Source organism: Abramis brama (genome assembly GCF_963993115.1).
Source record: "Abramis brama genome assembly, chromosome: 1".
NCBI classification, from domain to species: Eukaryota; Metazoa; Chordata; class Actinopteri; order Cypriniformes; family Leuciscidae; genus Abramis; species Abramis brama.
In genome coordinates this window covers 76,488,990-76,610,885 of record NC_139963.1, presented here as the reverse complement: position 1 = coordinate 76,610,885, position 121,896 = coordinate 76,488,990, and the positions used below count along the sequence as shown (strand labels likewise).

Sequence of the window (121,896 nt, the reverse complement as noted above, 5' to 3'; positions counted from 1 at the left end):
TTATCCTTATGTGACTGTTAAACGTAACTGGTACCATTACAAACGTTATTCTGTGCCCTAAAAATTGGTATATTCCATGGTAATGAGTCATGCAAGCTCAATGCAAAATCTAGAGAAATGTGCGAAGTGGCCAGCGGGGGATAGTTGAGACACTAGTGTCTCAACCGTACCCCAATAGAGTTATATTACAAAACACGCTGTTTATTTGTTCAGTGTTATGATAGCAGGTTAAACGTCATAATTGGCCAGCATAGGACGCAATTAAAAATACAATTTCATATTTATTATATTTAACTGTATGTTATTAATGAATATATTTTTCTAACATGCATGTTAGAAAGATAACCTAGCAAGTTATCTTATTCTTGTGCAGGATGCCCCGCACGAGAGCTAGGACAACAAATAGGGAATGCCAGGAGACCATTTAGAGAGGGCCGCAAAAGTTGTAGACGAGGGCATATCAATTAGGAAGGTAGCTGAGAAGTTCAAGATTCTGTTGCTTCACTGGCCTGATATGTGAAAAAAAAGAAAAGAGCTTCATCTCTTCATTAGTCTTTTTTTATTATATTTGCAATGAACATTTAGTTACATTTCCCTCATTAAAAATGGGTGTCTCAACTGTACCATAGTACTGTCTCAACTGTCCCGTACATAGGTACAGTTGAGACAGAGTTGACACAAAAAGCACCTTATTTTTATTCGCTAATTGAGGAAAATGTAAACTACTTATGGGTATTATTGATTGATAATACATTAGTCTACATGCTAATGTAATGTCATGTGGAATTTCATGTGAAAATTCAATTCTTTTCCGTATGTATTTTTGTGTGAAAAATCAAAACTCAAAAAGTGTCTCAACTGTACACAGTCTACCCTACTGTATCTTTCAACACACCTATTGTTCATTCGTGTTTATTTGCTATTAACTAGTAGTGAAGAGTAAGAGATGATCGGTTCAGGCGATACAGCGATCTGTCACGTCATTTATTTGTTGAATTTTGTGATAAAATGGACAGAATCTGAGAGCTGAGAGTGTGTTTCATATCAATAGTAGCCTTGTCTGTCGGTGTCAGTCCTCTTTGCTTCATGATTTCCCTCTGCGTGAGAAACTGGATGTGTGTCGTGAGAGCGAGTGAAAAGTGTCGATTGCCTGATTCTCAGCATTGGCAGCCCTGCATGAAGTCAAATTAATTTCCATAACACACCACTGAGGATTTGTTCTGCATGATATTAGCATTGACCAGCAGGTGTCGCTGTGTGCATTCGAAACCTGGAGAAATCAACCACTTTTACACACATCAGGCTGGAAAGCTTTAAAGCTTCATGAAGCTTCATCTCTCCATCACTACCTTCAGGTTCACTCAGCTCAACAGTTATACGCTATATTAGCAATAATGATTATTTTGGGAGACATGGATGAGCTTTGATTGGTGGTTCCCATCATGCACTGCAACATTAGGCTTTGTTTATTTCAGCAGTGATGGTTAGTTGGTCAGATGAGAGGAAGTTAATAACCACAGGAGGAGCTGATGATGTTTAAAGGAGGAGCTGTAACTATATATAATGAAGAGCAAGACTGACAGAAACAGAAAATGGCTGATAAGTGTGATCTGTGTCTGCTGGGACTGATCATTCTCTCTTCACTTCTCACAGGTAAAGAAATCTGTATTTTCTCTAAAGACATTTAGTGGAATTAGTCTGGAAAGAGTTAATTTGAACATGCTCAGTTTATTCTTGCACACATTCACGTTGTGATCTCAGAGTTGTGTATTGATACACACAGATCATACTGTATTATTCCTGATACTGGACATAGTGTCACTCAAACATCTGATGATGAAGAATTATCTTCATATTAAGAGTGTGTCAGTGATTTGAACAGCTCTCTGATAAAGACTAATAGTTTATTCTGGAGAGTGTGTTGTTTGCTTTAAGTCAGGAAAAATACTATGATTTAAAACTTCTGCTTTTTATGCTGGTGTGTTTTATGTTTCATTTATTAATATACAGTGGCGGGGCGTGCATTTCACACCTAGGCCTTCAGTGGAATTAATCCACCTCTTAATAGGCTACCATCATTATTACGCCACGACTATATAAACCATCAATATTATACATAAACGCAGTACAACAGGCTGTTGCATCACAGACGGTATCTCTCATGCAGCGAGAATTAATGCCATTACTAAAGCAAGAAACCCTAGGGGCCGTTCACATATCGCGTCTAAAAACGCGTCACTTTCTTTAAAAAGCGCGTCTTGCTCTAACGTTACTGTCTATGGTCTTGCTTGCGCTCCCATGGCGTCTGTCGTTGCTATGTAACCAGCCACAGCAGCGCCACACTAGCAGAAGCATCTGCTCTCGGTTCTCCGTGCATTTTGTCTATGATTTTTTAGTAGCTACCGTTTGAGTTCTCCGACCACGGAATTGTTTTAAATTAAATTCAATTCAATTTTAAATGAAGGCAAAGTGTGTGTTTTTGTGCAAATTATACGAAAGAAAACGCAAAAGTTTACCAAATGTTTCTTTTGAACAATAAAAATATAGTACATTTCTTTTCAGGTGATATATAGCCTACAAAGTATTTTTCATTAAAAAAAAAATATTTAAACCCACATTTATTTATTTTAAAAAGTCGATTTTGATAATATGAAAAAGTTTTTAAATAATATAATTTATGAAAATAAAAAATAAATATTTTTCGATCATAAATTCACAATAAAACATAAATCATATTCAGCACAGAAAAAATGGGGCAAAAACAGGGCCCGAGTTAGCCAAACTAGTTGTTTTACTCGCTGTATAAACAAATGTAGGCTAAATAAAATGCATTATAGCCTACTCACCAAAACTGATTCTCTGTACACAAAATCCATTCTCCTTTCTTTTCTCAAGAAGACTTCAATTACACTGTTGTACAAGTTATTTGTACGTTTCAGTTCCAACAATTCCCTTTCTATCGCCATGGAGGTTAATGCTGAAAGTCGAGTCTGTCCAGTCTTATTTCTGTCATACGTTTTAATTCTCTTTAGGGCTGAGAATGTCCGCTCGACAGAAGCAGTGGACACAGGGACAGTCAGCGCCAAACATGCCAAAAAAAAGCTGTATGTAATCGCTATACATTCTTTTATATATTGTACTGTACAGATTCCGTTTGCGGTTTGCTCTGACTAGCTATAATAGCGCGGGTTCTGACCATCCAATCAAAGGACGTGAAAAGGCTGACGTTATTCTAAGCCTTCTAGATGGCCCCAGTGTCGCCATCTCGAAATCTGATTGGTTGATTAAATCTGATATCAGTATCTGATTGGTTAAAGAGCACCGTTACGTTGCCATTCTTTTTAAGCAACAGGCGCCTGCACGATTGATTCTGAAGGCCTTAAGGCAGATTTATTTGATCGTGGCAACACATTGAGACTGAAATATGATTGGATAAAAGCTCTAACATAAAAATACACTACTGGAAGCAGCGCGACCAAGAAAAAAGCTATGAAATTAAGAGAATAGACTATTGGGAATCATTTAATACACATTCACAGGAAAAAAAAATATTACATCAATGCAAGCCAGTGATTCTGATAGTGTTTAGGCCAGCAGAGAAGGCCTTGCTGGCCCTGACGCTCCACCACTGTTAATATATATATCATAATGATCACTGAGATATACTGTGTTTCAGGAACCAGTGGAGTGTATGATCATGTGTTCATCAGTCCTGGTGAAAATGTCTCTCTGTCCTGTAATAAAACTCTTTCTGACTGCAAATCAACTACATGGACCTACTATGATGGACATTCAGCAGGAGTTGAAATTATTACTGGAAGGATAAAGAATAAAGACACAGAGAGACATGAGAGACTGAGTCTGGAGTCTGACTGCTCTCTGAACATCAAGAACGTCACAGGAGAAGATCATGGATATTACAGCTGCAGACAATATGTGAATGGAGAACAACAAGGAACTGATGCTAATGTTTTTCTGAATGTTCTTTATGGTAAGTTTATGATTATGTGGTCAATTTAAAAAGGGCAGATTCTCCCTTTAAACTCAGATGATGATTGAAGAGTCTGTGATTTGTGTCTTGTGTTCAGTTTCAGTGTCTTCATCATCATCATCTTCATCATCATCATCATCATCATCATCATCCTCACAGACTGAGATCAGTCCAGGCCGTTCTGTGACTCTCTCCTGTCAGTTGTATTCTGTACTCATCTGTGATTATTGGGTCCGTTGGGGATATGAGGTGTTGTGGGTGAATCAGGCTGGTGTTGATCTGAAGACAGACTCCAGATATCAGATATTATCATCATCATCAGGTCCAGATCGCTGTATCATCACTCTGGGGGTGGGGGGTGCTTGTCTGAAGTTTAAAATCATTGGTTACCCATAAGCCAATCACATAACGTTTGGTTATGGCGTGTGTTATGTGCCTGCTCAGCCGCATCGAACTTCCACTGTAAACACATGTATGATGCGAAAACAAAACCATCGAGACTGTTACAGTAATCCACCCTGCTGGTGATAAAAGCATGAATAAGCTTCTCTAAGTCTACCGGTAATATGAAGTTTTTAACCTTCGCAATGTTTTTTAGGTGATAGAAAGCTGATTTTGTGACTGCCTTCGTGTGGCTATTAAAGCTTAGGTCACTGTCAATAATGACCCCGAGGTTCTTCACGATTTCCGCTACCTCAAAACCTTCCATTCCCAATAGTGTGGCAGTCTTTAGTCTCTGATCCTTTTTCCCAAAGATAAATTACTTCAGTTTTGTCTGTATTTAATTTAAGAAGATTTTTAGCCATCCAGTCATAAACTTGATTAAGGCAATGATAAAGGTGTAAGGACCACCCATTGGCCCAACGACGGAATCCAACGGCCTGGCGAAGGTTTAATGCGTGTGTCACAGGTCGGGGTGGGCCAAGCCAGACTGCACCCACCCCTGGAGACCGGGTACCGCCTCGAGGAGCGTGTCAAGGAACCAAACGCAGACAGAGGATAAAGGAATAACAATTTCTTTATTGAGTTAAAAACAGATAATTTGAAAAGTCCTAATTAAAATCTTCCTTCTTGTCGCCAGAAGCAATTCGACGGGCCCCCTGGACCGGAGCGAGATGGACGTTCGTGAACACCCTGCGGCTCGTCGGGGAGGAATCAAAGGAGGACGCACACCATCCAGGTAGGTCACAGGGTAAGTACTCTTTACAGGGCTCACGAGGAAGTCTTGGCTACTCAGACCCCATTCAGACTGGAACCAAGTAAGTACTCGCGGTAAGGATGGAACGGGTGCCGGAGGCTGCCCAGAGGTAAGTATCCAGAGGACGGGGATCCTCAACTCAGACGGGTCACAGGGACACAGGTGGCGAGCGGGCCGGGCCAGGAGGGGACCGTGGACAGCAGGACGACACTTTGATCGAGGCACGTGCCGCAGCTATTCTCCTTCTTTCTAAACAGCGGCAACAATTTGCAACACGGGCACGGAGGACCACCCGGCAAGAGAACACTTCAATTTGGCTGTGCCCTGCAACGATACGACAGGGTTCAATGGTTCAACAAGATGCGACGCTCAACAGTGATACCTTCTCTCCTTCTGAACAGGGCGGAGGCTTTCAGTGGGGACAGGTGGGGACCACCAGGCGGAGAAGATGCTTTGAGGGAGACACTCCGCTTGACTGCACACTGTAACCAGGTAACAGGATTTAACTTCCCAACAGCAGATGGAACGTTCAATTGAAATACCTTCTCTCTTTCTGAACAGGGCGGAAACCTTCAATAGGGCATGCGGAGACCACCAAGCGGAGAGGACACTTGAGCGGGGCACTCCACTTCGGCTGTGCACTGTAACCAGGTAGCAGGGTTTAACTATTCAACAGCATATCAAACGTTCATTTCAAATACCTTTTCCGAACAGGACAGCGACTTTCGATGGAGCATGTGGAGACCACCAAGCGGGAAGGATGCTCTAAGCAAGACACTCCACTTCAGCTGTACACTGTATCGATGCAACAGGGTTTGACCATTCAGCAGTAATGAAACATTCAGCTGTAATACCTTCTCTCGTTCCAACCAGACAGCGGCTTTTGATAGGGACGTGTGGAGACCACCAGACAGGAAGGATGCTTTAAGCAAGATGCTCCAATTCAGCTATGCGCTGTAGCAATGCAACAGGATTCGACCATTCAACAGTAAATGAAACATTCAACGGCAATACCTTCTCTCGTTCGAACCAGGGCAGTGGCTGTTGATAGGGACGTGTGGTGACCACCAGACGGGAAGGATGCTCAAGCAAGACGCTCCAGTTCAGCTGTCCGCTGCAACAATGTAACAGGAATCAATGGATCAACAGCATTAACAGAGCCAGGCTGTCTCGAATGGTAAGTTGGGCGCTTAATGTGACAAACCCTGCTCAGAAACAGCGGGTGAAAGACTATAGAGGAGAGTGCACAGCAGACTATTAATACTTCTCCACACGATAAACTTCACTCCATAACACAAACCGTGTGAATCGTCACTTCAGGCACTGCATTCCACTCGCACACCGTGCATTCGGGCCAGCACTCACCCACCGGTCTTTCTCCCACCGGATCGACTCTCGTCTCTCACACGGGCTCAATTTCTTCCAGAGGCAGCCAGAACGGATGTAGCAGTCGTCACATTCAGTGAAGGAAGAACAAAGGTTGGAGACAGATCAATAATTCACTCGGTGTAATAGTCCACTCGTGCCACACGCTTTCCAAACGCTCCACACCACTTCAGTGTCAGTGCATATAAACAACGGATCAAATACTCATCACTTTGCGTCTCTCCCACTGCTGACGATATCCCTTGGGTTTTCGTTGACAAAACTTCACTCTCTCCTTTCCATTCCTCGGCTTCAATCTTCGCCCTGCTGCACAGTCCAGCTTCAAATATAAACAACCCGCCGACAAAACACAGTATCTCACAGGAGGAGAACCACACCGACAGTCTGTTTCCTCTCCCTTTTTAAAGCCCCATCTGAATCTGTGTTCCTCTCCCAACGCTCTCTGTTAATTACTCCACACCTGCTGTCAATTGGGCAATTGGCCTCGCTGCCATAGCAACAGATTTGCGGTGTAATGAGACGGGTATCCACAGGAGGTCTCCAAATACACTATTCACGAGGATCTTTAATCTCTTTTCTAATTGTTTTTGTCACACCGTGACACGTGTATGTCTTTTCAGCGATCCAGTGAAGTTCACTTAATTTATTGGAACTTAGTTTTAGTATTACTTTAGCTCTATGCGTAGTCTGACTCCAATTTCAAATGATAATCAAATTTAGATTGTATTTCTGATTAGAAAATAATCATAAATATTGGTTATGAATTCATTTAGATCTTTGATTATTCTGATTATCCCATACTTTAAATTATTCGTTCATTACGGACCTAGTGTCGCTTTGAGACGTCACGTCGCAACTGCTTGCTCACAATCACAAACTAGCCAGTCCTGAAATAGTCAGAGGGTGCAGTGCAAGCATTTTACCCTATGAAGTCGCGCACTACAGACCCATAGGTTTAATTTTTTATAATATTTGCAGCGTACAACATGCTAAGTCATGAGATAGTCAGAAATCAGAAGGTCTTCCTAAGATGTGCCCCATGGTCCATTCATAGTGCCTTCAGTTTGATCTATCCTGGACAAAGATTTGCGGAAACACCAGACTACACATTAATCTACTAAAATGAATGATTTCTAAAACTTCAGAATTATTCAAGATGTAACATTTATTTGTCAGGTAAAAATGTATCATGCCAATTACAGAAGTAAATTATTAAAAGCCAATTCAGAAAATACATAACATAATTTACTCAAAGATGACTCTAAAAGTAAGTAATGTTTTCCTGACATCAGGGGATGATCCTGGTATAAGAGTCCCAAAGTATGCTCTGTCCCCTTGCCTTAAATACCAGATCAGTACAGAAGGGGGTTATACAAATGTTGTTTAGAGTTGTTTTTTCCTATCCATGTACCCCAGGGGGGTAGCACCTGGTTTCTTGAGATATTGTAAAGAGATATCAGCCAGAGAGGAGATACAGGCTTCTCCTAAGTTCTCAATCTTTCTCATTAAACCAATGACTGCAATGAAATTAAGACCATTTTACCAATCACACTGCGACCATTAAAATGACACCAAACATGGAAAAACAACATATGTGATATATAGACATTCTTAATGAACTTTCAGTAACTTGAGGAGGGAGAAGAGGAGGGAGAGGGGGATGCAGAGATAAGGAAGAGGGACAGTTTGGACAGGCGATGTCCTGTGCTCTGTCTTTGCTATCTTCTGTCCAGGGTGCCTATTACTGCTTTATTGCAGGGTGCGTTTTGTTTTAACAGGAAAATCAGTTCTTACAAAGGGATTCAAGGGGAGCAAACTCATTGGGAGACAAGGATAGGTACAACTGTGTGTCATCTGCGTAACTATGGTAACTAATGGAATGGTCCTTCATAATTTGGCAAAGCGGGAGCATGTACAAATTAAACAAAAGAGGGCCAAGGATTGAACCCTGAGGGACACCACATGTTAGGGACCAGTGTTGGGTAGGATACTTTCAAAATGTATTCCGTTATAGAATACAGAATACATGCCCAAAAATGTAATTTGTAACGTATTCCGTTACATTACTCAATCTGAGTACTGTATTCTGAATACTTGGATTACTTCCACATTGAATTGCATTTTATAAGTGTCGGCCATCAAATCTTGCTTAATAAACAGGGTTGTTCTTGTGGGTTGATGGGGGTGCAGTTATGCGCTGGTGACGCGTATGCCAATAAAGCACCTAAAAGCTGTCACAAAGAACCAGCAAAAGTAATAATTATGAATAAGTTATGTCAAATATAGAAAGGAAATATTTATTACGCTGAGCGCCCGTTTCACACATACTCCGTGTGCAGTGCATATGCGCTGTGTGTTGCGGTATGTGTATGTGGTACAGGAGCAGCACACGCTATAGTGCTTTCACATATGATGGGTTTGCAGTGCATATAACTGATCCACTGCTGTACCACAAACACATACACAATATTTGTATTTCAAATCCAGAAATTTTCAGCAACTTTTATTTAAAAAAAAGTTTTGTCACCGGTGCAATTTTCTTTGTAGCCTACACATATACACTCTTTAATAGACGTATTCAAGTTTAAACAATTTAAACAACATATTAATCAATGCATTACTTATATATAGATTAAGTTGTTCAAGCAAGTGGTAACATAACATGGCTATTAAAATCGCAAACATTTTAAATTAAAACTTAAAATGGACAAAAACGTACTTGGTTACTTACGTAACCTCGGTTCCCTTAGAGATAAGGGAACGAGTACTGTGTTGCAAACGCTGTGGGAATACTCCTTTTCTCGAGAATATTGAAGCCTTTATTTTAAAACGCATTGCTGCAGCACAGGCGAGAGCATCAGGCTCGCACGAGCGAGCTGATAGGCTGTGCTGTGGGCAACTGCACGAACCAATGGCTGATCGGCAGAGGCGCGCGAACCAATCAGGGCGCTTGGCACACTGCCAGTGTCAAGCGCGCGAAACTGCACGTGACCGTAGAATATAAATATAGAGAATAATCCGCCATTTGACAGGTATAATCGACTGAAGCGAAAAACACCTGACATAAGAGAAATAGCACGGCAAGGCAACGCAGTACTCGTTCCCTTATCTCTAAGGGAACCGAGGTTACGTAAGTAACCAAGTACGTTCCCTTACGAGAACGTTCTCTCGTACTGCGTTGCAAACGCTGTGGGAACGCTATTTAAAACGCCGTGCTATTAATCTTTTGGCCGCTCTGACTCACCAGAAGTTCCGGGAAGTTACAGAATAGCCAGGATAAACGAGACCGAACATCGGGCCCAGAGATTAACCAATAATTAAGATCTGGGCCAAGGGCCAGATTAACTTAACCACAATTCAAAGTGACAGCCGTGTGTCCAATTTCAAAACTAGTCTGGGTCCACAGAGCCAGGGTCTAGATGGAAAAAACGTGTGTCTGCAAAGCAGAGTCATTTAAGTTGTAAAAACTCACAAATGTGGACGGAGCGGACCAGCCGGCCTCCACACAATTGTCCTGGATAGGAACACTCACGTGTTCAGGTCTAAAGTCAGACTGGGTCCGCAGAGCCAGGGTCTAAACAGAAAGAACTCGTGCCTGCAGGGCAGGAACATCTAGGTTGTAGAATCTCACAAATGTGGACGGAACAGACCAGCCGGCCGCCGCACAAATGTCCTCAATAGGAAACCCACTCGACCATGCCCACGAAGAGGCGACACCTCTCGTGGAGTGAGCTCTAACACCTATGGGACAAGAGAGGCCCAGTGAGGTGTAAGCCAGAGCAATGGCGTCGACTACCCATCTGGACAGCGTGAGCTTAGTAACAGGAAGGCCCTTGGTTCGGCCCCCGAAACAAACGAAGAGCTGTTCAGACTGTCTGAAAGAGGCCGAACGCTCCAGATAAATTCTCAAAGCTCTGACGGGGCAAAGCGTGAGATAATCACTGTCCTCTTCAGAGGAGGGAAGAGCTGACAGAGAGATAACCTGGGCTCTGAATGGAGTTGAGAGCACCTTAGGCACATATCCATGTCTTGGCCTAAGAATGACCTTGGAGTCATTAGGGCCAAACTCCAGACAGGAAGCGCTAGTAGAAAGCGCCTGCAAGTCCCCTACTCTTTTAACTGACGCCAGTGCTAGAAGCAGGGCGGTTTTCAGAGGGAGGGGCTTGAGATCTGCCGACTGAAGTGGTTCAAAGGGAGGTCCCCTAAGAGCCCGCAGGACCAGAGAAAGGTCCCAGGCCGGTACAGACAGTGGCCGAGGCGGGTTAAGCCTTCTGGCGCCCTTAAGGAAACGAACTATAAGGTCGCTTTTACCTAAGGAGGCTCCGGCTTCCAATACGTGAAAAGCAGCAATGGCTGCCACGTACACTTTGAGAGTGGAGGGGGAGCGACCCGCATCCAACATCTCTTGCAGAAAAGAAAACACTTTTGGCACCTCACAAGTGTGTGGGTCGAGGTTTCGAGCTAAACACCAGCTGGAGAACACTGACCATTTAAGGTGATAGAGGCGTCTAGTAGACGGAGCTCTAGCCTCCATAATAGTGTTCAGGACACCCTCTGGGAGATCCTGGGGTACCCGTTGAGTGGCCATACATGTAGGACCCACAAGTCGGGACGGGGATGCCAGATTGTCCTGTTGGCCTGAGCCAGAAGGTCGCACCTCAGTGGAATTGGCCACGGGTCTGTTACAGACAGTTGCATCAACTCTGGGAACCAAATCTGGGTCCGCCAGAGAGGAGCCACCAAGAGAACCGCGCTTTTGGTGTTCCTGATCCGTTCGATGACCTGAGGGAGCATCGAGACCGGAGGAAACGCATAGAGAGGAAGGTTGGGCCAGTCGTGGGCCAACACATCCCTGTTCTTTGAAAAGAAGATTGGGCAGTGACAGTTGTCTTCTGAGGCAAAAAGATCTACTTCTGCCTTCCCGAAGACCTCCCAAAGCAGGAGAACTGTCTGAGGGTGGAGAGACCATTCCTCTGGGGGAACTCTGCCCCGAGAGAGCATGTCTGCTCCTGTGTTCAACGTGCCTGGCACGTGAACTGCCCTGAGCGAGCGCAGGTTGGTGTGAGCCCATAGTAGGAGCTGCGTGGCTATGGCAAACAGGTTGCGGGACCTGAGGCCGCCCTGGCGATTTATGTAAGAGACCACCGACATATTGTCCGTTCGGACCAACACGTGGTGTCCAGCCAGGTGTGGGAGAAAGGTTTTTAGGGCTAGAAAAACTGCTCTCATTTCGAGGCAGTTGATGTGTAGGCGTTTCTCCGAGCTCGACCAGAGGCCGGAGGCAGGCCTGCCCTCGTACAGAGCTCCCCAACCCGAGTTGGAAGCGTCTGTTGAAATCACCCTCCTCTCTGAGACCACCCCCATGCTTACGCCCTGCTGGTACCAGCTGGCGTCTTTCCAAGGGGCCAGGGCTTGAACACAGCGCTGGTCCACCTTGATAATCAAGTGGCCTGAGTGCCAGGCGTGGGGTGGCACCAGAGGTGCTAGCCACAGCTGAAGAGGACGCATACGCAGTAGGCCGAGTTGGAGTACTGATGATGCAGAGGCCATCAGGCCAAGGATCCTCTGAAACGTTCTGAGGGGTACATAAGAGCCCTCTGTGAACGATGTTGCGAGCTGCTGAATCGTTAGAGCACGGGCCGGTGTGGGCCATGCTCTCATAAGTACGGAGTCGAGAACTGTTCCCAGGAACGTGATACATTGGCTGGGCAACAGAATACTCTTGGCAAAATTGACCCTGAGCCCTAGACATTCCAGATGTCTGAGGAGCCAGGCTCTGTGAGTATGTGACTCCGCCTCTGACTGAGTCAATATGAGCCAGTCGTCGAGGTAGTTCAGGATGCGCATGCCCCGCTGTCTCAGGGGGGAGAGAGCTGCATCCATGCACTTCGTGAATGTACGAGGTGCCAGTGCCAGTCCAAATAGTAGGACTGTGTACTGGTATGTCTGCCCCTCGAAGGCGAATCTCAAGAATGGCCTGTGGTGGGGGTTCACTTGAATGTGAAAGTAAGCGTCTTTTAGATCTTTTGAGAAAAACCAGTCGCCTGGGCGAATTTGCGCCAGGATGTGTCTGGTCGTGAGCATTCTGAACGGCCGTGACATGAGAGCCTTGTTCAGATGTCTGAGATCTAAAATGGGTCTCAGGCCGCCGTCTTTCTTTGGAACAAGAAAGTAACAGCTGTAAAAACCTGACTCGCTCTGAGAAGGGGGGATCTTCTCGATGGCCCCTTTGGCCAGCAGACTTAACACTTCGGTGCGGAGGACATGACTCAGTGTGCTCCTTACCGTGGTTTGTATAACCGCGCGAAAACGCGGTGGTCTGCGGGCGAACTGAAGCGAGTAACCGCGCTTTATGATGTTCATTACCCATTCTGAAACTCTGGGGATAGCTTGCCAAGCTAGAGCCTGCAGAGCCAGAGGCATTATCATATCTGGAACGCCCGGAGTTGGGGGTTCGAACTGACATGTATGTGAGGGAGAAATTTTGCTCGATTTGTGCTTTTTGTGGGTCGCTGTTAAAACAGCGTTTGTGTGCAGGGGTGCGTGACAGGTGACGGGCCCATGTACTGCATTTAAAACTGCTCCAACCGCCTGAACTGAAGAGGGGGCTGAGAGTAGCACTCGAGCGATCTTCGGGGCTGGTCCGGGGTTAGGGTTAGGGTTAGGGTTAGTACTGACCCCTCTTTATGCCGGTTAGGACGGCTTCTTGGGCTCGTGATCGAGCGTGAGCTTCGGCCGCGAGCCCTGACGCTTAGGGAACGGGAACCGCTTTGCATGCTTCAGGCGCTGGCTGGTCTCAGCCACTGGGCGGGGCTGGAGGACCTGTGAAGGTCGCGGCGTGCTCTTGGGGCGCCGTTGGACCGAACTGGAGCGTTTTGGTAGAAAATGCTTCATAGCGCTGGAAGCTTTCTGAGCCTCAGTGAAGCGTTCTGCGAAGCCGCTGACAGATGGGCTGAAGAGACCAGATGCTGTGACTGGAGAATCGAGGAAGGCGGTCTTGTCTGCGTCCCTGATTTCAGTCAAAGTCAGCCACAGGTGGCGCTCTAAAACAACCAGGCTGGCCATGTTGTGGCCCAGGGCTTGAGCGGTGGTCTTTGTGGCCCGTAGCGCCAAATCCGTCGCACTTCTGAGGTCCTTAAAAGTGTCTGGGTCAGGGCCTGACTCGTCCATGGAGCGGAGGAGCTTCGCCTGAAACACTTGAAGGGTCGCCATGGCGTGAAGAGCAGAGGCGGCTTGACCGGCGGCAGCATAAGCGCGGCTGGCAATGGCCGAAGTGGTTCTGCACGGCTTGGATGGGTGCACAGACCTCCAACTTCCTGCAGTGGGAGGGCATAAGTGTGCAGCGACCGCTTCCTCCAGTGGGGGGAGACACACATAACCTTTTTCGTCAGCGCCGTCAACAGTGGAGAGCGTTGAAGAAGCAGATGAGCGCGTTCGCGCTGAAAAGGGGCGCGCGCCAGCTTTTAGTGAGCTCCTCGTGGACCTCGGGCAGAAATGGAGCGGCGCGCTGACGAGGGGCCTGTTGGCGCCCTGGCAGGTACCACTCGTCGAGGCGGCTTCTGGCAGGCTCGGCTGGGGAAAGCCAGTCGAGTCCCAACTCGTTGACAGCGCGAGACATGACACGGAAGAGTTCGGCGTCGATGTTCGCTCGAGTGTCAGAAGGATCTAACTGAGAGGGGGGCGGGGTCCGCGGAGCCCGACCAATCCTCACTCTCAGATGCCGCCACAGAAACTGCGTCGTCCATATCTTCAGCAGATCCGCCAAAAGAGACGAGTCCCGCCGCTTCAGACGAGGGGCGTTGGTCGCTCTGAGTGAACAGAACTGGAGAAGAGGGCGTGGGCGAAGCACGTGGAGAAAGGCCCGGCGTGCATTCGCTAAACTCACCGCGTTCAGGACGCCACTGATCGCGCCGCTTCTTCCTACGGGGCTCGCGGGGCGCCGAAGATGGAAGATGGGCGGAATCACTCACCGATGAAGGGAGCGCGAGTCTCGAGCGGAGAGTAGAAACAGGCATCCCGTCGCAGAGAAGGCAGCTGCCTTTAGTGAGCGCTGACTCGGCGTGCTCAGGGCCGAGACAGGCAGCACACTGTGTATGTCTGTCAGACACATGCAGGGGAACCCCGCAGGATTCGCAGATAGAGAGCGGCATTTGCAACAATGCCGCGCGCTGTGAAAACAGCGATTTTGCTCTTTTAGAAGAGAGAAAAAAAGGATACTCGTCGGATGCCACAGGGAAACGCTCAGCTGGCAGATGCCGGGATGCGAAGCTGTTCCGCTGGACGGCTGTTCGACGACGAGCGGCTTCTTTATCCGGAGAAGGTCAGCGACGAGGTGAGTCGAGAGCTGAAGGAGATTAAATCTGTCAAATGGCGGATTATTCTCTATATTTATATTCTACGGTCACGTGCAGTTTCGCGCGCTTGACACTGGCAGTGTGCCAAGTGCCCTGATTGGTTCGCGCTCCTCTGCCAATCCGCCATTGGTTCGTGCAGTTGCCCACAGCACAGCCTATCAGCTCGCTCGTGCGAGCCTGATGCTCTCGCCTGTGCTGCAGCAATGCGTTTTAAAATAAAGGCTTCAATATTCTCGAGAAAAGGAGTTTTCCCACAGCGTTTGCAACGCAGTACGAGAGAACGTTCTCGTAAGGGAACAGCCGACTCTCATGCCTTTTCTTTTGCATTTAAATTTGAATACAATAAATCTTGCATGCCACAAATAACTTGTTTTTTCAACATCCACGAATCAGACGAGTGTTGTTCATTATTTGGCCTTGTTAAAGTAAACTGTAGGCCTAGTTTTCCTTGCTTTACCCCGGTCTTAAAGTAAAAAGATGACTGAAAAAAAGCAGTATTTAATTAACTAGCCTACATTTATGATGGTATTACTACATTTTATGTAATTAAATGCATTTATGGTGAAATTACTACATTTGCAGGTCAATCTGTGTTCATTTTGACCACGAAACATGCGCTGTCACTTTAATTCAGCGTTTGCGGCACAGCAGAAATAGACTCGGTGCGGAAACGATCTCTGCACTGCTGTAAACGCACCGCAACTGGGACGGATACACGGACCGCAGTGTGAAAGATCTAACCTGTTAACATGGGTATGAAAAAAAAAAAAATAAATAATAATACGCACCGCATACACACTGCAAACAGAGTATGTGTGAAACGGGCGTTAATTTATGAGACCAGCTCCAGTTCACGTGCTGGCGCCTCCTGATTATCTAGGCTATTGTCTGCTATTTACTTCTTATTAAATCCAGGCAATTTGGTTGTTGAAACATTGATTAAAATTAAGATACAATTAATACAAAACGAAATTCACTTTAAAGAAAGGTTTTGTGCTTTCTGTTTGAGGTCTCTGTGAAAGTTTTAAAGCAGTCTTTTAGTGGCGCTTTCAGAGCGCTCGCGTCCGTAACAGAGAACTGTCTCTTCCATAACAATGTTTTTTCTTTCCTCATAAATGTGAATACGAAAAATAAAATAAAATAAAATAAATATTTTATGTTCTGTGGAGAGCCAACCCTTCTTCATACGGTGAGTAGTACTTTTGGTTTGCGCAGTGTAATTCACAGAATTACACAAAATATAGCCTGTAGGCCTATTTTATTTATTTTTTTTGCCACCTAAAAGTTAAAGATTTTTTTGTGTCACGCATGTTTATTTCTCTCATAATATATATAAAACGCATGTAGACCGATTTTTCTAATGTCTGGACTCCTATTGGTATTAATGCATTTTTTGAGAATTTATTTCAAGTTCTGACAATTTATTTCAAGTTCTGACTGCACGTATTAAAAAAAAAAAAAAAAAAAAACTTTAAGATTCTTCTTCAGATTGGAGGTGGAGTCTTTGGACGACGCTGAAAGGAGGTTGGTTGCTGGCAAGCAGAGGTTGCACTGCACAGTTATATTTCGTTCTCCCTTCTCTTTCTTTAATGTGAAATTCTGTTTGAATTTCCAAGATAGAAACGCATTCTTGCCCTGCTCTGTTGTTCCGGCTCCATCTCTACCTCTAGCTCCCGCTGCTCCTCTTCCGACTCCATTGTGACTGATCACGCAAACCGCGCATTTTTCCGTTTTCATATTGAGGCTTCTGGGAAATGCATGGAGTTGCCTTAATTTATTTAGAGAGTGAATAAACTCGTGAAACAGAGAAGTATCGTCATGTAATCCATTGATTTCAACAATGTAACTGTATTCTAAATACCAACTATTTAAACTGTAACTGTAACGGAATACAGTTACTCATAATTTGTATTCTAAATACGTAACGCCGGTACATGTATTCCGTTACTCCCCAACACTGTTAGGGACATAGGAGCTGAGGCATGATGACCAAAAGACACATAGAAACTCCTGTCCTCTAAATAAGACTTTAGCCAGCAGATGACTGCGCCAGAGAGACCCACACAGCATTCAAGTCTTTCTACTAGTATGCTGTGGTCAACAGTGTCGAACGCCGCACTGAGGTCCAACAGCATAAGAACAGTGGTTTTTCCAGCGTCATTGACTACTTTAACCAAGGCTGTTTCAGTGCTATGGTATTCTCTAAAACCTGACTGGTATAGATCAAGACAGTAAGTTGAGGTCAGAAAAGCAGATATTTGATTGAAAACAATTTTTTCAATTATTTTGCCGATGAAAGGTAGATTTGATATGGGTCTGTAGTTGTTAAGGACAGACCCATCCAGGTTGTTCTTTTTAAAGGGCATATTGCAGGTAAAAAAAAAAAAATCAAAATGAATATATAGCCGTGAATGAAAATATCATATGAAAAGATAATGCAGGATTTAAAATGTTTTAAAACGATATAAGGACACCAATTTAGTAGATAAAGTGAGCGCTTTTTTTATGAGGGAGATGAGTGCTATGCTCTGCAGCTCTGCCGCAGCTCAGTGCAGAGTAGGTTGGTATTCAGTAAGAGCGGTCGTGAGTCAGTGTGTTTTCAGTAGTTTTTGTATTTCAATTTATCATCGTCATGGTAAATTATTGTGTTTGTGGAGCTTGCAAAAACTCCAGCCAGTCAGGACATCGAGTCCACCGGTTTCCTAACAAGAAAAGAGACGGTGCTATCTTTCGTGCCTGGGCGCGGTTTGTGCAGGTGAAGAGACGAAAACGAAAACTGAGCTACTCGTTATTGTGTTTGTGTGGACCGTTTATCAGTTTGGACCAGTGCAGCGCGAGCCTGATCAAGCAACACTGTTACTGCGAGATCCAGTAAATAAAGCATTTGAATTCGCCACTGAAGTAATAACATCGCTGCGAGATCTAGTGAGAAATATTCACATTTCTCCGTTATTAACGAATCAAACAGCGCTGACGTGGAAACCAGGAATAAACTGTGCAATGAATGAACTATCCAGTGTCCACAGATCAGCAACATTCACCATGGATTTACTGTAGTAACACTACTGTCTGCAACCATGGACGTTTGGCGGGAATAGTAGGATAAAATGCTTTCAATTTACATATTACATTACATTATTTTGACATTATGAATACAATTGCTGCCCTCAAATGTTAATCTGAACTAAAATAAACCTTTGTTCCCTTTCGACGGAACTCACGCTGCTTCGAGAATCGACACATTAGGGAACGCCTTCAGCGTGACGCGTTTGAAGCCTGTATGGAACTAGTCCAATCTTGATTGGTGTTACGTGATGACGTCACCCGTGATGTCGCATGTGACGGTGAAGCGGAAGCTATAAAAAGGACACCGGAACATAACAGCGCTATCTTTCTGTTCTTCAGCAAGCGTTATATGTGACTGTGTGTCTTATTTGGTGTTGTTTGTTCGGTAAAGGTATTTTGATGGAGAAAGAGAAGCATTTCAGACAGTGTGCGTCCCCTTGCCCGCGCTATTTGAGCGAGGGTGACACACACGCGCTCTGTGTTGTTTGTCTCAGAGTGGAGCATGCACGGGCAGCGCTCGAGGGCGCTGTCTGTACAAACTGTGATCTAATGCCCCTGAGAACGCTCCGCTCCCGCCTCGGTCTGTTCGATGAATCAGGCCAGGCACGCGCTCCCCATGGATCAAGTCCCGCGTCTGTCGAGGCAGCGCGGCGCTTGCATTCATGGGGATCGCAAAAGGATCTGGCTGATAATGTTGAGACGGCCGCGGCCCTTTCCCAACATTCATCGGCCAGTTCCCGCGGTCCTGCTCGCGAGGTGGAAGCCCGCCCAGCGGCTTCTTCCGCCCGCGAGGAGGTCCCGATGTTCGAATTGTCTGGCTCTGAGGGGTCAGATAGTTTGAACATCGAGGCAGGAGAAAGTGAAGCACCACCATCATCACATTCTCCTGCCTTTGAGGAGTTGCTGGAGGTTGTAACCCGGGCTGTGGGTAAATTAAATATAGAATGGCCCCCAGATAAGCAGGAAGCGACGAAAAAAAGTATGCTTGATGAGCGCTTCCTGCAAGCCCGGCCACAACCTTCACGCCGGTCTCTCCCGTTTTTTCCCGATCTCCACACCGAGGTGTCGAGATCGTGGAATAAGCCCTTCTCTTCTCGTCTCTCCAGCCCCAATGTACATATATATTCCAGTATTGTGGGGTCGAAAGAGAAGGGCTATGGGACGATGCCCCGGGTTGAAGAGAATTTTGCATCTCATCTCTCGCCCGATGCTGCATCGTCCCTGAGAGCTCCGGCGCTTCCCTCCAAGCCCTGCCGTACCACTTCGGCGCTTGTTGGGAAGGCATATATGGCGGCAGGTCGGGCTGGTGCATGCCTGCACACTATGGGGCTTTTGCAGGCGTACCAGGCCGACCTCCTAAAAGAGGTGGACGACGGCGGGGAGGCTTCGTTCGATGATATTCGAGAAATGCGTTGAGCGGTCGATTTGTCTCTCCGTGCTACCAAAGAGAAGGCCCGTGCCATTGGCCGCTCTATGGCAGCACTGGTAGCCACGGAGAGACACCTATGGTTAAATCTGTCGGGCATCGGGGAGAAGGACAGGGCTTTCCTCCTCGATGCCCCGATTTCGTCTTCTGGCCTTTTCGGCGACGCAGTCAACACTGTCTGAAACGACAATCGGCCGCTCTAAAGCATCTCATTCCCCGCCGTCGTTCCAGCAGAAGAAGCAGAAGAAGGAGAGTGTTGCTTCTCGTGCCCCCCCGAGGAAGGTCTGGGTCTGAGGGCAACACTCTCAGCCGAAGGCCTAGGACAGATCTGAGGACTGTCATTCAGGCGAGGAAGGCTTCGGCAAAGAGGTCCTGACGCGTTGCGCAGGCCTCTGAGGGTGGTCCCCCCCGTGATAGAGCAACAACATCAAGCTCCTTCACGGAGCCCTCAGGAAATCGATTTGTGCTCCCCGCCGCTACGTGCGCTTCGGGACACATCGGTTTTCAGCGAACGCAAATCGCAGTGTCCGCCCGAAAACAATGCGGCTCTGTCGGTTGCGTTCCCTCTCACGAGGCCTTCAATAAAATTATGTCGGTTAGTTCCTGCCAAACGAATGCTTCAGGCCACCGATATTTCAATTACAACACCCGAGGTCAGTCCCGAGAGACTGATCCCGCTAGTAGATTATCTAGACACCTGGAAGGGTCTTCAAAATATATCTCAGTGGGTCCTGTGCACAGTGGAAAAGGGGTACAGAATTCAGTTCGAGTATCGTCCACCAAGATTCAGTGGGGTGGTTCACACACTGGTCAGCCCAGAGTCAAGTCAAGTCAAGTCATCTTCATTTATATAGCGCTTTTAACAACGTAGATTGTTCCAAAGCAGCTTCACAGAGATATGCGTATAATTTAAGGTAACAGAGATTGTTTCGGCTTTACAGCAGAGTTAAGTTATTTCCATCTAAAGTTAGTTTTGATTGATTTGCTTCCGTCGCAATGATCATTTGTTATTAAATTAGGGGCCGCTAAGACGACACCATTCTCTCTACACAGACTTTAAACGCGAAGATGTGAGAAACGCTGATGGCGTTCACATGAGCATTTAGAATGGGTTCTATAGTTATGTGCGTTTGAATATACGCAGGTTTGGAATTCCCTACAAGCCAAGCCTAAACAAAGTACTTGTCTTTCCTTATAACTTTTGATAAAGAATTTTATTTTATTTTGTTGCTTTGGGGTAGGAACGCGAAACGACTTTTCCCGACAACGCCTTATCTGTAGAGTGGTAGTGGGATCCTCCATAGGGAGAGACTAGTTGGCACTTCAGCACTGCGTTGTCATCGGTCCAGGCGAAGGTCCTTCGTCAGATCTGGATACGGCCTGGATCCGGCAGGCTGCAGGAAAACCTCGGGATAAACACAGACACTAAAATTAGCGTAGATGCCATTCTTCTCATGATGTAACGAGTACATCAGGATTTTTGGGAAGTGTTCCCGGTTCCGGCTGACCTAATATATGCAGCCTAACATTAAATTATAGAAGTCTATAATATATTATGTGAAAGCTAGGTCAAAGAGATGTGTCTTTAATCTGACTTTGAACTGACAGAGTGTGTCTGCTTCCCGGACAATGGTAGGAAGACTGTTCCAGAGTTTTGGTGCTAAATAGGAAAAGGATCTACCGCCAGCAGTCGATTTTGATATTGATATTGGAATTTTGAGATCGCAATAGACGTGACGTGACTATAATGCGTTAAGAGCTCGCTCAAGTACTGCGGAGCTAAACCATTTAGTGCTTTGTAAGTGATCAGCAATATTTTAAAATTGATGCGATGTTTAATAGGGAGCCAATGCAGTTTTGACAGAACCGGGCTAATATGGTCATACTTCCTGGTTCTGGTAAGAACTCGAGCTGCTGCGTTTTGAACCAGCTGTAGTTTGTTTATTAAGCGTGCAGGGCAACCACCCAGTAGAGCATTACAATAATCTAGCCTTGAGGTCATGAACGCATGAACTAATTGTTCCGCATTTGTCAATGAGAGCATATGGCGTAATTTAGATATATTTTTAAGATGGAAAAATGCAGTTTTACAGATACTAGACACGTGACTTTCAAATGAAAGATTGGTATCAAAGAGCACACCCAGGTTCCTAACCGACGACGAAGACTTAACAGAGCAGCCATCAAGTGTTAGACAGTATTCTAGATTATTACGTGAGGAAGTTTTTTGTCCAATAATTAGAAACTCTGTTTTTTCAGAATTTAGAAGTAGGAAATTACAAGTCATCCAATTTTTTATATCCGCTATGCATTCCGTTAATTTTGTGAATTGATAAGTTTCGTTAGGTTTTGAAGAAATATAGAGCTGAGTATCATCGGCATAACAGTGAAAGCTAATGCCATGTTTCCTAATGATATCTCCTAAGGGTAGCATGTACAGAGTGAACAGCAACGGTCCTAGTACTGAGCCTTGTGGTACGCCATACTGAACTTGTGATCGATGAGACATCTCATCATTTACTGCTACAAACTGATAACGGTCAGATAAGTATGATTTAAACCATGCTAGTGCATTTCCCGTAATGCCAACATAATGTTCTAATCTATTTAAAAGAACGTTGTGGTCAATGGTGTCAAATGCAGCACTAAGATCGAGTAACACTAATAGAGAGATACAACCACGATCGGATGATAAGAGCAAATCATTTGTGACGAGAGCTGTTTCGGTACTATGGTACGGTCTAAATCCTGACTGGAAATCCTCGCAGATATCATTTCTTTCAAGAAAGGAACACAGTTGTGAGGATACTGCCTTTTCTAATATCTTTGACAGAAAAGGTAGATTCGAGATCGGCCTGTAATTGACTAATTCTGTAGGATCAAGTTGCGTTTTTTTAACAAGCGGTTTAATCATAGCCAGCTTAAAGTTGTTTGGTACGTATCCTAGAGACAAAGATGAATTAATGATATTAAGAAGAGGATCTATGACCTCTGGAAGTATTTCTTTCAGTAGCTTAGTCGGTATAGGGTCTAACATACATGTTGTAGATTTAGATGATTTAATGAGTTTAGTAAATTCTTTCTCTCCTATAGCAACGAATGAATCAAATTTTTCCTCAGGGAGACTACAATGCACTGCCTGATGTGATACTGTAGTAGACGGTTGCATAGTTATAATTTTGTCCCTGATATTATCAATCTTATAAGTGAAGAAGTTCATAAAGTCATTACTGCTGTGTTGCTTGGAAACTTCGGTGCTTGAAGCTTTATTTTTCGTTAGTTTAGCCACCGTTTCAAATAAATACCTAGGATTATGTTTATTTTCTTCTAATAGGGTTGAAAAATAAGCAGATCTATCAGCTTTTAAAGCCTCTCTGTAAGTAATTGAGCTCTCTTTCCATGAAATGGGAAATACCTCTAGTTTTGTTTTCTTCCAGTTGCGCTCCATTTTTCTGGCTGCTCTTTTAAGGGCCCGAGTGTGCTCGTTGTACCACGGCGTTGGACTATTTTCTTTAATCTTCTTTAAGCGCAACGGAGCAACTGTGTCTAAAGTGCTGGAAAAGAGAGAGTTAAACGTTTCTGTTCTCAGGGAACGAGGGTTACAGACGTAACCCGAGACGTTTATACTACCGATATTACATTTCATTTTGTCCAAGGAGCTGTTTTCTTTTATTTGCTTCTAAGAAGATTCAAGTAGCCTATAGCTCCATCATTGCTCAAAGTAAAAAAAAAAAAAAATCATATTTATGATGTTAGTTTTAATAAAAAAAAAAAAATGATTCAAGGAAATTTCAAGGAAACGTATCTATAAGCTAACTCTGGTCTCTCACCAAGACACCTGCCCTGTTCTTCACTATCTCCTCACACCACAACTCAATTTGTCTCCTCTGACCGTTGTTCTGTCTAACATTATTCCTGACCTGTCCCTGCTTTCTTGGCTGCCTAGCAGGCTCATAATTGTATAGCTGTGCTCCATCATATGAGTATGAACAATTTCCTCAGCGTCCGAAACGTCTTGCGATCCATTATTTCTTATACTGTTGATTGAATCGACCGCTCTCCCTACGTCATGCCCGCCACACCCATTTTCAGATGCGGAAGTAAAATTTTCTCACAAAAACGACTCCAGAAGCCACTGTGGCGCATTTAGAAGTTTTTTTTTTTTAAAGAAAATCTAGTTCCTACATTATTTTTCTATACATTGACTCATTGGGTCTTCTAACCTGCAATATGCCCTTTAAGCAAAGGCTTTACAACGGCTGTTTTAAGAGACTTGGGAAATACGCTGCTCAGTAGAGAAGTATTAATTATTAAAAGCACATCAGTTGCTATTAGATGAAACACAAATTTAAAAAAACTAGTGGGTAAAATGTCAAACTCAGATATAGAGGAACTTAGACTTTGTACAGTCTTTTCAAGAGTGTCAAGGTCAACAGGACTGAAATTTGAAAAAGTGCTGAACTCCTTTCTCAAACTAGTTGGTGATTCAGAGTGAGAGATGCCATGCGAGGTATATAATAAAATGTCTTATGTTTTCTACTTTGCTCTTAAAAAAATAAACAAATTCATTGCACTTGTCAACTGAGCGTAGTTCAGGAGCCAGATGAGGGGAGGGATTTGTTAACTTCTTAATAGTGGAGAATAGCGCACGGGTGTTATTTGCTTTACTGTTGATGATAGTGGAGAAATAAGATTGTCTTGCTCTACAAATTACAGAATTGTATTCGTAAAGTGTCCCTTTATGGATCAAATAGTCTGAATTAAGTTTGGATTTACGCCATTTCCTTTATGTTCTCCTACATTCTTTCTTTTGCAGTTTAACTGACGGGTCATTCATCCATGGAGCTTTCTGTTTGCCAGTGGATTTTTTCAGTTTTAAAGGAGCAATGTCATCCATTATATTTCTCATTCTTAAGTTAAAATCTTTCAGCAAATTATCAGCAGTCTTTGGGAATGGGCTTTTAGACTCAAAGAGTGCTTGCTCAAAACGAACACAAGTTTTGTCAATTATAGCTCTCTTTTTGATCATAATGGAGTTATTCTGACGATAGGGGGACAAGCAGACTTTAATAAAGATACAACAGTGATCAGATAAAGCTAAATCCACAACAGATGTAGAGGCAGTTACACCCTTTGTGATGACAAGATCGAGTGTATGGCCCTGAAAGTGAGTGGGGCCCTGTATGTGTTGTGTCAGATTGAAGGCATCGATCAGTGCCAGAAAATCTCTTGCATGAGGGTTTTCAGGATTATCTACATGGATGTTAAAATCACCTGATTTAACAATACTGTCAAAGTGAACACAGATTTCAGAGAGCAATTCACAAAAATCTTCAAGGAAGACTGCAACTGGTAAAATAGGAGGTCTATATACAGTTAGCAGTAGGATTTTTGGACAACTTTTAAGAACAGCACAAAGATATTCAAAAGAAGCATAGTCACCATAGGATGACTGTTGACATTGAAAAGAAGCTTTAAATTATTTAGCTATTCCTCCCCCACGTCTATTTTCACGGTTGACACTCATAAAGTTGTAATCGGGGGGAGAAGATTCAATTAAGGTAGTATTATAGTTTACTGAGTCAAGCCAGGTTTCAGTTAAAAGTAAAAAGTCAAGTTTATATGTGGAGATAAGATTGTTAATTAAAAAATATTTTTTTATGAGTGACCTGATATTTAGCAGAGCAAGTTTTACTGTAAGAAAAAGTTTTTTTTTTTGTTTTTTTTTCCACAGGGACAGGTGGTTTCTTAGGAATAGAAAGTAGATTAGATGGGTTAAGTCTGCGAGCCAGGGTGCATTTAGGTCTATTCCACTTTGCTGTTGTGGAACTAATTTGCACAGTGATAGGAGCCTGTAAGGAAATGATAGGAGTATGCAGGTATGCCGGGGTCATGTATAGATCTATGCAGGAGGACAGTTTAGCAAGACCCTCATAATTACTATGCTGGGTAGAGTGAGGGCAGACTGAAGGAGGGTCAGGCTGAACATTATGTCAGTCAATACCAAAGGCTATATAGTTCAATAAGTTGGAGGTGAGCAGCTTGCCCCCCCCCCCCCATTTAGGTGAGATCTGTCAGCATTAAAAAGGTCATGCCTAGTCCAAAAGGAGTCAAAATTAGGAATAAAATTAAAGCCAGCAGCCAAACAGAAGTGGCATAGCCATTGATGCAGTCCATAGAGACGACTAAAATATTCAGAGCCCATAGAAGGAGAGGGGGAAAGGACCAGATAGAATGCAGCGCTTTCCCAAGGATTCAATTTGAAAACATAGTTCCTCAAGGTCTGAATGCAGTCTGGCTGATTGCCTGTCCATTATCTCATTAATCCCGGTATGTACAATGACTATTTTAACAGATGTATGTGAGTAAAAATGTTTAGGCAAAAGCTTGATGAAATCACCAATATTACTGTGGTGATGCGATCCACCATGATAGGGATTAGGGGCGGGTTCAGTATGCTTGGCGGATATAAAAGGGATGAGAATGGCGTCTAAGGGAGCGCGTCATTCTGGGTTCTGGACGTGACGTCATTTGGGCGCGCAGTGTTTAGGATTGGGAGGTAAGAATTACTGGTAGCTGCTTAATTTTTAATGTGCGTTGGGAAGGATAAGTTAAGACCCATTTAATTTACAGTGCGACTGCGGAGTATCAGACGCGTCGCTTAACGCCCGTCATGGCGAGCCGGTAATTTGCACTCTACGGAGTACACTGGGTGGTGCGAGTCACCAACAAGCGGTAAGTCATACCTATTTGAATGTCCGGTTAATGAGATCATAAACTCAAATTTACAAACGTTGTGCGTTGTATTTTTGATAGTGATACGAGGAAGGTGCTGCAGCAGGCTTGGTGGGGGTAGCTGGGCTTAGTGACGACCGATTGGATTGTGTCTCCCCTTGCCGGAAACTCCTCGACCATTTCTCAGTGACTATTACTGGAACAGCGCATTTGCTGTGATCATCTGACTAACATTTTCTCTTATCCCTCATCTGTCTTGAGACGGCCGGAACAATAGCGCATTTTCGGCCGTAGTGACGCTTTCCAAACCTAGCAAATTCAGTGCTGATCTCTGGGCTGGAGTACAGCGGCGAATAACTGGGTTGTCATTTCTACTTGCTCTTTTAGCAGAAACATTGTCATTTAAAGTATTTACGTTTGTCAAATTGTTATTGTCTGTTTTTGAATGTCTTACATGTATTTCTAAATCCTGAGAATGTTATATTTTTAAAATGCTGTAATCATCAGGCGACGCAGTGTTGGAAAGCTATTAATGAGCGTTGGCCAGTGAGTGGTTGCTTTTATCTTCTTTGTAAACAACTGATTCCATCCGTCCACATGTGATAAGGGTTCAACCAAAAGACTATTACGTGGAAAGTGCGTGTGTGTGTGTGTGTGTGTGTGTATGGTTGCTTATGTCTCAATTTGTACTCTTTTCTTTTACCCAGAGTTGGGGTGCCAGTTCAACGCCCACGTCCTCTGGTGTGGTGGTGTGCTTATCGCTTGCTGTGTTCACAGGGGGTGATTGGGTGCTGTGTGGTGAGAGCACTAGTTGCAGTGTTTACTGGGTGGACGAACTGAATCCCCAATTCTGAAACGGATAAGTGTTATAGTTGGCGTATTTATTCTAATGTGTGTTTGTATTGTGTATTTTGGTACTTTTCTTATCTGTATTTAATAAACAATTTGAAACGTTTCCTTGTTGTCTGTTATCTGACCCAGTCACCGCGTATCTGTGTGCTTTGCACTTGATGTACAAACGGGTCCCCGGCCCATTTTCCGGGGTGGCGTAGTCTATTTTGTGCCATAATTGGTATTGTGTTGCGCTTAAGAGAGCAAACTGCCACATTACCATTAGACAAACAATAGGGGATACAAGCTGGAAGTTGAATTCCCTTGATTCACCAAGAGTTACCAAGCAGAAGGACTTGTGGTAATGAGGTGCCGTTATACATATAGGTAGAGAGATTCTGGTGAATTATATGTGTGGCAGAAGACTGAGACTCCCGAGAGCCAGGGGGCGTTGCTGGCTCAGCGCCAGCAGTTGTCGCAAGGTCAGAGAGTCGAGAAAAGGACCCCGAATGTATGACGTCATCACTCAACGCGGAGGAGCCTGGCCTAGCATCTGTTGCAGGTGGAAACACCGGTGGAGCACAGCCGATGTCGCCACTAACTTCAGAGTAAGAGAGGCAGCGATGGCGCTTTTCACATCTGTAAGCATGGGAGAGGTGGACCGCTTTCTCGACTTGTGGATGGAAGTTTTGCCTGGCGGCTGCAGATACAGTGGGTGGCTGTTTCTCCGTAGAGTATAACGGGAAGTTCATAGCCCCAAGCTCGACCTCCAGGCCAGCCCCTTGAAATGTCCGGTGCATAAAAATTTGAAAGAGTGAGGAAGCTCTTGTCATCATCCGGAGAGAAAAAGGGAATAGAACCCCGTCGGCCGTCTTTCGCCCCGACTGTTGTCCAGGTGATCAGTGGATCGGTCAGAGTAGCGACACTGGCGGGGACCTTGGCGGCATCATCCGTGGCGCCGGGTTTAGAAGCTGGATGTAATAAATCCACCCGTGAGAGGAGTAAAGACTGTCGCCGGAGAACATCATCCAGGAGGGCCTCTGTGTAGCGAAGCTCAGACCTCAGGTCAGCCGCTTCGGCATTCGCGGTGTTCGCAGAGAAGGCACCAGACATGCAATCTTCGGTGGTTATAGTTCCTTCTTTGGAACTCTTCATGAATAAAACCGGCGTCTCAGTGTGAACTTGGTCTCCAGTCCCGGTATAAAGACAGAGGGAACGTGATTTACCCTGCCTGTTGACCATTCTAATAAAAGCTGCAAATGGATCCCTCAGCGTCTGCGACATCATTACAGAATACTTCGCCACTACAAGGATCCAGCAGCTTTCCCTGTGAATATCGGCCAGGTTTGGACAATGCACTAATGTTATTAACCCTTGAGCAGGGCTCTCGATCGCTCGAGGATTATATCCAAGAGTATTTAGATCTCGCCTCCTGTTCTGATATGCCGGACTGTGTGCTCATAGATTTCTTTTGTGAGGGTATTAATCAGCCGCTCAGATCACGTTTAATCCATGAGGGTCCCCGTTCATCTCTCAGTCAGTTTATGGACTATGCCTTGTTGACTGTTCAGCATTCACCGTGGGGGTCGCAGAGGAATGCACCATTACTTCCGTGCCTATAATGGCAGCCGCACCAGAGTCTTGTCACGTCTTAACAGATCTTCCAGAGCCCTGTCACTTCTCAGCAGATATTTCAGAGCCCCGTCACGTCCCAGCAGATCGTCCAGAGCCTCGTCACATATCAGCAGATCGTCCAGAGCCCCGTCATGTCCCTGTTGACCGTCCAGAGCTCCATCACGTCTCAGCAGATCATCCAGAGCCCCGTCACGTCTCAGCAGATCGTCCAGAGCCCCGTCACGTCTCAGCAGATCATCCAGAGACCCGTCACGTCCCTGTTGACCGTCCAGAGCTCCGTCACATCTTAGCAGATCGTCCAGAGCTCCGTCACATCTTAGCAGATCGTCCAGAGCTCTGTCACGTCTCAGCAGATCGTCCAGAGCCCCATCACGTCTCAGCAGATTATCCAGAGACCCATCACGTCCCTGTTGATCGTCACGAGTCAAGCCAAGACCCAGTGGATCGTCACGAGTTAAACCAAATCATGGTTAGTCTTCACAAGTCTGCTCATGTCACCGCTGACCAGCCGGAGTCCTCTCACGTCCTCTCTGCCACACCCAGATATTCAAGGTCAGTGCTCCGATTTCCCAGTCTGGTTTTCAGTGTGAGGGATGCACCGCTGGTGTCTGCACGCACAGCTGGTATCCCCAAACCTGCTCACTTTAATCCTCCTGTTCCTGCACTAATTACCCTATCAGAAGCGCTTCCCACGATGAGGATCGCTTTATGTTGCGTTTTGGCTGCATACACCACCTCGGAACTGCCCCAGGCGATGGCACCCGCTGCAGTTTCTCCAGAGGTGGCGGCAGATGCTGCAGAACCTCTCAAAGTGGCGGTACTCGCTTCAGCCTTGTGTATGGTGGTAGCGCCCAGTAATGTCCTCTCAGCCTGTCATTTCACAGTCAAAGGAACTGTAGAGGAGCACTGTACCTGTCCTGTTAGTGAACCTTACCTGATTCTTGATGCTTGATGCACTGTAGAACCACCAGAGGTGGCGGCGTCTGCTGCAGAACCTTTGGAGGTGTCAGTGATAACTGTTTATGAATCCTTGTCCTGCCCTGTTACGGACCCAGAGACTGTTCAAGTCATGTCTGCCGACCCAGAGAAGGTTTGCGTCACGTCTGCCCAACTAGAACCGGCACTTCACGCCAGTCCAGCCGAGCCCGCACTTCACGCCAGTCCAGCCGAGCCCGCACTTCACGCCAGTCCAGCCGAGCCCGCACTTCACGCCAGTCCAGCCGAACCCGCAATTCACTCCAGTCCAGCCGAGCCCGCACTTCACGCCAGTCCAGTCGTGCCTGAGACTGAAAGCGTCATGCCCGCCGAGCCTGAGACTGAAAGCGTCATGGCCGCCAAGCAGGAGTCTGTGAGCGTCATGCCCGCTGAGCCAAAGCCAAAGCCCTCTTCACCGCTGGTCCCGTCCAGCCCAGAGTTTCACAAGATGCTGGTCCCGTCCAGCCCAGAGTTTCACAAGATGCTGGTCCCGTCCAGCCCAGAGTTTCACAAGATTCTGGTCCTGTCCAGCCCAGAGTGTCCAGACAAGATGGTCGCTGCCGAGCCAGAGCTTCACGTCAGTCCTGCCGCCGCCGAGCCAGTGTCTCCGGACAAGATGGCCGCCGACACGCCTGAACCTGAGCCCTCAGCAGAGATGGCCGCCGAAACGCCTGAACCTGAGCCCTTAGCAGAGATGGCCACTGCCACAGTGTCGGTTTCTGTTCCTGAGCCATTGTCGGTTTCTGAGCATGTGCCTGTTTCTGTTTCTGAGCATGTGTCTGTTTCTGAGCATGTGTCTGTCTCTGAACATGTGTCTGTTCCTGAGCATGTGTCTGTTCCTGTGCCATGGCCGCCTGAACGGTCGTCTCCTCCCTGGCCTCCTGAAGGGTCGTCTCCTCCCTGGTCGCCTGCTCAGCCTGCTCCGCCCTGGTCGCCTGCACAGTCCGCTCCGCCCTGGCCTTCCATCCTGCCGCAGTCTCCAGGTCCTCTTCTGCTCCACGACCTGGCCCTCCATCCCGCCCCCGGATCTGCCTCCGCGCCACCTCCCACCTGGACAGTTTTGGAGCGTCTGGAAGCCGCTCTTTGGGGGGGGGGCCATGTAACGATCACCAGCTGGAGTGCCCTCGAGAGCCACCAGAGGGCGCTCCACAATAGACTATGATCACTTCCTCACAAACTACATTTCCCATACTCACTGCCGGGACTCATCAGCACTCATCATCTCATTCACCTGTGACTCATACACCTGCAGCTCATTCACACACACCCATATAAACCTCTTTCATTCTTCAGTTCTCTGCGAAGTATTGCATTGCCCCGGCTTTCAATTCCAAGCGTTTAGCTCTGTGTTTGCTGATCTGATTACTGACCTAGGACTGTGTACCCCGACTTCTGTTTGTTCTCTGCCTGCCTTGACCCGGATTGCTTATTGGACTTTGCCTTTTGCTGCCTGCCCTGACTTCTGCCTGTGACCTCGTTCTGCTCTGTGTTCTCTCCATTGATCTGTTTGCTGTTGATATACCCTGCCTGTTGACCATTCTAATAAAAGCTGCAAATGGATCCCTCAGCGTCTGCGACAACATTACAGAATTAAAGCCTAGTATGACCCATGTAGGAGGTTGGGTTTAGAAATTATAAGGCTTATGTCCTTCATTCAAGCTGAAGGTTTATTTGCAGAAGCTCAACTGTGTTTCACTCTCATATAAACCAGGAATAAATTATACAGTAACACAGTAATACAGTTATACAGTAATACAGTACAGTCTCTTCTCAACTACTGCCACTGTAAACTGTGATGATGGAACACAAACTGCATGTCATGATCGATATGAACATATGATGTTAAATAAATAATAAATAGATTTATTTTTGGTCATTGGCGATAGTCATTCTCCTCCTGACAGCTCAAGAGTGAAGTAAGAAGATAATAGATGACAGACTCGTGCACATATTTATCATTTCTGTGATGTGAAGCTCCAGTATTATGTGATGATGATGTTGTGTATATGTGGCATTATGTGTTGAACTGAACTAACAGACGTGATCCACAGATCCAGCTAATACAGCATCAGAAACTGAAGTCAGTGTGACTGCTGGATCATTATACAGAGGTACGACACGTTCATTTATACTGACAGCTTTATAACATTAAACATTAAACATCAGTCAGTCTGTAAATGCTTCATCAATAACTGTTGATAGTTGAATACCCTTGACTTCAGTCATGTACAGTTTCTCTTCTTCCTCTCATGTTTCCTGCAGTGATTGTGAGTATTGTTGAGATCGCAGTTTTGCTGCTCCTACTGTGATTCTTCTTCAGATCATCTGTGCAAGAAGAGCTGGTGAGTTTTGAGCCGCACACAATCTGATGATTCACACTCATCTGATCTGGAACAATCTGCAATCATGATAAAAACACATACGAGAGGTCAGTCAATGCTTTTATTTTGCAGGGAGGAAGGACTCGAAGCACCCAGAGGAAATAGAGATGCCGACAATATTAGAATAAAAAAATGATGAGTTTAGAGCCAATCTGCAGCAATATTTACAATAGCAAAAACTTACAGAGGATTGTTCATTGTTTTATTTTCTTCTTCTCAGAAAACAGAGAAAAAACTCTGAGCACTTATAGTGACATAATCAAGTTTAGATTAAAATGTTTTGTTTTACATGTAAAAAGCCAGATTTATTTTCATTGATATGGATTTTAAGGATATATTTGCCTACAGTGTTGAAAGTCATTCTCTTGCGCTTCATATGTAAACTGCTTTAAATATAATATTAATACAGTAATGGACAGACTCAGACTGTATAATCTCTGTTCTGTGTGATGGAGCTGATTTGAGGATTCTTGGATCTTGTCTGTTCATTCCTGTTTTTAGCATCTTTTTTCATTTTGAATGATTGCTATAATTTTCTTAATAAAACCTCTGCAGTTGTGTTTAATAAGTCTCCTTTCCTGAGATGTTTGTTCCCCTTCATGAGCTTGTAATGTCTCGTAATATAGAATAGTAAGTGTGAGTATTAATGGGTCGAGTGTTGATGAAATATATGTGTTTTCAGCCGTTTCTTGAAGATGGCTAAAGCCTCATCAGCTCAGGTTGAGTTCGGCAGGTCGTTCCTCCAGCAGGAACAGTCCAGGTGAAGGTCTGTGAAAGTGATTCTGTGTCTCTTTGAGATGATACAACACAAAACACCGTTCACTTGCAGAACACAAGCTTCTGGAGACTCATCGGTCTGGAGTAGTGAGTTTAGGTGTAGAGGAGCAGAGCCAGTGGTTGTTCTGTAGGAAAACATCAGGGCCTTGAATCTGATGTGAGCGGCTGTTGGAAACCAGTGCAGGTTTATGAGGAGAGGAGTGACGTGTGTCTCTTCGGCTCGATAAACACACTCCTGCTGCAGCATCTGGATCCATTGCAGAGGTTTGACAGTGATGCTGGAAGGAGAGAGCATTACAATAGTCCAGTCTGGAGAGAACAAGAGCTTGGGCAAGGAGTTGTGAAGCTCTGATAAGAAGGGCCTGATCCTCCTAATGTTGTATAAGGCTAATCTGCAGTTCTAGCACTGTGGTCTGTGAAGTTCAACTGATCATCCATAGCTGAGTGGAGAAGTTGTGATGAAGTGTTGGGTTGGCCGACACCATGAGCAGTTCTGTCTCAGCAAGGTTTAGTTGAAGGTCCTTCATCCAGCAAGAAATGTCTGTTAGGCGAGCAGTGAAAGGAAGACGAAATTCGATTTCTGATTGGCTACAGCAGTCAGATGACATCACAGGTGTTACGACCACTAGGGGTCAGCCGTAACAGGAAAAGGAATGAGTCTCACCACCAGAGAGATATCAAAAATAACAAGTGTTTATTTCTAAAAGGGTTTAAGCATCAGGGGCAGACAAGGCCAAAATAACAAACAAAAACAATCTTTTGGATAACCTCTACAATTCCTAAAACAAAAGAAAACAAAATACAATTTAAACTTACCTACCTCCCTAAACCAAAAACAATGTGAAAAGATATACAAAACAAAATGGCGTCAAACCCCCTACCTCCCTTAATTTGGCAAAAACATATATACAAATATCTACAGGAGATTAATGTAAAGTCTGTAGCAAACAAAGCAAAACATAATCCAAAATCATAGTCAAACAGGCGTGGGTCAGTTAACAAGGATAAACAGAGGTTCAAAATCACAGTCACAATCTCCAAATAAACACTCACAGCACAATCTCAAATAAACACTCACAAACTCTCAGATACGACACACTAGCATAGACGATGATACAAACAATAGCAAAGTGGTAACAATCAACAATGGCACAATAGTCGGCCATCTTGAGTGTTTGGGGTGGTCCTTATATCTGGATCAGGTGTGGAGGAGAACCAATCGCAGCGTCCAACTAATTATCACCAGATACCGCCCACCTGCAACACAAACAAGCACATGCACCTACGCAAACACTACACAGGACAGAATGGAATCAATGAGTAAATGACAAATAACTCCGGCTCATAACACAGGTGCCCTGATAGGCTGTAAAACATCATCAGCTCTTTTGTCTTCAGAAAGCTGTTTGTCTGTAAAGTGTCACACAGATGGCTGGTTGGGTTAAAAAGTGCATCACGTCATGGAAATGCTTCACTACACCTGATGATGTGTGATCTGTTTTGGAGCAAAGCACGCTGGGTTAACTCTCGAGGGTCTGATTGTACTCAATGCGATCGATTTACAGTGAAGAAGCTCCGTTCCCGCCTGGCTCTCTTTAAGAGGGATGGGAACAAAGCATTTGCACATAGCGGTCCAATCCCACTGCTTTGTTTATGAGGCTCACAGGTGGAGCTGGCGGAGGAGTTTGAGTCGGATCTCTGCCTTTATCAAAACTCAGCCGCTAGCTCCTCATGCCCAAACCAGAAGTTCAGGGAGGCGGAAGTTAAATCAGTGGTGCTTGAGAAATACATCCCAGATCTATCTTCCAGAACATCTGTAGTGTTGATAAAGGAGGCTGGATCTGATCTTTGTTCCTCAGAGTGAACAGCACATTATAATCCATGTGTAGAAACACTTCCTGAGACAGATTAATCTCTTCTTTAGAGACGCTCATGCTACTTTTTCATAATTCAGGAGTCATGGATAGTGGATAACTTTTAAGTAACAAAACAATTTTATCACTAATAATGTAATGATTTTATATCTAGAATTTAACGGCATGCAGGAAACTGCTAAAATAAGAAAGTGAAACTAACAGTAATGCTCTCGTGTGCAAAAGAATATCCTTGTGTTCAGAGTAGATGTGTGTTGAGCCAGTGCGGTTCACAATATGCACTTCTCAGACATGTTTCACACACATGTAAAGACACTTAACTGTGGTATAGTGTCAATAAATATCAACTCTAGCATGATTTACACACTCAGATTGTCAGGAGTGTGACAGCGCCAACATGTGTATTACATGGTTCATGATACTTTAACATACACACATGTAGCGCCCTCTCCCTTAGATTTAAGCGGGAGGGGTCCTGGGTTAGTTTATTATTAGATCTCTCTAAGTAGCCTCTGAATATTATTAACTTTATTTCAATAAACCCTTATCTCAATATTGGTGTGCTTATGAACAGACTAAAATTACCACAAAGTCTTGTAAGTGAAATAGAAACTTTAAGTACTTTTAAATAAAATATTGAGAAAATAGAAGTCAAGACCACAGACACATACACTGTCAAGAGTTCAGGTGAGAAAACAGACAAAACTTTCAGAGATTAATTTTGACTCTGGCTTCATACATACTGTCATTGTGAAATAGTTCTAATCTAAGCCATTCAATTCCTAAAAGTGACTTCCGACATGGGCCATAATGGGCTAAAATAGACTGTTGTTTGTGAAACACAGTGCAGGCTAGAAAATGAGGACAGTTTTACTCTTTTAGATCATTCTCATTAAATCCTCTATTCTCTTAAGCTGCTAATAACCTGTCCGCTTGCAGTAATTATGAGACTGCAGTCAGTTTTGCAGAAACAAAGGAGATAATGATCAGGGATGGGAACTGTAAAAAAATATATTTTGGGTTCCATTAACGATTATTTTAGTTCAGTTTAATTTTAAGAAAGGAATATTTGGCAAAATTCCATTGCCAGTTGATGAGAATTTTTATAATAGATTGATTTCTCTCTACAGCGAGGTGTCTGTGGGCTGTGCTCTAAGTGTGACATTACATGATTTCCTGAGTGTTTTCATAGCTGTGATCTCACTGTTGAGGTCTGGAAACATGTTACTGCTGAGTGAGAGAACTCACAGTTTGACCACAATAGAGCCGTGATCATCTCTGAACCCAGTTGATGAATTTAAAGACTGCCCTTCTGCTGGTTCTGGCATCGGTCCAGAGAGTTGGCGATCTGTCTGATCTGCTCTTTCAGTGGACGCATCGACTCGACGGACCTCGAGTTTGGGCCTAATGGGAGTGTAGAGAGAGAGAGAGAGAGAGAGAGTATGGAGGACACACTTTGAAAATCTGTACAATACAACTGAAACAAATCCTGCTCGAAATGAATTAAAAACCCAATTAGAAATCCTGAAAGAAAAAATGTAAGACAATCAGAACCCCCTAGATTTCCCAATCACTGTAGATGAGCTTACAGAGAGACTACATGCTTTAAAACCCAACAAGGCATTGATGGAATATTAAACGAAATGATCAAATACACCAACGACAAATTCAAAACCGCAATAATCAAATTATTCAACATAGTTTTGAGTGTAGGATATTTCCCCGACTCCTGGAACCAAGGCCTGATTACACCGATCTTTAAACAAGGAGACAAATATGAGCCAAACAACTACAGAGGCATATGTGTCAATAGCAACCTGGGGAAAATATTCTGTTCGATTATTAATGTAAGATTGGAAAACTTTTCTCAAAGCCCACACAATTCTGGACAAAAGTCAAATTGGTTTTCTGCCCAAACACAGAACATTTGACCACATCTACACCCTCCACACCATCATCGATAAACATGTTTACCAGAATAAATCCAAAGTCTTTGCATGCTTTATTGACTTTGAGAGAGAGAGAGAGAGAGAGAGAGAGAGAGTGTAGAGAGAGAGAGAGAAACAAAACATCAAGATAACAACTTTTTTTCTCTCAAGGAGAGCTACACTTTAGTCTAACTGGAAAGTAAGGCTTTAACAAAGAAATGGTCCCTTAAACTATTGGCTTCAATGACCCCTATATGTCCCTATAAGATCTTTCTCAAACACAAAACCAGTCCCGATTTCATTTCTGGAAGCCGGGATAATGAGCAAGCACTGTTATTGCATTCAGATATCAAATACAGACATTAGAGAATACATGAAAAGAACATTTCAGGAATCACACTGGTAACTTCTATAACAAAGTAAAATCTCCAGAGAAGTCATTCAACTCATTTGATATTTAGAAGTAAAAATATTGATTAATACCTTGATTATAATCATTCATTACATATACATTGAAGCAGCAGTGGATTCCAATCCACCCCATCCAATCTCCTCTTTAGAGACACTCATATAGTGTGTGCAAATACTTTTTGATTTAACAAGCTTGAGCTGATGTTAATAATTACTTTAGAATACTTTAAAAACTGTTTTATAATTCAGGAGTCATGGGACTTCAGTAGCAAATACATTTGTGTCACTAATAATGTAATGATTTTATTTCTAGATTTTAATGGCATCCAGAAAATAAAGAAGGGAGACTAACAGCAGAAATACTCTCATGTGCAAAATATATCCTTCAGAGCTAATATCCATCGTTCAGAGCAGGTGTGTGTTGAGTCAGTGCGGTTCACAATATGCACTTCTCAGACATGTGTCACACACACGTTACACAACACTTCACTGTGGGATTGTGTAACTATACAGTAACTCTAGCAGGGTTCAGATGTTCAGATGAGAGGGAGTTACACAACCACAGGAGGAGCTGATGAAATCTCTAACTAGATACAACAAACTGAGTTGGTGCTTCGAAGCTTTTGACACAGTGCTGAACTTCGCCATTTGATGGTCAATAATAATTCCTACAACAACTGTGTCATTCAAATGTAGCATATTTGTCATTAGCAAGAAGGCAGGCCAAATTTCAGTGTATTGCACAATATGAGGACAATAAAGACTTTCTGTTCATCATTTTTACTCACCTTCTAAATACAATGTTTAATTAAAGCTGCAAGCAGCATTTATCGGGGTTCAAGCTATTAAGGCCTTTAAGGGTTTTTAAGCACAAAAGCATCAAAAGTTATCAAGTTTTATTTAGCAAGCATTTAACCACTGACATAATAGATGGAAAACACCATTTACAGCCAATATAGGCAATGTACCATAGGAAATATATGGTTTTAAAGCTTTTTAACAGTTATAGCGCCAACTATGGTCCGATCTCCATGAAATTTTGCATGCTTGTTAATGATGTTATGTCACATAAGTTCACCAATTTTTGTGAAGTTCTGGGTTTTTATTTAGGATTTATAGGCTTTTGAGTGTATTTTGCCACGCCCCTTTTCTAAATGACCCTGTTACAGCCACCCAAATGCCAAAGTTCAACTTTTTTTTGATAATTATTGATCTAGAGAGTCCAGAGAATTGTCCTAGACTGGTTTGGTTCGGATCGGGCGAAAAACCAGGGACTAGTTCGCAAAAGTAGGTTTTGGACAAAATTCGACATAGCAGAAATGTTTCCCTGCCTACATCCAAATCGGAGATAGCCATTTTGTCCGCCTCGAGCCAAGGATTCCAACGATATAAGACACTTGATCCTGGGACAAACGGTCTAAGAGTTATGAGCGATTTTGAACTTTTGGTTGCTGTAGCGCCAACTATGGGCCAATCGGGGTCATACTCTGATAGGTTGTCCCCACATTGAGGCCTACCATCTGGCCAGGTTTCAAGTCTCTAGGCCTTACGGTTTGTCCTGCACGATGCGTTTTACGAATCCTTACAATTACAATAGGGTTTCAGCATTTCATGCTTGAACCCCTAATAAGAATGAAGGCTTTTTGCCAGTTATAGCGCCACCTATGGTCCGATCTCCATGAAACTCTGCATGCTTCCTCACCGTGTTCTGACACATATGCTCATCAATTTTGGTGAAGTTCTGAGTTTTCCTTTGGGATTTATAGGCTTTTGAGTGTATTTTGCCACGCCCCTTTTCTAAATGACCCTGTTACAGCCACCCAAATGCCAAAGTTCAACTTTTTTTTGATAATTATTGATCTAGAGAGTCCAGAGAATTGTCCTAGACTGGTTTGGTTCGGATCGGGCGAAAAACCAGGGACTAGTTCGCAAAAGTAGGTTTTGGACAAAATTCGACATAGCAGAAATGTTTCCCTGCCTACATCCAAATCGGAGATAGCCATTTTGTCCGCCTCGAGCCAAGGATTCCAACGATATAAGACACTTGATCCTGGGACAAACGGTCTAAGAGTTATGAGCGATTTTGAACTTTTGGTTGCTGTAGCGCCACCTATGGGCCAATCGGGGTCATACTCTGATAGGTTGTCCCCACATTGAGGCCTACCATCTGGCCAGGTTTCAAGTCTCTAGGCCTTACGGTTTGTCCTGCACGATGCGTTTTACGAATCCTTACAATTACAATAGGGTTTCAGCATTTCATGCTTGAACCCCTAATAAGAATGAAGGCTTTTTGCCAGTTATAGCGCCACCTATGGTCCGATCTCCATGAAACTCTGCATGCTTCCTCACCGTGTTCTGACACATATGCTCATCAATTTTGGTGAAGTTCTGAGTTTTCCTTTGGGATTTATAGGCTTTTGAGTGTATTTTGCCACGCCCCTTTTCTAAATGACCCTGTTACAGCCACCCAAATGCCAAAGTTCAACTTTTTTTTGATAATTATTGATCTAGAGAGTCCAGAGAATTGTCCTAGACTGGTTTGGTTCGGATCGGGCGAAAAACCAGGGACTAGTTCGCAAAAGTAGGTTTTGGACAAAATTCGACATAGCAGAAATGTTTCCCTGCCTACATCCAAATCGGAGATAGCCATTTTGTCCGCCTCGAGCCAAGGATTCCAACGATATAAGACACTTGATCCTGGGACAAACGGTCTAAGAGTTATGAGCGATTTTGAACTTTTGGTTGCTGTAGCGCCACCTATGGGCCAATCGGGGTCATACTCTGATAGGTTGTCCCCACATTGAGGCCTACCATCTGGCCAGGTTTCAAGTCTCTAGGCCTTACGGTTTGTCCTGCACGATGCGTTTTACGAATCCTTACAATTACAATAGGGTTTCAGCATTTCATGCTTGAACCCCTAATAAGAATGAAGGCTTTTTGCCAGTTATAGCGCCACCTATGGTCCGATCTCCATGAAACTCTGCATGCTTCCTCACCGTGTTCTGACACATATGCTCATCAATTTTGGTGAAGTTCTGAGTTTTCCTTTGGGATTTATAGGCTTTTGAGTGTATTTTGCCACGCCCCTTTTCTAAATGACCCTGTTACAGCCACCCAAATGCCAAAGTTCAACTTTTTTTTGATAATTATTGATCTAGAGAGTCCAGAGAATTGTCCTAGACTGGTTTGGTTCGGATCGGGCGAAAAACCAGGGACTAGTTCGCAAAAGTAGGTTTTGGACAAAATTCGACATAGCAGAAATGTTTCCCTGCCTACATCCAAATCGGAGATAGCCATTTTGTCCGCCTCGAGCCAAGGATTCCAACGATATAAGACACTTGATCCTGGGACAAACGGTCTAAGAGTTATGAGCGATTTTGAACTTTTGGTTGCTGTAGCGCCACCTATGGGCCAATCGGGGTCATACTCTGATAGGTTGTCCCCACATTGAGGCCTACCATCTGGCCAGGTTTCAAGTCTCTAGGCCTTACGGTTTGTCCTGCACGATGCGTTTTACGAATCCTTACAATTACAATAGGGTTTCAGCATTTCATGCTTGAACCCCTAATAAGAATGAAGGCTTTTTGCCAGTTATAGCGCCACCTATGGTCCGATCTCCATGAAACTCTGCATGCTTCCTCACCGTGTTCTGACACATATGCTCATCAATTTTGGTGAAGTTCTGAGTTTTCCTTTGGGATTTATAGGCTTTTGAGTGTATTTTGCCACGCCCCTTTTCTAAATGACCCTGTTACAGCCACCCAAATGCCAAAGTTCAACTTTTTTTTGATAATTATTGATCTAGAGAGTCCAGAGAATTGTCCTAGACTGGTTTGGTTCGGATCGGGCGAAAAACCAGGGACTAGTTCGCAAAAGTAGGTTTTGGACAAAATTCGACATAGCAGAAATGTTTCCCTGCCTACATCCAAATCGGAGATAGCCATTTTGTCCGCCTCGAGCCAAGGATTCCAACGATATAAGACACTTGATCCTGGGACAAACGGTCTAAGAGTTATGAGCGATTTTGAACTTTTGGTTGCTGTAGCGCCACCTATGGGCCAATCGGGGTCATACTCTGATAGGTTGTCCCCACATTGAGGCCTACCATCTGGCCAGGTTTCAAGTCTCTAGGCCTTACGGTTTGTCCTGCACGATGCGTTTTACGAATCCTTACAATTACAATAGGGTTTCAGCATTTCATGCTTGAACCCCTAATAAGAATGAAGGCTTTTTGCCAGTTATAGCGCCACCTATGGTCCGATCTCCATGAAACTCTGCATGCTTCCTCACCGTGTTCTGACACATATGCTCATCAATTTTGGTGAAGTTCTGAGTTTTCCTTTGGGATTTATAGGCTTTTGAGTGTATTTTGCCACGCCCCTTTTCTAAATGACCCTGTTACAGCCACCCAAATGCCAAAGTTCAACTTTTTTTTGATAATTATTGATCTAGAGAGTCCAGAGAATTGTCCTAGACTGGTTTGGTTCGGATCGGGCGAAAAACCAGGGACTAGTTCGCAAAAGTAGGTTTTGGACAAAATTCGACATAGCAGAAATGTTTCCCTGCCTACATCCAAATCGGAGATAGCCATTTTGTCCGCCTCGAGCCAAGGATTCCAACGATATAAGACACTTGATCCTGGGACAAACGGTCTAAGAGTTATGAGCGATTTTGAACTTTTGGTTGCTGTAGCGCCACCTATGGGCCAATCGGGGTCATACTCTGATAGGTTGTCCCCACATTGAGGCCTACCATCTGGCCAGGTTTCAAGTCTCTAGGCCTTACGGTTTGTCCTGCACGATGCGTTTTACGAATCCTTACAATTACAATAGGGTTTCAGCATTTCATGCTTGAACCCCTAATAAGAATGAAGGCTTTTTGCCAGTTATAGCGCCACCTATGGTCCGATCTCCATGAAACTCTGCATGCTTCCTCACCGTGTTCTGACACATATGCTCATCAATTTTGGTGAAGTTCTGAGTTTTCCTTTGGGATTTATAGGCTTTTGAGTGTATTTTGCCACGCCCCTTTTCTAAATGACCCTGTTACAGCCACCCAAATGCCAAAGTTCAACTTTTTTTTGATAATTATTGATCTAGAGAGTCCAGAGAATTGTCCTAGACTGGTTTGGTTCGGATCGGGCGAAAAACCAGGGACTAGTTCGCAAAAGTAGGTTTTGGACAAAATTCGACATAGCAGAAATTTTTCCCTGCCTACATCCAAATCGGAGATAGCCATTTTGTCCGCCTCGAGCCAAGGATTCCAACGATATAAGACACTTGATCCTGGGACAAACGGTCTAAGAGTTATGAGCGATTTTGAACTTTTGGTTGCTGTAGCGCCACCTATGGGCCAATCGGGGTCATACTCTGATAGGTTGTCCCCACATTGAGGCCTACCATCTGGCCAGGTTTCAAGTCTCTAGGCCTTACGGTTTGTCCTGCACGATGCGTTTTACGAATCCTTACAATTACAATAGGGTTTCAGCATTTCATGCTTGAACCCCTAATAAGAATGAAGGCTTTTTGCCAGTTATAGCGCCACCTATGGTCCGATCTCCATGAAACTCTGCATGCTTCCTCACCGTGTTCTGACACATATGCTCATCAATTTTGGTGAAGTTCTGAGTTTTCCTTTGGGATTTATAGGCTTTTGAGTGTATTTTGCCACGCCCCTTTTCTAAATGACCCTGTTACAGCCACCCAAATGCCAAAGTTCAACTTTTTTTTGATAATTATTGATCTAGAGAGTCCAGAGAATTGTCCTAGACTGGTTTGGTTCCGATCGGGCGAAAAACCAGGGACTAGTTCGCAAAAGTAGGTTTTGGACAAAATTCGACATAGCAGAAATGTTTCCCTGCCTACATCCAAATCGGAGATAGCCATTTTGTCCGCCTCGAGCCAAGGATTCCAACGATATAAGACACTTGATCCTGGGACAAACGGTCTAAGAGTTATGAGCGATTTTGAACTTTTGGTTGCTGTAGCGCCACCTATGGGCCAATCGGGGTCATACTCTGATAGGTTGTCCCCACATTGAGGCCTACCATCTGGCCAGGTTTCAAGTCTCTAGGCCTTACGGTTTGTCCTGCACGATGCGTTTTACGAATCCTTACAATTACAATAGGGTTTCAGCATTTCATGCTTGAACCCCTAATAAGAATGAAGGCTTTTTGCCAGTTATAGCGCCACCTATGGTCCGATCTCCATGAAACTCTGCATGCTTCCTCACCGTGTTCTGACACATATGCTCATCAATTTTGGTGAAGTTCTGAGTTTTCCTTTGGGATTTATAGGCTTTTGAGTGTATTTTGCCACGCCCCTTTTCTAAATGACCCTGTTACAGCCACCCAAATGCCAAAGTTCAACTTTTTTTTGATAATTATTGATCTAGAGAGTCCAGAGAATTGTCCTAGACTGGTTTGGTTCCGATCGGGCGAAAAACCAGGGACTAGTTCGCAAAAGTAGGTTTTGGACAAAATTCGACATAGCAGAAATGTTTCCCTGCCTACATCCAAATCGGAGATAGCCATTTTGTCCGCCTCGAGCCAAGGATTCCAACGATATAAGACACTTGATCCTGGGACAAACGGTCTAAGAGTTATGAGCGATTTTGAACTTTTGGTTGCTGTAGCGCCACCTATGGGCCAATCGGGGTCATACTCTGATAGGTTGTCCCCACATTGAGGCCTACCATCTGGCCAGGTTTCAAGTCTCTAGGCCTTACGGTTTGTCCTGCACGATGCGTTTTACGAATCCTTACAATTACAATAGGGTTTCAGCATTTCATGCTTGAACCCCTAATAAGAATGAAGGCTTTTTGCCAGTTATAGCGCCACCTATGGTCCGATCTCCATGAAACTCTGCATGCTTCCTCACCGTGTTCTGACACATATGCTCATCAATTTTGGTGAAGTTCTGAGTTTTCCTTTGGGATTTATAGGCTTTTGAGTGTATTTTACCACGCCCCTTTTCTAAATGACCCTGTTACAGCCACCCAAATGCCAAAGTTCAACTTTTTTTTGATAATTATTGATCTAGAGAGTCCAGAGAATTGTCCTAGACTGGTTTGGTTCGGATCGGGCGAAAAACCAGGGACTAGTTCGCAAAAGTAGGTTTTGGACAAAATTCGACATAGCAGAAATGTTTCCCTGCCTACATCCAAATCGGAGATAGCCATTTTGTCCGCCTCGAGCCAAGGATTCCAACGATATAAGACACTTGATCCTGGGACAAACGGTCTAAGAGTTATGAGCGATTTTGAACTTTTGGTTGCTGTAGCGCCACCTATGGGCCAATCGGGGTCATACTCTGATAGGTTGTCCCCACATTGAGGCCTACCATCTGGCCAGGTTTCAAGTCTCTAGGCCTTACGGTTTGTCCTGCACGATGCGTTTTACGAATCCTTACAATTACAATAGGGTTTCAGCATTTCATGCTTGAACCCCTAATAAGAATGAAGGCTTTTTGCCAGTTATAGCGCCACCTATGGTCCGATCTCCATGAAACTCTGCATGCTTCCTCACCGTGTTCTGACACATATGCTCATCAATTTTGGTGAAGTTCTGAGTTTTCCTTTGGGATTTATAGGCTTTTGAGTGTATTTTGCCACGCCCCTTTTCTAAATGACCCTGTTACAGCCACCCAAATGCCAAAGTTCAACTTTTTTTTGATAATTATTGATCTAGAGAGTCCAGAGAATTGTCCTAGACTGGTTTGGTTCGGATCGGGCGAAAAACCAGGGACTAGTTCGCAAAAGTAGGTTTTGGACAAAATTCGACATAGCAGAAATGTTTCCCTGCCTACATCCAAATCGGAGATAGCCATTTTGTCCGCCTCGAGCCAAGGATTCCAACGATATAAGACACTTGATCCTGGGACAAACGGTCTAAGAGTTATGAGCGATTTTGAACTTTTGGTTGCTGTAGCGCCACCTATGGGCCAATCGGGGTCATACTCTGATAGGTTGTCCCCACATTGAGGCCTACCATCTGGCCAGGTTTCAAGTCTCTAGGCCTTACGGTTTGTCCTGCACGATGCGTTTTACGAATCCTTACAATTACAATAGGGTTTCAGCATTTCATGCTTGAACCCCTAATAAGAATGAAGGCTTTTTGCCAGTTATAGCGCCACCTATGGTCCGATCTCCATGAAACTCTGCATGCTTCCTCACCGTGTTCTGACACATATGCTCATCAATTTTGGTGAAGTTCTGAGTTTTCCTTTGGGATTTATAGGCTTTTGAGTGTATTTTGCCACGCCCCTTTTCTAAATGACCCTGTTACAGCCACCCAAATGCCAAAGTTCAACTTTTTTTTGATAATTATTGATCTAGAGAGTCCAGAGAATTGTCCTAGACTGGTTTGGTTCCGATCGGGCGAAAAACCAGGGACTAGTTCGCAAAAGTAGGTTTTGGACAAAATTCGACATAGCAGAAATGTTTCCCTGCCTACATCCAAATCGGAGATAGCCATTTTGTCCGCCTCGAGCCAAGGATTCCAACGATATAAGACACTTGATCCTGGGACAAACGGTCTAAGAGTTATGAGCGATTTTGAACTTTTGGTTGCTGTAGCGCCACCTATGGGCCAATCGGGGTCATACTCTGATAGGTTGTCCCCACATTGAGGCCTACCATCTGGCCAGGTTTCAAGTCTCTAGGCCTTACGGTTTGTCCTGCACGATGCGTTTTACGAATCCTTACAATTACAATAGGGTTTCAGCATTTCATGCTTGAACCCCTAATAAGAATGAAGGCTTTTTGCCAGTTATAGCGCCAGCTATGGTCCGATCTCCATGAAACTCTGCATGCTTCCTCACCGTGTTCTGACACATATGCTCATCAATTTTGGTGAAGTTCTGAGTTTTCCTTTGGGATTTATAGGCTTTTGAGTGTATTTTGCCACGCCCCTTTTCTAAATGACCCTGTTACAGCCACCCAAATGCCAAAGTTCAACTTTTTTTTGATAATTATTGATCTAGAGAGTCCAGAGAATTGTCCTAGACTGGTTTGGTTCCGATCGGGCGAAAAACCAGGGACTAGTTCGCAAAAGTAGGTTTTGGACAAAATTCGACATAGCAGAAATGTTTCCCTGCCTACATCCAAATCGGAGATAGCCATTTTGTCCGCCTCGAGCCAAGGATTCCAACGATATAAGACACTTGATCCTGGGACAAACGGTCTAAGAGTTATGAGCGATTTTGAACTTTTGGTTGCTGTAGCGCCACCTATGGGCCAATCGGGGTCATACTCTGATAGGTTGTCCCCACATTGAGGCCTACCATCTGGCCAGGTTTCAAGTCTCTAGGCCTTACGGTTTGTCCTGCACGATGCGTTTTACGAATCCTTACAATTACAATAGGGTTTCAGCATTTCATGCTTGAACCCCTAATAAGAATGAAGGCTTTTTGCCAGTTATAGCGCCACCTATGGTCCGATCTCCATGAAACTCTGCATGCTTCCTCACCGTGTTCTGACACATATGCTCATCAATTTTGGTGAAGTTCTGAGTTTTCCTTTGGGATTTATAGGCTTTTGAGTGTATTTTGCCACGCCCCTTTTCTAAATGACCCCGTTACAGCCACCCAAATGCCAAAGTTCAACTTTTTTTTGATAATTATTGATCTAGAGAGTCCAGAGAATTGTCCTAGACTGGTTTGGTTCCGATCGGGCGAAAAACCAGGGACTAGTTCGCAAAAGTAGGTTTTGGACAAAATTCGACATAGCAGAAATGTTTCCCTGCCTACATCCAAATCGGAGATAGCCATTTTGTCCGCCTCGAGCCAAGGATTCCAACGATATAAGACACTTGATCCTGGGACAAACGGTCTAAGAGTTATGAGCGATTTTGAACTTTTGGTTGCTGTAGCGCCACCTATGGGCCAATCGGGGTCATACTCTGATAGGTTGTCCCCACATTGAGGCCTACCATCTGGCCAGGTTTCAAGTCTCTAGGCCTTACGGTTTGTCCTGCACCCTGTTACAGCCACCCAAATGCCAAAGTTCAACTTTTTTTTGATAATTATTGATCTAGAGAGTCCAGAGAATTGTCCTAGACTGGTTTGGTTCGGATCGGGCGAAAAACCAGGGACTAGTTCGCAAAAGTAGGTTTTGGACAAAATTCGACATAGCAGAAATGTTTCCCTGCCTACATCCAAATCGGAGATAGCCATTTTGTCCGCCTCGAGCCAAGGATTCCAACGATATAAGACACTTGATCCTGGGACAAACGGTCTAAGAGTTATGAGCGATTTTGAACTTTTGGTTGCTGTAGCGCCACCTATGGGCCAATCGGGGTCATACTCTGATAGGTTGTCCCCACATTGAGGCCTACCATCTGGCCAGGTTTCAAGTCTCTAGGCCTTACGGTTTGTCCTGCACGATGCGTTTTACGAATCCTTACAATTACAATAGGGTTTCAGCATTTCATGCTTGAACCCCTAATAAGAATGAAGGCTTTTTGCCAGTTATAGCGCCACCTATGGTCCGATCTCCATGAAACTCTGCATGCTTCCTCACCGTGTTCTGACACATATGCTCATCAATTTTGGTGAAGTTCTGAGTTTTCCTTTGGGATTTATAGGCTTTTGAGTGTATTTTGCCACGCCCCTTTTCTAAATGACCCTGTTACAGCCACCCAAATGCCAAAGTTCAACTTTTTTTTGATAATTATTGATCTAGAGAGTCCAGAGAATTGTCCTAGACTGGTTTGGTTCCGATCGGGCGAAAAACCAGGGACTAGTTCGCAAAAGTAGGTTTTGGACAAAATTCGACATAGCAGAAATGTTTCCCTGCCTACATCCAAATCGGAGATAGCCATTTTGTCCGCCTCGAGCCAAGGATTCCAACGATATAAGACACTTGATCCTGGGACAAACGGTCTAAGAGTTATGAGCGATTTTGAACTTTTGGTTGCTGTAGCGCCACCTATGGGCCAATCGGGGTCATACTCTGATAGGTTGTCCCCACATTGAGGCCTACCATCTGGCCAGGTTTCAAGTCTCTAGGCCTTACGGTTTGTCCTGCACGATGCGTTTTACGAATCCTTACAATTACAATAGGGTTTCAGCATTTCATGCTTGAACCCCTAATAAGAATGAAGGCTTTTTGCCAGTTATAGCGCCAGCTATGGTCCGATCTCCATGAAACTCTGCATGCTTCCTCACCGTGTTCTGACACATATGCTCATCAATTTTGGTGAAGTTCTGAGTTTTCCTTTGGGATTTATAGGCTTTTGAGTGTATTTTGCCACGCCCCTTTTCTAAATGACCCTGTTACAGCCACCCAAATGCCAAAGTTCAACTTTTTTTTGATAATTATTGATCTAGAGAGTCCAGAGAATTGTCCTAGACTGGTTTGGTTCCGATCGGGCGAAAAACCAGGGACTAGTTCGCAAAAGTAGGTTTTGGACAAAATTCGACATAGCAGAAATGTTTCCCTGCCTACATCCAAATCGGAGATAGCCATTTTGTCCGCCTCGAGCCAAGGATTCCAACGATATAAGACACTTGATCCTGGGACAAACGGTCTAAGAGTTATGAGCGATTTTGAACTTTTGGTTGCTGTAGCGCCACCTATGGGCCAATCGGGGTCATACTCTGATAGGTTGTCCCCACATTGAGGCCTACCATCTGGCCAGGTTTCAAGTCTCTAGGCCTTACGGTTTGTCCTGCACGATGCGTTTTACGAATCCTTACAATTACAATAGGGTTTCAGCATTTCATGCTTGAACCCCTAATAAGAATGAAGGCTTTTTGCCAGTTATAGCGCCACCTATGGTCCGATCTCCATGAAACTCTGCATGCTTCCTCACCGTGTTCTGACACATATGCTCATCAATTTTGGTGAAGTTCTGAGTTTTCCTTTGGGATTTATAGGCTTTTGAGTGTATTTTGCCACGCCCCTTTTCTAAATGACCCTGTTACAGCCACCCAAATGCCAAAGTTCAACTTTTTTTTGATAATTATTGATCTAGAGAGTCCAGAGAATTGTCCTAGACTGGTTTGGTTCCGATCGGGCGAAAAACCAGGGACTAGTTCGCAAAAGTAGGTTTTGGACAAAATTCGACATAGCAGAAATGTTTCCCTGCCTACATCCAAATCGGAGATAGCCATTTTGTCCGCCTCGAGCCAAGGATTCCAACGATATAAGACACTTGATCCTGGGACAAACGGTCTAAGAGTTATGAGCGATTTTGAACTTTTGGTTGCTGTAGCGCCACCTATGGGCCAATCGGGGTCATACTCTGATAGGTTGTCCCCACATTGAGGCCTACCATCTGGCCAGGTTTCAAGTCTCTAGGCCTTACGGTTTGTCCTGCACGATGCGTTTTACGAATCCTTACAATTACAATAGGGTTTCAGCATTTCATGCTTGAACCCCTAATAATGTTTTAAATTGTCCAGTAATTTCAGCAACTGGACTCGTTTCCATCCTTTCTGGCCTCTTCTGCACTTGAAGTCATTGCTTTCATCTGATTCAGCGACTGTCGATCTGCATTTCTGTTTGCTTTACTCTGCTTACATTTTGAACACTTAGCCATAATAAAAGAGTTTTCCATTTGGACTGTAGTTGTACAGTCAAGATTGTTTTTCCTTGATTTAATGTGCTTGTGTGGAGATTTGCTGTACGACAATTATTTATTTCACAGCACTTCATATATGGGAGTATGCAAAGATATATATTGTCAAGCAGAGGCATGAAAAATAACCACTTATAAGCATTGATTCATTCATTCACATGTTTAATCAGTTAAAAAATAACTGCACAATGGTGGATTCTTTCACTATTGCATGAATATGTGCAGTGTGATTTACATTGTGAAGCGCAGACTATTTAACTAGTCATAGTAATGGTGGGGGAAATGATTTAATGTAAACAATTACATGGTTTCAGATATTTTTATTCATTTTAAAAACAATACAATCATTATAGTAAATATAAACTGGTTTAGTTGGTTCTTTGTAATATAATCAGTAAAGAATCATTATAAAGGCCATGTTCAACAGAATATTGAGTAGTAATCTTATCCAATATTAAGAAAGTTCATATTTTTTCCATTGTTTCAATTTATTATTTGTATTAGTAAAACCAGCAACCACAATATGCCGGGGCTTTTCTATTTTTACCACGGTTTATTTGCAGTAAAATCATAGTCCTGTTAATCTGCAAAAAGAAAAAAACGTGGTGTCTGCATAAAAGCCATTATCAAAGTTACTTTAAAGGGATTTTTAAGGAATAACCACAATCCTTAAGGTTAAACCATGCCAGCGAACGCTACGAAGCGGACCAAATGCGGACTCAAGCGGACGTTCGGGACGGGGGACGAGCTTTGTTTGCTGGGATGACTGGTTACGGTTTTTATTGACACAAATTTCACTATTACAATTCAATTCTTGTGATTTGAATCCGATCTTGATTCAATATCAGTTAATTTCGATAAATATTAGGGACAGGTACAGAAAAACAATATCTCACCCGCTGTAAATATACAGAAAATCCTGTCAGCTTTTATTATTATTAAAGGTTAAAAATAACAACTCAAATGAAATATAATAGGGTTTTTATTATAATAATGTTATAATATTTTAACGATATATGCAAACAAAAATAAAAAATATGTAATATAGTGCACATATTTAGCAAAACAGCCAATTTTTTCTAGCCAACTAGCGTGCTATGGTCATTAATGTTCCCGAGGTAAATGTAGCGTCACGTGTAGGTTATAGTGTTCTCCAGCTGTTATTGAGCTCTTCCACGGGTGAAAAACACTGACTGATCGATATTATGTATGAGGGATATACATTTCGGTAAGCTGTACTGTATCTTTCAACACACCTATTGTTCTTTCGTGTTTATTTGCTATTATCACACACGCCTAACTGTATCACGCCAAAATGACAGCTGAAGCGCCACCTAGTGGCTGTTTCCAAAAAAGCATCAAAGTTTCGCTGCTTATTCTTCTATACTCTTTGGTTTGTTTCACATAGGCTGTGTGTGAATAGGATATGACCGTCAGATGCTCCTGTCAGTCACAGTCATGATCACTGAGGCTTCATCAAGATCCTGAATGAGTTTTCTATCTGAGTGTGCGCTCACCAGCTTTGCGTTTCTGAATCCCCCTTTTCTTCATACTGAGAGGACGAGGTATGAAGACCCCCGCCCACACACACACACACACACAATTTGCTTTATTGGCATGACTGTAAATACAATATTGCTGAAGAAGAACAAGACAATTATAACAATTTAAATTGAAATAAACAGTGTAACAAATTAGAACATGTGTGAACACTTGATCCCACAGTGCTTTAACATATATACTGAGGGTCACTGTGGTTCTCTGTCTCCATCTGCTGGTTACACGTGTTACTAAAGCCTCTCTGTGTGTGTGTGTGTTCAGGTGTGTGTTTGTTCTGCCGTAGGATAAAGTATAATAATAATAATAATAATAATGATAATGTAAGTAAATGGAGTCTCACCCCGCAGTGTTTCCAGTATTGTCCGCAGGCGTTGCAGAGCAGCTTTCCCTCAGCATCCCGTCTCCAGCAAGGCCTGGTGCTCTTCTGACAGTTCGAACACCACAAATCATCTATTAAAAAAATAAAAATAAAAAAAAGTCATGCAATAACAAAAAGTCATGTAAAATAAAAAAAATTTGGCTGCAATTAAAAAACCTTCTACAATAATAAAAAAATTTGAAAATAAAAAAAGCAAAACCTGCTGCAAACAATGAAACATCAAAAAGAAAACATCATGAATACATTGCAATAATAGAAAATAGTGCAAAATAAAAATAGAGTACAAAAAGTAATGAAAAATAAACAATAAAATTGCTGCAATTAAAAACAAAAACTGCAATAGCAAAACATAATGCACAATATTAAATAAATTTGCTGCAAACACTGGGACATTAAAACAATGAAAACATCACAAACGCATTTCAATAATAAATAACACTGAAAAATAAAATAAAACTGCAAAAACGTATGCAAAATAAACAATGCAAAAATAAAAATAAAACTGCTGCAAACACAGGAATATTATAAAACAGTTTAAAATAAACACTGAAATACTAAAAATCATGCAAAAAAAAAAAAGGTTTGAAGTATCCGCTCGTGTCGCTGGAGAGTGAGTGAGTGACAGTAGTCTGCAGTGTGTGTGTGTGTGTGTGTGTGTGTGTGTGTGTCTAACCTGTCTCTGCACGGGTCTGAAGTATCCGCTCGTGTCGCTGGATTCTGACGCTCCTGGTTTCTCACACAGTTCCACCGACTCGATCGCCCCGAACCGGCTGGAGACGTGTCTGAGAACATCCTGCAAACACAACACACACATCTGTGTGTAACAACAACAACAACATACATCTGTGTGTAACAACAACAACAACATACATCTGTGTGTAACAACAACAACAACATACATCTGTGTGTAACAACAACACAAACACACATCTGTGTGTAACAACAACAACAAATCACTGGCCAAATGCATCATGTAAAAGTGTGTGAATGTACGTGATCTGACTGGAATGGACAGCGCACTGCATCATGGGACACCTTGTTCTGCAGTGTGAGTGTGTGAGAGAGTTGTGTGTGTTGTAGAAGAAAATTGCATCATCGTCCACCCTAAATAGGCAGAGCAATAATATTGTTGAATATTAAATGTCCCCAACTAAGCAAGCCAAAAGCCAAGGCAACAGTGGCAAGGAACCAAAACTCCATCAGTGACAGAATGGAGAAAGAAACCTTGTTTCACTAGTTCACACTTACAAATAAGTCAGATAGAATAAATGCGTATTTGGCGTGCTGTCCGAGGAGAGGGCTCCGGGCTCGGTATTCGGCCCGAACCCAGAGTACTCCCCCCGTATTCCTGGCGGTGAAGAAAGAGCCAAGAGTGAGGAGTCGGGGTGGTGGAGGGATGCTGGAAAACTGTCAAGGAATGTTAGGTGAGTTGACAGAGTGGATATATATATACTCTTGTCATGCTGATTAGGATAGACATAATTGTTTGATGACGAGTAGATTGGATTGATTATTTGAACGTGCTCCTCCCGAACTTTGTTTATAAAACATCATGAGAACCCAGGCTCAGTCGGTCGGTTCTCCTCTGGCCAATGAGCGGACAGTGTATGATTATGATCCAGGCAGCATTACAGGTCAGAGGTCAGATTGGTCATGTTGATGAGGCCTTCACAGGGCTGATGAGGCCGGCACTTCAGGGATGCGTCATGGTTGGGTCCAGGTGCAGATCCACCATCTGATCTGGATACGGCCGGGGTCCACCTCACTTCAGAAACGGAGAGACTTGACACTTCAGTACTGCGTTGTCGTCGCGTCCAGGCGCAGGTCCTTCATCGGCTCTGGATACGGCCTGGTTCCGGCGGAAGAGGAGAGACTAGTTGACACTTCAGGACTGTGCTGTCGAAAGAATGAATCAGTCAAGCCTAACCCTAACCGAAGCTCATCATGCAAAACCTGGACTGTTATCATCATCACGAGCGAATATATACGCATGTTATTACATTTATAAACGTTAATGAACTGATTGTTACCAGTAAAACCTCCGGGAATGACCCACGCTTGTTGCTCTCCGGACGGCGCCATCTTCGTTTACACAAGTCACCGGAAACAGAGACGCAATGGCTGCTGGGAACTGTAGTTCCACTGAGGAATTGCGCTGAATGTGAAAATGTCGTCATCAGAAGAATATGATATGGAAAGTTTCTGTTGTGCTCTAAAAGTACGAAAAATATCGTTACAATGTTTACATGGTACAATAACTTGTAGGTTACTGTTTTTATTATTGCTTGACACAAATTTTCAATAAATTTATTGTGATTTGAATCCGATTTTGATTCAATATCGATTAATTTCGATAAATATTAGGCACAGATACATGTTAATTTTCCTCAAGAAAAAAAATCTCTCACCTAATGCTGTAAATATAACGCCCTGTCAGCTTTTAAAGGTTAAAAATAACAACTCAAATTAAATATATAATAGGGTTTTATTATAATTATGTAATATTTTAAAGGGATACTCCACTTTAAAATGAAAATTCTGTCATCATATACTCAAAAAAATATACGGTAACACTTTAGAATACTGTATCTTACTGCATAACTTATAAGGAATTATTGAAGTACTAATAGGTAATTCTTCATTAACTACTTCTTCACTATTGTTAACTACTAAGGAAGTTGTGTTAACTAATCAGTATGCAATATAATTTTATTGTTGTGTTAAGTAACAGTTAGTTAATCAATAACTAATGAATTCTGTCATACCTCCCTATGAGCTATTATTAGTTATCTACTAATTAAGGTTCAAGAAAAATAACTAAGAAGTAACTAACATACAATGCCGATATGGTGCATTTCTTCAGCGAAATACAGGTTTGTGTACGTTTTATTGAATCTATAAAATCATTACTGTGCTGTAAATCATGTTATTTTATGCAAGGCAACATACAAGGACACAATGTCAGTTAACTAGCTAACGAGTCTGTCTTTTTTGCGTGATGGAAACGCCTGATTCCTTGCATAAAACAAATGTTTTTATTTCTAAAGATCCTAAAACATCAGATGTTAAAATATGTTCTTAGAGCTGTGCACTGTTTGTTTATGGGCAGGTTATGGAGTCAGTAACAGCATATTTTGGCTATGAGTGAAACGCAGGGCGGCGGTCTGGTAATTCTTTATTAATTACTAATGAGTTCCCTATATTTTCACTTTAGAATACTGTATCAGGTTCTAAGTAATTCCTGAAGAATGATCTAATAATTCTTTATTAATTACTAATAAGTTCCCTATATTTTCACTTTAGAATACGGTTTCAGGTTAAAAGTAGCCTAATTCCTGGATAATTATTTTATAGTTCTTTATTAATTACTAATGGGTTCCCTATATTTTCACTTTAGAATACTGTATCAGGTTCTAAGTAATTCCTGAAGAATTATCTAATAATTCTTTATTAATTACTAATAAGTTCCCTATATTTTCACTTTAGAATACTGTTTCAGGTTAAAAGTAGCCTAATTCCTGGATAATTATTTGATAGTTGTTTATTAATTACTAATCAGGTTATAAGTAATTCCTGCAGAATTATTTGACAATTATTTAGGAATTACTAATAAGCTCCCTTTCAGTTTCCCTCAGTCTTTGCCTCAAATACATGAATTTACTCAATGGCATATGCTGAGGAAAACAGACACACACAGTACTTTACAGGTATATAAAATATAAAAAACTAATCTGAGGTAAGTTGAGTGGGGTTCCTTTCTGAAGTTGATTTCTTACAGAACACACTCAAAAAACCACACAGGTAAAAACCTCTTTAACATTGTATGCATTTGTTAAAATTGTATTTTCATAATACTACTTCTATTAATAACATTAGTAAATAAGGAAGGTCACAACTCAGTGTAGTTCGTATGACTGTTCATTAGTTACTTCTTAATTATTATTCTTGAACCTTAATTAGTAGATCATTAATAGTAGTTCTTCAGGCAGTATGACAGAGTTAATTAGTTATTGATTAACTAACTGTTACTTAACACAATCATAAAATTATTTTACATACTGATTAGTTAACACATCTTCCTTAGTAGTTAACAGTAGTGAATAACTAGTTAATGAAGAATTACATATTAGTTCTTCAATAATTCCTTATAAGTTATGCAGTAAGTAAGATACAGTATTCTAAAGTGTTACCAAATATACTATGGAAGTCAATGGGACCAGAAACTGTCTGGTTACTGACATTAAATTAAACAAAACAGGATAATCCTCACGTTTTCGGTGATTCCCTAGTTTGTCGAGAGCCGGAGGCGGCACAAAATTTGACGGAGGCGGCCGCCTCATAATCCTCTATGCAGGAAAAACCCTGGTAACGTAACGCGTAAATGCACTTAACTAGTGTAAATCAAGCAAGCTAGTCTGCATAGGCCATGAAGTGTGGGCGAAATAACACATTAGAGGAGTGGAGTGAATATGGAATTTTTTCCAGAAAACTTATTGCACAAAATAAATTCAAGCACTTTCAAGGTCCTGTCTCTATTTATGTTTATTTGCAAAAACTTTTTTTTCAGATTCACAAACTTTCAAAGATTTCAAGGACCCGTGGGAACCCATGACATCCCCCCTCTTAAGTTTAGAACTATTGAGCTTGTAACCATTATTACAAATCTGAATTAATCAGTTATACAACCTTCAGTCAGGCTATCAGGCCGCACCATAGCACTGAAACTGCGCTCGTTAAAATCACAAATTATTTACTTTTAGCTTCTGACCAAGGCTGTATCTCAATATTAGTTTTACTTGATCTTAGTGCTGCGTTCGATACTATAGATCACACAATACTCTTAGATCATCGACTACAAAATTATACTGGTGTTCAAGGACAAGCATTAAGCTGGTTCAGATCATACCTATCTGACCGATACCATTTTGTCTATGTAAATGGAGAAAAATCGATCATAACTCCAGTAAACTATGGAGTGCCGCAAGGATCTGTGTTAGGCCCTCTGTTATTCTCAATATATATGCTGCCACTTGGAAATATTATAAGGAAACATGGAATTAGTTTCCATTGTTATGCTGATGACACTCAAATATATATTTCATCACGGCCGGATGAAAACACTAAATTATCCAAATTGACAGAGTGTGTTAAAGATATAAAAGATTGGATGACGCGCAATTTTCTTTTATTAAATCCAGGCAAAACAGAGGTAATACTTATCGGTTCAAAAAAACGCCCACAAAACCTCTCACAATACAACTTTAACATAGTAGGATGCCCTGTTACTTTATCCACTACAGTAAAAGACCTTGGTGTTATACTAGACTGCAACCTGTCTTTTGAAAATCATATTTCATATGTTACAAAAACAGCCTTTTTCCACCTTAGAAACATTGCTAAGCTACGTAATATGCTATCAGTTTCTGATGCAGAAAAGTTAGTTCAAGCGTTCATGACCTCGAGACTAGATTACTGTAATGCTTTATTAGCCGGTTGTCCTGCATCCTCAATAAACAAGCTACAGTTAGTCCAAAATCTAGAGTTCTTACTAGATCAAGAAAATATGATCATATAACACCGATTTTATCATCACTACATTGGTTACCTATAAAGTTCCATATTATTTACAAGGTATTGCTACTGACTTATAAAGCCCTAAACGGCTTAGCTCCAGTATATTTAACCGATCTTCTATCGCCCTATAATCCATCGCGCTCTTTAAGATCACTAAATTCGAGGCTTTTGGTCATACCTAGGATATCCAGATCCACCAAAGGAGGGAGAGCATTTTCACATTTAGCTCCAAAACTCTGGAATAGTCTTCCTGATACTGTTCGTTGCTCAGACTCGCTCTCCCAGTTTAAAACTAGATTAAAGACGCATCTCTTCAGCCAGGCATTCATATAATATTTTTAATCTTACAGTTAAATCCGGTCTCTAGTTCATAAACGCCAGAGGAGAACTGGCCCCCGACTGAGCCTGGGTTCTCCCAAGGTTTTTTTCTCCATTAGGTCACCTGATGGAGTTTTTCGGTTAGACTGGAGCTAAGCCGTTTAGGGCTTTATAAGTCAGTAGCAATACCTTGTAATTAATACGGAACTTTATAGGTAGCCAATGTAGTAATGATAAAATTGGTGTTATATGATCACATTTTCTTGATCTAGTTAGAACTCTAGCGGCGGAATTTTGGACTAACTGTAGCTTGTTTATTGAGGATGCAGGACAACCGGCTAATAAAGCATTACAGTAATCTAGTCACTGTTGCCTTTGGCTTGCTCAGTTGGGGATATTTGGACGTTCCACTAGAAACAAACATTGATGTATTGTTTTAATTTAATACTGTGAAGCTGCTTTGATACAATCTGTATTATGAAAAGCACTATACAAATATACTTGACTTGACAACCAAAATATAATTTCTTTATAAATGAGCAATCTTATGAACACTGAGCTCATTCTTTTAAATGCACAAATTATTCAAACAAAAACAAAACTCAGGTTACTACAGCAGCGTATTAGTACAGTACAAACCACAGTTCAGTCCTTGTACCTTGAGGGTATTTTCACTTGTCTGCCTGACCTGGTGATGTATTCATGTGGCTGAGACTCAGGCAATGCTGTGTTTTGTGTGTCCTTGTCAATTGTAGATGACTGAGTGTCAGTGACCTGTGAGTCCATCTCACTATAAGTGTCATTGACTGTTGTTGTGAGACTTTTGTCTCCAGTCTTTAGAAGATGTTTTCTGTTTTCCCATCTGGAGTTTGTATGATGAAGGATCTTGGTTGCTCATGTGTTTTTATGATTCCTGCAGGTTTCCAGACATCTCCTCGTTGCACTCTCACTCTTTCTCCTATGTGGACATCTGGAAGCAGTCTCGTTTGCCTGTCAAAGTAGGCTTTTTGCTTGTCTTGTCTTAGTTTCAGGCTGTCTTGGATCTGTATGTTGCTCTCGGGTGACAACAAGGTGACTGAGGTGGGTATTTTGGATTTCAACCGACGTCCCATTAGTAACTACAGCATCTGGTATACCATGCCTCGCCAACATCGATTTCAGGGCCACGATTACACTCTGAGCAGTTGCTGATTTCTGGGAATTTAGAGTAGTAATCAACAGACAGTAAGTAATCTGAACCATTGTCAGTCCTCTTTGCTTCATGATTTTCCTCTGCGTGAGAAACTGGATGTGTGTCGTGAGAGCGAGTGAAAAGTGTCGATTGCCTGATTCTCAGCATTGGCAGCCCTGCATGAAGTCAAATTAATTTCCATAACACACCACTGAGGATTTGTTCTGCATGATATTAGCATTGACCAGCAGGTGTCGCTGTGTGCATTCGAAACCTGGAGAAATCAACCACTTTTACACACATCAGGCTGGAAAGCTTTAAAGCTTCATGAAGCTTCATCTCACCATCACTACCTTCAGGTTCACTTAGCTCAACAGTTATACGCTATATTAGCAATAATGATTATTTTTTGAGACATTTGTGAGACACAGAGCTTTGATTGGTGGTTTCCATCATGCACTGCAACATTAGGCTTTGTTTATTTCTCCAGTGATGGTTGGTTGGTCAGATGAGAGGAAGTTAATAACCACAGGAGGAGCTGATGATGTTTAAAGGAGGAGCTGTATCTATATATAATGAAGAGAAAGAGCTGTAACTAAATATAATGCAGAGGGAGACTGACAGAAACAGAAAATGGCTGATAAGTGTGATCTGTGTGTGCTGGGACTGATCATTCTCTCTTCACTTCTCACAGGTAAAGAAATCTGTATTTTCTCTAAAGACATTTAGTGGAATTAGTCTGGAAAGAGTTCATTTGAACATGCTCAGTTTATTCTTGCACACATTCACGTTGTGATCTCAGAGTTGTGTATTGATACACACAGATCATACTGTATTATTCCTGATACTGGACATAGTGTCACTCAAACATCTGATGATGAAGAATTATCTTCATATTAAGAGTGTGTCAGTGATTTGAACAGCTCTCTGATAAAGACTAATAGTTTATTCTGGAGAGTGTGTTGTTTGCTTTAAGTCAGGAAAAATACTATGATTTAAAACTTCTGCTTTTTATGCTGGTGTGTTTTATGTTTTCATTTATTAATATATATCATAATGATCACTGAGATATACTGTGTTTCAGGAACCAGTGGATATGATCATGTGTTCATCAGTTCTGGTGAAAATGTCTCTCTGTCCTGTAATAATGCTCTTTCTGACTGCAAATCAACTACATGGATCTACTATAACACATTCAGACGTTCATTGAGAGTTGAACTGATTACTGGAGGGATAAAGAATAAAGACTCAGAGAGACATGAGGGACTGAGTCTGGAGTCTGACTGCTCTCTGAACATCAAGAACGTCACAGAAGATGATTATGGATTATACAGCTGCGAACAATATGTGAATGGCAGACAACAAGGACTTGATGCTGAAGTTTATCTGTATGTTCTTCATGGTAAGTTTATGATTATGTGGTCAATTTAAAAAGGGCAGATTCTCCCTGATATGATGATTGAAGAGTCTGTGATTTGTGTCTTGTGTTTAGTTTCAGTGTCTCCATCATCATCATCATCATCTTCATCATCTTCATCTTCTTCATCCTCACAGACTGAGATCAGTCCAGGCCGCTCTGTGACTCTCTCCTGTCAGTTGTATACTGGATTATCCTGTGATTATCGGGTCCGTCCTGATGGAGTTGAGCTGTTGTGGGTGAATCAGGCTGGTGTTGATCTGAAGACAGACTCCAGATATCAGATATTATCATCATCAGATCAAGATCACTGTATCATCAGTCTGACTACAACACTCCTGAATGAAGATGACAACAGAGAGTGGAGATGTCAGCTTACTCGCAGAAATCAACTCGTGACCTCAGTCAGATACACTGTCAAGTATTCAGGTGAGAAAACACTCTTTTCTGACAGATTTGTGAAAACTTCCACAGATTGGCTCTACTCTTTCTGATGGCTTCATACGTTTTGGAGTTGATACAGTTATACAGTAATACAGTACAGTCTCTTCTCAACTACTGCCATTCTCCTCCTGACAGCTTGAGAGTGAAGTACGAAGATAATAGATGACAGACTCGTGCACATATTCATCATTTCTGTGATGTGAAGCTCCAGTATTATGTGATGATGATGTTGTGTATATGTGGCATTATGTGTTGAACTGAACTAACAGACGTGATCCACAGATCCAGCTGATACAGCATCAGAAACTGGAGTCAGTGTGACTGCTGGATCATTATACAGAGGTACGACACGTTCATTTATACTGACAGCTTTATAACATTAAACTATCAGTCAGTCTGTAAATGCTTCATCAATAACTGTTGATAGTTGAATACCCTTGACTTCAGTCATGTACAGTTTCTCTTCTTCCTCTCATGTTTCCTGCAGTGATTGTGAGTATTGTTGGGATCGCAGTGTTTGCTGCTCCTACTGTGATTCTTCTTCAGATCATCTGTGCAAGAAGAGCTGGTGAGTTTTGAGCCGCACACAATCTGATGATTCACACTCATCTGATCTGGAACAATCTGCAATCATGATAAAAACACATACGAGAGGTCAGTCAATGCTTTTATTTTGCAGGGAGGAAGGACTTGAAGCACCCAGAGGAAATAGAGATGCCGACAATATTAGAATAAAATACTGATGAGTTTAGAGCCAATCTGCAGCAATATTTACAATAGCAAAAACTTACAGAGGATTGTTCATTGTTTTATTTTCTTCTTCTCAGAAAACAGGGAAAAAACTCTGAGCACTTATAGTGACATAATCAAGTTTAGATATAAAAGAGATATAGATATAGTTTACATATAAAAAGCCAAATTTATTTTCATTTATATGGATTTTGTGGATATATTTGCCTACAGTGTTGAAAGTCATTCTCTTGCGCTTCATATGTAAACTGCTTTAAATATAATATTAATACAGTAATGGACAGACTCAGACTGTATAATCTCTCTCTGTTCTGTGTGATGGAGCTGATTTGAGGATTCTTGGATCTTGTCTGTTCATTCCTGGTTTTAGCATCTTTTTTCATTTTGAATGAGTGCTATAATTTTCTTAATAAAACCTCTGCAGTTGTGTTTAATAAGTCTCCTTTTTCTGAGATGATTGTTCCCTTCCAACTCATCCCTCCATACTGGCATTTACCCTACAGCATTCAAGCAGGCTCGGGTAACTCCACTGCTTTAAAAACCAACACTAAACACATCACTCAGAGAGTTACAGACCTGTCTCTCTCCTACCATTCATAGCGAGAACACTTGAATGAGTTGCTTTCAACCAAGTATCATCTTTCCTGTCTCCGAATAACCAGCTGGATGTCAACCAATCTGGCTTCAAGAAAGGGCATTCAACTGAGACGTCATTACTGTCGGTCACAGAAGCCCTGCAGATCGCCAAAGCTGCTTCCAAATCATCAGTTCTCATTCTGCTGGATCTGTCTGCTGCCTTCAACACTGTGGATCATCAGATGCTTCTGTCCTCCTTCTCATCACTGAGTATCACGGGTACTCCACTCCACTGGTTTGAGTCCTATCTCACAGGTAGATCCTTCAGGGTTGCATGGAGAGGCGAGGTATCCAGAGCACATCAACTGACCACAGGGGTTCCCCAGGGTTCAGTGCTTGGACCCCTCCTCTTCTCCATCTACACCACATCACTGGGACACATCATACAGGCTCATGGTTTCTCTTACTATTGCTATGCTGATGACACACAGCTCTTTCTCACATTTTAACCAGATGATAAGCTAAAAAATCATTCTCCAGAACATTCTCATTCATGGTTCCTTGCTGGTGGAATGATCTCCACACCCTCATCCGGAATGCAGAATCCCTGACAATATTCAAAAGACAGCTGAAAACTCATCTCTTCCGTGAGCAAAATAATTATTTTCTTTTCCTTTAATCCTCTCTTGTCTGACTTATGCTACTCTAAGCAGTGCCTCAACTTTGTATTTTGAGCACTTCTTGTGTTGTTTTTACCTCTTCATGATGACTTGTGCTTGCTTTATTCCTCATTTGTAAGTCGCTTTGGACAAAGGCATCTGCTAAATGACTAAATGTAAATTATTGGCTCGCCATGTCCAAACAACAGACAGAGCATCCACAGCAGGGACAGATCAGGATTCAATAGGGCAATGACTCAGATGACATAAGAAATAGAAAAAAAAGCAAGAAAAACAAAAAACCAGGCCTTGCAGAAACAAAGCCAAAAATAAGAATTTTTCAGCTGTTCAATAAACTGTTTAAATTAAATAAATTGTCAGTTTCATCACTTTTGATTTGGCCTTAATCCAGATAGTTTAATTCTTCTTTCATGTGTATTTCTAACTTTTCCCGTTCTTCTCGATCTCTCTTTCCGTCGGCTTCTATTACCCTTAAAGCGTGACTTCTGAGGATATTTTTCTCTAAAATAATCTATTTTTAACATTACGTAACATTGCCACCTAAAAGAATGACAGGTTACAGGTGAGCTCGAGTTGAGCCGAGCTTCCGCTCTGCCAAATATCTCCCGGGGAGAGGTTCCGCTTATATAGTCACTCGTCTTACTATTGAGTCAGAGGAGGAAAAGAGCTCTTTTTATAATAAATTGATGAGGCACAGAATGTTTTATGTTTATTGCAACAGAACACAACGGTTTCAATACAACACTTAAACAAACATTCTCGAGGTTCTCCGCTGGCCGCTGAGGGAACTCTGAGCGAGAACGCACTCTCTTTGTCGCTGGTCCTCCGTCGTTCACAGACGACGACCACAGACGGCTCTTTTCCTCCTGGCAGGAACATCAGGAATGCTGCATCTTTATGTATCTGTAAGTCCACTGAAGCGAGTTGTAGTTGAGAACCCGTGTGCAGTTTTATTTAGATCCAACATATGAACAAATACAAGATAAACAAAGACTCAACTTGACTTGAAACTTGAAACAAACATGAACATGACCATAACAAACTCAGCTGAGAACCCGCTTCAATAACCGAGAGCAGGGTTTTATTTTACCAAGCTGATGCTAATAATTACTTTACAATACTGTAGCGACTGAAAAATGCTGTGCAGCTGTCAATCAGCTGTGTGTAACCCCGGGCGCGCTGTTGGTTGGCAGCCTGGAGAGAGGGGCGGACGCCCGGGGGGTTATAGTGTTTGAGTTGAGGAAGTTCGCTCTCTTTCTGTTCTGGGCGAGACACGCCTGCTGTGTTCTAATGCCTGCACGTTGTGCTTTTGGAGAATAAACAAGTTAACTGAACTCTGGCTTCTTTGAGAGATGTTACACTGGTGTCAGAAGTTAAAAAATTATCGGAAACGCGATTAGGGAGGACCAAGGGTGCACCCTGCACTACTAGTTAGGGACCAGTTTAGTTAGTTAGTCAAGTTAGCGTTAGCGAGACCGCGTCGCCACAGTGTGCGTGGGGAGATGAGTGACAGAGAAGGAGCTAGAGCCGCGGAATGGACGTTTGGTGACTTACAAAGGGAACTGCGACGGCTGGAGGACAGCAAAGGACATCTTAGGGGCACGATGGAAGCAATGGCCTCCGAGGCTGGCTTTGACAGACGAGGACATGCACGCTTCGCTACCCGCAAGCCAAAGTCAGAGGGGGGCGCAGACACCAACGTCACCTCCGGCGCGGGAAGCTCAGAAGTAAACAACAATGGCGGCGCCCAGTCCACAATAACAGCGGTAGCGGCTAGCTCCGTGAAAACTCCAAAGTACAATGGGAAGGTGAGCTGGGAAGCTTTTCATGCGCAATTCGAGCTGCTTGCTAAATCACAGAACTGGTCACAAGAGACTAAAGCGTTACAATTGGCGATGTGCCTTACGGACGAGGCTTTAGCATGCTTGCTACTCTTAGATGTAGATGACAGAGAGAACTATGTCGCATTGGTGGGGGCTCTCCAGCGACGGTTCGGGAACTTTACGGGAGCGGAGCTCCTCCGCAATGAACTGAATAATAGATACAGAAGACACGGCGAGCCGCTACGGCAATTAGCCAATGACATTGAGAGCCTTACCCGCAGAGCATATAGCAGCATGCCGACGATGGTACAAAGTGAGTTAGCCCGCGATCGGTTCATGCAAGCCCTTTCACCGCCCGAACTGCGTGTGGAGGTACAGCTGACACACCCACGGTCCCTGCAGGAGGCGTTGGAGAGGGCGTCAGAGAGAGAGACGGCCCGCGCCTACATCACAATGCCCACACAGGGACACAACAGTCCCCAGGTCAGAGCAGCAGCGGAGGTTCCGCAAACACCAGCATGGGCAGCGGAGCTGACAGAGCTGGTGCGGGCAGCTTCTCTGGGCACTCAACGGCGCTCTGACCGCACTACTAGACTGTGCTGGGGCTGTGGGGAACCCGGTCACTTGGTACGCTCATGCCCGAAAACACCCAGACACCGGGGAAACGACCCCGGGTCCGCATAGAGGGGGCGACGCGGACCACGAACCACAGCCCCCCACATACACCCTCAGGCACGGCCGGCCCGATGGAGGTGGCGGTAGTGGGCCGAACTTCAATTGGGGACCTATGCCACATCCCAGTCACCGTGGAGGGGGTAACGTGCGTGGCGCTGGTCGACACCGGCTCTACAGTGACATTAGTGCGGCCCGATGTGCTCCCCAGGCAAACGGTGTTGGAGCCAACAGCAGTCCACCTGCGGACGGTGACCGGGGAACTGTCACCCATGAAAGGCAAAGGGACACTGACATTTGTGGTGGGCGGTAAAACAGTGCGCCACCCGGTGTGGGTGGCGTCAGTCCAGGACCCCTGCATTCTCGGACTGGACTTCCTGAAGAACACAGGCTGTCGGCTGGACCTTGCAGAGGCCACCCTGTGCTTTCCAGGGGAACGTCCGGTCAACATGGCTCCACCCCCCCAGGGCCTCAACCCTACAACACCCCAGGTAACCACTGTGTCAGCAAACACCGCTGAAACCAACAGCGACCCTGTCGTAGGGACCAGGAGTCCCGCCCCTCGAGATCCCTGTAGCCCCCCACCCCCCCACTCACAGTTGAATAGAGGCACATTACAGCCCCCGCTGCTCGGAACACGCCAGCCGCCACCCCCACTACCCCTCTCACCTCACCTAGCCGCCCCACCTGCGCCACAGCCGGCACACACTGCACAGAGCCCTAAGAGCCAGGCCTCTGACCCATTAACAGCCCGGCTCCCCCAAATGGAGGAGGGAAGTGTCGTGTCGGCAGTACGGGACATATGGCGACAGAACTGTTCTCATCTAGACCCCCAACAGGGGGAAGAATTGTGGCAACTATTGCTACATTTCAAGGACATTTTTGCATTTAAAGAAGGTGACGTGGGGCGCACACACCTAATGCAGCATGACATAGATACGGGCGACAGCCCACCTATTAAGTTACGCCCACGTCGCCTCCCACTGGCACGCCAGGAAGCAGCAGACCAGGTGTTGTGGGAGATGCAACAGGCAGGCATTGTGGAGCCGTCTGACAGCCCGTGGGCTGCCCCTGTTGTCATGGTCCCAAAAAAGAACGGTCAGTGGAGGTTCTGCGTGGACTACAGACGGCTCAATGGGGTGACAAGGAAGGACTCCTACCCTCTGCCACGGGTTGATGAAGCCCTGGACCAGGTAGCGGGGTCAGCCTGGTTCACGTCGCTGGACTTGAGATCTGGATACTGGCAGGTACCTCTCTCGCCCTCTGCCAGACTAAAAACAGCGTTCTGCACAAGCTATGGCCTCTGGCAGTTCAAAGTTCTCCCATTTGGCCTTTGCAATTCACCAGCCTCCTTTGAAAGACTGATGGACAAAGTGCTGTCAGGTGTCCCTCGGTCTGAGTGTGTGGTGTACCTGGATGACATTCTCGCCCACGGCCCCACTTTCCAGGCAGCTCTCCAGTCCCTGTGGCATGTTTTGGAGCGTATAGCAGCAGCGGGTCTCAAACTCCACCCGAAAAAGTGCCACTTCATGCAGAGAGAGGTGTCATTCCTGGGGCACAGGCTGGGCAGAGATGGCATCTGCACAATGGATGAAAAGGTACGAACGGTCAGAGACTGGCCCACACCAGCGAACCAGCAACAGCTGAAAAGCTTCCTGGGCTTAGCCTCCTATTACCGGAGGTTCGTGAGGGGGTTCTCCTGTGTGGCGGCACCGCTGTTCAGGCTACTACACAAAGACCAGGACTTTGTGTGGACCAGTGAGTGTCAAACAGCGTTCACCTCGCTACAGAAGGCGCTGGGAGAGGCTCCCGTGTTGGCTCCGGCTGACCTCTCCCTCCCGTTCATCTTGGACTGTGACGCGAGTGGCCAGGGAGTGGGAGGGGTGCTAGCACAGCTAAGCCCAGAGGGTGAGAGAGTGGTAGCGTATTACAGTAAGACTTTTAATAAGCACGAACGGCGCTACTGTGTCACACGCAGAGAACTCCTAGCTGTGTTATCATCCATTCGACATTTCAAATACTACCTTTGTGGGCTACCGTTCACCGTCAGGACGGACCACTCTCCCCTCCAGTGGCTCATGTCCTTTAAAGAGCCGGAGGGCCAGGTAGCACGCTGGATGGAGGAGCTACAGTCCTATGATTTTAAAGTGGTGCATAGAGCAGGAGCCCGCCACTCCAACGCCGACGCCCTGTCCCGCAGACCCTGTGCTGAGGAAGGATGCCGCCACTGCGACCGGAGGGAGACACGAGACAAGGAACTACAGGGTCAGGAGGCAGCCATCGTCAGCCAGGCCGAGGTGGCTGTGTGCTGCGAGCTTACTGAGATTTCAGGAACGCAGTGGAGACAACAGCAGGAGGCCGACACGGACATACAGCCAGTGCTCCAGTGGGTGGAGATGCAGACACGGCCACCATGGGAGGAGGTGGCACCACTCTCCACAGCGACAAAAGGGCTGTGGGCAAAGTTCCAGGCCCTGCGGCTCACCGACGGGGTGCTACAGCGGGCCTGGAAGGATCCAGCGACGGGAGAGCTGAGGTGGCAGTTGGTGGTCCCCAGAGCAGAGAGACTGACCGTGCTGAAGGCAGTGCATGGGGCCACGGGGGCCGGTCACTTCGGGGTCACCAAAACTCTCCGTCGCCTACGACAGAGCTTCTACTGGGGGCAGTTCAGGAGGGACGTAGAGGACTTCTGCAGGCGGTGCGACAGCTGCACGGCAAAGAAAGGCCCCTCCGAACAGTCCCACGCCCAACTCCAACAGTTCCCTGTCGGCGCACCCATGGAAAGAGTTGGGGTGGATATAGTCGGTCCACTTCCGGTCACTGACAGCGGGAGCAGGTATGTGCTGTCAGTCATGGACTACTTCACCAAGTGGCCCGAGGCTTATGCCCTCCCTGACCAGGAGGCAGAGACAGTGGCTGAAGCCCTACTGGAGGGCATGGTCTGCCGTTTTGGGACGCCCCAAACCATACACAGCGACCAAGGGCGAAACTTTGAATCGCGAGTATTCGCTGACCTGTGTCATAGACTGGGCATAAACAAAACTCGCACCACCCCCCTACACCCGCAGAGCGATGGCTTAGTAGAACGCTTCAACAGGACCCTGATCCAGCAGCTGGCCATCATCACCGCTAAACACCAACGCGACTGGGACAAGCACCTCCCGCTTGTGCTGATGGCCTGTCGGTCCGCTGTCCAAGAATCTACGGCCTGCACGCCAGCCCTGCTCATGCTGGGTAGAGAGCTCCACACCCCACCAGCAATGGCCTTTGGCCTCCCCCCTGACACCCCAGCTGTGCCCCCAGGACGAGAGTATGCCAGGAGACTTCAGGACCGCCTAGAGACGGCCCACGACTTTGCACGTGCGCAGCTGCAGAGCGCAGGGGCAAGACAACGTAGAAACTACGATCTACATCACAAAGGCCGCCACCTGGAACCGGGAGAGCTGGTTTGGGTCCACAGCCCGCAGAGAAAAAAAGGCCGTTGCCCCAAGCTGGACAGTGACTGGGTACGCCCTTGTAGAGTGTTAGAGCGACTTGGGGAGGTGGTATACAGAGTACAGCTACCCCCACGTGGCAGACGAGTGGCCATACATAGAGACAGATTGGCCCCCTACCACGGAGACACTACCCCCCAGCTCCCACACAGGCCCTCACAGACCCCCCCCTAACAGCCCCCACCCAGACACAACTCACCCTGCACTCACTCAGCCGGAGGGGCACCGGGCCCTACACACATTCACAAACGGGCACACAGACACACACCCAGACATTTCCACCACACACACCCCCCCAGGGCCACTCTCTCCAGTTCATGACATTGCAGGGCCTGCACGGCCCCGGAGGCAGACAAGGCCGCCGGCCCACCTGAGAGACTTTGTGTAAAGTTGTTGTTGTGATGTGTTATTGGTTGTTCCCTCAGGGTCGAGGAACTTTGATGAGGGGGGGTAATGTAGCGACTGAAAAATGCTGTGCAGCTGTCAATCAGCTGTGTGTAACCCCGGGCGCGCTGTTGGTTGGCAGCCTGGAGAGAGGGGTGGACGCCCGGGGGGTTATAGTGTTTGAGTTGAGGAAGTTCGCTCTCTTTCTGTTCTGGGCGAGACACGCCTGCTGTGTTCTAATGCCTGCACGTTGTGCTTTTGGAGAATAAACAAGTTAACTGAACTCTGGCTTCTTTGAGAGATGTTACAATACTTTTAAAAACTGTTTTATAATTCAGGAGTCATGGATAGTGGAAACCTTTTCAGTAACAAACCAATTTTATCTGCTAAACTTCTAAAATAAAGAAGTGAATCTAACAGTAATGCAAAGAATAGCCTATAAACTGTGTTCAGAGCAGAAGTGTTGAGCCAGTGTGATTAACAGTATACGCACTTCTCGCACGTTTCACACATGTAAAGCAACACTTCACAGTGGGTCAGTGTCACCAACAGCAACTCTAGCAGAATTTATACACCAGATCACACCCTATACCCCCATCATTTCTTTCATACATGTCCAAAAGTTTTTGTTGAGAATGGACAGAGGTTTAGATGTTTTATTGAAAATAATAGAGTCGCCGTTATGGTGATCGGTGTTTGTATTAGTTGGTCTCTTCACCCTTGACTCTTTAACATTAGTTTTCCTCTGGCTGCTGTGACAGTGTTGTATGACCCCATTGTGCTGGAGAGTAGAGCCTGTGCTTCAGTCCAGGAGAAGATCTAGAAACAGTGATGATTTGCTGCATGTGGTTTTATTTAACAGGCGGTGACTGTGTAGCTGCTGATCCAGTGGAAATCTCTGTATTTAAAGTATTTTTAAGTGGACTCAAATTAATTAAGTGCTAGGGAGTTGATTTGAATGCATTTTTCTTATGCCAAATATTCCTCTAGTCTTTCTCTTGTGAAATGAGCAGTGTGTGTTCAGGTGAAGGAGTGTGTGTGTGTGTGTGTGTGTGTGTGTGTGCGTGCGTGTGTGTACATTTGTACTGTACATGACTGAAACCTGAATGCACACTCATGGGGACTCGTGTCACTGTGGGACCTAAAGTGAAGAGTAGTGTAGGGTTAGAATAAGAATAGCCTGTAAGGGTGGATTTCCTGCAGGGGTTCAGTCTGCAAGACTGCCGAATGACTAAAGAAACGTTGTCAGCAAGATGGTAGAAAACTGTACATTTCTTGTCTATTCCACCCACTGCCACTTATACCAATGACGGAAATAAGCGCAGTTACAATAGCTTAATATGTGGGAGAGAGATGATATTGTATTGCAATATGAAGCACTTCAAAGTCAATACCAAATCAAAACTAGTTAGCACATTATTTGTAATTGGAAAGGTTTAATGACAAAATATGGTTATGGTTACACTTAAAATATTTACAAAATAGATGATATGATAGCTTATACCATTAATCTTAAGGCCAATTTATACTTCTGCGTCGGGTGCGCACAGTAGGTACGGCGTAGCATACACATAGACGTGTACCATACGTCGTACCCTTCGTCGTACCCTGAAGCGCACCTCCTCAAAAATGTAACTATACGTTGCAACGATGCAGACCGCAAGATTTGTGATTAGTCAGCTTGGTAGCATCGCATTTCCTCCTACGCATTTCCGACGTGTTCTTCTGCACCGCCCGCCGTTTTTAAATTCAGAAGTTCAGTGAAAGTTCAGTGAAGAAAATGGAAATGGACCAAGTGACCAAGCGATTGGTTGAAGAAGTGCGGAAATACAGCCATCTGTATGACTCGTCTTCAGCAGAATACAAAGACTGCCATGGCAGCGAATTTGTGGAGAGAGATTTCTTCCGACGTCGGTTTGGATGTAGCGGATTGTATGAAGAGATGGAAGAACTCTCGAGACAAGTATGTTCGCCTCCGTAAAAAGCTCGCCACAAGGAGCAGGGATCCAGGAGGGAAAAAAGTCCCAGCGTTTTATTTATTCCTGTCTTGGCTGGCACCTCATGTGAAACACCGGCTTACGGAGTCAAACTTTGACGAGAAGGTAAATAATGCACATTCTTTATGAACCTCTGTTGTTTTTAGGTTAGCTAACTTAACTAGCAATGCTACCACGCCGTAAATGGAGTATTGATTAGTGCAAAAATAATATACCTGTGAAACAAAAAGCATGTGTAATGGGTTTCAATTATATTGTATTGATATTATATGTAATAGATTGTAATTATATTGGGCTTGCAGATAATACAAATGCAACAACATAGCATTTGCAATGTAGGAATATGCCGTATTCATAGCTCTGTTTATCTGTGAATTAACACTGGATGCATCAGCTTTTATATATAAAAGATTAACTTATACTATTTGCTATCTCTTTCATAATCGCAGGATGGGAGCGATTCAAGCTTGAACTCCAATGGTTCGGCTGTTGTGAGACCTCCAGCCAATAACGACCAACTATCAAGTCCACCATCCCCCCAGCCATCTCTTCAGTCCCCCCAGCCATCTCTTCAGTCCCCCCAGCCATCTCTTCAGTCCCCCCAGTCATCTCTTCAGTCCCCCCAGTCATCTCTTCAGTCCCCCCAGTCATCTCTTCAGTCCCCCCAGCTATCTCTTCAGTCCCCCAGCATCTCTTCAGTCCCCCCAGTCATCTCTTCAGTCCCCCCAGCTATCTCTTCAGTCCCCCCAGCCATCTCTTCAGTCCCCCCAGCCATCTCTTCAGTCCCCCCAGCCATCTCTTCAGTCCCCCCAGCCATCTCTTCAGTCCCCCCAGCCATCTCTTCAGTCCCCCCAGCCATCTCTTCAGTCCCCCCAGCCATCTCTTCAGTCCCCCAGTCATTTCTTCAGTCCCCCCAGCATCTCTTCAGTCCCCCCAGCATCTCTTCAGTCCCCCCAGCATCTCTTCAGTCCCCCCAGCTATCTCTTCAGTCCCCCCAGCCATCTCTTCAGTCCCCCCAGCCATCTCTTCAGTCCCCCCAGCCATCTCTTCAGTCCCCCAGCCATCTCTTCAGTCCCCCCAGCCATCTCTTCAGTCCCCCCAGCCATCTCTTCAGTCCCCCAGCCATCTCTTCAGTCCCCCAGCCATCTCTTCAGTCCCCCAGCCATCTCTTCAGTCCCCCAGCCATCTCTTCAGTCCCCCCAGCCATCTCTTCAGTCCCCCCAGCCATCTCTTCAGTCCCCCCCAGCCATCTCTTCAGTCCCCTCAGTCATCTCATATGTCCCCCCAGCCATCTATTCAGTCCCCCAGCCATCTCTTCAGTTCCCCCAGCCATCTCTTCAGTCCCCCAGCCATCTCTTCAGTCCCCCCAGCCATCTCTTCAGTCCCCCCAGTCATCTCTTCAGTCCCCCCAGCTATCTCTTCAGTCCCCCCAGCCATCTCTTCAGTCCCCCCAGCCATCTCTTCAGTCCCCCAGCCATCTCTTCAGTCCCCCCCAGCCATCTCTTCAGTCCCCTCAGTCATCTCATATGTCCCCCCAGCCATCTATTCAGTCCCCCAGCCATCTCTTCAGTCCCCCCAGCCATCTCTTCAGTCCCCCAGCCATCTCTTCAATCCCCCCAGCCATCTCTTCAGTCCCCCCCAGCCATCTCTTCAGTCCCCCCAGCCATCTCTTCAGTCCCCCCAGCCATCTCTTCAGTACCCCCAGTCATCTCATATGTCCCCCCAGCCATCTCTTCAGTCCCCCAGCCATCTCTTCAGTCCCCCCCCAGCCATCTCTTCAGTCCCCCCCAGCCATCTCTTCAGTCCCCTGTCATCTCATATGTCCCCCCAGCCATCTCTTCAGTCCCCCAGCCATCTCTTCAGTCCCCTCAGTCATCTCATATGTCCCCCCAGCCATCTCTTCAGTCCCCTAGCCATCTCTTCAGTCCCCCAGCCATCTCTTCAGTCCCCCAGCCATCTCTTCAGTCCCCCCAGCCATCTCTTCAGTCCCCCAAGCCATCTCTTCAGTCCCCCCAGCCATCTCTTCAGCCCCCCCAGCCATCTCTTCAGTCCCCCCAGCCATCTCTTCAGTCCCCCCCAGCCATCTCTTCAGTCCCCCCAGCCATCTCTTCAGTCCCCCCCAGCCATCTCTTCAGTCCCCTCAGTCATCTCATATGTCCCCCCAGCCATCTCTTCAGTCCCCTCAGTCATCTCATATGTCCCCCCAGCCATCTCTTCAGTCCCCTCAGTCATCTCATATGTCCCCCCAGCCATCTCTTCAGTCCCCCCAGCCATCTCTTCAGTCCCCCCAGCCATCTCTTCAGTCCCCCAAGCCATCTCTTCAGTCCCCCCAGCCATCTCTTCAGCCCCCCCAGCCATCTCTTCAGTCCCCCCAGCCATCTCTTCAGTCCCCCCCAGCCATCTCTTCAGTCCCCCCCAGCCATCTCTTCAGTCCCCTCAGTCATCTCATATGTCCCCCCAGCCATCTCTTCAGTCCCCCCAGCCATCTCTTCAGTCCCATTCCCCCAGCCATCTCTTCAGTCCCCTCAGTCATCTCATATGTCCCCCCAGCCATCTCTTCAGTCCCCCCAGTCATCTCCTATGTCCCCCAGTCCAAGGATGGCACAGAAAAGGAAGAGGAAGGAACAAGATGACTGGGTCCAAATGCAGGTTGCTCGGTTGGAGGCTCAGTTGGAGGAACGGCGGGTCGAGCTGCAACAGAGACTGAGTCATGGAAATGACGAGGGGAGCACAGGGCGCAGGCAATGTTTGATGTGTCCAAGGTCCTGTTTGAGTGGCAGCAGAAAAAAACAAAACAATTGTGCCTTCTTCTACAACGTTGCACCTTTTAATTCTGTGCACTATCTGTATATAGTTTGCACTTTTGCATATTTTAGTAAGTTGTCTGTTAGCACATTTGTGTACATAGTTTGCACTTTTGCATCTATTAATATTTTGCTTGTTTGCACTTAATTGTGCATGTTATATCGTTTGCACATTTTTGTAAATAGTATGCACTTTAGCATTTTTTTACATTTTGTCTGTTTGCACCTATTTGTGCAGGTTATACTATATAGTTTGTATTTTTTGTGTAAAGTTTTCTCTTGTGCATTTTTATTGTTAATAATTGTATATCATTGCACCTTAATACTTTGCACTATCTTGTACATAGTATGCCCGTATATAGTTTGCATACATAAAATTGCCTGTTCCTGCTGTTTGCACATTGTATTGTGCAGGTTACTGCAAATAAAGATTAATGTTAGTTTGCCCATTTTTGTGTGTTTGCTCTTTTGCATCTATTTTTAATCTACAATTCTAGACCATTGTACCTTTATATGTTGCACTATCTTTTACATATTTGAACCCATTTGTGTATATAGTTTGAACCAATTATGTCAGTTCCTGCTGTATGCATATTGTATGGTTCAGGTTACAGCAAATTAAGATCAATAGCAGTTTACTTATTTGTGTATAGTTTGCTCTTTTGCATCTATATTTAATATAAACAATTCTAGACCATTGCACCTTTACATGTTACATTATCTTATACATAATTTGACCATTTGTGTATATAGTTTGGACTTAAAAAAAAATCTATTCCTGCTGTTTGCACATTGTATTGTGCAGGTTACTGTAATTAAATGAACAATAACGTGACTTTAAAACTTGTCTTTATTTACACGTTGCATGTCATTTATTGGTGCATATATTTTACACCAGTACAATTTACTGACCAAGTTGACCACGACACACTATGTTGTTCTGCCATGGCACAATTCCATGGGGTGACTGAAAGAAGGCCGTCAGGTCATTACGCACACCAACTGCAGCTCTGGTGGAGCGGGCCCTTGAAAGGTGACGTGGATCTAGTGGTTCCAAAAGATTTGTGTCCCCTGACACCACTCTGCGCCACTCCCCAAGCTGAGGTGACCCTGTATTGTCAGTGTCTGTGAAATTAGCAGGGATGTATCTGCAAACAGGTGTGCTAACCTCATCTGTGTAGGCCAGGAAGTTGTGTAAAACAGAACAAGCTTTCACAATATCAATTGCTTTGTCTGGCAGACATTCTAGAGGTCGTCCAAGGATTCGCCACCTTGCAACCAAAATGCCAAATGCATTCTCAATCACCCGTTTGGCTCTGGAGTGACGGTAATTGTAGGTCTGCTTATCCATTGGCAGGTTCATCCCTATGTAGAAAAATGCAGTTGCTAGGTGGTTGCTATGGTATTCTGGGTGGTTGCTAGGGTGGTTGCTAAGCGGTTGCTAGGGTGTTCTGGGTGGTTGCTATGCTGTTGCTAGACGGTTGCTAGGGTGTTCTGGGTGGTTGCTATGGTGTTTCTAGGCGGTTGCTAAGGTATTTTTGGTGGTTGCTAGGGTGTTCTGGGTGGTTGCTAGGTGGTTGCTAGGGTGTTGCTAGGTGGTTGCTATGGTGTTCTGGGTGGTTGCTATGGTGTTGCTAGGGTGTTCTGGGTGGTTGCTAGGGAATTCAGGGCAGTTGCTATGGTGTTACTAGGTGGTTGGTAGTTGTCACAGATGGTTACTATGGAGTTTTTACAGAGTTCTTAGCATGATCTTGTCATGATTTAGCACTTAACTAATCACTATTAGCATGTAGCTATTCACTGCTAGCATGTGTAGCATGTTGGAAGTGCTGTTTGCTAGCATGAGTCAAAAGAGCCAAACCTCATCTCTATACGATGTTCTGATACAGAGATATAGGTCTTGCAAAACAGTTGCTAGGGTACTCAAGTTTGGTTGCTATGGAGTTGCTTGGGAGCTGGAAGCTTTAAACTTAAGAAGTGGTTTGAAGTTTATAATAGATAGATAGATAGATAGACACACACTCTCTCTCACACACACACACACACACACACACACACACACACATACACACACACACACTAACTCGCTCACACACTCACTCACTCAGACACACACACTCAGAGTTTATGAGTTTAGAGTTTATAAGTGTATAAATTGATGAGTTTATAAGTGTATGAGTTTTTGAGTTTAGAGTTTGTTTAAATGAGTTTAAGAGTTCAGAGTTTATTAATTTATGAGTTTAAGAGTTCATAAGTCTATGAATTCATGTGTTTATAAGTTAATTAATTTATAAGTGTATGAGTTTAGAGTTCATTAGTTTAACTGAGCCTTTTTCACGGAACGCGAAAATACCCGTTATGCTTTGCGCGTGCGCGTGGATGCTCGGAACTTCCGGTTCGAGGCTTGACGCGTTTAATCTGTAATCTGTTTTACATTCAGTTTAGTTCGCGGTGGCAGCACAGGCTAGACTACTTAACGAAGACCGTATACAACGAAACTTTGTCTGTCCCTCATCCTAAGAAGCTGACAAGCGCCTTCTCCTGGATTGATGATATGAAACAATGGCCAGCAGTCACATATGTTGACATATTCAATTATCTTGTTTTGTCTGAGGGTGTCGACGGCGAGGAGCGAGCTTAGAAATTATAAAAGCACGGAAGCATACAACTATTTACACAGTAACAAAATTGGTCGAATTCTTTGCCATACTCATCAGCAGTTCACATTCTTAAAAGCGGAGGTAGAGCCGAGTCAGACCATAAATAAATCCAATCACATTGCGTGGGTTATGATACAGAATAACGGAGTAGTGGAAACAGCTGGATGCTCTTGCGTAGCTGGCCCTGGTAGGTCTTGTAGCCATGCTGCTACTGTGTTGTGGAAGGTGGGTATTTATAAATATAGTATATAGTATATATCTATATTTGTAAAATTTTGTTTATAGTAATAGCCGTCTGTATATTATGTTCATTGTACATATATGAATATATATATTCAGTACATATCTATGTCTTGCACTTATGCAACCTTTTGCACTTGCTTCTATTGCACTTCTGGTTGGATCCTAAATGCATTTCGTTGCCTTGTACCTGTACTTGTGTAATGACAATAAAGTTGAATCAAATCAAATCAAATCAAATAAATAGAACAACATTGCTAGTACAGTAAATACATTTAAATAGTCTGTATGTGCAGCGTGATTCAACGTGAAGAATTTATTTTTACACAGCAATATTTAAACAATAATAAATGAAAATACAATACAATTATTTAGCTTTTAGTGCTAATGTGATAGTACTGTGCAAAACAGGGCCGGCCCGCGGCATAGGCGGAATAGGCAAATGCTAGGGGCACCACTCATCCATAGGGGCGCCAGAATGAGTGAACGAGTGATTTTTTTTTTTTACTTTTTTTTTATTTTTTATAATACTATTTTAAAACCATTAATTCGAAATGCTACCAAATAAAGCAAAAAAAAAAAAAAAGTGCGTCAGAAACAGAGCGCGCGCGATCAGTTGTTGGTAATTTGTTGTGTAGTGTGCGCGACGCCGCATCCTATGTAGTCAGAATTGCTTTAGTTTGAGGGTGCTTAACACACTCAGGCTCCCCTGTAGAAACGGGCCTGGCAGCTCGCGCCAGTTCTAGACACGGTGAAAGTTTCCTGATTGTGACGGATGGCCGAATTTACATGACACATTATAAATGAGCATTATAGTCTGTGATAGATACAGTGCCCTAAAGAAGAGAAGAGGATAAAAGGGGATAAAGACAGAGGTAAAGTGATGTAGTGAACGAACAGTTTATCTAATTGCATAGGAGTAAGATACTATAATTTAATGGCAGTTATTTTTACCTTAAACTTTATGCTAGCAGTTGTTCTGAGTTCTCCAGAGGCCCCAGACTGTGTGATTTTGTAACAATCATGTCAGTTTTAAGACGCATTTTTTATTATCACTTTTTTTAAATTAATGTTTTACTCTACAGTTGTGCAGTTTTGGGGGGATACAGTACAGGCCAAAAGTTTGGAAACATTACTATTTTTAATGTTTTTGAAAGAAGTTTCTTCTGCTCATCAAGCCTGCATTTATTTGATCAAAAATACAGAAAAAAAATTAATATTGTGATATATTATTACAATTTAAAATAGTTGGTTTTCAATTTATTATACTTTAAATTATCATTTATTTCTGTGATGCAAAGCTGAATTTTCAAAGCTGAAAAAAACCCCCAAAAAACCTGAGTTTGTTTTCTGTGGGAGTTATCGTGTGTCGGAGGTAGGGATGGCGTCCCACACTCACACGAGTGTGCAGGCGTCAGGCCTGTCGCTCCGGCATGGGATTAGGTGTGTGACCCAGGCAGGTGTGCCTGAAGAAGATGTGTTACTGGACGTGGCAGAACGCGTGGGCCATGAGAATATCGTCTCGGCGTCTCGGATGAACAAGGCCGTAGTGATATTTTTGAAAGAAGAAAATCTGGTTCATGGTTTGATCGAGAGTGGGATTTCGGTAAGTGGCACATTTGTTCCTGTTCAACCTTTAGTTTCAATCACGACGAAGGTGACGGTTTCTAACGTTCCGACTTTTATTCCTGATGCCGACATTGAGCGAGAGCTTTCTCGATTTGGAAAACTTGCCAGTGGAATTAGAACGGTTTCACTGGGTTGTAAAAATTGCGCTTTAAAACATGTGTTGTCGTTTAGGCGACAGGTGTACATGTTTTTTAATTAACCAACGCTGAATATTTCTTTTCGATGTGTTTTTGAGGGCAAGTCGTACATGATGTACGCGAGCACGGGAGAGATGCAGTGTTTTGAGTGCGGGAGTATTGGACATGTTAGGCTGTCTTGTCCTCATAGAGTTGAACTTGAGAATGAAGCAGGCCCTAGCAATACTTCAGATAAGAGGAAGGAAGATGAAGTGCAAAAGAGTAATGTACCAGATGAAGCAGCAGTGGTAAATAATGAGGATCAGAATGTGGATTCAAATTTGAAGGAAGGAATGATAATAAAAGATTTGTTCCCTAATAATGAAAAAGATACAGAGGAAGCTTCTGGTAGTAAGACAAAACAGGGAAAAATGAGGAAAGTTAATGTTGTAACTGATGTGACTGTTGAGAGAAGCATTGTGGTACAGGGGTCTGAGCAGGGTGATACTGTGGAGAGTTCAGACTCAGAGAATACAGGCCAGACGAAAGATGACGCAATCGGTTTGAAAGGTGAAGTTTTGGAAAGAGGAAAGATAGTATATTTGATTAAGAAGGTGCAATCAGAAATGGTTGATGAGGAAATGGATGATGATGATAATGGTGGTGGGTTGTCTGATTTTTCAGACGTGTCAGATGCTTCGCAAATAAGCTGTGAGCAGGTTTATTCACTAGATGAAATCAATAAATTCTTGGATGAAACCTTTGGAAAATCTGTTGATGTGCGGAAATATTTTTCTGACCTGAAGAGGTTTGAGTCTTCTGTTCGTTATTGGCAGAGGAAGGTTGGAGAAGATGAACTCAGTCAGAGAAAGAGATTTCGTTTAAAAAAGTTTCTTGCAAAACTGCGAAGGGATAAAACCCCTATAAAACGTAAATTCAAATAATTGAATCAATGGTTTATACATCACTCAGGATGACTTTACTACACTCTTTATTTGTTTCCGTCTCTCTTTTCTATCTCTTTATATTTTCTATGGCGATAATAAGGGTAGCCTCTTTAAATATTAATGGAGGGAGAGACAGGAGCAAGAGAGCAATGGTGGCAGAATTTATCAAAATTAAGAATGTAAATGTTTCTTTTTTGCAAGAAACACATACTGATTGTAAAAATGAAGTAGAGTGGTGTAGATGGTGGGAGGGGGAGAGCATCTTCAGTCACGGGTCAAATTTGAGTGCTGGAGTAGCTATCCTTTTTTCAAAGAATTTGAATTTAAAAATTTTGTCAACTGAAGAAATAGAAAAGGGTAGAGTTTTAATGGTTGCTGGAAAAATAAATGATTTAAAATGTATTTTCATAAATGTTTATGCTCCAAACATTGGATCAGATCGTGTGGAATTGTTTAGGAAGTTGCAGAGTGCATTAAGAAAATGTGATAATGATTCTTGCAAAATAATGGGTGGGGATTGGAATTGCACCACAAATTTTCTTTTAGACAGGAACAGAGAGGAGTCTCATCCACTGTCCAGTAATGCGCTTCAGAATATTATTAAAGAGTTTGAGTTGATGGATGTGTGGAGGAACATGAATAAGAGAATTAGACAGTATACATGGGTTAAAATACTAGACTCTAATGTAACTGGAGCGAGATTAGATAGAATATATATAAGTAAAACAAGTATGAATAGAGTATCTAATGCTAATATTTTCCCGAATTGTTTTTCTGATCATCACATTGCAACCATAGATTTTAACATTACTACTTTAGAACGCCCCAGGTTTTATTGGCATTTTAACACTAAATTGCTGCAGGACAGGTCTTTTTGTAAAAAAATTGGTGATTTTTGGAAATTGTGGAAGTAAATTAAATTGTGGAAATTGTGGAAGTAAAAAATTGTGGAAGTGGAAATTGTGGAAGTAAAAAATAAAGGTAAAAATTGTGAAAGTGGAAATTGTGGAAGTAAAAAATAAAGGTAATTTTGAAAAAATGACACAATGATGGGAGGTGGGGAAAACACAGATAAAGGTTTTTTGTCAAAATTCCTCCTACAATACTACTGTGTGTGTTAAAAAGAAAATTGAGCAATTGGAGAAAGAAATTATTGTTATGGAAAATGTGATGGATGTAAATGTTTTGAGTGTATCCAATGATTTAAGGAATAAGAAACTTGAATTAAGATCCATCTTAGAGGAAAGAGCGAAGGGCACTTTGATTAGAGCAGGAATTTCTTCTATCAAAGACATTGACTCTCTTCCACTTCTTACTTTTTTAATCTGGAGCGGAAAGTTGCACAACAAAAGCGTATACTTCACCTGCGCAAGGAAAATGGAACATTAACATCAAACCCAACAGAAATGAGGAAAATGGCAATGGATTTTTATGCTGATTTGTATGGTCATACTGACTTGTGACTCTGAGAATATGGCACAATTATTACAAGGACTGCCAAAGTTGCAACCTGGGGATGAGAAAAAGCTTTACACCATGATCAACCTTAATGAACTTTCAGATGCAGTTCAGCAACTCTCCACAGGGCGTGCGCCAGGAATAGATGGTTTACCTGCTGAATTTTACAAGACTTTTTGGCCTGTTTTAGGTGAAGATTTTTATGAAGTGTGTTGCGAATGTTTTGAAAAGGGAATGTTACCAACTAGCTGTCAGAGGGCTGTGATCTCTCTTTTACCAAAAAATGGAGACCTAGGTTTGTTAAAAAATTGGCGCCCTGTTTCTTTGATGTGCTCGGACGATAAAATATTGGAAAAAGTTTAGCCAATAGGCTAAAAAAGGATTGTGGTCAAAGGAGAGCAAACATATTGTATTCCGGGTCACTCAATCATGGACAATCTGTTTTTAATAAGAGATGTTATTGATGTGTCTTTTAATGAAAATTGCAACGTTGGATTTTTGTCTATTGATCAGGAGAAAGCCTTTGACCGGGTGGGCCATGAGTATATTTTTAAAGTCTTGGAATCATTTGGGTTCGGGGATTGTTTTATTTCATGGATCCAATTGTTGTATAAAGGGGCTTCAATAATGCTCAAGATGGGGAATGGTTTGACTTATCCATTGCCGGTGAAAAGAGGTATTCGACAGGGGTGTCCTCTCTCTGGGCAACTTTACAGCCTAGCAATTGAGCCCCTGTTATGCAGATTAAGAAATGGATCAAGGGGTTTCATGGTTCCAGGTGACCCAAGGGAGTCGAGATGTTTTGTGTCGGCTTATGCCGATGATGTAACTATTTTTGTTACTGGGCAAGAGGATATGGAAGTATTATGTGAGAGTTTGGATATTTACGAAAAAGCATCTTCGGCCAAAGTCAATTGGGAAAAAAGTAATGGTTTTATTGTGGGCCAGTGGGAAAATGGTGGGCCACCGCCACTTCCTGGGGATTGCATTGGGGAAGAGAAGGTATACAAATTCTCGGAGTGTTTTTAGGAGTTGAAAGCTATAGGAAAAAGAACTGGGAGGGTTTGCTGGAGAAGGTGTCTGATAAGTTGTCTAAATGGAAATGGCTATTGCCAGAGCTATCCTACAGGGGTAGAGTTTTGGTTACAAATAACCTGGCCACCTCCATGTTATGGGACAGACTCAACGTTTTAGAGCCACCAGATGACATTGTTAAAAGCATCCAGAGAAAATTGGTGGAGTTCTTTTGGTCAGGACAGCATTGGATTCCTGCGTCAGCTCTGTATCTTCCAACTCAAGAGGGGGGACAGAGTCTGATTGACATAAGGAGCAGGATCCACACCTTTCGATTACAGGCAGCGAAGAGACTGTTGTATGAGGAGGACGTGGGGTGGACAAATGTGGCATGCGCTCTGTTGAGAAGAACATCGAATCTGGGATATGACAAGCAGCTGTTTTTACTGAAAGTTAATGAACTGGATTTGAATCATTTGACTTCATTCTACCAATCCATGCTAAATGTGTGGAACATGACTTTCTCTGTGACCAGAGAGATTTTGCGACCACAGGACTGGATTATGGGAGAACCACTGTTTCATAATTCTTTGATACAAACAAACATGTTGTCTTCAAGCAGTGTGAGGAACTGTCTGGTCAGAGCGGGATGTACGAAGATCGAACATCTAAGGGATGACAATGGGTGGAGGACTGCAGATTCAATTCAGCACAAGACAGGAATACGTTCCTTACGTCTCTTGAATCAGATGTTGGAGGAAGTATGCTCAGCGCTGCCTGGAGCCTGCAGAGAAGCATTGGGAACGCCTTTGCAGGGATGGAGCTATAGTTTTCCAGCAATACGGGTCTCTGCTGCACAGAAAAGTCCGGATGATGAAGATACTTTTGTGTCCTTTAAAACTCCAGAGTTGGGATTATTTCAGGACATTGGCAAAAAGGCATTATATATTGTGTGATATTGTGTGTGTTAAAGTGTCTCATCAAACTGTTTTGAGAAGAGTTAAAACATGGAGGTGGACAGAAGTGTTTGGACCAGACTTCAGAGGCTGCTGGAGATCTCTGTACAAACCTCCTATTGAGAAACGTACAGCAGATTTACAGTGGAGACTGATGTATGGTATAATAGCTACGAACAGACACGTGGCACACTTGAATCCAGAAGTAGGGAGGGAATGTCCTTTTTTCGGAACGGAAGAAACGGTTGAACATTTGTTTATCCAGTGTGAGAGGTTAAGAGGTCTTTTTTACTTTTTAAAGGTTTGTTTTGAAAGTATGGGTGAGGAATTTTCCTATAAAGTTTTTATTAGTGGTCCAAAGTACAAAGTCAGTGATCGAAGAAAAGTGGTTTTGTCAAATTACCTTTTGGGAACAGCCAAGATGGCAATTTGGAGGACACGGAAAAATAGGATCTTGGGAACTGGTTCAATTGATGCAGAGAGAGTTCTGAAGGGGATGGTGGCTGCTCGAATTAAAATTGAGTTTGCTTATTTCAAATTAGTTAATAATATTATAGATTTTTCTGCAATGTGGTCGGTGGGAAGTGTTTTGTGTGAGGTCGGGGAGGATGAAATGTTGGTTTTAAAGATGTAATGTAAGGGCTGTAATCTGTATTGACTGAATTGTTTTTTAATTAGGGCCCAAGCCCTGAAAGGGCGAAGGCCCTATTGTTTCCGGAAGGATTTTTTTTTTTTCTTCATTATTTTTTTTTTTGCCTTTTTGCCACTTTTGGGGCCCTTAACATGCTCAAAAACTCTTGAAATTTTGCACACATGTCAGAACCTGCGGCCCTCAGGGCCAGGCTGAAGCTGGTACCGGGGCGTGGCAGGGGGGCTCGACAGCGCCCCCTGGAATGGGGTCTGAAAACTTGGTCCATAAATCAAACACGCTTGCATGTAATAATATGAAACTCAGTACACATATAGATCTCATCGGGCTGAACAACTTTCGTGCTCCAAGTTTTACAAAAGCCAAACAGGAAGTCGGTTATTATACGTTGTTTGGAAAACGCATACAATGGAATGTGAAATACTCCTCCTAGGGAATTCATCCGATCGCCACCAAACTTGGTGTGAATGAAGTCAAGACATTGAGGATGAATTCTTGCGAACGGATTTTTGATATCTCGAACGGTTTGGCCGTGGCGAGGAAATGAATTTATGGCGAATAATGGGACACAGGAAGTGTTATAACTTCTGCATACATTAACTGATCTTGATGAAACTTCCGCAGTGTGTTCGTTGTAAGAGGCCGATCACATGGATGTGACTATTGTGAGTCAAAGTTACAGCGCCACCAACTGGCTGCAGGAAGTTTGTCACTTTCAAAATGCTTTGAAATCACTCTCTTATTTTTACTCGATTTGCTTCAAACTTTATGTGTATAATGTAGACCAGGGGTGTCAAACTCATTTTCACTGAGGGCCACTTCAGCATTATGGCTGCCCTCAAAGGGCCAGTTGTAACTGTAAGACTTTTAAAATGTTAATATATTGTCTCTTTAATTTGATTATTACATTGTATATGCATTTGCAGGGGTGTTTCAAGGTTTTAAAAACATTAGGGGATGAGCCTGAAACATCAGGGGCTGGGTAATAATGATTTGTTACAGAGAATAATGTATTATTGTATATATGCAGGGGCAAACTGGCTCAAAAATTCAGCCCTGGCACTGTAGCCACACCAGCACACATTACCACACAGTCATGCGTATTCAAATGTGAGGTAGTTAGGGGGGTTCGGGGGCTCCCCCGATAAAATTTGGATTTCTCGGACCTACATATGTGCATTTTAAGGTGTTTAAAGGCCAAAAAATTTGGATAACAATAGCTTTAAAAGCATGTCAGTGGGCAGTAGCATAAATTATTTGTCAAGATAACAGATTCTTAAAAATGAGAATGAGGATAAATGTTGCAATGAATGATCCACACTACAAAATGGAAATGCAGAATGTTTCTGCTTTTTGTTGACAATACACAATCACATATTCCAAACAGGAATGGCCTTAAATGAGAAATCTTTCAAGGATTATTTTGCATAGATGTTACATTTCAATCAAAAACCAGTGCAATCTTTTTGTGTCCAGAGGCAAATGAGCAATTTATATTAGCATTAAAGATTGGTTTCGGCAACTTGTTTCTTTCCTGAGTTAATCTTAGTTTTTGTTTAAGTTTTATTAGTTTTTGGCACTAATCAGTTTAAAGTTCAATTGTTCACTCATAAAGACAGTCACTTGTCGCCACCTACTGGCTTAATGATGCAAGTGGCGCAAACACAGACAAGCGGAGTGATACAAATGGTGAAAAGGACAATACCGGTACATATTATATTAAATATTATGTAATATATTTAAATAAATATATTATTATATTAAAATAATATAAAATATCAATATATTATTCTTCAATCAGTTCTATGCAGCAGAATCAGATTTAACAGATTTATTTTTTGACCAATTGTCAAAATAAAGTATAGTCCTACAAAGCTATTTTTATTAGAGCATGAGCAGAGCAGGGAGAACGAGAGGATCGTGATTCGTGTAATTTTACCAGTGTTGCCCAGCACGGCTATACACACCATGTTACAGCACAGTAGTGCTATTGCAAAAAGAAACAAGTCCAGAGAAATTTCATGTCGGCACGTTTTTTTTTTTTAGCGGACTTTGCCTTTCCGGTGAGGGTGAGCAGAGCTCGCAACACACACACACACACACACACACACGGAGGTTGCTTGCGGAACATTGAGCAGAACGCGCTGTGAACACGGAGCGGAGAGCACAGCGCACACACACAGCGGAACGCGCTTAGAAGTTATGCATCTTCGGAAGCGGACTCGCACGCAAAGTCATAAAACACGCTGAGCCAGAGTCAAACCATTGCCGAACACGGAGGGGCGCGGTGGCTTTTTAGTATCTTTCGGCCAAAAAACGAAAATGTTATTTTCGGCCGAAAATTTTCGGCAGCCTAAATTTCGTTGCATCCCTAATTTTAAGACACCCATATGCTCTCGCGGGCCATATAAATTAATGTGGCGGGCCGGATTAGGCCCGCGGGCCTTGAGTTTGACACATGTGATGTAGACCCACAGCAGATGTAGACCTGTGAAAGGATTATTGATATCTTAGATACTGTTGCCATGGCAACGCATCAAACTTTAATATTATTTTTTGATGCTTTTGAGACTCTTAGCATGCTTGAAATTGCATGAAACTCGACAGACACATCACATTTATTAGCCAGTAGACGTGCAAAGTTTCAGAAACGGGCGTGGTGGAATGGCTCAGTAGCGCCACTTTTTGACCAAAGTGGGGGGTTAGATTCATCTACAGCAACAAAACTTGGTATGTATATTTTACTTTCCAATTTACAGTCATTAGCACCGACCAACAGGAAGTCAGATATTTTGGTTTGAATGTGGATTTTTCTGGAGAATTTTCTCTCCCTCTCTCTCTCTTTCTCTGTATGTGTGAGGAGGGGGGGGGGGATTTTTCACCCTTGAACGGGGTCTGAAAACTTGGTCCATAGATCAAACACGCTTGCATGAATTAATATGAAACTCAGTACACGTACAGATCTCATCGGGCCGAACAACTTTCCCTGGTCAAGTTTTACGCCAGCCCAACAGGAAGTCGGCTATTATGGGTTGTTTGGAGAACGCTTGCTCTGGTATTTGAAATAATCCTCCTAGGCAATTCTTTCAATTGCCACCAAACTCGGTCAGCATAAAGTCAAGACATTGAGGATGCTAAATTGCGGACGGATTTTTGATATCTCGAACGGTTTGGCCGTGGCGAGGAAACAAATTTATGGCGAGAAAAGATAAAAACGAAGTGTTATAACTTCTGCATACATTAACTGATCTTGATGAAACTTCAGCAGTGTGTTCGTGATAAGAGGCCGATCACATGGATGTAACTATTGTGAGTCAAAGTTATAGCGCCACCAACTGGCAGCAGGAAGTGTGTCACTTTCTAAATGCTTTTGACAAAAGTGAGGGGGTTAATTTTATGTACAGTCACAAAAATCAGTACACATATTGGTCTCATCGAGCCAGACAATTTTCTAATTTACAGTAATTAGCTCCGAGCAACAGGAAGTCAGATATTTTGGTTTGAATGTGGATTTCTTTGCAAAATCAGCCTCTGAATTTTTACCCACTCCTCTTAAGTGGTTTATTTTATTCCCACCAAACTTTTTCAACATGATAAAAATACATTAAAGATGCTAAATTGTAAACAGATAATAAATATCTCAAACGGTTTTGCTATGGCGAGGGATTAAAGTAATGTCAAAAAAGGAAACACTAAAAACCTCCTATCTTCTAAAAATGTAATAATACACCATTTATTTCTATATAAAATTATACAAATATCAGAACTAAACCCATTTTATTCTTTTTTTTTTCAATTTAATAATTGTTTAAGTTTAAAAACATCCAGAATGTTTTTTTAGTCTAAAAAATAAATAAATTATGTCATTCATAGTGCTATACTCTTGTGTTCAAAGTCAGGTAGGCCTATTGTATCTATATAAAAATATACTAGGTATGTGATGGTGAGGAATATTTTACCACCGGTTAATCAACGTGTGACACCGCTGGGGGCTTTTGAATTGCTAACTTAAAAACGAAAGTAAAATATGTTCGTTCGCACTGACATGGATAATGGTGCAGAGCGAGCGTTTTCAATGAATTCCTATGGAAGTAGGAATGAACTAAAAAACGTTCGCTCATCTCTGCCCATTCCTCGCCGTGGACGTACACCATATATATATATATATATATATATATATATATATATATATATACATATATATATATATATATATATATATATATATATATGTATATATTTATATATATTTATATTTATTTATTTATTTTTTGTTTTTTTCTGTTACATATATATATATAATGTATATATATATATATATATACATATATATATAATGTATATATATATATATATATATATATATATATATTTATTTATTTTTTTACATTTATATATATATATATTATACCTTTTCAATTACAAATAATGTGCTAAATAGTTTTGATTTGGTATTGACTTTGAAGTGCTTCATATTTCAATACAATATCATCCCTCTCTACAGCAACGCTCTCCCACATATTAAGCTATTGTAACTGCGCTTATTTCCGTCATTGGTATAAGTGGCAGTGGGTGGAATAGACAAGAAATGTGCAGTTTTCTACCATCTTGCTGACAACGTTTCTTTAGTCATTCGGCAGTCTTGCAGACTGAACCTCTGCAGGAAATCCACCCTTACAGGCTATTCTTATTCTAACCCTACACTACTCTTCACTTTAGGTCCCACAGTGACACGAGTCCCATACACACACACACACACACACACACACACACACACACACACACAGACACACACACACACACACACACACACACACACACAGACACACACACACACACACACACACACACACACACACACACACACTAACCCTACCCATCACACTCACTCTCACACACACACACACTAAACCTACCCATCACACACACACACACACACACACACACACACACACTAACCCTACACTACTCTTCACTTTAGGTCCCACAATGACACGAGTCCCCATGAGTCTGTGTGCATTCAGGTTTAAGTCATGTACACACACACACACACACACATACTCACACACACTCTCTACTCTCCAGCACAATGGGGTCATACAACACTTTCACAGCAGCCAGAGGAAAACTACTGTTAAAGAGTCAAGGGTGAAGAGACCAACTAATACAAACACCGATCACCATAACGGTGACTCTATTATTTTCAATAAAACATCTAAACATCTGTTCATTCTCAACAAGAACTTTTGGACATGTATGAAAGAAATGATGAGGGTATGTTAATTCACAGTAACTTCCTCTATTCTGACCAACTCAGTGTTTAAATTCTGCTAGAGTTGCTGTTGGTGACACTGTCCCACTGTGAAGTGTTGCTTTACATGTGTGAAACGTGTGAGAAGTGCATATACTGTTAATCACACTATCTCAACACACATCTGCTCTAAACACAGTTTATAGGCTTGTAGGACTGAAAATAATCCAACATATTTGACAGCAAAAGACATTTGCTTTACTGTTTTCCACCCCTCTTTCTCCCACAAGGACCTTTTGTAGTTCCTAAAGGCACAGAGGGGCTGATAGTGATCCTGTAGGCCTGGGGGGAGTTGTAATTAATCTGATTGGTCAGTTTGATGAAACTAGATCAAAACTCGGAAAAACTCCCATTGACTTAAAGGTGGGGTAAGTAGGATTTTTCGAAAAAACTTTTTCCCAAATTTGTTTAAACTGTCTTTATATACCAATACATAATTAAAATGTAAGTAGTCTGAAAAAGAGAGAATAAAAACCGAGTGTCTGTAGTCCTCGCAGGGCGCAATAAACGCAGCTACTTATTTCCATTTGGGACGAATGAAATGATTGGCTGGGCGACTGTCACTCTCCCTCGCTACCATGGCTACCACCCCTGCTGCAACAAGATCTGCCCACATGCGCACACCCGTTTGACTCGAGGAGGGGAAGAGGCACTGAAGCTAGGAAGAATCGTTAGTGAGTATAACAGCCATGTTAGTTGTTTATATTCATAATGATAAAGTTAGGTATTTTATTACATGTGATTCTGACATGATCCTCTCCGCTCGGCGCTGGCAAACGCGTCTGTGGCAAGGGGGGCGTGATCTAGCGAAGTCTGTGACGGGAGAGAGGATCGGGAGACAGGTACGGCGTAAGTGGGTCAAGTGCAAATGACAAACACATGTGTCTTGTTTCAGTGACTGGCGTGGAGAGATCGCACATAAGGGACGGGAAACCTTATTCATGGAGAGAGACATGCGGAGATCTGTGGGCTGATAGTGTGAGTGCGGGAAGCGCGAGGACGCAATCGCTGATTACTGTAGCGTATGAGCAGATCCTTCAATCATTCTGATTCTGAATTAATGAATTCAGAATTAGCCTCTGAACTCATGCATGCAAATTAAACTCTCTGCAAGCTAAATGACCGGCCTGGTGCCAGCATGGCTGGGTTTAGATTGCTTTATGACACCCTGGAGTGTTAACAGACATTCCACACGAGTCACGTTTGAGCAGCTTCAGAGAGATTAAGAACTCTCTCTGCACCCCCACACACACAGAGACATTTACACACAAACGTCCTTTGTATGTAACTCAGACTTGTATCTGACCTTCCTGTATGCATGCATGTTTGATTAGTTTGTTTTGATCATATAGTTATGATTTTCTGATTTGTAACTTGGAAATGTTTCTCCTAATTAATGTTCTCAAATAGATTCATGGTTTTGTAACCCTACCTCTGACCAGGTCATAAAACTTTATGACCCAACTGGGATTTCCAGGAAAGCCCAGCTCGCTGGAATTCTTGTAAGGACAGAGAAAAGTACCTTTTAAATGTATTAAATGTATTCCTTTTGTGCTTAGATGTCTTCACATGTCACACTGGAAGCATCTACAATTTTATTGTGTGTTAATCAAACGTAAAATGCCTATAATCGTGCATTTGATTGTAACTTGGTATCCTTAACTGTTTTATAATTCATTCTTGGTATCTGTTTAACCGTCTCGCTTTGACGGAACCACTCATACATAGGAAATTACAGTAAAATGTATTATTCTGTAATTACCATCTTGCTGGAATATAATTGCTGAATTTTGACAACACCATAACTCACTCGAGTGGGTGTCTCCCCAGAGACAAAGGAACTTTTTCCTGCTTCAGATCTTGGGTTCATTGGTTGTTCGCGCGAACAGAGGCGTGAACCAAGTCGCTCCATAAGAAGACTGACACAGAAAGTTCTCCGAGCACTTCGTCTGAGAGAATTTCTGGTTCCATGGCTCCTTAGGGAGCTCTCATCTCCGTTTTCTTTTCTTTTAGTCTTTTGTCTTTGTTTTTCATATTCTCCTTTGTTCATTTCCATCTACGAGGGAAAATGAACTTAGCCTGAATTATTTCTTTAGTAACTTCGCTTTCAAAGGACCTTTAAATTCCCGCGACCGCGCTCGCCCCAGAAGACACGAGAGAACACGCCTAGCTCCCAAAAGGCCCATACACGCGCCTGCCTCAGCAACACCGCAGACCATGTGCAAGTATAATCAAGCTTTTAATTCGTTTAAGGTTGTCTGTCCCTGCTTAAGGTGATTTTGATTTCTTGTTGTCTCTCTCAAAGGTTCCCTGGTCTGTGATTTTTGCCATACTGTGATCTCTCTCTGATCGCACATTTTGCTTTCACTTTCTCTCTCTCATCTCTCTCATTTTCCGATCTCTCTTTTTCGTTATTCGTTTAGTCTTGTATTTGTTTATGTGTTCTGTATTTTGTGTATGCATACTCGTGTAAATTGTAGTGTTTTTTTATACTCGTAGTTCGATGTATTCTTAGTTCAATTATTAAAACCCAATATATCCTCGATTGACTGTTTCCTGCTCACATTACTAAAGGTCAATGAAATGTTTTCGATCTAGCTACAAGCTTTACGATTTGTTACTTTTCAGTAACCTAAATTTTATAAGGACAGGAGAATAGTTTCAGGGCCAGAAACTATTTTTCCTGAAATTATAAGAAGTGATAACTTTATTGAGAAGTTGATAAGTTAATCTTACGGCCGTTTGCTGGACAAACAACTGTTTGATAATTACATTAATTTCCATTAAGGGTTATCTCATAGAATCGATCTGAGATAAGACTATTGATATATGAATGAGGAATTATAATTCGTTGTGATTGATTATTCATATAGCCTATACAATCGATCTATTTTCAACTTCGATAATTTAATGTAACTGTAATATGCAATATATTAATCATATTCATGATTAATTATTAAAATTCCCTATAGATCATTTGAGCTAATGTTAATGTTCAATACCTAGTGCGGTTACATTACATTGGACTTTGGACTTTGCTCTTTGCTGCTACAGCACTGTGTGCGCAACTTTTTTTTTTTTTTTTTTTTTTTTTTTTCATTTATAAATAAACACGCCCACAACTCCGCAAGCCGACCCTGTCCTCTTCCTTCCTTGAATTTGAATTTTGTTACAGCGTCCTCCAGCTAAGCGGTCGGCATCGCGCATTCATGTGTTTTGGGGCGTGGCTTTGGAAAGAGCACAGAAGGGAGGGGGTGGGAGTGAATGGAATAAGTAGCTGTGTTTATTGCAGTCCTGAGAGGACTACAGACACTCGATTTTTATACTCTCTTTTTCAGAGTACTTACATTTTAATTATGTTTTGGTACATAAAGACAGTTTAAACAAATTTGGGAAAAAGTTTTTTTTGAAAAAAACCTACCTACCCTGCCTTTAACATTGCGGAATGTTTACAATTTCAAACTCACCAACTGTCAAAAATTCAAATCTAAACACCTTGAAGACTAAATCAAACTGCCATTCTATATACTATTCACCTTTTTCCTCACTTCTCCGTGGGGGGCGCCATAGCGGTGAGTGACTTCCGGTAAGATGCTCTCAACTTCCGTTTAGTAATTGTCATCAGCTAGACGACGTTACTCGTGATGGCAAATAGTGGAGGCTCTGGGAGAATTTGTTCCATTAAAGGCTGTCACAACAGCTACAGAAAGCTAAAAAAAAACTTCTGGATAAAAAAAAAAGAGAGAGAGAGTGTAGAGAGTAAGAGGAAAGAGGAGGTAAAGAGAGATAGAGAGAGAGAGAGAGAGAGAGAGAGAGAGAGAGAGAGAGGGAGTAGAGAGTAAGAGGAAAGAGGAGGTAAAGAGAGAGAGAGAGAGAGAGAGAGAGAGAGAATGTGTGTAGAGAGAGAAAGAGAGAGAGTGTAGAGAGTAAGAGGAAAGAGGAGGTAAAGAGAGAGAGATAGAGAGAGAGAGAGAGAGAGTGTAGACAGAGAGAGAGAGAGAGTGTAGACAGAGAGAGAGAGAGTGTAGAGAGTAAGAAGAAAGAGGAGGTAGAGAGAGAGAGAGAGAGAGAGAGAGAGAGAGAGAGAGAGAGAGAGAGAGAGAGCCCCAAGAAAGGGAACAGAGCGACAGTTGCAATCTTGTTTTATCCTTTCCTGACCATGTGACTTTAACCTAAATGAGAGACGTTCAAGCTGACCAATCAGATAATTACATCTCCCCCCACCGCACTAAAGGTGTGAGAGTTCATCGACCCCGAAGTACACACATCTTGGCCTACAGGCCTTGATCACTATCAGCCCCTCTGTGCCTTTAGGAGCTACAAATGCTCCTTGTGGGAGAAAGAGGGGTGTAAAACAGTAAAGCAAATGTCTTTTGTTGTCAAATATCTTGGATTATTTTCAGTCCTACAAGCCTATAAACTGTGTTCAGAGCAGATGTGTGTTGAGCCAGTGTGATTAACAGTATATGCACTTCTCACTCGTTTCACACATGTAAAGCAACACTTCACAGTGGGACAGTGTCACCAACAGCAACTCTAGCAGGGTTTAAACACTGAGTTGGTCAGAATAGAGGAAGTTTATAGTCTATATACATGGCCGGGGGAACTAGGAGTGCTGAGGAGCTGCAGCGCCCCCTGGCGACAGCTGTTTCACTACAGTGGCATTAAGATGACATGACTTTAAATAACTTTTTGTTTTTCAACATGTTTTTTGAGAATACCTTCTACCTTTATAAAAATTTATTCAAAGATATTTCATTTTTATATGTTGTTGAATATGGTTTTATGACTTTAAAAGAAATGAATATATCATAGGCAATAAGCCGATCTGGCATGGAGTGAGTGACGTGACACTGGTTGAGGACCAGCATCTCAGAACTGATTTGACACTCATTTAATGCATGTGAAAAAACTAAATATAGATGTCTTGATTAAAGCATTCATCGGCATTAGGGGCTGTTCACACAGTACGTGTTTTTCAGTGTGTTTAACTGTTGTGCTCGCGTCTCGCGCATGACACAGCATTCTCAAAACGCAGCACTCAAGTTAAAATAAGTTCAACGAAAACGCGCCTCGAGACCTTGCATTTTCCCCCCGTTCCAATGCCCGCGTTTGGTGTCTTGCATTTTTGCTTTGAAAGATTGTGCTTTCTCCTGAGTGAGTATCATAAGGTAAGATGCAGATTTGTGTGCTGTGCTTTTTAAAATGTATCATGAGTTCTGAGCGTTCTCACATAACTCTGTTCTCATTCATTTGTATGTTCATCTTTTTGTTTGGGCTGTTTAATATTAGGATTTTGTTTAAAATACTCTGCCCTGCAATATCAAGCCCCGCCCATTAAGCCTTGCCCATTAAGCCCCGTCCCCAGCACCCCCCTGTTAAAATATGTTCCCATGGCTATGTCTATATATAATGAAGAGGAAGACTGACAGAAACAGAAGATGTCTGATAAGTGTGATCTGTGTCTGCTGGGACTGATCATTCTCTCTTCACTTCTCTCTGTCAAGGTTCTCCTCTGACCATTCTCTGTAAAGCTGCTTTGAAACAATCTAAATTGTTAAAAGCGCTATATAAATGATGACTTGACTTGACTTGACCATTCTGAGCTTAGCCAAGAACATGATTAGATCCAGTTCTGGTTTATTTCTTTGCTCTTGGCTGACATGTGGCATTGCTATGGCCTGCTTGTGACCCAGATCTGGCAAACAGGAGCGTTCCGCCCAAGTGCCATTATTCCTCGCTGCATGTGGGCCAGATCCGCATTCCACAAGTGCCAGATGTGGGCCGGATCTGGGCCGAAACAATGTTGCTATCTGGGCGGTTTAGGTCAGTTGGCAAAATGCATGTGTAAGGTAGTTTTCCAGATTTTCCCCCAAAATCAAATACTGTATTACACTTTTCAAAGGATAATCTAGCTTTAAAGTTAGAATAAAAAGCTAAAAACCAAACATATCTTCATACCTGTTGTGTTCTGACACAAGGCCATTAACTGGTTCTTTTTGTTTTAGAAATTGACTTTGCTTATTTCTACAAATATCAGCCTGATAATTATGGACTTAATACATGATTAAACAAGATAATCAGAAGGAGAATAAAAGGAGAATTGGATGGCGATGGCCGTGCGCAACGGCAGTCTGGCAGGTCATGCTGGAGCGCACGCAAACAACATTGACAAATTTGCCTTCCTACAAAAAAAACCTAGATTGTGTTCTAAATATACACACAAAACCCGTAAACTAGCCGACATAGTTCAAAGATTATTTGTTTTAAACTATGTGTTTGCACTACTGCTACTATCCGTGCGATGTTGCCATTCAGGCCAACAACAACAACAACAATCTGGCTGTGAACGCGACGCTCGTCGTGGCTTCAATCTCAATCCATGGAGCCAATATGTAGTTTATGCCAAAATTCTAAACAATGGCCGTGCTACCTAACCACCAACCTGGATAAATACTCGAGGAGCTGAGAACTTGAAACAACCGCACAGAAAAATCATCTACCTGATGGCAATCCTCCTGCTAGCTGGTGATATCCAACTAAACCCAGGGCCTCGCCTGGCCTCCGCTGGCGATCTGCTGCCTTCTTTGGGTGTTCTGGATTTTCCTCCTGCTTTGGCAATGCCTCCGTCAGCGAGTGGAGGTGTGAGCGGGGGGGACCTGTTGCGGCGGGGGGACAGCGGCAGCGAATGGAGTGGCCTGGCTGCTTCGTCCTGGCTGGGGAGCGGCGCTCTCGACGTGGTGCTTTTCTCTGGTGCCGATGCATGGTGTGCTGTCCCTTCTTGGATGTTGCGGCCGCAGTTGTTGGGGACTTGTCTCGGATGTTGTGTGGAGAGCGCTCCTGTCCACGAACGCCAGGTAGCGGTGAGTTTCACACCTATATCGATCACCATCAACCAATAACATATTTTATGAGCATCTCCATAATATTCTTAAGCAATGTGATGGTAAAAAGGAGTTAATACTAATGGGCGACTTTAATATAAATTGGGATAAAAAAAACGGAGAGAAAAAAACTTAAAGAGATAACAAATAAATTCAATCTTTCCCAACTGATACAAGGTCCAACAAGAATAACCAACTCCTCTCAGACTCAAATTGATCTGATATTTACGAATAGACCTGAGAGAGTAACTACATCACATAATCTGCTGACTGGTCTGTCCGATCATAATATCACACTGCTGGTAAGGAAACTAACTAGAAATTTTTTTGTAAATTCGACCTCAAGAAATCAATTCTATGAGAAAATTCCTAAAAATGAAACAATTAATTTAGAAAAAGCTATAAACCAAATAGACTAGTCTGACCTCCTAACCAGCAGAGATACTGAGATTAGCTGCAGCACTTTTATTTCTACTATTACTGAGATAAGAGCAGCTTTCACAAGAAAGGTGAAATGTAAACATGGACAAAAGACCACCTTACCATGGCTAAATGACACTCTCTGGCAATAAATGAAAGAAAGAGACTTTGCTTTAAAGAGGGCTCTAAAATCAGGGCACCTTTACAACTCTCCGAAATAAGGTTTTAAGGAATTTAAGAAAGTCTAAGGCAGAGTTTTTTAATTAGAATTATTAATGAAGCTCAAGGAAATGGGAAACTTATTTAGAGAAATCTTAATAAATTAACTGGTCGGAATAAAGAACAAAGGATAACTTTACCTGAACTCAAAGTGAATGGACTCCTGACCAAAGATAATGATATGATAGCAAGTACATTTAATGATTTCTTTATAAATTCAGCCAGGGAGCTGGCTCAAGGTATCCCAACTGAAACTATACCATCTATTCATATTGATAAAGCTAAACCTATTTTTAAAATAAAGGAAATATCTGAATCAGAGGTTATAAAAATTATAACCTCGCTAAAGAATTCAAAAGCAAGGGATTCACATGGTTTGGATACCTCATTTTTAAAATTACACAGGGACGCACTTGCTCGCCCTATTGCACATCTGATCAACCTGTCAGTTAGGCAAAGTACTTTTCCAAGCTCCTGGAAAAAAGCACTAGTATCTCCGATCAAGTCTGGTGATAAAACAATGGTGTCAAATTATAGACCCATTAGAATTCTATCAGTGATATCCAAGGTGACAGAAAAATGGGTAGCAGAACAGCTGAAAAAACATCACAAACCATTCTACAGAGATAGCTAACTGTTTCCTCCTTGAAAATATTAAGTCACAAATAGATGAGGGTGGTATAGTAGGTGCAGTGTTTCTGGACCTTAAAAAGGCTTTTGACACTGTGAATCACCGGACACTATTATCAAAATTATCTTTTTTTAATTTCTCAGATGAGGCCATGAAATGGATGGAGTCATATTTAACTAACAGGAAACAGAGTGTACATATTGGTAATTCTTACTCTTCATATCTTGATTGTAATATTGGTGTACCCCAGGGGTCAGTATTGGGCCCTATCTTGTTTAGCCTGTACATTAATGACTTGCCTTCAGTCTGTCAATGTTAATGTACAAATGTATGCAGATGATACAGTTCTTTATTTGCATACCAAGAACAAACAACAGGCTGCAACTAAATTAACCGAAGCACTGGTGCATGTTTCCGAATGGCTAAAAATGTCAGATCTGCATCTTAACATTAATAAAACAGTCTGTATGTTCTTTTCTAAGAGGTCCACAAGTGCACAGCAGGCTGATGTTTTTATTGAAGGAGAAAAACTCATGGTTGTGTCTGAGTTTAAATACCTTGGTATTATTTTAGATTCTAATTTAACTTTTAAAAAGCATGTTAAAAAGGTGGCTAATACCATTAGATATAATCTGGCTAACTTCAGACACATAAGGCCTTATTTAACAACAGAGGCAGCCAAACTTTTTATGTATGCCTTGATTTTTTTCTCACATATCATATTGTTTTACAAGCTGGTCCCAAACAAATGTGACAACTCTTAAACCAATAGAAACCCTTTATAAGCAAACCTTAAAAATATTAGATCAAAAACCTAATATTAATAAATAAACCTCACCACTGCAATATTATTACTAAATATAATTTATTCAATTTTGACAGTTTTTTACATTATCTAGATGCCTGCCTCATTTTTAAAATTTTACATGGGCTTGCACCTCCACCACTGGGTGAATTTATACAACAGAAGAACAGCAGTGGCAGGGCAACAAGGGCAGTTACCAGGGGAGACTGTGTTGTACCGTATAGACGTAGTAAGTTTGGCCAAACAGTCTTCTCAGTACGGGCCTCAAATTATTGGAACTGCCTCCCTATTGAACTCAGAGAGAGCACCAGCTATTTATCATTTAAATTTACACTTAAGAAATGGATTAAAAACACTCAAAACTGCAATCATTAATAGTTGGTTTATCTTATCTTAGGTACTGCCCTTCTTTGTATTGTACTTATTATTATGTATCTATTTTCTTAAATTGTTTTCTGTTTTACATGTATTCTTTTTATGTTATGATGCTGTGTCGACCTGCAAAGGGACTACAGATGAAAATTAGCTCTCTAGCTAACTCTGGCGCATTTACATTTTGAGTATAAACAAAAAATGTTAATTAATGTGCATTGTCCCTTTTAAATAAACAATAAAAAAAAAATCATGCTACCCAATACGCCTGACACAACGTTTTTAAGAAAAATCAGTGTTTTAAAATACAACTAAACCATGATAACAGATGATTTTTTTTGACAGTCCTACATAAATGCATGTTGATTACTAAGTTTCAGGCGTAGTGCAACCATGCAATGTTCGAGAAAGCTAATATTGGTGTAATATTTGCGTAGTCTCACTCACAACGCAAACTTTGTGTTGGCTGATCCAGGCATAGCTTTACTAAAAGAAAATATTATGGAAGTCATTTTCAAACTGTAATTAAACCATATTTTATTTATTAATATTATGGTTTCATGTTGATTTAAAGTTTTTGTTTGTTTGTTATGTTATGGAAAATTTTGATTTTCATTGATTTGCAGTATTGATTTTCATTGACTTTCAGTAAAACATTGAAATGACCTTCTATACGTGGTCTACGTGGTAAAACTGACGTGTATGTGTTTCTCTTAATGCTGGGTAACAGGTGGGACATCAGGAGGCGGCAGAATGAGAAGGGACCTCTGACTTCTAGGGTCAGAGGTCGCCCAATTTAGAACTTGTGAGTTTGTAAGAACAAACTTAGCGATATCAGAAAACTAGCAGGGAAGCCTCTCCTTGTTTAGATAAGGGCCTGTAAGCAGAAGACCTTGAAAGCAGTATAAAGACTCCTCTGCCCTCCCTCTCGTCGTCGCACTTGTTTCACAGACTGTACTGGTGACTTCTGTGTGATAACTGGGCCTTCTTGCAAGAATAAAGTACTTTTTAATGGTCATTTTTGAATTTCAGAGTGTCTCTTACGCAGTTGATGATTGTTTAATGAATTTTTGCCACAACAGTTATTAACCAATACCTTTATATTTTACATCCAGCAAAATTAAAGAGATGTATGAGCTAATGGTGTTCTCTGACCCCAAATAAACAGATAATGGAATGTTCACGATCTGCAATATACAGTTAGATATTCTCCTACTTAGTATGAGTGTAAATAGTTGTGCTTAAATCTTTGGGTGTATTTTTACACGCCAACATATTTTGTCACACCGTAGTGATGCAAAGTTCCACACTCTTGTAAAGACTATGGACTAACTTTAAAACATAATATTTACACAGGAATCACATGTGTCCAAAACATCCATGTAAAAAGACCAAATCACTAAGAAAAGAGGGTTGAAAAGCGCCGTTTATAATAAATACACGAAAGTTCACAAATGATGGTTTTATTACTCCACTAGATTTAGTCATCTTGTCCAGACAGCAGACGACACTGTTTCACATTTTGTATGTTGGACTGTATGTGTTTTAGGTGAAGACGTGTCTTTGAGAGCCATCAACATTCAGTGTTTATAGGAATAAATGACAATTAATAATTTAAGTGATAGTCTTTATTTGACTAAATTGATACTTCGTTTTAGTGCAACTTTCCCTCTATCTATGATGTGGAATCACACAAAGTATTAACACGAAAAGTAAGTGCTGTTTTACACTTAAACTATTACAACAGAATCACATCTGACTATTGCCCTGAGAGAGGCATATTCATTAGAGCTTGAGGCTGTTAAAGGTCCACACTAACTGCACCCTGCAGATAAACTTGCACAAAAGTAAATTCTAGAGGTCAAACTTGCTAAAAAGTAATTACAGCATGAGCCATTTAAAACAAATACAGAAAAGCCACTTGTGATCAGTTTTGAATGTTTGTAATTGATATTGTACAAACTAGTCGATTACGCTGTTTACATCTTGTTTCTTTTAGTTTTTGTACAATTTGCAAAAAGTATATAGTTTTAGAGCGTGGTCAAACATGTTCATATAGGAATTTATGAAAAACATGAACAAATATTGCATAAATGACGGTCCTTCTACATGAGAGAGTTTAAGACTAAACAAACCATATTTCTTTTAGAACATTTTTCTGCTATGTCTACGAAACATAGACGTGAACGATGAGTATTGCTGTTTTTCTGTTACCTACAAAACTATTACACTTCAAACTCGTCTAACTATTACACTTAAAGATGTGCATTTCGCAGCACAGTCATAGATACACAGTTATTTTGTGTGTGTCACTAAACAACGGTTAAGCAAATGAATTACACTTGATAAGGGGTATTTTTATGTGAACGGTGGGATGATTCATTTATTATTCTGTCCGCACCAATACTTTGACACCAGAATTTTAGACATCGGTCTTTTAGGCCTGTTCCAGAAAACAGACGTTGTGTTTTATGTCTTAATAATTGTTCTTCTTTTAATGAAAACATGTGGTAAGCAGTTTTTGGCCTCATCAACAGAATGCCAAAATGTTTTAACATATCGTAAATTTCAATTGTTAGATAAATCATCTAACTATTATATCTAACAATCAACAGTTATATGTGAAACAAGCTCAGTCGCATTAGAGTTGGATTCTTGTTTATATTGAACATTGTTATTGAACCGCATGTTTAAAGCTATGGTCTACGATTTCAAAGATTGTTCATTATTAATAACCTCGTTTAGATGCTGGTTATGGTTCTACAGTACAATCCTAACAATATGAAGAGAAAAAAGAATGAAAAAAATCCATTCACTCTATTGGGTGTACAGCTGCAGAGAAGTTGACCAATGTAAGCTGTCCGGCCGGACAGCTTACATTGGTCAACTGCTCTCATCCAATCCCCCGCTCCACTTGACGCTCGCGTCTCCACCCCACCGCACCCCACCCCGCCCCCCTCCTGCGACATGAAATTTCGCGGGCAAGCAGCTGACAGTCTATGGTAGCTAGCAAAGTAGCATCAGCTCAGCAATGGAGAAAAAACAAACCAAAAAAAACCGACGCTGACACGGCTGACTTTTTGTTGAGCAGGTAAGCATTTATTTATACTTTTATGGTGTGAGGTGTTACATAAATAGCTTTTTATCAGTCTGACAACATGCTTATGCTGCCGGTCGGCATTGGAATGTTAGCCGTTTAGCATCGCCTATCACGGGTCAAAGTAATTATATTTCTTGAAGTGCTTGAATATATTTCAGTAGGCCTAGCGGGTTTCTGTTCGAGCCGATCGGAATTTGAACAAGATGCGCCGATGTTTACTACCGGTGATCACAGCTTGACTGAGTGACGTTGTTCAGGTCGTTTCCCGGTGGGAGGGATCAGGTAGCACAGAGGGGAGGGGGGTGTGTGTGGAGGGGCGGGATGAGTTTTTTAAAACTTCCCAACCGATTTTCAACATCGTAGACTACAGCTTTAACAGTGCTATTGTTCTCGGCCTCATCAAAGTTCACACAAGTCACACAGTTTTCACTGGAGCATACCGACTCTGAAACAAGACCAAATATTAGCACGTAACATTTTGGACACTTGATTTTGTTTGCATTTCTTCTGAAACACCCTGTTTTTGAAATTGTTTTGATTTTTAACATCACCATTCTCAATCTATTGCAGCATGTCTATTTTCCTGACACTTTGAAAAACAGACTTCCTAGAATGTCGGCAGCTGGTAGAAATTTCTGTTGCCTGCACCACCTAATCTACAGCAAAAGAAAACATTTACAAGAGTTGCGAATGTGCATTTTGTATGTTGAAATGTATGTTATTAAATTAAAAATGCCATGAAACAAAGACATGAACACATTTTTCTATAAGTGACCCTTAAAATCTGTGCATACAATAAAACACATGTATCCGTGTACGATGATTTATCAGAAAATTACTTTTGTCTCTTTGTTTGAAAAACAATTTAAATCAGCTGGTGCTTAATAACTATTGAAGCTATTAAACACCCCTGAATTCGGTAATGACGTGTTTTATGCAATATTTATATCACGTTTTAATTTCAACTCAAAACATTTGAATGCACTAAAGGGCTATAACTGAACTTTAACATCTTAATATTTGGTAAAATTAACTCAAAGCATGTGCGCAAAATGAAATACATCCTAGCTACTTTAAATGTTTGTTACAGAACTTATTGCGAACAATTCACACCCAAAAAAAAAACGTTTTGATGTTATTAATAGTAATCTCTCTGGTGGCATATGCATAACTTCTCCATGATGCTACTTCTGATTCAGTGTGGCTTTAATCCTATATAGCCGTTTACAACGTCTTGATGACGACACCCCTATACAACCCGGTTTTCCTAACTGAAGGGCTCTAGCTCTACTAGCCATGGACTGCTGTGCTACTGCATCATCTCATTGATCAAAAGTTAAAGGAACATTGTCTGGTTGTTACATGGACTGTCAAAGTCCGCTTCAACATTCCTGTTTGTCTGAGCCTGACGGAAACTATGCTTCTTCGACTCACGCTTCTGACCCAAAACCCCAAACTTCCGAGCGTTAACGCACTAGGTCTGCACAATTGTGCTGCAAGGACTCACTCAGGAGATTCCAGGAACTAACAGTTTCTTTCATCATCGAATAAGGGACTATTCGAAAATCTAAAAACTTCTGAAATGGCGACGCAAAACCTGATGGAGAGCGACTCCCCATTGAGTTTTGGCGATGATGTGCACATGCAGCCGGAGGTGTGTGAGTGCGCCACGGGCAAAGAGTGTCGTTTAAGAGCAACACTAGATTGTATGTTTAAAGATCATTTTAGAGGCCAGATGGTTGGCTTGATGCACAGGATCATTGATGCTGCGTGTGATATGAAAAACGATTGTGCTCGGGATACCAAACGTGTGACAAATCTCAAAAATGAAATGGATGTCGTAAGAGGCCTGACAAATTCATAGACAGATGAGTTACCCCCATGTTTTTTAACAGCAAAGAGCCGATCAACGTAATCCTCAGAAAAGTTCTGGGTGTGTTGCGTGTATGTAGTGACGAGTTCGGAGTCACCGAAATACTCTGTATGTGTACATTTGTAGATCTCTGTGTGTCACAGGTGTCAAAAAATGCAAAAACTGACATTGGTGAAATAGTTGAAAGTCTGGTCAGCTTTACCGTAGAGCAAAACATGACAGCCTGCCGCGATTTTCTATTCTGGTTAGACCATCTGTAAATATTGTTATTGTTGTACTTTATGTATGTAATGTCGGTCTATCATTTTCTTCACTACCTCAATGTATGAATGTATACTCAAAAGTATAATGTTGAAATTATTAAGGTCAAAAGTTCAAACCCATCAATCATAATTAATTAAAAAGCCATCAATCATTTTGACACAAGTTGAATCGTAATACTACTAATAAAACAATCAGGGCGTGCTTTCATGGTCTCCGTGAACTGGAGCGCATCTCAAAAATAAACAGAAACACAGCGTAGGCTATAGGGTACTAGAAATATCTAAAACCATAAAATACTTAATAAAATATATAAAATCTAAAAAATATATATAAACCCCCTACACGTCCATACACTCGAGATGCACAGAGATGATCAGATACAGGACATTTCTGATTACACACACTAGATGTGTTCAGAGATTTCCAGTATACCAGCAATTGCTGATGTTGTAATGTTTAAATCCTGCACTGTTAACCCTTGCTGTAAAAAAAGGCCAAATTCTGACAATATCATACCATTTTCCATTAAAACAGTAATATACCGTAGGAAACAAAAACAGCCTACAGGAATATAGTGTAAATTAACAGTGCTCAAAATTGACACTCAGAGGCTGTTTTCCCAATCACACCCTATACCCTCATTCACTATTCCCTACATTAGTTCACTAATATAGTCCCCTTGAATGTAAAGAAGTGAGTGAATTGAGACACTGATGAACACCTGATAAGCAGAATCACTGAAGGACAGAGAAACAAGAACAGAAAAAAGAGAAACACAAAAACTACAACTGACTTCCAGCAGCACTGAGTGTGAAACCAGTTTACAAACCAGTTTACGATTATTTCTTTCATACATGTACAAAAGTTCTTGTTGAGAATTAACAGAGATTTAGTTAATAATAAAGTTTGTTGTCACCATGATGGAGATCAGTTTTTGCTTTAGTTGGTCTCTTGTCCCTTGACTTCATACCATTAATTTCTCTCTGGCTGCTATAACAGTGAGTTTATAAAACACATTTGTTATGGCAAGAAAAAGCCAAGAGGAACTTGATCAGGTGTTTTTGGATTTTGTGATGATGTCACAATCATCCTGTACATATCTGATTCTCTGATCTTTCCTGCATATATTATTTGAATTTATGGGTATTTCATATTTAGCATATATCTGTGATTCTACAACATGAAATCAATATTTCTGTAATCGGGTCTTCTGAAGAATATCAAAATCATATAGTGCTTTAAAACATTTTGAACTCCTGCTTATCCTGGACACACACAGACATCAACAATCAGCACATGCATCTCAACATTGGTGACAATCAAAAGTTTCATGTCGCAGTGCATGCTGGGTTCCAGGATAATATAAACTCCCAGCATGCACTGCTGCATGAATAAAAAAATAATAATAATATTGCCACCACTGTTGAGATTAATGTGCTAAATTGTGATATCTCTGTGTTTCTTTAAGACAGTGTAGCTCTGTTTTTTTTTTTTTTTGGTTTATGCATGATGTGTTAAAAAAATGAGTCATTGTAATTTATTGCTGTGGTTTCACAGTGGTGCTAATGTAACACTTTTGATTGAGGATTAAACTCTGAACGAGTGAGAATGAATTTCCTTAGTGAATGAACAGGCAATATGACGATTTTGTCATCATAATCATTATAACTACAATCATTCATAAACTGTGTGTGTGCACAAGTGTGACTTGCACAAAAACAGCTCAAGCAGCAAAAGAAACACTGATGTTATAGCATCAACATCCCAACTAAAGCAAGCACTGATCTCTATAATGGTAACTTCAAACCAAACATTTTCAATTAAACATCTTAATAACAACTTCTGTAGATGTATGACAGAAATAAAGTCATACTGGTTAATAATAAGTGTAATAATGTGTAATGGCTGGAAGTCAGTTGTAGGTCTTGTGTTTCTCTATTTTCTGTTCTAACAGCAGGTGTTCATCACTAATGCTCAACAATCACTTACATATTCCCTTAATTATCTCACTGCAACACTGTCTCAATGTTACTTTTAGTCTTTGTAGTGTGTATTTCCCTGTGGGGTTGAAAGGGTTAACAGTGTAAGATAAAAAAAGTCACACCCACAAAATGTATTTTACAGTAATAAACTGTAAGTTATAAAACAGGTATATACTGGCAACACTGTTGCCAGTAGTTTACTGTAAAATCTTGTTTTTTGGGTCACCATTGTGCAGAAGAGTAGAGCCTGTGCTTCAGTCCAGGAGAAGATCTACAAACATTGATGATTTGCTGCATGTTGCTTTATTTAAAAAGCAGTGACTGTGTAGTTTCTGGTCCAGTGGAAATCTCTTTATTTACAAAAGTTTTGTTGTGGTTTCAAATGAAATAAGTTCACAGTAATACTTTGCTCATGTTAGTAATGCTTTATACATTTTAGTTAATACATTTAAATGACAGTTGGTTATTTATAAATATAAATATATATAAATTAGTTAACTCGAGTTTTAGTGCACTTTTACAGTAACATACTGTAGATTACAGTAAAGAACTGTACAATTAACAGTAAATTACTGGCAACAGTGTTGCCAGTATTTTACTGTAAAAAAAACCGGTAAGGTCTAACAGTGTGGTAAGCATGAGGCCAAGAAAATTCTCAGTTCTTATAGATTTATTCAAATCTTAAAGCAATCCAACAGTGCCATATGTTACATAATGGTCAGCATGTACAACACACTTCAACTCTTACTCTACACCTTTTATAGGTGACAACATGTGGACTACAGCGCCATCTCCTGACTAATACACAAACACTACATTCCCCCATTACTTAAAGGATTAGTTCACATCAAAATGAAAATGTCCTGATAATTTACTCACCCCAATGCCATCCAAGATGTTCATGTCTTTCTTTCTTCAGTGGAAAATAAATCAAGTTTTTTAAGGAAAACATTTCAGGATTTTTCTCTACACAATGGACTTCAACGGTCACCAAATTGTTGAAGTCCAAATCAATGCAGTTTCAAAGGGCTCTGAAGTGCTTCAAAGGGCTCTGCACGATCCCAGCTGAGGAATAGGGTCTTATCTAGCGAAACGATCGCTCATTTTCTAAAACAAATAAAAATGTATCACTGACCCATTGTTTACAAGTGTAGAGAATACTTAGCGGGCGTTACCCTCGGTTTGGGACCGCCGATGTACCCGAGTCACTCTTAGCCACCCGTGCTGCCGACTTGGCCAGTGTTGCTATATTCATAGACGCGCACAGTCCATTCTTACACACACACACTGCACACATTGCCGCATATTTAACAAGTGCGGATTTCTTTCTTGTTTATTTTTCTTTCTTACGCTTTTAAAAGTTGAATTGTGTTTCGGTAACACTTTATAATAACTGCACGCTATTAATCATTAGTAAAGCATTAGTAAACAGTTAATTCATCTTTTATAGAGCATAGATATACATTAATAAGCAGTTTATAAATACAGCTATAAATGCTTTATTTTTGATTTATAAGCATATCTATAATGTGTTTCATAATTGTATTTTCTTACTTTTTTATGATCAATTTACCATTTCTAAATGAAGTATTGCATTATTTACAAACCGGTTATTTAGGAGTTGTTGTCAGTGGTTCATAAGATCACTTAGAAAGTGTAAGTAAACGATTAATAATATATTTAAATGTACATTCATACATCTTAAATATTTCTATGTTCTGTATCACTGTGTTGTGTTTGTTTCCTTTTTCTGTTTAGAAGATAACTGTAAAATCTCCTTTGTAAAAGCTTTACAAGGCATAACTAGTCCTCACTTTAGATGAGCTCACAAAAAAAGTTAACTGACCACAACTAAATGCTTTATAACTACTGTACCTGAATTAACCATTAATTATTGACACACTAAGTAACTATTACTATATGTCTGAATAATAAGATGTATGAATGTACATTTAAATAGTTGATTTATGTGACCCAGGTCATTAACTCGGCTCACTAATATTAATAACTAGTATTATTTTATTTGTATCGCTATAAACCTAATAGTAAGAAAGGAACATGAAGTATAATGTATTTATTTTATTATAAATAATCACAAAAGAAAGAAAAGATTCCTGAACTGATTCCTGATTGGTGAGGTGAAAGGTTAGCCCCGCCCCCTGTTGGAGAGTTCCAGAAGATCGCGCACAAGCAGAAATGTAGAGAGATTGCGAACGACACGAGAGTGAGAGCAGATGTGATTGAGTGATTTGAGTGATAACAAACTGTTTAATAATCCAGCAATAGATTATTAACAAGTTGAGAAGTAGATTTAATTCTTTAAAAAGCCCACGCTTTGAGAAGAGGGCGATGTAAATCTGAACGCGACGAGAAGAAAAGACACTGACTTAGGATATCTTTATCCTAAAGAAAATACTTTTTTTGTCTGTGATTTATATTTCTCCTTGGTGAGTACCAATTTCTTCATAAGAGATGTATTTAGGTAATGTGGATACTGTTTTTGGACTCTTAATGTGAAAAAGACATTTTAAAAGGTGATGAGTGATATAAAAAATGTTTGAAAATGCTTTAAGTGTTTTCTAATATAATCTGTGAGTGCATATAGTTATGTTTAAATGTTTCAAAGATTATATTTTTTTCTGTTGTGAAGTGTGTGCCATGCGCTGCTAGCTTTGCTAGCTCTGTACACAGACTCTAGAGTGTTAATCAAGCACATGGTGACTAGCATGTATGTGTTGCCTATATCCAAATAATTGAAACAGACATTTTGGTCATTAGAAACTGTTTATTTGAATGAGTTACTGATGATTGTTTTGTTTTTGTTTTTGCAAGGCCGGGTTTTGTTCTTGTGTTTTATTTTTCTCTTTTGTGAGTGTCTGAAAAATTGCTGCTGTGATCCTGAATCCTGTCCTGGCTGTGGACTCTTATCCCGGGTTTGGACTGGCGAGCCATCCCATCGTTTCGTACCTGGAAACAGAGGAAAAGGAGTTGTGAGAAAAGGAGTTTTCTGATTGGGTAGGACAGAACTGCATTGTGTTTTTCAAGTTTTCCAGGATTTCCCTGAAGACAAAATTGATTAATTTTAATTGTTAATTGTTAATTTTAGAACAACTTTCCTATTCAGTCATTTTTTGGAATTTGAAAACAAGACATTGAACTTGAAATTGAGAAACTTGAGGTTGAATTTCAGAAATTGATATTGGAAATTTTTTACGCCCGTTTCACACATCCTCCGTGTGCAGTGTGTGTGTGTGAGCAGGAGCAGCGCACTATAGTGCTTTCACATATGCTGCGTTTGCAGTGACTGATCCGCGGCTGTACCACAAACACATATTCACTATTTTTATTTCAAATCCAGAAGTTATCAGCAACTTTTATTTAAAAAAAGTTTTTGTCAGCATTGCAATTCTCTTTGTACACATACAATCTTTAATGGACGTATGCACGTTTAAACAATTTAAACAACGTAGGGCTATTATTCCATGCATTACTTCTACTTATATTAAGTTGCTCAAGCAAGTGGTCAAATATTTAACCATGTACTTGTATTAAAATACATAATCTGGGTGTATTTTTCGATTCTGAATTAAATTTTACAAAACAAGTGAGCGCTGTGGTTAAAAGTAGCTTCTACTACTTAAGATTAATAGCGAAAATGAAACCTATGCTCTCATTGAGGGATTTGGAGACGCTCATCCATGCTTTTATACTATCTAGATTGGACTATTGTAATGTGATATATTTGGGACTCTCTCAGTCATTGCTGAACCGATTGCAGCTGGTTCAAAATGCCGCTGCCAGACTATTGACCAATACGAGAAAGAGTGATAGAATTACCCCAATTCTAACATCCCTTCAGTGGCTACCTATCAGATTCCGGATCGATTTCAAGACTTTAATATTCATTTTTAAAATTTTAAATGATCTCGCACCCTCCTATCTATCTGATCTTATTATTTTGCACCAGCCAGTAAAGAATCTGAGATCGGCGGATAAATTATTGCTCCGGGTACCGCGGTCCCGACTCAAGCGGAAAGGTGATCGAGCCTTTTCGATAGCCGGTCCTAGGTTATGGAATTCCTTACCTCTTGCCATCCGCTCCATCCCCACGTTGAATTCTTTTAAAACGGCTTTAAAGAAGCACTTTTATAGCTTGGCATTTAATTCCAACCCAGGAGAGACCTAAATATATTAATTTTATGTTGTTGTGTTTTGTATTCTCTTTGTTTGGTTTTATTGATGGAATTGTACAGCACTTTGGGCTGCACTTGAGGCAGTAGAAATGTGCTATATAAAAAATAAACTAAACTAAACTAAACTAAAATCGCAAACATTTTAAAATAAAACTTAAAATTGACAAAAACAGCCGACTCTCATGCCTTTTCTTTTGCATTTAAATTTTAATAGGCTACAATGCATCTTGCATGTCACAAAAAACTTGTTTTTCCACCTCCACGAATGAGACGAGTGTTGTTCATAATGTCGCCTTGTTGAGGTAAATTGTAGTTGTCTTTGCTTTACCCCGGTCTTAAAGTAAAAAGATGGAAAATAGTAGTAATTAATTAAATACATTTATGGTGAGATTACTACATTTTCAGGTCAATCTGTGTTCATTTTGACCACGAAACATGCGCTGTCACTTTAATGTCACAGCACAGCAGAAATAGACTCGGTGTGGGAACGATCTCTGCACTGCTGTATACGCACCGCTCCTGGAACGGATCGCTGGACCGCATCCGCGCGCAGTGTGAAAGCTCTCTGACCTGAGTCGATCCAAATCTTCTGATTCTGGTCCATAGTTTTGCTAAATAAATGTTGCTTGCCCACTAGAGGGAGACATATGATAAGGATGGAAACTATGAATGGAAATAATCGCATTGATCCAGTAAACTAGTTATCATGATTGAATAACATGAATCAATGGAAAATCACAAATTGTAATATTATAAAATAAAAGTACACATTTCTAAAAATTCCAAATGTTCTAAATGTATGAATAATATATTTATATATATATTTTTAAGATGTTATTGTTACGACCCTAAGGGGCACGTGTTTGGTTTGGGGTGTGTTTTTGTTCATTTTCTCTCACAGGTAGTAGCCCGTGTCTCATGCTGCGTTCCAGGCAGGTTTTTGAGCACGTAAATCACGACTTCAAACCACGACTCACGACTTTGTAGCGTTCCAGGCCAGTCACGCCAAACTACCTGAGCGCAAGGAATTGTGGTAGCTAGATGTAAACAAACCAGCATGCTGAGAAATTGTACGTTACATATATATATATTTTTTTTCATAAGCATGATCAATGCTGTCAAGTTCAGGTTTACGTCACCTTAAAGGCCATATTGCAGGTTAGAGTACCCAGTAAGCCAAAGTATAGAAAAATAATGTAGGAACTAGATTTAAATATAAACATATACTTATAAAACGCTATTTAGGCTTCTGGAGTCGTTTTTGTGAGAACATTTTACTTCCGCATTTGAAAACCGCCGAACCGGAAGTGACGTAACGTGAGGGAGAGCGGTCAAAGTAAATTGGAAAGCAATGACAGCTCGGACGCTGAGGAAATTTTAGCCTAAATGTTTACTTGTATGATATACATAATTCACATTGATATATATATAATGATATCATATAATTATGAGCCTGATATGAAGCCAAGTGAGCAGGACAGGCCAGGGTTAGACAGAACAACGGTGCGTTGTGGTGTGAGGAGAACAGGGCGAGAGAACAGTGTTAGCTTATAGATGTATTCACGTTAGCCGACGACATGTATAACACTATGCTCAGATCACAATACTGTACAGATTATTATCATCATGTATCAGGCAATAGCAAAGCTAGTATTTAGACCCTTACCTGCATGTGTTGTGTGTGTCAGCCATTAGGAGACAGCTTCCAGAGGAAGAGGGACTTTATAAGGCTTTGAATTGACCCATTTGGTGACGATGAATAAAGGAATGATCACAATCACAACTGTCTTACTGTATAAAAACTTTATATGTAGAAACAGCCAACACAAACATTAAAGTCGGTTTGTACAGATTGAAAATGAATTATAGAACATAATATATTATATTTATAAGTGTCGGCTGCAGACTAATAACAAACACATAAATGCATTACATTACAAGTTTATGTAGGATATGTTAATGAATTAAATTAAGACAGGCACATTTTGTAAAACAGATGTACAATAAGTGATCTCTGACGGGTCCGTGAGCGTCATGTTTGATACTGACATGCTGACGGCGGGCCGTCACCGGGCGACCCGATGAAGGAGCCGGGACAGTGTGCACATATCGCCGTCATCATAATCATCCGGTCTATAGTGAACGCTACACACTACCGCGTTATTCAAAGCAGAAGCAGAAGTGAAGTCCCGTCTCTTACCCTGCACAAAACGCACACAGGCACGGAAGATCGCACCGTCCTTTTTCTTAGACACATAACATTGTAATACATAATCGGGTGTGTATTATTATCATTATTATATTATTATTAATTTGACTGCAACGCTATATTGTCCTAAAGTGTATTCTCACCGTGTACCGCCTGCAGAAACACTGCATCCGTAGGGGCTGCCATTGTTGTTTTGTATGGTTTCGCGGGCTATGTGACGTCAGAGCTCGTAACTGGGAGTTCATCGATCTAGTACGAGTTCACGGGTGGGAAGTCAAGGGTTTGACTGCCCGCCAGATATCACGTGACTGCAAAGTAACAATACCCGTGAAAGTGCACTGGAACGGCAACAAACGCGGTTAGTGCATCCAATCGCACAACAACTATCTGGCATGTCGTGTACACCTCAAAACACCAACTTTTGTATATTAAAACTGGCAACGTCCTGGCAAGATCCTTGATTAGTTTACTGGTTTTCGTTGCTAGAGAATGACGTTCTTGCCCGCCAGCCAGTACAACTGACGTCACGTGCAAAGTATCAATAAGGTTGGAAAAACACGGGTTACAGATTGCCTGGAACGCACCATCAGTTGCATGAGTGAGTGGCCGCAGGTGTGCCTGATCAACACTCAGTGCCTGGAGGATAAGAAGGCTTGATTTTCACACTGCAGTATCAGAACATCCGTGAGCAGACCACTGCCAACCAGTCAGCCCAGCAGAACAGAGAGAGTCCAGTCAACCAGTTGGTTGAATACCGACTTGGATCTTTTGTGAGTCCAGAACAGTGTCTGGCTTTTAACCCTCAGGGGACCACAAACGCGCCCGCGCGTTTTGCTCGTTTTTTTTTTTTAGCAATGAAAATAAACACCAAATGCTCTGTTAATTTTGATCTTTCATTTTCGTGTAATACATCAATCGATCCTGTTCAGTTTCTATTTTTTTTCTGTATACTCACAATAAAAATAAAGTGTTTTGCTTTTTGACAAATAAAGAAAAATTAACATGATGCGATTTCTGCCTTCTCTCTGTCCGTGAACTCCCATTTGAAACGCGTTCGAAAATGATCAATAACTCCGCGAAAATTCAGTCAAACAGGCAAACAGACCCACGGGCATAAAGCTTGAGATCGCATCTGTTAAATGAAGTAACTTATATAAAAAACAAATATTCTCAGCTTCTGTAATCTGTATAAAAAGAGAGCGACTCCTGTCGAGCTCATTACGAGCTCATTCACAGTAATGTGACCACTCCCCGGAGAGCGCGTGCTATTCAAACACAAATTCTGAGAACTATTGAAGATCTGTGAAACGCCCATCAGCTGTAAACACAGCGCGTCGCGATCGAGTGAGGCATAATATAGCCTACCTTATGGAGAAAAGATTCCTCAGAACAGTGCTGATATGAGGAGCAATATCTCCTGATTTGAGGAGCAGATCCCGCTGAGGAGTGAGGTAGGCTGTTATCTTTTCTCAAGTGTGGAATAACGTTATGGAATAACGTTAGTGTAGGCCTATGCAAACCGCAAAAAGATGAATCGCATTTCTATAATATGACTCACCTTTCTGTGAGATGAATGAAGGGTACATATTTGTAAAGACTGTTTAGCCTAAATATGAATCGCGCGTCTGTGTGTGAAATAATAAACTGCTTTGCTATAGCCTACTGAGATGAGTAAAAATCCACTGGAATATGTTGAAAAAAATGTATTTGTATAAGCAACGTATTAAACTGCAAAAAAAATTACTATTTTTGTCAAAAATAAATTCATAGACTAAGATGTTAGATGTTACAATGTTGGCTATATTCAAACTAATGAATACATATGATAAAATGTAGGCCTATAATCATTTTTCTTTTTTACAAAGAAAGAGTACACTTGAAATATTGTTGAAATTGTAATTATTGTTGTAATTGTAACATTTTTAATAAAATAGCAAAACATATTTACAAGAGAAATGTAAGCGAAATCTTAAATGGTCAATATAAGTCTTCTTCTAAATACATCTTTTGTCCTTGCATTGTGGCTCAGTCAGTGTCACACCTGAATGAATGGCTCATTATGCAGAGTGGGTGGGGAGATTATGCAGAGATTATGCAATCTAAGGTGTAAACTACTCCTCCCCCTTGCATATTGGCTTTCCAAGCAAAACCTGTTTTACACCATTTAAATCAATGTATTTTTTTTTGTGAACGATAAAGCAAAACTATTTTCACATAATTTTGAAGCTAGAACACAAAGGGACAACATCCATTAGTCAAAAGTCTTGTGGACACATATTTAATATGTGTTTTGTGGTCTTAATTCAGCAACTTTCATTTTAAATTTTTCCAATAACCACGCATAAACATTATTCTCTTAAAAATACAAACATCTACATACACGTTGCTCGCATATTATGGTAGCCCTGTTTGTGCTATATAGAGTGAATTTACACCTTTGCCATTAACATGTTTATAAATAACTGAAAAAAGCACAAATGTCAAGGCATGTCAGAACATCTCAAAGGCCCCCAAAACACCGTGGTCCCCTGAGGGTTCCTCCTCAGTGGAGAGAGGATGGAAACTATGACTGGAAATAATCGCATTGGAAAAATTACAAATGTTATAAATGCATGAATGTTATATTTATATATGTTTTATAATTATATGTTATTTTCATAAGTGTTTAAAACACGTATAATAAATAACTTTTGCTTGCCCACTAGAGGGAGACACAACATAAGGATGGAAACTATGAATGGCATTAATCACATTGATCTAGTTCATTTTTATAGCTTATGGTGTACTGACAGAATTGTTTTATACAATTAGTGTACATAGAATCTGTGAAATGCTTATGGATTATATTTTCATTTTAAAAATATGTATTTACATTTATAATACTGTACTTTATATTATATTACCTTTGTATAAAATTACAAAAAAAAACTAGTTAATGCTGCTGTGAGGGTGTTTCTAATACAGCGACTGTGGGAGTGATGACAAATTTACATATTTCTCTCTTCTGACTGCCGTTATCAACCTCTTGCTATTTTCTCTCAATCTCTCGCTATTAAATATTAGGGACATTAGATAAATGTTAATTTCTCAAGAATAAAATAAAAAAATTCACCTAATGCTGTAAAGTGTAAACGCACTGAGAGCCCTGTCAGCTGGTATTAGTCTATTATTAGAGATTAAAAATATCAACTCAAATATAAATAGAATGCGTTTTTATTATAATGTTATAATATTTTATATTTTATATAGCCTATTTTAGCAAAATACTCCTCTTGCTAATTTTTCTAGCCAACTAGCGTGCTATGGTCATTAATGTTCTTGAGGTAAATGTAACGTCACGTGTAGGTTATAGTGTTCTCCAGCTGTTATTGAGCTCTTCCGCGGGTGAAAAACACTGACTGATGGATATTATGTATGAGGGATATACATTTCGGTAAGTTGTACTGTATCTTTCAACACATCTATTGTTCATTCGTGTTTATTTGCTATTAACTAGTAGTGAAGAGTAAGAGATGATCGGTTCAGGCGATACAGCGATCTGTCACGTCATTTATTTGTTGAATTTTGTGATAAAATGGACAGAATCTGAGAGCTGAGAGGAGGAGATGATGATGTTTAAAGGAGGAGCTGTAACTATATATAATGAAGAGAAAGACTGACAGAATCAGAAAATGGCTGATAAGTGTGATCTGTGTGTGCTGGGACTGATCATTCTCTCTTCACTTCTCACAGGTAAAGAAATTGTATTTTCTCTAAAGACATTTAGTGGAATTAGTCTGGAAAGAGTTCATTTGAACATGCTCAGTTTATTCTTGCACACATTCACGTTGTGATCTCAGAGTTGTGTATTGATACACACAGATCATACTGTATTATTCCTGATACTGGACATAGTGTCACTCAAACATCTGATGATGAAGAATTATCTTCATATTAAGAGTGTGTCAGTGATTTGAACAGCTCTCTGATAAAGACTAATAGTTTATTCTGGAGAGTGTGTTGTTTGCTTTAAGTCAGGAAAAATACTATGATTTGAAACTTCTGCTTTTTATGCTGGTGTGTTTTATGTTTAATTTATTAATATATATCATAATGATCACTGAGATATACTGTGTTTCAGGAACCAGTGGAGATGATGATGTGGATATGTATATGGATCATGTGTTCATCAGTTCTGGTGGAAATGTCTCTCTGTCCTGTAAAAATAATGCTCTTTCTGTCTGCAACTCAACTACATGGACCTACGATAGCAGATATCCAGCAGTTGAACTGATTACTGGAGGGATAAAGAATAAAGACACAGAGAGACATGAGAGACTGAGTCTGGAGTCTGACTGCTCTCTGAACATCAAGAACGTCACAGTAGAAGATTATGGATCTTACAGCTGCATAAAATATGTGAATGGAGAACAACAAGGACCTTTTGTTTTTGTTGATCTGCATGTTCTTCATGGTAAGTTTATGATTATGTGGTCAATTTAAAAAGGCCAGATTCTCCCTTTAAACTCGGATGATGATTGAAGAGTCTGTGATTTGTGTCTTGTGTTCAGTTTCAGTGTCTTCATCATCATCATCATCATCTTCATCATCACAGACTGAGATCAGTCCAGGCCGCTCTGTGACTCTCTCCTGTCAGTTGTCAGTTGTGACTCACTCCTGTAATTGGGTCAGTTCTGAGGGAGTTGAGCTGTTGTGGGTGAATCAGACTGGTGTTGATCTGAAGACAGACTCCAGATATCAGATATTATCATCATCAGATCAATATCACTGTATCATCATCACTCTGACTACAACACTCCTGAATGAAGATGACAACAGAGAGTGGAGATGTCAGCTTACTCGCAGAAATCAACTCGAGACCTCAGTCAGATACACTGTCAAGTATTCAGGTGAGAAAACACTCTTTTCTGACAGATTTGTGAAAACTTCCACAGATTGGCTCTACTCTTTCTGATTGCTTCATACGTTTTGGAGTTGTAAAATATTAGTGGTCAAAGTCATAAACTACATAACAATCCTTATAATTCCCAATATTGGCCTCCTACATGGGTCATACATGATATATTGCATAAATCAGACGAGTGTATTAAAGCCTAGTATGACCCATGTAGGAGGTCGGGTTTAGGAATTATAAGGCTTATGTCCTTCATTCAAGCTGAAGGTTTATTTGCAGAAGCTCAACTGTGTTTCACTCTCATATAAACCAGGAATAAATTATACAGTAACACAGTAATACAGTTATACAGTAATACAGTACAGTCTCGTCTCAACTACTGCCATTCTCCTCCTGACAGCTTGAGAGTGAAGTAAGAAGATAATAGATGACAGACTCGTGCACATATTCATCATTTCTGTGATGTGAAGCTCCAGTATTATGTGATGATGATGTTGTGTATATGTGGCATTATGTGTTGAACTGAACTAACAGACGTGATCCACAGATCCAGCTGATACAGCATCAGAAACTGAAGTCAGTGTGAATGCTGGATCATTATACAGAGGTACGACACGTTCATTTATACTGACAGCTTTATAACATTAAACTATCAGTCAGTCTGTAAATGCTTCATCAATAACTGTTGATAGTTGAATACCCTTGACTTCAGTCATGTACAGTTTCTCTTCTTCCTCTCATGTTTCCTGCAGTGATTGTGAGTATTGTTGAGATGGCAGTGTTTGCTGCTCCTACTGTGATTCTTCTTCAGATCATCTGTGCAAGAAGAGCTGGTGAGTTTTGAGCCGCACACAATCTGATGATTCACACTCATCTGATCTGGAACAATCTGCAATCATGATAAAAACACATACGAGAGGTCAGTCAATGCTTTTATTTTGCAGGGAGGAAGGACTCGAAGCACCCAGAGGAAATAGAGATGCCGACAATATTAGAATAAAATACTGATGAGTTTAGAGCCAATCTGCAGCAATATTTACAATAGCAAAAACTTACAGAGGATTGTTCATTGTTTTATTTTCTTCTTCTCAGAAAACAGAGAAAAAACTCTGAGCACTTATAGTGACATAATCAAGTTTAGATTAAAATGTGTTTGTTTTTTTTACATGTAAAAGCCAGATTTATTTTCATTTATATGAATTTTATGGATATATTTGCCTACAGTGTTGGAAGTCATTCTCTTGCGCTTCATATGTAAACTGCTTTAAATATAATATTAATACAGTAATGGACAGACTCAGACTGTATAATCTCTCTCTGTTCTGTGTGATGGAGCTGATTTGAGGATTCTTGGATTCTTGGATCTTGTCTGTTCATTCCTGTTTTTAGCATCTTTTTTCACTTTGAATGATTGCTATAATTTTCTTAATAAACCTCTGCAGTTGTGTTTAATAAGTCTCCTTTCCTGAGATGTTTGTTAGGAATATGTTAATTCCCCTTCATGAGCTGGTAATGTATCTGTAAGTCCACTGAAGCGAGTTGTAGTTGAGAAGCCGCTTCAATAACCGAGAGCTAGATATTGGGTCTTAAACACCTCACGACACCCTGAAGGACCCACTGAGAGGTCAGACTTGAAGCACTGTTCCTGAGATGCTCTTCTTGTTGGTTAACTGTAAGCAGCAGACAGATCCAGCAAGAGGAGAACTGAGGATTCGGAGGCTGCTCTTGCCAGTCTCAGAGCTTCAATAACCGAGAGCAGGGCCGTCTCAGTTTAGTGGCGCTTCTGAAGCCAGACTGGTTGTTGTCCAGGAGGATGTTCTGTGTGAGAAATGTAGAGCATTTGTAGTGTTGATAAAGGAGTCTGGATCTGATATATTTCTCAAGGCTGGAGAGAGTAAAGCAGAACGTTATAATCCATGTGTAGAAACTCCCTGAAGACAGTTAATATCTGCTTTACAGACGCTCATGTGCAAATGCGCTTTATTTTACCAAGCTGATGCTAATAATTACTTTACAATACTTTTAAAAACTGTTTTATAATTCAGGAGTCATGGATAGTGTAAAGAGTTTACTTCTAGAGTTTAATGGCATGCTGGAAACTGCTAAAATAAAGAAGTGAAGCTAACAGTAATGCTAAGAATAGCCTGTAAGGGTGGATTTCCTGCAGGGGTTCAGTCTGCAAGACTGCCGAATGACTAAAGAAACGTTGTCAGCAAGATGGTAGAAAACTGCACATTTCTTGTCTATTCCACCCACTGCCTCTTATACCAATGACGGAAATAAGCGCAGTTACAATAGCTTAATATGTGGGAGAGCGTTGCTGTAGAGAGTGATGATATTGTATTGCAATATGAAGCACTTCAAAGTCAATACCAAATCAAAACTAGTTAGCACATTATTTGTAACTGAAAAGGTTTAATGACAAAATATGGTTATGATTACACTTAAAATAGTTACAAAATAGATAACTTATACCATTAATCTTGCCCAGCATATATGAAATATGTTACCAGAGAGAGAGAGAGATAGTGTAGAGAGAGAGAGAGAGAGAGAGAGAGAGATAGTGTAGAGAGAGAGAGAGAGAGAGAGTGTAGAGAGAGAGAAAGAGAGAGAGTGTAGAGAGAGAGAGAGAGAGAGAGAACAAAACAAGTACATCACCCATTGGACGAACACCATTCAAAACCAACACAAACTGGAATGTTATTCGGCACTAAATCGAGAGTACACTGTTGCGAACTACCTGAGCACAGTGAGTGATGTGAAGCTCAGGAAAACACTGACGATGTACAGACTCAGCGAGCACAGCCTGGCCATCGAGTGTGTGTGTGTGTGTTTGTGTGTGTGTGTGTGTGTGTGTGTGTGTGTGTGTGTGTGAGAGAGAGAGACTCAGCGAGCACAGCCTGGCCATCGAGACGGGCCGGCGCAGACAGACCTGGCTCTCCCGTGAGGACAGACTCTGCACGCACTGCATGATGGGAGTGACGGAGCTTCACTTCCTCACAGAATGCCCAAAATATCAGAGATCAATTTCTATGTTGTTTTGATGCTTTGGCAATACAAAATGTACTTTTTTTGTCATGCCAATAAAGCTTTCTGAATAAAGAAGTGAAACTAACAGTAATGCTAAGAATAGCCTGTAAGGGTGGATTTCCTGCAGGGCTTCAGTCTGCAAGACTGCCGAATGACTAAAGAAACGTTGTCAGCAAGATGGTAGAAAACTGCACATTTCTTGTCTATTCCACCCACTGCCACTTATACCAATGACGGAAATAAGCGCAGTTACAATAGTTTAATATGTGGGAGAGCGTTGCTGTAGAGAGTGATGATATTGTATTGCAATATGAAGCACTTCAAAGTCAATACCAAATCAAAACTAGTTAGCACATTATTTGTAATTGAAAAGGTTTAATGACAAAATATGGTTATGGTTACACTTAAAATAGTTACAAAATACATGTATGAGATGATGATAACTTATATTATTAATTGTACCCAGCATATATGAAATATGTTACCAGAGAGAGAGAGAGAGAGAGAGAGAGAGTGTGTGTGTGTGTGTGTGTGTGTGTGTGTGTGTGTGTGTGTGTGTGTGTGTAGAGAGAGAGAGAGAGAGAGAGAGAGTGAGTGAGAGTGTGTAGAGAGTAAGAGGAGGTAAAGTGAGAGAGAGAGTGAGAGTGAGAGTGTGTAGAGTGAGTGTGTAGTGAGAGTGTGTAGAGAGTAAGAGGAGGTAAAGAGAGAGAGAGCGAGAGAGAGAGAGAGAGTGTGTGTGTAGAGAGTAGAGAGAGAGAGAGACCCAAGAAAGGGACCCAGAGAAAAAGAGACAGAGCAACAGTTGCAATCTTGTTTTATCCTTCCCTGACCATGTGACTTTAACCCAAATGAGAGACGTTCAAGCTGACCAATCAGATAATTACATCTCCCCACCGCACTAAAGGTGTGACAGTTCATCGACCCTGAAGTACACACATCTTGGCCTACAGGCCTTGATCACTATCAGCCCCTCTGTGCCTTTAGGAGCTACAAATGCTCCTTGTTGGAGAAAGAGGGGTGGAAAACAGTAAAGCAAATGTCTTTGTTGTCAAATATCTTGGATTATTTTCAGTCCTACAAGCCTATAAACTGTGTTCAGAGCAGATGTGTGTTGACTTGAGCCAGTGTGATTAACAGTATACGCACTTCTCACACGTTTCACACATGTAAAGCAACACTTCACTGTGGGACAGTGTCACCAACAGCAACTCTAGCAGGGTTTCAACACTGAATTGGTCAGAATAGAGGAAGTTTATAGTCTATATACACATGGCCGGGGGAACTAGGGGTGCTGAGGACAGCTGTTTCACTACAGATGACATGACTTTGAATAACTTTTAGTTTTTTGAGAACACCTTCTACCTTTATAAAATTAATGTAAAGATATAAATAAATAAATAAATAAGCCGATCTGGCATGGAGTGAGTGACGTGACACTGGTTGAGGACCAGCATCTCAGAACTGATTTGACACTCATTTAATGCGTGTGAAAAAAATAAATATAGATGTCTTGATTAAAGCATTCTTTGGCATTAGGGGCTGTTCACACAGTACGTGTTTTCCAGTGTGAACGCACTAGGCGTGTTTAACTGTTGCGCTCGCGTCTCGTGCATGACACAGCATTCTCAAAATGCAGCACTCAAGTTAAAATAAGTTCAACGAAAACGCGCCTCGAGACCTAACTATAGATAATGAAGAGGAAGACTGACAGAAACAGAAGATGTCTGATAAGTGTGATCTGTGTCTGCTGGGACTGATCATTCTCTCTTCACTTCTGTCTGTCAAGGTTCTCCTCTGACCGTTCTGTCAGTCGTGTCATTGTTCAGTGTCTCTTTGTTTGTGTTGTGTTTGAGCACACGGCTCTGTCTCTGGTTGTGTTGGTCATGTGATCCTGCTTCCTTGTGTAATGGCAATTTTTTAAGAGTTAATAACAAACAGCATCAAAGGTGTAAGAAAACTTTCAAGAGGCAAATTGTAATAAGGAGAAAAGGCTTTATTCTTTGAGGATTCTTTTCACAACCGCAGCCACCCAGCTATGAAACAGAATGCCTGTAGACTCAATAAAACATAGACATTTTATACAGTTTAACCCCTCCTTCATAGTTTCAGTAGTTTTCCTTAAAGATAACCCCCTATCTTCCACTAGTTTGGACTGGTTTTTCTACCCCCCTGGGCAGGTCAAACTGTTCTCGTCCCTGAGAAGCCAAAAGGCCTTCATTTACGATCTAAATAACCTCCTGCTTCCCTCAGGAGGGGGCCTGGGACTTCACTTTATTACTAAATGACACCCTGTATTCCTGACTAAAATTCTTTCTCGTGCTCAGGTGTTTTCACTATCTTCCTGGCCCATCTGTTTTATTGGCCTGCTCTTTCCTGTCTCCCCTCAGCTGCTAGAAAACCTCACAGAAACATATGATTAAATGGGATTAACAGTTTTGGAAACAAATGA

The 121,896-nt window shown here is 41.9% G+C and overlaps 3 protein-coding genes across 11 annotated transcripts; all 3 read left to right on the top strand.

Moving 5' to 3' along the window:
* The first annotated feature begins 1,366 nt into the window (after positions 1–1,366).
* On the top strand, positions 1,367–91,573 carry LOC311089614 (uncharacterized protein). 6 transcript variants are annotated; one of them, XM_084124416.1, is made up of 11 exons: positions 59,144–59,244; positions 59,635–59,952; positions 60,043–60,396; positions 60,694–60,753; positions 60,899–60,979; positions 61,091–61,681; positions 61,824–62,052; positions 62,251–62,384; positions 88,802–88,939; positions 89,060–89,245; positions 89,467–91,573. In XM_084124416.1, the coding sequence occupies exons 1-6, from the start codon at positions 59,184–59,186 to the stop codon at positions 61,144–61,146; spliced, it is 930 nt and encodes a 309-aa protein (XP_083980542.1). In that variant the 5' UTR covers positions 59,144–59,183; the 3' UTR covers positions 61,147–61,681; positions 61,824–62,052; positions 62,251–62,384; positions 88,802–88,939; positions 89,060–89,245; positions 89,467–91,573. The 6 variants fall into 6 exon arrangements, with proteins under 6 accessions (XP_083980543.1, XP_083980546.1, XP_083980542.1 ...); XM_084124417.1 differs by lacking the exon at positions 59,144–59,244 and adding an exon at positions 1,367–1,653 and having other exon boundaries at positions 61,091–62,052; XM_084124418.1 differs by having other exon boundaries at positions 61,091–62,052; positions 88,802–88,934.
* LOC311089551 (uncharacterized protein) lies at positions 13,337–31,604 on the top strand. 4 transcript variants are annotated; one of them, XM_084124275.1, is made up of 3 exons: positions 13,337–25,980; positions 26,055–26,156; positions 26,864–31,604. In XM_084124275.1, the coding sequence occupies exon 3, from the start codon at positions 29,692–29,694 to the stop codon at positions 30,757–30,759; it is 1,068 nt and encodes a 355-aa protein (XP_083980401.1). In that variant the 5' UTR covers positions 13,337–25,980; positions 26,055–26,156; positions 26,864–29,691; the 3' UTR covers positions 30,760–31,604. The 4 variants fall into 4 exon arrangements, with proteins under 4 accessions (XP_083980401.1, XP_083980399.1, XP_083980400.1 ...); XM_084124273.1 differs by having other exon boundaries at positions 26,238–31,604; XM_084124274.1 differs by having other exon boundaries at positions 13,337–26,156.
* A 23,621-nt stretch (positions 91,574–115,194) lies between the features above and the next one.
* LOC311089658 (uncharacterized protein) lies at positions 115,195–117,867 on the top strand (the record flags this gene model as incomplete). The annotated part of the gene is made up of 6 exons (XM_084124540.1): positions 115,195–115,255; positions 115,644–115,976; positions 116,074–116,412; positions 116,965–117,024; positions 117,170–117,250; positions 117,362–117,867. 6 exons carry the CDS (start codon positions 115,195–115,197, stop codon positions 117,415–117,417), a joined length of 930 nt encoding a protein of 309 aa, XP_083980666.1. The 3' UTR covers positions 117,418–117,867.
* Positions 117,868–121,896: the final 4,029 nt, after the last annotated feature.

Excerpts from the sequence above, each read along its gene's own strand:
- LOC311089614 (XM_084124417.1), top strand. The coding sequence starts at position 1,593 with ATGGCTGATAAGTGTGATCTGTGTCTGCTGGGACTGATCATTCTCTCT. Across the intron at positions 59,953-60,042 it reads TTATCTGTATGTTCTTCATG|TTTCAGTGTCTCCATCATCA; the intron begins GTAAGTTTATGA and ends TCTTGTGTTTAG. Across the intron at positions 60,754-60,898 it reads TGCTGGATCATTATACAGAG|TGATTGTGAGTATTGTTGGG; the intron begins GTACGACACGTT and ends TGTTTCCTGCAG.
- LOC311089551 (XM_084124275.1), top strand. The coding sequence starts at position 29,692 with ATGTCTGCCGACCCAGAGAAGGTTTGCGTCACGTCTGCCCAACTAGAA.